The following is a 144,179-nucleotide window of genomic DNA, read 5'->3' on the forward strand; positions in this document are numbered from 1 at the left end:
TGCCTCAGAGCCACACAGTCCCTATTCCCTAGTTCTCCCTCAATGCTCTCACCTTCTTACCTATTGCTCCCGTGCCCAGGCCCCTGCCATACTAGTTTAAACCCTCCCGTGTGACACTAGCAAACCTCGCGGCCAGGATATGTATGCCTTATGTTCTTCAATAAACAGCAAAGGATCTTCAATCATCAACAAAGCATCATCAATCAACATCACATGATCCAAACACCAACTAAAGATCTTCAATCAACATCAAAGCATCATTGATCAACAACAGATAATCTTCAATCAAAATGAAATGATCTTCAATCAACTACAAAGGATCTTCAATCAACAACAAAGTCTCTGCAATCAACATCAATGGATCTTCAATCAACAACACAGGATTGTCAATCAACAACAAAGATCTTCAATCAACATCAAAGGATCAGCAATCAATAACAAAGGATCTTCAACTGACAACAAAGGGTCTTCAATCAACAACAAAGTATCATCAATCAACGACAAAGAATTTTCAATCAAAATCAAAGGAAAACATCAAAATCAAAGGATCTGCAATCAAGAACAAAGGATCTTCAATCAACAAAGAATCTGCAACCAACAACAAAACACCTTCAATCAACATCAAAATATCTTCAATCAACAAAATATAGTCAATCAACATCGAAGAATCTTCGAAGTACAACAAAGGATCAATAAACATTAAAGGATCCAATCAACAAAGCATCTTCAATCAACAACAAAGCACCTTCAATCATCAACAAAGAATTTTAAATCAACAAAGGATCTTCTTTCAACGACAAATGATCCAATCAAGAACTAAGGATCTTCAATCAACATCACAGGATCTTCAATCGGCAACAAAGCATCTTCAATGAACATATAATAATCTTCAATCTACAACAAAGGATGTTCACTCAACAACAAAAGATCAACAATCAACATGAAAGAATCCAATAAACAACAAAGGATCTTCAAACAACATCAAAGGGTCTTCAATTAACATCAAAGGATCCAATCAACACAAGGGTCCGAAATGAACAGCAGAGGAGTTTCAATCAACAACAAAGAATCTTCAATCAACAACGCAGCACCTTCGATCAACAAAAAAGCAACTTCAATCAACATCAAAGTATCTGCAATCAACATCAAAGGAACGTCAATCAACATCAAAGTAACTTCAATCAGCAACAAAGGACCTTCGATTAAAAACAAAGCATCTTCAATCAACAACAACGGTTTATCATTCAATAACCGAGGATCTTCAATTGACACAAAGGATCATCAATCTACATCAAATGATCTTCAATCAACAACAAATGATCCAATCAACAACAAAGGATCTTCAATCAAAACCAAAGGATCTTCAATCAACAACAAAGCATCTTCAATCAACATCAAAGGATCAGCAGTCAACAAAGTATCTTCAATCAACAACAATTGATTTTCAATCAACAATCAACATCAACTAATCCATTCAAGGACAAAGGATGTTGAATCAACAACAAAGGCTCTTCAACCAAGATCATAGTATCTTCAATCAACAACAAAGAATCTTCAATCAACATCAAAGAATCAGCAATAAACATTTAAGGACCTTCAAAGAACAACACAGGATCATCACTCAACATTAAAGGAGCTTCAATCAACATCAAAGGAACCAATGAAATTCAAAGGATCTGCAATCAAGAACAAAAAACTTGAATCAACAAAGAATCTGCAACTAACAACAAATCATCTTCAATTAATAACAAACATCTTCAATCAACAACAAAGGATCTACAAAGAAAAGCAAAGGATCATCAACAAATATCAAAGGATCCAATCAACAACAAAGGCTCTTCAATCAACGTCAAAGTATTTTCAATCAACAACAAAGGCTCTTCAATCAACATCAAAGTGTTTTCAATCAACAACAAAGGATCTTCAATTAACAACAAAGGTTGAATCAAAAACAAGGGATCTTCAGTCAGCAACAAAGAATCTTTAATCAACAACAAATCATCGAATCAAAAACAAGAATCCTCAATCACAAAGAAAGGATCTTCAATCAACAGAACATAGAACATAGAAAATACAGCACAGAACAGGCCCTTCGGCCCACGATGTTGTGCCGAACCTTTGTCCTAGATTAATCATAGATTACCATTGAATTTACAGTGCAGAAGGAGGCCATTCGGCCCTTTGAGTCTGCACCAGCTCTTGGAAAGAGCACCCTACCCAAACTCAACAACTTCACCCAACACCAAGGGCAATTTGGACATTAAGGGCAATTTATTATTGGCCAATTCACCTAACCCGCACATCTTTGGATTGTGGGAGGAAACCGGAGCACCCGGAGGAAACCCACGCAGACACTGGGAGGACGTGCAGACTCCACACAGTCAGTGACCCAAGCCGGAATCGAACCTGGGACCCTGGAGCTGTGAAGCAATTGTGCTATCCACAATGCTACCGTGCTGCCCTTGAGAACAAATAAATCTACACTATATCATTTAACCGTAATCCATGTACCTATCCAATAGCTGTTTGAAGGTCCCTAATGTTTCCGACTCAACTACTTCCACAGGCAGTGCATTCCATGCACCCACTACTCTCTGGGTAAAGAACCTACCTCTGATATCCCTCCTATATCTTCCACCTTTCACATTAAATTTATGTGCCCTTGTAATGGTTTGTTCCACCCGGGGAAAAAGTCTCTGACTGTCTACTCAATCTATTCCCCTGATCATCTTATAAACCTCTATCAAGTCGCCCCTCATCCTTCTCCGTTCTAATGAGTAAAGGCCTAGCACCCTCAACCTTTCCTCGTAAGACCTACTCTCCATTCCAGGCAACATCCTGGTAAATCTTCTTTGCACCTTTTCCAAAGCTTCCACATCCTTCCTAAAATGAGGCGACCAGAACTGTACACTGTACTCCAAATCTGGCCTTACCAAAGTTTTGTACAGCTGCATCATCACCTCACGGCTCTTAAATTCAATCCCTCTGTTAATGAACGCGAGCACACCATAGGCCTTCTTCACAGCTCTATCCACTTGAGTGGCAACTTTCAAAGATGTATGGACATAGACCCCAAGATCTCTCTGCTCCTCCACATTGCCAAGAACTCTACCGTTAACCCTGTATTCCGCATTCATATTTGTCCTTCCAAAATGGACAACCTCACACTTTTCAGGGTTAAACTCCATCTGCCACTTCTCAGCCCAGCTCTGCATCCTATCTATGTCTCTTTGCAGCCGACAACAGCCCTCCTTACTATCCACAACTCCACCAATCTTCGTATCGTCTGCAAATTTACTGACCCACCCTTCAACTCCCTCATCCAAGTCATTAATGAAAATCACAAACAGCAGAGGACCCAGAACTGATCCCTGCGGTACGCCACTGGTAACTGGGATCCAGGCTGAATATTTGCCATCCACCACCACTCTCTGACTTCTTTTGGTTAGCCAGTTCGTTATGCAACTGGCCAAATTTCCCACTATCCCATGCCTCCTTACTTTCTGCATAAGCCTACCATGGGGAACTTTATCAAATGCCTTACTAAAATCCATGTACACTACATCCACTGCTTTACCTTCATCCACATGCTTGGTCACCTACTCAAAGAATTCAATAAGATTTGTAAGGCAAGACCTACCCCTCACAAATCCGTGCTGACTATCCCTAATCAAGCAGTGTCTTTCCAGATGCTCAGAAATCCTATCCTTCAGTACCCTTTCCATTACTTTGACTACCACCGAAGTAAGACTAACTGGCCTGTAATTCCCAGGGTTATCCCTAGTCCCTTTTTTGAACAGGGGCACGACATTCGCCACTCTCCAATCCCCTGGTACCACCCCTGTTGACAGTGAGGACGAAAAGATCATTGCCAACGGCTCTGCAATTTCATCTCTTGCTTCCCATAGAATCCTTGGATATATCCCGTCAGGCCCGGGGGACTTGTCTATCCTCAAGCTTTTCAAAATGCCCAACACATCTTCCTTCCTACCAAGTCTATCCTCGAGCTTACCAATCTGTTTCACACTGTCCTCTCCAACAATATCGCCCCTCTCATTTGTAAATACAGAAGAAAAGTACTCGTTCAAGACCTCTCCTATCTCTTCAGACTCAATACACAATCTCCCGCTACTGTCCTTGATCGGACCTACCCTCGCTCTAGTCATTCTCATATTTCTCACATATGTGTAAAAGGGTTTTCCTTTATCCTACCCGCCAAAGATTGTTCATGCCCTCTCTTAGCTCTCCTAATCCCTTTCTTCAGTTCCCTCCTGGCTATCTTGTATCCCTCCAATGCCCTGTCTGAACCTTGTTTCATCAGCCTTACATAAGTCACCTTTTTCCTCTTAACAAGACATTCAACCTCTCTTGTCAACCATGGTTCCCTCACTCGACCATCTCTTCCCTGCCTGACAGGGACATACATATCAAGGACACGTAGCACCTGTTCCTTGAACAAGTTCCACATTTCACTTGTGTCCTTCCCTGCCAGCCTATGTTCCCAACTTATGCACTTCAATTCTTGTCTGACAACATCGTATTTACCCTTCCCCCAATTGTAAACCTTGCCCTGTTGCACGTACCTATCCCTCTCCATTACTAAAGTGAAAGTCACAGAATTGTGGTCACTATCTCCAAAATGCTCCCCCACTAACAAATCTATCACTTGCCCTGGCTCATTACCCAGTACTAAATCCAATATTGTCCCTCCTCTGGTCGGACAATCTACATACTGCGTTAGAAAAGCTTCCTGGACACACTGCACAAACACCACCCCATCCAATCTATTTGATCTAAAGGGTTTCCACTCAATATTTGGGAAGTTAAAGTCGCCCATGACTACTACCCTATGACTTCTGCACCTTTCCAAAATCTGTTTCCCAATCTATTCTTCCACATCTCTGCTACTATTGGGGGGCCTATAACAACAAAGAACAAAGAAATGTACAGCACAGGAACAGGCCCTTCGGCCCTCCAAGCCCGTGCCGACCATACTGCCCGACTAAACTACAATCTTCTACACATCCTGGGTCCGTATCCTTCTATTCCCATCCTATTCATATATTTGTCAAGATGCCCCTTAAATGTCCCTATCGTCCCTGCTTCCACTACCTCCTCCGGTAGTGAGTTCCAGGCACCCACTACCCTCTGCGTAAAAAACTTGCCTCGTACATCTACTCTAAACCTTGCCCCTCTCACCTTAAACCTATGCCCCCTAGTAATTGACCCCTCTACCCTGGGGAAGAGCCTCTGACTATCCACTCTGTCTATGCCCCTCATAATTTTGTATACCTCTATCAGGTCGCCCCTCAACCTCCTTCGTTCCAGTGAGAACAAACCGAGTTTATTCAATCGCTCCTCATAGCTTATGCCCTCCATACCAGGCAACATTCTGGTAAATCTCTTCTGCACCCTCTCTAAAGCCTCCACATCCTTCTGGTAGTGTGGCGACCAGAATTGAACACTATACTCCAAGTGTGGCCTAACTAAGGTTCTATACAGCTGCAACATGACTTGCCAATTCTTATACTCAATGCCCCGGCCAATGAAGGCAAGCATGCCGTATGCCTTCTTGACTACCTTCTCCACCTGTGTTGCCCCTTTCAATGACCTGTGGACCTGTACTCCTAGATCTCTTTGACTTTCAATACTCTTGAGGGTTCTACCATTCACTGTACATTCCCTACCTGCATTAGCCCTTCCAAAATGCATTATCTCACATTTGTCCGGATTAAACTCCATCTGCCATCTCTCCGCCCAAGTCTCCAGACAATCTAAATCCTGCTGTATCCTCAGACAGTCCTCATCGCTATCCGCAATTCCACCAGCCTTTGTGTCGTCTGCAAACTTACTAATCAGACCAGTTACATTTTCCTCCAAATCATTTATATATACTACAAAGAGCAAAGGTCCCAGCACTGATCCCTGTGGAACACCACTGGTCACAGCCCTCCAATTAGAAAAGCATCCCTCTACTGCTACCCTCTGCCTTCTATGGCCTAGCCAGTTCTGTATCCACCTTGCCAGTTCACCCCTGATCCCGTGTGACTTCACCTTTTGTACTAGTCTACCATGAGGGACCTTGTCAAAGGCCTTACTGAAGTCCATATAGACAACATCTACTGCCCTACCTGCATCAATCATCTTAGTGACCTCCTCGAAAAACTCTATCAAGTTAGTGGGACACGACCTCCCCTTCACAAAACCGTGCTGCCTCTCACTAATACGTCCATTTGCTTCCAAATGGGAGTAGATCCTGTCTCGAAGAATTCTCTCCAGTAACTTCCCTACCACTGAAGTAAGGCTCACCGGCCTGTAGTTCCCGGGATTATTCTTGCTACTCTTCTTAAACAGAAGAACAACATTGGCTATTCTCCAGTCCTCCGGGACATCCCCTGAAGACAGCGAGGATCCAAAGATTTCTGTCAAGGCCTCAGCAATTTCCTCTCCAGCCTCCTTCAGTATTCTGGGGTAGATCCCATCAGGCCCTGGGGACTTATCTACCTTAATATTTTTTAAGACACCCAACACCTCGTCTTTTTGGATCACAATGTGACCCAGGCTATCTACAGCCCCTTCTCCAGACTCAACATCTACCAATTCCTTCTCTTTGGTGAATACTGATGCAAAGTATTCATTTAGTACCACGCCCATTTCCTCTGGCTCCACACATAGATTCCCTTGCCTATCCTTCAGTGGGCCAACCCTTTCCCTGGCTACCCTCTTGCTTTTTATGTACGTGTAAAAAGGCTTGGGATTTTCCTTAACCCTATTTGCCAATTACTTTTCATGACCCCTTCTAGCCCTCCTGACTCCTTGCTTAAGTTCCTTCCTACTTTCCTTATATGCCACACAGGCTTCGTCTGTTCCCAGCCTTTTAGCCCTGACAAATGCCTCCTTTTTCTTTTTGACGAGGCCTACAATATCACTCGTCATCCAAGGTTCCCGAAAATTGCCGTATTTATCTTTCTTCCTCACAGGAACATGCCTGTCCTGTATTCCTTTCAACTGGCACTTGAAAGCCTCCCACATGTCAGATGTTGATTTGCCCTCAAACATCCACCCCCAATCTATGTTCTTCAGTTCCCGCCTAATATTGTTATAATTAGCCTTCCCCCAATTTAGCACATTCATCCTCGGACCACTCTTATCCTTGTCCACCAGTACTTTAAAACTTACTGAATTGTGGTCACTGTTACCGAAATGCTCCCCTACTGAAACATCTACCACCTGGCCGGGCTCATTCCCCAATACCAGGTCCAGTACCGCCCCTTCCCTAGTTGGACTGTTTACATATTGTTTTAAGAAGCCCTCCTGGATGCTCCTTACAAACTCCGCCCCGTCTAAGCCCCTGGCACTAAGTGAGTCCCAGTCAATATTGGGGAAGTTGAAGTCTCCCATCACCACAACCCTGTTGTTTTTACTCTTTTCCAAAATCTGTCTACCTATCTGCTCCTCTATCTCCCGCTGGCTGTTGGGAGGCCTGTAGTATACCCCCAACATTGTGACTGCACCCTTCTTATTCCTGATCTCTACCCATATAGCCTCACTGCCCTCTGAGGTGTCCTCTCGCAGTATAGCTGTGATATTCTCCCGAACAAGTAGCGCAACTCCGCCTCCCCTTTTACATCTCCCTCTATCCCGCCTGAAACATCTAAATCCTGGAACGTTTAGCTGCCAATCCTGCCCTTCCCTCAACCAGGTCTCTGTAATGGCAACAACATCATAGTTCCAAGTAGTAATCCAAGCTCTAAGTTCATCTGTCTTACCCGTAATGCTCCTTGCATTAAAACATATGCACTTCAGGCCACCAGACCCGCTGTGTTCAGCAACTTCTCCCCTTCTGCTCTGCCTCAGAGCCACACTGTCCCTATTCCCTAGTTCTCCCTCAATGCTCTCACCTTCTGACCTATTGCTCCCGTGCCCACCCCCCTGCCACACTAGTTTAAACCCTCCCGTGTGACACTAGCAAACCTCGCGGCCAGGATATTTATGCCTCTCCGGTTTAGATGCAACCCGTCCATCTTATACAGGCCACACCTGCCCCGGAAGAGCTCCCAGTGGTCCAGATAACGGAAACCCTCCCTCCTACACCAGCTGTTTAGCCACGTGTTTGTCTGCTCTATCTTCCTATTTCTAGCCTCACTGGCACGTGGCACAGGGAGTAATCCCGAGATTACCACCCTCGAGGTCCTGTCTTAACTTTCTGCCTAGCTCCCTGAACTCCTGCTGCAGGACCTCATGCCCCTTCCTGCCTATGTCGTTAGTACCAATATGTACAACGACCTCTGCCTGTTTGCCCTCCCCCTTCAGGATTCCCTCTACCCGTTCGGAGACATCCTGGACCCTGGCACCAGGGAGGCAACATACCATCCTGGAGTCTCTTTCACGTCCACAGAAGCGCCTATCTGTGCCCCTGACTATAGAGTCCCCTATTACTATTACTCTTCTGCGCTTTGACCCTCCCTTCTGAACATCAGAGCCAGCCGTGGTGCCACTGCTCTGGCTGCTGCTGTTTTCCCCTGATAGGCTATCCCCCCCCCGACCGTATCCAAAGGGGTATATCTGTTCGAGAGGGGGACAACCACAGGGGATTCCTGCACTGACTGCCTGCCCTTTCTGATGGTCACCCATTTCTCTGCCTGCACCTTGGGTGTGACCACATTTACATAACTGCAATCTATGACGCTTTCCGCCACCTGCATGCTCCTAAGTGCATCCAATTACTGCTCCAACCGAACCATGCGGTCTGTGAGGAGCTGCAGTTGGGTGCACTTTCTGCCGATGAAGCCATCCGGGACGCTGGAAGCCTCCCGGACCTGCCACATCTCACAGTCAGAGCACAGCACCCCTCTAACTGACATTGCGTCAATTAATTAAAATTAAAATTTGTCTTTTTTAAAAAAATACTTTTTTTTTAAATTGCAAAGTTACTGTCAACTATCTGTTTCCTAGCACTAGATTTCTAATAGAAATGCGATAGCTAACTATAATACTCTCCGATCTCTGGCTTAGATATCCTCTAAATTATAATTAAGTTATTATGTTTAATTAGTTCCCAAATACTCAATTTTTTTTTTAAATTTAGGTTAGAAACCCAACCAGCCACTCTGGCCACAGCTTTTCTGTGATGTCACTTCAGTTTCCCCCCGACACACACAATTTGAAAAAAGGTATAAAAGTAAAAATCACTTACTTACCTTCTTACCTTCTGAGTGTCTGAGATGTTCTCAGGTTCTCTCGCTGACAGAGACTGCTCCTCCACCTCCGATCCTTGACCTGCACAATGCTAATAATATAATAATATAGTATGGCACTTACCTTACACCAATGGGTCTTATTATTAGGTTAGAGGAGGAGGGCGGGTGGGAGACACTACACGTGTAGTGTCTCGGGTTTCCTCTCCACCAGAATTTATTGGTTGGCGGGGGGGGGGGGGGGGGGGGGACTTTCCAGAGGTCGAACTTCCGGTTCCCGCCTTATATAAAAACAAATAAAACAGAAAAGAAGAACAGACACGGGACCAGGCAAGGCTTTTTAAATTCACTACTCACCTCCCAGAAGGCCCCTGCGCACCACTGCCAGCGAAATCCAAAGGGCTGCTCCTGTAAAGGTAAGAGCTTTTAAACTCACTACTCACCTCCCAGAAGGCCCCTGCGCACCGCTGCCGCCGAAATCCAAAGGGCTGCTCCTGTAAAGGTAAGAGCTTTTAAACTCACTACTCACCTCCCAGAAGGCCCCTGCGCACCGCTGCCGCCGAAATCCAAAGGGCTGCTCCTGTAAAGGTAAGAGCTTTTAAACTCACTACTCAACTCCCAGAAGGCCCCTGCGCACCGCTGCCACCGAAATCCAAAGGGCTGCTCCTGTAAAGGTAAGAGCTTTTAAACTCACTACTCACCTCCCAGAAGGCCCCTGCGCACCGCTGCCGCCGAAATCCAAAGGGCTGCTCCTGTAAAGGTAAGAGCTTTTAAACTCACTACTCACCTCCCAGAAGGCCCCTGCGCACCGCTGCCGCCGAAATCCAAAGGGCTGCTCCTGTAAAGGTAAGAGCTTTTAAACTCACTACTCACCTCCCAGAAGGCCCCTGCGCACCGCTGCCGCCGAAAACTCCTAACAAGGTGACTGCTCCTTTCCTATTTCTGACTTCAACCCATACTACCTCAGTAGGGTGATACTCCTCGAACTGCCTTTCTGCAGCTGTTATACTATCTCTAATTAATAATGCCACCCCCACCACCTTTTTTACCACCCTCCCTAATCTTATTGAAACATCTATAACCAGGGACCTCCAACAACCATTTCTGCCCCTCTTCTATCCAAGTTTCCGTGATGGCCACCACATCGTAGTCCCAAGTACCGATCCATGCCTTAAGTTCACCCACCTTATTCCTGATGCTTCTTGCGTTGAAGTATACACTCTTCAACCCCTCTCCGTGCCTGCAAGTACTCTCCTTTGTCAGTGTTCCCTTCCCCACTGCCTCATTACATGCTTTGGCATCCTGAATATCGGCTACCTTAGTTGCTGGACTACAAATCCGGTTCCCATTCCCCTGCCAAATTAGTTTAAACCCTCCCGAAGAGTACTAGAAAACCTCCCTCCCAGGATATTGGTGCCCCTCTGGTTCAGATGCAACCCGTCCTGCTTGTACAGGTCCCACCTTCCCCAGAATGCGCTCCAATTATCCAAATACCTGAAGCCCTCCCTCCTACACCATTCCTGCAGCCACGTGTTCAACTGCACTCTCTCCCTATTCCTAGCCTCGCTATCACGTGGCACCGACAACAAACCAGAGATGACAACTCTGTCTGTCCTGGCTTTTAACTTCCAGCCTAACTCCCTAAACTTGTTTATTACCTCCACACCCCTTTTCCTACCTATGTCGTTGGTACCAATGTGCACCACGACTTCTGGCTGCTCACCCTCCCCCTTAAGGATCCTGAAGACACGATCCGAGACATCCCTGGCCCTGGCACCCGGGAGGCAACATACCTTCCGGGAGTCTCGCTCGCGACCACAGAATCTCCTATCTATTCCCCTAACCATTGAATCTCCTACAACTATTGCTTTTCTATTCTCCCCCTTCCCTTCTGAGCCCCAGAGCCAGACTCAGTGCCAGAGACCTGGCCGCTAGGGCCTTCCCCCGGTAGGTCATCCCCCCCAACAGCATCCAAAACGGTATACTTGTTTTGAAGGGGAACGGCCACGAGGGATCCCTGCACTTTCTGCCTGTTTTTTTTTTCCCCCTGACTGTAACCCAGCTATTCTTGTCCTGTACCTTGGGTGTGGTTACCTCCTTGTAACTCTTCTCAATCACCCCCTCTGCCTCCCGGATGATCCGAAGTTCATCCAGCTTCAGCTCCAGTTCCCTAACACGGTCTTTGAGGAGCTGAAGTTGGGTGCACTTCCCGCAGGTATAGTCAGTGGGGTCACCGGTGGTATCCCTCACCACCCACATCCTACAGGAGGAGCATGTAACTGGCCTAGCCTCCATCCTCTCTTACCTGACAGAATATAGCTGCCCTGTGGACTAACTAGATCTCCACCCTCCGACCCTGCTCCCAGTCAGCTACACTTTCTGTAAAACTCCTGGCTCGCTTCGCACTCTTTGCGGAAATGTCGGAAACAAAATGAAAGGAGCGCCTACTCCCTCCTCACCTAACTCCCTCGGTCACCAAACTCTCACTATCGCACTCAACTGCACCAAATTCAGCACTCCCTCGGTCACCAAACTCTCACTATCGCACTCAAATGCACCAAATTCAGCACTCCCTCGGTCACCAAACTCTCACTATCGCACTCAAATGCACCAAATTCAGCACTCAGTGCTGAATTTGATTGAACAGAGAATGTTCAATCAAAAATAAAGGATCGTCAATCAACATCAAAGGATCTTCAATCAACATCGAAGGCGATCAATAAAAGACAAACGACCATCAATCAACAAAGTCTCTGCAATCAACATCAAAGGATCTTCAATCAACACAGGATCTTTAAGATGGCGCCGGAGCGAGGTGACTCTCTGTGAGCTCTCCCAAACAGATCCACTTTTTACTTTACCTATACTCGTTCTAATCTTTTAAACATTAACTCTAAAACTAACATTATTACAAACCTCTCTCTCTTATCTTCTCTTGCAGGCGTGAACATCCACCGAGGCCCGTGGAGACGTTTTGACCCGACCCGACCTGACCTCTGCGACCTGGAAGAAGATCGGGCCTAAACCGGAAGTGAAGCCCCGACCTCGATTTGGAGCCGACCGGACCTCGGAGCTCCCAACCCGGCCTAACTACCGACGCCATCCCCCGGATCGCCTTGCCCAGTCCCCGGAGCTCCCGACCCGACGGCAAGACCCGGTCCAACGCGACCCCCAGATACCAGCCCAGCGACCCGACCCGGAGAGGCCCACCCAACAACCCAACCTACCTGGTGATGGAAGAAAGAAAAATCCACGTGGAGGCTCGACCGGGCCTACTTTAAGACCCGACCTCAGGAGCGCCCAGGGAAGGAACACACAATGGAACCCAGCCCCACCTGCCGCAGGAAGCCCCTGCACACGACCCAGGACCCCCGAAACGGCGGAGATCCCGCACGAGGACTCGAACGCGCTGCAAGATATTCCCGCGCCCGCAGAAAGCTGGGACCTATCCGTACCGCAAACATGCCCCCCTAGCAATCCCTCTACCTCAACCAGTGCCCGGGACCCTGCCAGTCGCGACCCCAGATACGTAAACAGCGCCATGTTCCCCACCAGCACCCTGGACCCCACCATACGCGACCTGCTACCTTCCACAAGAGCTGACATCTGCCATCGGATCCCAGGATCATCCACAATCAGCTGCCGACTGAGGAAGTGAGGGAAACGCAGCGGTTTGCAGGTTAGACTGAAGCAAAGCTGTTTCAAGACCCCTCTCCCCAGCATACTCCTGGCAAAGGTCCAAGCGATCGAAAACAAGCTGGATGAACTTAACGCCAAACTTACCTCTCAGAGGGAAGTAAGAGACTGCTGTGTACTTTGTTTCACAGAGACATGGCTCACCCCTGCCTCAGCGGACTGTGCCATACAACCTGATGGCTTCTCAATTCACCGGGCGGACCGCACGGCATCATCAGGGAAAGCGAAGGGTGGAGGGGTTTGCCTCCTCATCAACTCCTCCTGGTGCTTGGATGTGGCGACTCTGGCGACCTACTGCTCCCCAGACCTGGAATATCTGACCGTGAAGTGCAGCCCATATTATCTTCCACGTGAGTTCACTTCAGCCATTATCACAGTGGTCTACATCCCACCCCAGGCAGAAGTGAGGAAGGCGCTGGACGAACTATACACAGTAATAAACAACTACGAAACAGAACACCCGGAGGCCCTGTTCATCGTGGCCAGATACTTCAACAAGGCCAACCTCAAGAGTGTACTGCCAATATTCCACCAGCACATCTCCTGTCCCACCAGGGGTGATAACACTCTTGACCACTGCTACTCAAAAATTAAGGGCGCCTCCCGTTCCATCCCCCAACCGCACTTTGGGAAATCAGACAATAAGACGGTGCTCCTTCTCCCGGCATACAAGCAGAAACTCAAGCGGGAGAATCCAGCTAAGACAGTTGTGCAGTGCTGTTCCGAGGAGAGCTCTTACATGACTGCTTAGAGACAGTGGACTGGTCCATATTTAAGAACTCAGCGACCAACTTAAATGAGTATGCCACCACCGTCACAGACCTCATCAGCAAATGTGTGGACGACTGCGTGCCAAAGAAAGCAGTACGTGCATTCCCCAACTGGAAACCATGGCTCAATCGCGAGATTGTTTCCCTAATGAAGGACAGATCTGAGGCGTTCAAGGCAGATGTCCCTGATCTATACAAGAAATCCAGGTACGACCACCGCAAAGCCATCCGGAATGCCAAGAGAGAATATCAAACCAAGGTAGACTTACAGACAGACTCTCGGCGGTTGTGGCAAGGACTAAACAACATAAAAGGCTACAAAGCGAAGCCGAACAGTATCTCTGGCAGCAGCGTACCCCTCCCCGATGAACTCAATGCATTCTATGCTCGGTTCGAGCAGGTAACCATCAATCCGCTGGCGAGTGCCCCAGCAGCCCATAATTCACCCATACCCACCATCACTTGGTGTCGCGACAACAATCTCTCCCTCAATGCCAGCAAACCTAAAGAGCTGGTAATTGACTTCAGGAAGCCAAGTACTGTACACACACCTGTCAGCATCAACGGGGCCGAGGTGGAGATGGTTAGCAGTTTCAAATGCCTAGTGGTGCACATCTCCAGAAATCTGTCCTGGTCCACCCACGTCGACGCTACCACCAATAAAGCACAATTGCGTCTATACTTCCTGAGGAAACTAAGGAAATTCGGCATGTCCACATTGACTCTTACCAACTTTTACAGATGCACCATAGAAAGCATCCTATCGGGCTGCATCACAGCCTGGTATGGCAACTGCTCGGCCCAGGACCGCAAGAAACTTCAGAGAGTCGTGAACACCGCCCAGTCCATCACACGAACCTGCCTCCGATCCATTGACTCCATCTACACCTCCCACTACCTGGGGAAAGCGGGCAGTATAATCAAAGATCCCTCCCACCCGGCTTACTCACTCTTCCAACTTCTTCCATCGGGCAGGAGATACAGAAGTCTGAGAACACGCACGAACAGACTCAAAAACAGCTTCTTCTCCACTGTTACCAGACTCCTAAATGACCCTCTTATGGACTGACTTCATTAATACTACAACCTGTGTGCTTCATCCGAAGCCAGTGCTTATGTAGTTACATTGTATATGTTGTGTTGCCCTGTTATGTATTTTCTTTTTTTCACTTTTCTTCTCATGTCCTTAATGATCTGTTGAGCTGCTCGCAGAAAAATACTTTTCACTGTACCTCGGTACACATGACTATAAACAAATCCAATCCAATCCAATCCAATCAATCAACGACAAATCATTTTCAATCAACATCAAAGGATCTTCAATCAACCACAAAATCAACATCAAAGGATCATCAGTCACTTTTTACACGTACATAAAAAGAAAGAGGGTAGCCAGGGAAAGGGTTGGTCCACTGAAGGATAGGCAAGGTAATCTATGTGTGGAGCCAGAGGAAATGGGCGAGGTACTAAATGAATACTTTGCATCAGTATTCACCAAAGAGAAGAAATTGGTAGATGTTGAGTCTGGAGAAGGGTGTGGAGATAGCCTGGGTCACATTGAGATCCAAAAAGACGAGGTGTTGGGTGTCTTAAAAAATATTAAGCTAGATAAGTCCCCAGGGCCTGATGGGATCTACCCCAGAATACTGAAGGAGGCTGGAGAGGAAATTGCTGAGGCCTTGACATAAATCTTTGGATCCTCGCTGTCTTCAGGGGATGTCCCGGAGGACTGGAGGATAGCCAATGTTGTTCCTCTGTTTAAGAAGGGTAGCAAGGATAATCCCGGGAACTACAGGCTGGTGAGCCTTACTTCAGTGGTAGGGAAATTACTGGAGAGAATTCTTCGAGACAGGATCTACTCCCATTTGGAAGCAAATGGACGTATTAGTGTGAGGCAGCACGGTTTTGTGAAGGGAAGGTCGTGTCTCACTAACTTGATAGAGTTTTTCGAGGAGGTCACTAAGATGATTGATGCAGGTGAGGCAGTGGATGTTGTCTATATGGACTTCAGTAAGGCCTTTGACAAGGTCCCTCATGGTAGACTAGTACAAAGGGTGAAGTCACACGGGATCAGGGGTGAGCTGGCAAGGTGGATACAGAACTGGCTAGGCAACAGAAGGCAGAGAGTAGCAATGGAAGGATGCTTTTCTAATTGGAGGGCTGTGACCAGTGGTGTTCCACAGGGATCAGTGCTGGGACCTTTGCTCTTTGTAGTATATATAAATGATTTGGAGGAAAATGTAACTGTTCTGATTAATAAGTTTGCAGACGACACAAAGGTTGGTGGAATTGCGGATAGCGATGAGGACTGTTGGAGGAAACAGCAGGATTTAGATTGTTTGGAGACTTGGGCGGAGAGATGGCAGATGGAGTTTAATCCGGACAAATGTGAGGTAATGCATTTTGGAAGGTCTAATGCAGGTAGGGAATATACAGTGAATGGTAGAACCCTCAAGAGTATTGAAAGTCAAAGAGATCTATGAGTACAGGTCCACAGGTCATTGAAAGGGGCAACACAGGTGGAGAAGGTAGTAAAGAAGGCATACGGCATGCTTGCCTTCATTGGCCGGGGCATTGAGTATAAGAATTGGCAAGTTATGTTGCAGCTGAACCTTAGTTAGGCCACACTTGGAGTATAGTGTTCAATTCTGGTCGCCACACTACCAGAAGGATGTGGAGGCTTTAGAGAGGGTGCAGAAGAGATTTTCCAGAATGTTGCCTGGTATGGAGGGCATTAGCTATGAGGAGCGGTTGAATAAACTCGGTTTGTTCTCACTGGAACGAAGGAGGTTGAGGGGAGACCTGATAGAGGTCTACAAAATTATGAGGGGCATAGACAGAGTTTATAGTCAGAGGCTTTTCCCCAGGGTAGAGGGGGCAATTACTAGGGGGCATAGGTTTAAGGTGAGAGGGGCAAGGTTTAGAGTAGATGTACGAGGCAATTTTTTTACGCAGAGGGTAGTGGGTGCCTGGAACTCGCTACCAGAGGAGGTGGTGGAAGCAGGGACGATCGTGACATTTAAGAGGCATCTTGACAAATACATGAATACGATGGGAATAGAGGGATACGGACCCAGGAAGTGTAGAAGATTGTAGTTTAGTCGGGCAGCTTGGTCGGCACGGGCTTGGAGGGCCGAAGGGCCTTTTCCTGGGCTGTACATTTCTTTGTTCTTTGTTCTTTGCCAATAACAAAGGATCTTCAATCAACAACTAAGGATCATCAGTCAACAACAAAGGACCTTCAATCAACAACAAAGAATCTTCCATCAAAAAGAAAGGGTCTAATCAAAAACAAAGGATCATCAATCAATAACAAAGGATCTTCAATTGACAATAAATGGTCTTCAATCAACAACAAAGAATCATCAATCAACCATAAAGGGTTTTCAATCAACATCAAAGCACCTTCAATCAACATCAAAGGTTCTTCAATAAACAGGAAAGAATCTTCAATCAACAACTAAGCATCATCAATCAACATCAAATGATCCATTCAACAACTAAGGATTTTCAATCAACAACAAAGGATCTTCAATCAACAAAAATAGGTCATCACTCAATACAAAAGGATCTTCAACTCAAAAGGAAAGATCATCAATTAGCATCACAGAATCTTCAATCAACATCAAAGGATCTGCAATCAGCATCAAAGGATCTTCAATCAACACCCAAACATCTTGAATCAGCAACAAAGCATCTTCAATGAACATCAAAGGATCATCAGTCAAGAACAAAGGATCTTCAATCAACAACTAAGGATCATCAGTCAACAACAAATGATCTTCAATCAACAACAAAAGATCATTAATCAATATCAAAGGGTCCAATCAACAGCAACGGATGTTAAATGATCATCAAAGAGTCTTCAATCAAGAACAACGCATCTTCAATCAACAAACAAGGATATTCAACAACAAAGGAGCATCAATGAACATCAAAGGATCTTTAATCAACATCAAAGGATACAATCAACATCAAAGGATCTTTAATCAACAACAAATGATCTTCAGTCAACAACAAAGAATTTCAATCAACAACAATGCACCTTCAATCAACATCAAAGGATCTTTAATCAACAACAGAGGATCTTCAATCAAAAACAAAGAATCGACAAGCAACAACAAATGAGATACGATCAACATGGAAGGATCTTCCATCAAAAACAAAGGATCATCAATCAACAAAGGATCATCCATGAACAATAAAGGATATTCAATCAACAAGAAGGCATCTTCAATCAACATCAAATAATCTTCAATCAACAACAAATGATCTTCAGTCAACAGCAGATAATCAGTCAATATCACAGGATGTTTAATCAACATCAAAGGACCTTCAATGAACACCCAAGCATCTTCAATCAACAACAAAGCATCTTCAATCAACAACAAAGGATCTTCAATCAACAACAAACGATCATCAATCAATAACCGAGGATATTCAATTGACAACAATCGATCATAAATCAACATCAAAGGACCATCAGTCAACATCAAAAGATCTTCAATCAACAAGCAAACATCTTCAATCAGCAACAAAGCATCTTCAATCAACATCAAAGACCTCCGATGAGCAAAAAAACATCTTGAATCAACAACAAACGGCCCTATCAAAAACAATGGATCTTCAATCAAAAACAAAGCATTTTCAATCAACATCAAAGGATCATCATTCAATTACAAAACGTCTTTGATCAACAACAAAGTATCTTGAATCAAAAACAAAGAAACGTCAAACAACAACAAATGATATTTATTCAACATCGAAGGATATTCCATCAAAAAGAAAAGATCATCAATCAACAAAATATCTTCTTGCGACAACAAAGGTTCTTCAATCATCATCAAATGATCTGCAATCAACATCAAGGGATCTTCAATCAACGCCCAAGCATCTTCAATCAGCAACAAAGCATCATCAGTCAACATCAAAGGACCATTGATTAACAACAAATTCATCTTCAATCAACAACAAAGGGTCATCAATCAATAACCGAGGGTATTCAGTTGACAACAATCGATCATAAATCAACATCAAAGGATCATCAATCAACAACAAATGATCTTCAATCTACAACAAAAGATCATCAATCAATATGAAAGGATCCAATTAAAAACAACGGATGTTCAATGAACATCAAAGGGCCTTCAATCAAAAACAACGCATCTTCAATCAACAACAAAGGATATTCAAGCAACACCGAAGGATCGTCAATCAACAACAAAGGATCTTCAATCACCATCAAAAGATCCAATCAACAACAAGGGATCATCAATGAACATCAAAGCATCTTCAATCAACATCAAAGGATCGAACCAACATCAACGGATCATCAGTCAAAAACAAAGGATCGTCAATCAACAACAAATATCTTCAATCAACAACAAAGGATCTTCAATCAACAACAAAGCATCTTCAATCAACATCAAATAATCTTCAATCAACAACGAAGGAGCATCAATCAACAGCAAAGGATCTACACTCAATGGACAATAAGGGATCTTCACGCAACAACAATAGATCAACAATCAACATCAAATGATCCAATCAAGAACTAAGTGTCATCAATCAACAACAAAGGATCTTCAATGAACATCAAAGGATCTTCAATCAACAACAAAGTATACTCAATCAACAAATAAGGACCTTCCGTCAACAACAAACCATCTTCAATCAATGACAAAGGATCATCAATCAACAACAAAGAAACATCGTTCAACAACAAAGGATCTTCAATAAACAACAAAAGATCATTAACCGACATCAAAGGATCCAATCAACAACAAAGGATCTTCAATCAGCAGAAAGGATCTTCAATCAACAACAAATGATCATCAATCAACATCAACTGATCCAATCAAGAACAAAGGATCTTCAATCAACAACAAAACATCTTCAATCAACAACAAAGTATACTCAATCAACAAATAAGGATCTTCTGTGAACAACAAACCATCTTCAATCAACAACAAAGGATCTTCAATCACCAACAAAGGATCTTCAATCAACACCGAATAATCTTCCATCAGCACCAAAGGACTTTCGATAAACAACAAAGCATCTTCAAGCAAATCAAAGCATCTTCAATCAAATCAAAGGATCTACAATCAACAACAAAGCATCTTCAATCAGCAACAAAACATCTTCAAACAACATCAAAGGACCTTCGATCAACAAGAAAACATCTTCATTCAACAATAAATGATCCAATCAAAAACAAAGGATCATCAATCAACAACGCATGATCTTCAGTCAACTGCAAAGGATCATCAATCAATAACAAAGGATCTTCAATGGACAACAAAGGATCATCAATCAACATCAATGGATCATCAATCAACAAGAAAGGATCGTCAATCAACAACAAAGGACCATCAGTCAACAACAAAGGATCTTCAATCAACAACAAATATCTCCAATCAACAACAAATAATTCAATCACAAACAAAGGATCATGAATCAACAACAAAGCATCTTCAATCAACAACAAGGGGTCATCACTCAATAACAAAGGATCTTCAATTCAAAAAGAAAGATCATCAATCAACATCAAAGGATCTTCAATCAACAACAAAGGATCTTCAATCAACAACAAAGAATCTTCAATCAACAACAAAGGATCTACAATCAACAAAAAAGAACAAAGAACAAAGAAATGTACAGCACAAGAACAGGCCCTTCGGCCCTCCAAGCCCGTGCCGACCATGCTGCCCGACTAAACTACAATCTTCTACACTTCCTGGGTCCGTATCCCTCTATTCCCATCCTATTCATGTATTTGTCAAGATGCCCCTTAAATGTTACTATCGCCCCTGCTTCCACCACCTCTTCCGGTAGCGAGTTCGAGGCACCCACTACCCTCTCCGCAAAACACTTGCCTCGTACATCTACTCTAAACCTTGCCCCTCTCACCTTAAACCTATGCCCCCTAGTAATTGCCCCCTCTACCCTGGGGAAAAGCCTCTGACCAGCCACTCTGTCTATGCCCCTCATAATTTTGTAGACCTCTATCAGGTCTCCCCTCAACCTCCTTCGTTCCAGTGAGAACAAACCGAGTTTATTCAACCGCTCCTCATAGCTAATGCCCTCCATACCAGGCAACATTCTGGTAAATCTCTTCTGCACCCTCTCTAAAGCCTCCACATCCTTCTGGTAGTGTGGCGACCAGAATTGAACACTATACTCCAAGTGTGGCCTAACTAAGGTTCTATACAGCTGCAACATGACTTGCCAATTCTTATACTCAATGCCCCGGCCAATGAAGGCAAGCATGCCGTATGCCTTCTTGACGACCTTCTCCACCTGTGTTGCCCCTTTCAATGACCTGTGGACCTGTACTCCTAGATCTCTTTGACTTTCAATACTCTTGAGGGTTTTACCATTCACTGTACATTCCCTACGTGCATTAGACCTTCCAAAATGCATTACCTCACATTTGTCCGGAATAAACTCCATCTGCCATCTCTTCGCCCAAGTCTCCAAACAATCTAAATCCTGTTGTATCCTCTGACAGTCCTCATCGCTATCCGCAATTCCACCAACCTTTGTGTCGTCTGCAAACTTACTAATCAGACCAGTTACATTTTCCTCCAAATCATTTATATATACTACACACAGCAGAGGTCCCAGCACTGATCGCTGTGGAACACCAATGGTCACAGGCCTCCAATTAGAAAAGCATCCTTCCATTGCTACTCTCTGCCTTCTATGACCTTGCCAGTTCTGTATCCACCTTGCCAGCTCACCCCTGATCCCGTGTGACTTCACCTTTTGTACTAGTCTACCATGAGGGACCTTGTCAAAGGCCTTACTGAAGTCCATATAGACAACATCCACTGCCCTACCTGCATCAATCATCTTAGTGACCTCCTCGAAAAACTCTATCAAGTTAGTGAGACACGACCTCCCCTTCACAAAATCATGCTGCCTCTCACTAATACGTCCATTTGCTTCCAAATGGGAGTAGATCCTGTCTCGAAGAATTCTCTCCAGTAATTTCCCAACCACTGAAGTAAGGCTCACCGGCCTGTTGTTCCCTGGATTATCCTTGCTACACTTCTTAAACAGACGAACAACATTGGCTATTCTCCAGTCCTCCGGGACATCCCCTGAAGGCAGTGAGGATCCAAACATTTCTGTCAAGGCCTCAGCAATTTCCTCTCCAGCCTCCTTCAGTATTCTGGGGTAGATCCCATCAGGCCCTGGGGACATATCTACCTTAATATTTTTTAAGACACCCAACACCTCGTCTTTTTGAATCTCAATGTGACCCAGGCTATCTACGCACCCTTCTCCAGACTCAACATCTACCAATTTCTTCTCTTTGGTGAATACTGATGCAAAGTATTCATTTAGTACCTCGCCCATTTCCTCTGGCTCCACACATAGATTCCCTTGCCTATCCTTCAGTGGGCCAACCCTTTCTCTGGCTACCCTCTTGCTTTTTATGTACGTGTAAAAAGCCTTGGGATTTTCCTTAACCTTATTTGCCAATGACTTTTCGTGACCCCTTCTAGCCCTCCTGACTCCTTGCTTAAGGTCCTTCCTAAGGTCTTTCCTTATATGCTACGCAGACTTCGTCTGTTCCCAACCTTTTACCCCTGACAAATGCCTCCTTTTTCTTATTGACGAGGCCTACAATATCTCTCGTAAGCCAAGGTTCCCGAAAATTGCCGTATTTATCCTTCTTCCTCACAGGAACATGCCGGTCCTGAATTCCTTTCAACTGACACTTGAAAGCCTCCCACATGTCAGATGTTGATTTGCCCTCAAACATCCGCACCCAATCTATGTTCTTCAGTTCCCGCCTAATATTGTTATAATTAGCCTTCCCCCAATTTAGCACATTCATCCTAGGACCACTCTTATCCTTGTCCACCAGTACTTTAAAACTTACTGAATTGTGGTCACTGTTACCGAAATGCTCCCCTACTGAAACATGTACCACCTGGCCGGGCGCATTCCCCAATACCAGGTCCAGTACCTCCCCTTCCCGAGTTGGACTGTCGACATATTGTTTTAAGAAGCCCTCCTGGATGCTCCTTACAAACTCCGCCCCGTCTAAGCCCCTAGCACTAAGTGAGTCCCAGTCAATATTGGGGAAGTTCAAGTCTCCCATCACCACAACCCTGTTGTTGTTAATCTTTTCCAAAATCTGTCTACCTATCTGCTCCTCTATCTCCCGCTGGCTGTTGGGAGGCCTGTAGTAAACCCCCAAAATTGTGACTGCACCCTTCTTATTCGTGATCTCTACCCATATAGCCTCACTGCCCTCTGAGGTGTCCTCCCGCAGTACAGCTGTGATATTCTCCCGAACCAGTAGCGCAGCTCCGCCTCCCCTTTTACATCCCCCTCTATCCCGCCTGAAACATCTAAATCCTGGAACGTTTAGCTGCCAATCCTGCCCTTCCCTGAACCAGTTCTCTGTAATGGCAACAACATCATAGTTCCAAGTTCTAATCCAAGCTCTAAGTTCATCTGCCTTACCCGCAATACTTCTTGCATTAAAATATATGCACTTCAGACCACCAGACCCGCTGTGTTCAGCAACTTCTCCCTGTCTGCTCTGCCTCAGAGCCCCTCTGTCCCTATTCCCTAGTTCTCCCTCAATGCTCTCACCTTCTGACCTATTGCTCCCGTGCCCACCCCCCCCCCCCGCCATACTAGTTTAAACCCTCTCGTGTGACACTAGCAAATCTCGCGGCCAGGATATTTATGCCTCTCCGGTTTAGATGCAACCCGTCCTTCTTATATAGGTCACACCTGCCCCGGAAGAGCTCCCAGTGGTCCAGATAACGGAAACCCTCCCTCCTACACCAGCTGTTCAGCCACGTGTTTAGCTGCTCTATCTTCCTATTTCTAGCCTCACTGGCACGTGGCACAGGGAGTAATCCCGAGATTACAACCCTAGAGGTCCTGTCTTTTAACTTTCTGCCTAGCTCCCTGAACTCCTGCTGCAGGACCCCATGCCCCTTCCTGCCTATGTCGTTAGTACCAATATGTACAACGACCTCTGCCTGTTTGCCCTTCCCCTTCAGGATGCCCTCTACCCGTTCGGAGACATCCTGGACCCTGGCACCAGGGAGGCAACATACCATCCTGGAGTCTCTTTCGCGTCCACAGAAGCGCCTATCTGTGCCCCTGACTATAGAGTCCCCTATTACTATTGCTCTTCTGCGCTTTGACCCTCCCTTCTGAACATCAGAGCCAGCCGTGGGGCCACTGCTCTGGCTGCTGCTGTTTTCCCCTGATAGGCTATACCCCCCGACAGTATCCAAAGGGGTATACCTGTTCGAGCGGGGGACAACCACAGGGGAAAAGCATCTTCAATCAGCAACAAAACATCTTCAAACAACATCAATGGACCTTCGATTAACAAGAAATCATCGTCAATTAACAACAAATGATCCAATCAAAAACAAAGGATCATCAATCAACACAAAACATCTCTAATCAACATCAAAGGATCATCAATCAACAACGCATGATCTTCAGTCAACAGCAAAGGATCATCAGTCAATAACAAAGTATCTTCAATGGACAACAAAGGATCATCAATCAACAACAAAGGATCTACACTCAACAACAAAAGGTCAACAATCAACATGAAAGGATCCAATCAACAACAAATGATCTTCAAACAACATCAAAGGGTCTTCAGTCAACATCAAAGCATCCAATCAACAAAAGGATTCTCAAACAACAGCAATGGATCTTCCGTCAAAAACAAAGCATCTTCAATCAACAACAAAGCATCTTCAATCAACAACAAAGCATCTTCAATCAACAACAAAGCATCTTCAATCAACAACAAAGCATATTTAAGCAACGTCAAATGATCTTCGATCAACAACAAAGGATCTTCAATCAACAACAAGGGGTCATCACTCAATAACAAAGGATCTTCAATTCAAAACGAAAGATCACCAATCAACATCAAAGGATCTTCAACCAACACCGAATAATCTTCAATCAACATCAAATCACTTTCGATCAACAACAAAGCATCCTCAATGAACAACAAAGGATCTTCAATCAACAACAAAGGATCATCAATCAATAACAGAGGATCTTCAATTGACAACAATGGATCTTAAATCAACATCAAAGGCTCATCAATCAACAACAAAGGATCGTCAATAAACAACAAGAGATCATCAATCAATATCAAAGGATCCAATGAACAACAAGGCATCTTCAATCAACATCAAATAATCCAATCAACAACAAAGGATCATCAGTCAACAACAAAGTATCTTCAATCAACAACAAAGGATCTTCAATCAACATCAAATGATCTTCAATCAACAGCATAGAATCTTGAATCCACATCAAAGGATCTTCAATCAACAACAAAGGATCGTCAATCAACAACAAAGGATCATCAGTCAACAACAAATATCTCCAATCAACAACAAAGGATCCAAGCAAAAACAAAGGATATTCAATCACAAACAAAGGATCATGAATCAACAACAAAGCATCTTCAATCAACAACAAGGGGTCATCACTCAATAACAAAGGATCTTCAATTCAAAACGAAAGATCATCAATCAACATCAAAGGATATTCAATCAACATCAAAGAATCTTCAATCAACAGCAAAGGATCTTCAATCAACAACAAAGCATCTTCCATCAAAAACAAAGGACCATCAATCAACAAAGGATCTTCTATCAACATCAAAAGATCATCAATCAACATCAAATAATCCAATCAACAACAAAGGATCTTCAATCAACAACAAAGAATCTTCAATCAACAGCAATGCATCATCAATCAAAACGAAAGGTCATCAATCAACATCAAAGGAACTTCAAACAACACCGAAGGATCTTTAAACAACATCAAAGGACTTTCGATCAACAACAAAGCATCTTCAATTAACAACAAAGGATCTTCAATCAACAACAAAGGATCTTCAATTGACAACAATGGATCTTAAATCAACATCAAAGGATCATCAAGCAACAACAAAGGATCTTCAATAAACAACAAAGGTTCATCAATCAATATCAAAGGATCCAATGAACAACAACGGATGTTCAATCAACATCAATGGATCTTCAATCAACAACAAAGCATCTTCAATCAAAAGCAAAGGATCATTAATCAACATCAAAGGATCTTCAATCTACATCAAAGAATCCAATAACATCAAAGGATGTTCAATCAACAGCATAGAATCTTCAATCCACATCAAAGGATCTTCAATTAACAACAAATTATCCAATCAACAACAAAGCATCTTCAATCAACAACAAAGGATCTTCAATCAACAACGAATGATCTTCCATCAAAAACAAAGGACCATCAATCAACAAAGGATCTTCTATCAACAACAAAAGATCATCAATCAACATCAAAGGATCCTATCAACAACAAAGGATCTTCAATCAACAACAAAGGATCTTTAATCAACATCAATGCATCATCAATCAATATCAACTGATGCAATCAAGAACAAAAGATCTGCAATCATCAACAAAGGCTCTTCAATCAAGATCATAGTATCTTCAATCAACAACAAAGAATCTTCAATCAACATCAAAGAATCATCAATAAACAACAAATGATCCAATCAACATTAAAGGATCCAATCAACAACAAAGCAGCTTCAATCATCAACTAAGGATCTTCAATCAACAAAGGATCTTCTATCAACAACAAGTGATCCAATCAAGAACGAAGGAGCTTCAATCACCAACAAAGGATCATCAGTCTTCAACAAAGGATCTTCAATCATCAACAAATATCTTCAATCAACATCAAAGGACCATCAAACAAATACAAACGATCTTCTATCAACATCAACAACAACAACAATAAAAGATCATCAATCAACATCAAAGCATCCAATCAACAACAAGGCATCATCAATCAACATCAGCTGGTCCAATCAAGAACAAAGGATCTTCAATCAACAAGAAAGTCTCTTCAATCAAGATCATAGCATCTTCAATCAAAGAACAACAAAGAACAATGAAATGTACAGTACAGGAACAGGCCCTTCGGCCTTCCAAGCCCGTACCGACCATGCTGCCCGACTAAACTGCAATCTTCTACACTTCCTGGGCCCGTATCCCTCTATTCCCATCCTATTCATGTATTTGTCAAGATGCCCCTTAAATGTCACTATCGTCCCTGCTTCCACCACCTCCTCCGGTAGCGAGTTCCAGGCACCCACTACTCTCTGCGTAAAAAACTTGCCTCGTACATCTACTCTAAACCTTGCCCCTCTCACCTTAAACCTATGCCCCCTAGTAATTGACCCCTCTCCCCTGGGGAAAAGCCTCTGACTATCCACTCTGTCTATGCCCCTCATAATTTTGTAGACCTCTATCAGGTCTCTCCTCAACCTCCTTCGTTCCAGTGAGAACAAACCGAGTTTATTCAACCGCTCCTCATATCTAATGCCCTCCATACCAGGCAACATTTTGGTAAAACATTCAACAACAAAGAATCTTCAATGAACACCAAAGAATCACCAATAAAGATCAAAGGATATTCAAAGAACAACAAAGGATCGTCAATCAACATTAAAGGATCCAATTAACAACAACGCAGCTTCAATCGTCACCAAAGGATCTTCAATCAACAAAGGATCTTCTAGCAACAACAAATAATACAATCAAGAACTGAGGAGCTTCAAACAACAACCAAGGATCTTCACTCAACAACAAAAGCTCATCAATATCAAAGGACCCAAAGAACAACAACGGATGTTCATTCAACATCAAAGGATCATCAATCAACTACAACGGGACTTCAATCAACGTAGAATGATCTTCCATCAAAAACAAAGGATCATCAATCAACAAAGGATCTTCTATCAACAACAAAATATGATCAATCACATCAAAGGATTCAATGAACATCAAAGGATCCAATCAATATCAAAGAATCATCAATAAACAACAAATGATCCTTTGTTGTCGACCCTGGTGGGACAGAAGATGTGCTGGTGGACAACAAAGGATCATCAATCAACAACAAAACATCTTCAATCAACATCAAAGTCTCTTCAATCGGATCCCACGATCATCCAGCAGCAGCCTCCGACCGAGGAAGCGAGCGAAACGCAGCAGTCTGCAGGTTAGACTGAAGCAACGCGGTTTCAAGACCCCTCTCCCCAGCATACTCCTGGCAAACGTCCAAGCGATCGAAAACAAGCTGGATGAACTTAACGCCAGACTTACCTCTCAGAGGGAAGTAAGGCATCATCAGGCAAAGCGAAGGGTGGAGGGGTTTGCCTCCTCATCAACTCCTCCTGGTGCTTGGATGTGGCGACTCAGGCGACCTACTGCTCCCCAGACCTGGAATACCTGACCGTGAAGTGCCATCCATATTATCTTCCACGAGAGTTCACTTCAGCCATTATCACAGCGGTCTACATCCCACCCCAGGCAGGCGCTGGATGAACTATACACAGTAATAAACAACTACGAAACAGAACACCCGGAGGCCTTGTTCATCGTGGCCGGAGACTTCAACAAGGCCAACCTCAAGAGTGTACTGCCAATATTCCACCAGCACATCTTCTGTCCCACCAGGGTCGACAACACTCTTGACCACTGCTACTCAAAAATCAGGGGCGCCGACCGTTCCATCCCCCGACCGCACTTTGGGAAATCAGATCATAAGACGGTGCTCCTTCTCCCGGCATACAAGCAGAAACGCAAGCGGGAGAATCCAGCGAAGAAGGTTGTGCGGTGCTGGTCCGAGGAGACAGAAGAGCTCTTACGTGACTGCTTAGAGACAGTGGACTGGTCCATATTTAAGAACTCAGCGACCAACTTAAATGAGTATGCCACCACCGTCACAAACTTCATCAGCAAATGTGTGGACGACTGTGTGCCAAAGAAAGCAGTACGTGCGTTCCCCAACCAGAAACCATGGCTCAATCGCGAGATTGACTCGCTACTGAAGGACAGGTCTGAGGTGTTCAAGGCAGACGACCCTGACCTATACAAGAAATCCAGGTACGACCTCCGCAAAGCCATCCGGAATGCCAAGAGAGAATATCAAACCAAGCTAGAGTTAAAGACAGACTCTTGGCGGTGGTGGCAAGGACTAAACAACATAACGGGCTACAAAGCGAAGCCGAACAGTATCTCTGGCAGCAGCGCACCCCTCCCCGATGAACTCAATGCATTCTATGCTCGGCTCGAGCAGGTAACCAACAATCCGCTGGCGAGTGCCCCAGCAGCCCATAGTTCACCCATACCCACCATCACAGCTTCCGAAATCAGATTGGCCTTCCTGAAAGGAATCCCTCGGAAGGCGACCGGCCCAGACGGGATCCCTGGTCGTGCACTCAGAGCTTGCGTGGACCAGCTGGCAGAGCTATTCACGGACATCTTTAACCTGTCCCTACTCCACTCCGAGGTCCCCACCTGCTTCAAGAAGACCACCATCATACCGGTTCCAAAGAAGAACCAGGCAACGTGCCTCAATGACTACCGACCAGTGGCCCTGACTTCAGTCGTAATGAAGTGCTTCGAGAGGTTGATAATGAAGCGCATCACCTCCATACTCCCAGAACGCCTTGATCCACTGCAATTCGCATACCGCTGCAACCGGTCCACATCAGACACTATTTCCCTGGCCCTACACTCATCCCTGGAGCATCTCGAAAACAAGGACTCCTACATTAGACTCCTATTTATTGACTACAGCCCCGCCTTCAACACCATAATCCCAGCCAAGCTCATATCAAAGCTCCAAAACCTAGGACATGGCTCCCCACTCTGCAACTGGATCCTCGATTTTCTGACCAACAGACCACAATCAGTAAGAATGAACAACAACACCTTCTCCACAATAGTCCTCAACACCGGCGTCCCTCAAGGCTACGTACTTGGCCCCCTACTCTACTCCCTGTACACACACGACTGCGTGGCAAAACTTGGTTCCAACTCCAACTACAAGTTTGCTGACGATACGACCATCGTGGGCCGGATCTCGAATAACGATGAGTCCGAATACAGGAGTGAGATAGAGAACCTAGTGGAGTGGTGTAGCGACAACAATATCTCCCTCAATGCCAGCAAAACTAAAGAGCTGGTAATTTACTTCAGGAATAAAAGTACTGTACACACCCCTGTCAGCATCAACGGGGCTGAGGTGGAGATGGTTAGCAGTTTCAAATTCCTAGGGGTGCACAGCTCCAAAAATCTGTCCTGATCCACCCACGTCGACGCTACCAGCAGTGAAGCACAACAGCGCCTATACTTCCTCAGGAAACCAATGAAATGCGGCATGTCCACATTGACTCTTGCTAACTTTTACAGGTGCACCAGAGAAAGCATCCTATCGGGCTGCATCACAGCCTGTTATGGCAACTGCTCGGCCCAGGACCGCAAGAAACTTCAGAGAGTCGTGAACACCGCCCAGTCCATCACACGAACCTGCCTCCCATCTATGTCTCCATCTACACCTTCCGCTGCCTGGGGAAAGCGGGCAGTATAATCAAAGATATCTCCCACCCGGCTTACTCACTCTTCCAACTTCTTCCATCGGGCAGGAGATACAAAAGTCTGAGAACACGCACGAACAGACTCAAAAACAGCTTCTTCCCCACTGTTACCAGACTCCTAAATGACCCTCTTATGGCCTGACCTCATTAACACTACACCCTGTACGTTTCATCCAAAGCCAGGGCTTATGTAGTTACATTGTATATGTTGTGTTGCCCTATTATTTGCTAGTGTCACACGGGAGGGTTTAAACTAGTATGGCAGGGGGGTGGGCACGGGAGCAAAATGTCAGAAGGTGAGAGCATTGAGGGAGAACTAGGGAATAGGGACAGTGTGGCTCTGAGGCAGAGCAGACAGGGAGAAGTTGCTGAACACAGCCGGTCTGGTGGCCTGAACTGCATGTGTTTCAATGCAAGAAGTATTACGGGTAAGGCAGATGAACCTAGAGCTTGGATTAGTACTTGGAACTATGATGTTGTTGCCATTACAGAGACCTGGTTGAGGGAAGGGCAAGATTGGCAGCAAAACGTTCCAGGATTTAGATGTTTCAGGCGGGATAGAGGGGGATGTAAAACGGGTGGCGGAGTTGCGCCACTGGTTAGGGAGAATATCACAGCTGTACTACGGGAGGAGACCTCAGAGGGCAGTGAGGCTATATGGGTAGAGATCAGGAATAAGAAGGGTGCAGTCACAATGTTGGGGGTGTACTACAGGCCTCCCAACAGCCAGCGGGAGGTAGAGGAGCAGATAGGTAGACAGATTTTGGAAAAGAGTAAAAACAACAGGGTTGTGGTGATGGAAGACTTCAAATTCCCCTATATTGACTGGGACTCACTTAGGGCCAGGGGCTTAGACGGGGCAGAGTTTCTAAGGAGCATCCAGGAGGGCTTCTTAAAACAATATGTAGACAGTCCAACTAGGGAAGGGACGGTACTGGACCTGGTATTGGGGAATGAGCCCGGCCAGGTGGTAGAAGTTTCAGTAGGGGAGCATTTCGGAAACAGTGACCACAATTCAGTAAGTTTTAAAGTGCTGGTGGACAAGGATAAGAGTGGTCCTAGGATGAATGTGCTAAATTGGGGGAAGGCTAATTATAACAATTTTAGGCGGGAACTGAACAACCTAGATTGGGGGGGGGGGCGGGGGGGGGGGGGTTGTTTGAGGGCAAATCAACATCTGACATGTGGGAGGCTTTCAAGTGTCAGTTGAAAGGAATTCAGGACCGGCATGTTCCTGTGAGGAAGAAGGATAAATCCGGCAATTTTCGGGAACCTTGGATAACGAGAGATATTGTAGGCCTCGTCAAAAGGAAAAAGGAGGCATTTGTCAGGGCTAAACGGCTGGGAACAGACGAAGCCTGCGTGGAATATAAGGAAAGTAGGAAGGAACTTAAGCAAGGAGTCAGGAGGGCCAGAATGGTTCACGAAAAGTCATTAACAAATTGGGTTAAGGAAAATCCCAAGGCTTTTTACACGTACATAAAATGCAAGAGGGTAGCCAGGGAAAGGGTTGGCCCACTGAAGGATAGGCAAGGGAATCTATGTGTGGAGCCAGAGGAAATGGGCGAGGTACTAAATGAATACTTTGCATCAGTATTTACCAAAGAGAAGGAATTGGTAGATGTTTAGTCTGGAGAAGGGTGTGGAGATAGCCTGGGTCACATTGAGATCCAAAAAGACGAGGTGTTGGGCGTCTTAAAAAATATTAAGCTAGATAGGTCCCCAGAGCCTGATGGGACCTACCCCAGAATACTGAAGGGGGCTGGAGAGGAAATTGCTGAGGCCTTGACAGAAATCTTTGGATCCTCGCTGTCTTCATGTGATGTCCCGGAGGACTGGAGTATAGCCAATGTTGTTCCTCTGTTTAAGAAGGGTAGTAAGGATAATCCAGGGAACTACAGGCCGGTGAGCCTTACTTCAGTGGTAGGGAAATTTCTGGAGAGAATTCTTCGAGACAGGGTCTACTCCCATTTGGAAGTAAATGGACGTATTCGTGAGAGGCAGCATGGTTTTGTGAAGGGGAGGTCGTGTCTCACTAACTTGATAGAGTTTTTCGAGGAGGTCACAAAGATGATTGATGCAGGTAGGGCAGTGGATGTTGTCTATATGGACTTCAGTCAGGCCTTTGACAAGGTCCGTCATGGTAGACTAGGACAAAAGGTGAAGTCACACGGCATCAGGGGTGAGCTGGCAAAGTGGATACAGAACTGGCTAGGTCATAGAAGGCAGAGAGTAGCAATGGAAGGATGCTTTTCGAATTGGGGCTGTGACCAGCGGTGTTCCGCAGGGATCAGTGCTGGGACCTTTGCTGTTTGTAGTTTATATAAATGATTTGGAGGAAAATGTAACTGCTCTGATTAGTAAGTTTGCAGACGACACAAATGTTGGTGGAATTGCGGATAGCGATGAGGACTGTCAGAGGATACAGCAGGATTTAGATTGTTTGGAGACTTGGGCGGAGATGGCAGATGGAGTTTAATCCGGACAAATGTGAGGTAATGCATTTTGGAAGGTCTAATGCACGTAGGGAATATACAGTGAATGGTAGAACCCTCAAGAGTATTGAAAGTCAGAGAGATCTTGGAGTACATGTCCACAGGTCACTGAAAGGGGCAACACAGGTGGAGAAGATAGTCAAGAAGGCGTTAGGCATGCTTGCCTGCATTGGTCGGGGCTTTGAGGATATGAACTGGCAAGTCATGTTGCAGCTGTATAGAACCTTAGTTAGGCCACACTTGGAGTATAGTGTTCAATTCTGGTCGCCACACTACCAGAAGGATATGGAGGCTTTAGAGAAGGTGCAGAAGAGATTTATCAGAATGTTGCCTGGTATGGAGGGCATTAGCTATGAGGAACGGTTGAATAAACTCGGTTTGTTCTCACTGAAGGAGGTTGAGGGGCGACCTGACAGAGGTCTACAACATTATGAGAGGCATAGACAGAGTGGATAGTCAGAGGCTTTTCCCCAGGGTAGAGGGTCAATTACTAGGGGGCATAGGTTTAAGGTGAGAGGGGCAAGGTTTAGGGTAGATGTACGAGGCACGTTTTTTACACAGAGGGTAGTGGGTGCCTGGAACTCGCTACCGGAGGAGGTGGTGGAAGCAGGGACGATAGTGACATTTAAGGGGCATCTTGACAAATACATGAATAGGATGGGAATAAAGTGATACGGACCCAGGAAGTGTAGAAGATTGTAGTTTAGTCGGGCAGCATGGTCGGCATGGGCTTGGAGGGCACTTTAAACTGAGGGGTAATAGATATAGGACAGAGGTCAGAGGTAGGTTATTTACGCAAAGAGTAGTGAGGCCGCGGAATGCCCTACCTGCTACAGTAGTGAACTCGCCAACATTGAGGGCATTTAAAAGTTTATTGGATAAACATATGGATGATAATGGCATAGTGTAGGTTAGATGGCTTTTGTTTCGGTGCAACATCGTGGGCCGAAGGGCCTGTACTGCGCTGTATTGTTCTATGTTCTATGTTCTTTGTATTATGTATTTTCTTTTATTCCCTTTTCTTCTCGTTTACTTAATGATCTATTCAGCTGCTAGCAGGAAAATACTTTTCACTGTACCTCGGTACACGTGACAATAAAGAAATCCAATCCAATCAAATTCAAAGGATCCAATCAACATCAAATGATCTTCAAACAACAACAAAGAATTTCAATCAACAACAAAGCACCTTCAATCAAAATCAAAGGATCTTCAATCAACAACAAAGAAACTTGAATCTACATCAAAAGATCATCAATAAGAACAGAAGAACATAAGAAGTAGACGCAGGAGTTGGCCATCTGGCCCCTCGAGCCTGCTCCACCATTCAATAGATCATGGCTGATGTTTTGTGGACTCAGTTCCACTTTGCGGCCCGAACACCAGAACCCTTAATCCCTTTATTCTTCAAAAAACTATCCATCTGTATTTTAAAAACATTTAATGAAGGAGCCTCTACTGCTTCACTGGGCAAGGCATTCCATAGATTCACAACCCTTTGGGTGAGGAAGTTCCTCCTCAACTCAGTCCTAAATCTCCTTCCCCTTATTTTGAGGCTATGCCCCCTAGTTCTGCTTTCACCCGCAAGTGGAAACGACCTGCCCACATCTATCCTATCTATTCCCTTTATCATTTTATATGTTTCTATAAGATCCCCCCCCTCATCCTTCTAAATTCCAAAGCGTACAGTCCAAGTCTACTCAACCTCTCCTCGCAATCCAACCCCTTCAGCTCTGGGATTAACCTAGTGAATCTCCTCTGCACACCCTCCAGTGCTAGTACGTCCTTTCTCAAATATGGAGATCAAAACTGAACTCAATACTCCAGGTATGGCCTCATTAACACCTTATACAATTGCAGCATAACCTTCCTAGTCTTAAACTCCATCCCTCGAGCGATGAAGGACACAATTCCAATTGGATTCGGAATCACCTGTTGCACCTGTAAACCAGCTTTTTGCGACTAATGCACTAGCACACCCAGGTCTCTCCGCACAGCAGCATGTTTGACTATTTTATCATTTAAATAATAATCCCTTTTGCTGTTATTCCTACCAAAATGGATAACCTCACATTTGTCAACATTGTATTCCATCTGCCAGACCCTAGCCCATTCACTTAGCCTATCCAAATCCCTCTTCAGACTTCCAGTATCCTCTCCACTTCTTGCTTTACCACTTATCTTAGTGTCGTCTGCAAACTTGGACACATTGCCCTTGGTCCCCAACTCCAAATCATCTATGTAAATTGTGAACAATTGTGGGCCCAACACTGATCCCTGAGGGACACCACTAGCTACTGATTGCCAACCAGAGAAATACCCATTAATCCCCACTCTTTGCTTTCTATTAATTAAACAATCCTCTACCCATGCTACTACTTTCCCCTTAATGCCATGCATCTTTATCTTATGCAGCAACCTTTTGTGTGGCACCTTGTCAAAGGCTTTCTGGAAATCCAGATATACCACATCCATTGGCTCCCCGTTATCTACCGAACCGGTAATGTCCTCAAAACATTCCACTAAATTAGTTAGGCACGACCTTTCCTTTATGAACCCATGCTGCGTCTGCCCAATGGGACAATTTCCATCCAGATGCCTCGGTATTTCTTCCTTGATGATGGATGCCAGCATCTTCCTTACTACCGAAGTTAAGCTCACTGGCCTATAATTACCCACTTTCTGCCTACCTCCCTTTTTAAACAGTGGTGTCACGTTTGCTAATTTCCAATCCGCCGGGACCACCCCAGAGTCTAGTGAATTTTGGTAAATTATCAGTAGTGCATTTGCAATTTCCCTAACCATCGCTTTTTGCAGTCTGGGATGCATTCCATCAGGTCCAGGAGACTTGTCTACCTTTAGCCCCATTAACTTGCCCATCACTACGTCCTTGGTGATAACAATCCTCTCAAGGTCCTCACCTGTCATAGCCTAATTTCCATCAGTCACTGGCATGTTATTTGTGTCTTTCACTGCAGGGACAGGAATGGTTGTTGCAGGTTTCGGGGTTTCGGTGTTTTAGTAAGCGCAGAGAAAGAGGCAAAAGAGGGGGAGGTGTGGCGCTGCTAGTCAAAAACAGTATTACGGTGGCGGAGAGGATGCTAGATGGGGACTTTTCTTCCGAGGTAGTATGGGCTGAGGTTAGAAACAGCAAAGGAGAGGTCACCCTGTTGGGAGTTTTCTATCGGCCTCCAAATAGTTCTAGGGATGTAGAGGAAAGGATGGCGAAGATGATTCTGGATAAGAGCGGAAGTAACAGAGTAGTTATTATGGGAGACTTTAACTTTCCAAATATTGACTGGAAAAGATATAGTTCGAGTACATTCGATGGGTCGTTTTTTGTACAATGTGTGCAGGAGTGTTTCCTGACACAATATGTTGACAGGTCAACAAGAGGAGAGGCCACATTGGATTTGGTTTTGGATAATGAACCAGGCCAGGTGTTAGATTTGGAGGTCGGTGAGCACTTTGGGGACAGTGACCACAATTCGGTGACGTTTACATTAGTGATGGAAAGGGATAAGTATACCCCGCAGGGCAAGAGTTATAGCTGGGGGAAGGGCAATTATGATGCCATTAGGCATGGCTTGGGGGTGGGGGGGGGGATAGGTTGGAGAAGTAGGCTGCAAGTGTTGGGCACACTGGATATGTGGAGTTTGTTCAAGGAACAGCTACTGCGTGTTCTTGATAAGTACGTACCGGTCAGGCAGGGAGGAAGGCGTCGAGCGAGGGAACCGTGGTTTACCAAAGAAGTGGAATCGCTTGTTAAGAGGAAGAAGGAGGCCTATGTGAAGATGAGGTGTGAAGTTTCAGTTGGGGCGCTTGATAGTTACAAGGTAGCGAGGAAGGATCTAAAGAGAGAGCTAAGACGAGCAAGGAGGGGACATGAGAAGTATTTGGCAGGTAGGATCAAGGAAAACCCAAAAGCTTTCTATAGGTATGTCAGGAATAAAAGAATGACTCGGGTAAGAGTAGAGCCAGTCAAGGACAGGGATGCGAAGTTGTGTGTGGAGTCTGAAGAGATAGGCGAAATACTAAATGAATATATTTCGTCAGTATTCACTCAGGAAAAAGATAATGTTGTGGAGGAGAATGCTGAGACCCAGGCTATTAGAATAGATGGCATTGAGGTACGAAGGGAAGAGGTGTTGGCAATTCTGGACAGGCTGAAAATAGATATGTCCCAGGGGCTTGATGGGATTTATCCTAGGATTCTCTGGGAAGCCAGGGAAGAGATTGCTGAGCCTCTGGCCTTGATTTTAATGTCATCATCGGCTACAGGAATAGTGCCAGAGGACTGGAGGATAGCAAATGTGGTCCCTTTGTTCAAGAAGGGGAGTAGAGACAACCCCGGCAACTATAGACCGGTGAGCCTCAGGTCTGATGGGGGGGGGGGGGGGGGATTCAATTGTAAGGGGAATAGACAGGCGTTTCTCCGGTCGCAAACGAGAATCCAGGTTTGAATGTTGCCTCCCTGGTGCAAGGGTCAAGGATGTCTCGGAACGGCTGCAGGGCATTCTGGAGGGAGAGTGTGAACAGCCAGCTGTCGTGGTGCATATAGGCACCAACGATATCGGTAAAAAAACGGGATGAGGTCCTACAAGCTGAATTAAGGGAGTTAGGAGTTAAACTAAAAAGTAGGACCTCAAAGGTAGTAATCTCAGGATTGCTACCAGTGCCACGTGATACAAAGAACAAAGAAATGTACAGCACAGGAACAGGCCCTTCGGCCCTCCAAGCCCGTGCCGACCATACTGCCCGACTAAACTACAATCTTCTACCCTTCCTGGGTCCGTATCCTTCTATTCCCATCCTATTCATATATTTGTCAAGATGCCCCTTAAATGTCCCTATCGTCCCTGCTTCCACTACCTCCTCCGGTAGCGAGTTCCAGGTACCCACTACCCTCTGCGTAAAAAACTTGCCTCGTACATCTACTCTAAACCTTGCCCCTCTCACCTTAAACCTATGCCCCCTAGTAATTGACCCCTCTACCCTGGGGAAAAGCATCTGACTATCCACTCTGTCTATGCCCCTCATAATTTTGTATACCTCTATCAGGTCGCCCCTCAACCTCCTTCGTTCCAGTGAGAACAAACCGAGTTTATTCAACCGCTCCTCATAGCTTATGCCCTCCATACCAGGCAACATTCTGGTAAATCTCTTCTGCACCCTCTCTAAAGCCTCCACATCCTTCTGGTAGTGTGGCGACCAGAATTGAACACTATACTCCAAGTGTGGCCTAACTAAGGTTCTATACAGCTGCAACATGACTTGCCAATTCTTATACTCAATGCCCCGGCCAATGAAGGCCAGCATGCCGTATGCCTTCTTGACCACCTTCTCCACCTGTGTTGCCCCTTTCAATGACCTGTGGACCTGTACTCCTAGATCTCTTTGACTTTCAATACTCTTGAGGGTTCTACCATTCACTGTATATTCCCTACCTGCATTAGACCTTCCAAAATGCATTACCTCACATTTGTCCGGATTAAACTCCATCTGCCATCTCTCCGCCCAAGTCTCCAGACAATCTAAATCCTGCTGTATCCTCAGACAGTCCTCATCGCTATCCGCAATTCCACCAACCTTTGTGTCGTCTGCAAACTTACTAATCAGACCAGTTACATTTTCCTCCAAATCATTTATATATACTACAAAGAGCAAAGGTCCCAGCACTGATCCCTGTGGAACACCACTGGTCACAGCCCTCCAATTAGAAAAGCATCCCTCCATTGCTACCCTCTGCCTTCTATGGCCTAGCCAGTTCTGTATCCACCTTGCCAGCTCACGCCTGATCCCGTGTGACTTCACCTTTTGTACGAGTCTACCATGAGGGACCTTGTCAAAGGCCTTACTGAAGTCCATATAGACAACATCTACTGCCCTACCTGCACCAATCATCTTAGTGACCTCCTCGAAAAACTCCATCAAGTTAGTGAGACACGACCTCCCCTTCACAAAACCATGCTGCCTCTCACTAATACGTCCATTTGCTTCCAAATGGGAGTAGATCCTGTCTCGAAGAATTCTCTCCAGTAATTTCCCTACCACTGAAGTAAGGCTCACCGGCCTGTAGTTCCCGGGATTATCCTTGCTACCATTCTTAAACAGAGGAACAACATTGGCTATTCTCCAGTCCTCCGGGACATCCCCTAAAGACAGTGAGGATCCAAAGATGTCTGTCAAGGCCTCAGCAATTTCCTCTCCAGCCTCCTTCAGTATTCTGGGGTAGATCCCATCAGGCCCTGGGGACTTATCTACCTTAATATTTTTTAAGACACCCAACACGTCGTCTTTTTGGATCTCAATGTGACCCAGGCTATCTACACACCTTTCTCCAGAATCAACATCTACTAATTTCTTCTCTTTGGTGAATACTGATGCAAAGTATTCATTTAGTACCTCGCCCATTTCCTCTGGCTCCACACATAGATTCCCTTGCCTATCCTTCAGTGGGCCAACCCTTTCCCGGGCTACCCTCTTGCTTTTTATGTACGTGTAAAATGCCTTGGGATTTTCCTTAACCCTATTTGCCAATGACTTTTCGTGACCCCTTCTAGCCCTCCTGACTCCTTGCTTAAGTTCCTTCCTACTTTCTTTATATTCCACGCAGGCTTCGTCTGTTCCCAGCCTTTTAGCCCTGACAAATGCCTCCTTTTTCTTTTTGACGAGGCCTACAATATCACTCGTCATCCAAGGTTCCCGAAAATTGCCGTATTTATCCTTCTTCCTCACAGGAACATGCCGGTACTGAATTCCTTTCAACTGACACTTGAAAGCCTCCCACATGTCAGATGTTGATTTGCCCTCAAACATCCGCCCCCAATCTATGTTCTTCAGTTCCCGCCTAATATTGTTATAATTAGCCTTCCCCCAATTTAGCACATTCATCCTCGGACCACTCTTATCCTTGTCCACCAGTACTTTCAAACCTACTGAATTGTGGTCACTGTTACCGAAATGCTCCCCTACTGAAACATCTACGACCTGGCCGGGCTCATTCCCCAATACCAGGCCCAGTACCGCCCCTTCCCTAGTTGGACTGTCTACATATTGTTTTAAGAAGCCCTCCTAGATGCTCCTTACAAACTCCGCCCCGTCTAAGCCCCTGGCACTAAGTGAGTCCCAGTCAATATTGGGGAAGTTGAAGTCTCCCATCACCACAACCCTGTTGTGTTTACTCTTTTCCAAAATCTGTCTACCTATCTGCACCTCTATCTCCCGCTGGCTGTTGGGAGGCCTGTAGTAAACCCCCAAAATTGTCACTGCACCCTTCTTATTCCTGATCTCTACCCATATAGCCTCACTGCCCTCTGAGGTGTCCTCCCGCAGTACAGCTGTGATATTCTCCCGAACCAGTAACGCAACTCCGCCTGCCCTTTTACATCCCCCTCTATCCCGCCTGAAACATCTAAATCCTGGAACGTTTAGCTGCCAATCCTGCCCTTCCCTCAACCAGGTCTATGTAATGGCAACAACATCATAGTTCCAAGTACTAATCCAAGCTCTAAGTTCATCTGCCTTACCCGTAATACTTCTTGCATTAAAACATATGCACTTCAGGCCACCAGACCCGCTGTGTTCAGCAACTTCTCCCTGTCTGCTCTGCCTCAGAGCCCCACTGCCCCTATTCCCTAGTTCGCCCTAATTGCTCTCACCTTCTTAACTATTGCTCCCGCGCCCACCTATTTTTGTTAAGAAGGCTTACGGTGTGTTAGCTTTTATTGGTAGAGGGATTGAGGTTCGGAGCCATGAGGTCATGTTGCACCACATTTGGAGTATTGCGTGCAATTCTGGTCGCCGTATTATTGGACGGATGTGGAAGCATTGGAATGGGTGCAGAGGAGATTTACCAGAATGTTGCCTGGTATGGAGGGAAGGTCTTATGAGGAAAGACTGAGGGACTTCAGGCTGTTTTCGTTAGAGAGAAGAAGGTTCAGAGATGACTTAATTGAGGCATGCAAGATGATCAGAGGATTGGATATGGTGGACAGTGAGAGCCTTGTTCCTCGGATGGTGACTATCATAGATTATCATAGAATTTACAGTGCAGAAGTAGGCCATTAGGCCCATCGAGTCTGCACCGGCTCTTAGAAAGATCACCCTACCCAAGGTCCACACCTCCACCCTATCCCCATAACTCAGTAACCCCACCCAACACTAAGGGCAATTTTGGACACTAAGGGCAATTTATCATGGCCAATCCACCTAACCTGCACATCTTTAGACTGTGGGAGGAAACCGGAGCACCCGGAGGAAACACACGCACACACGGGGAGGATGTGTAGACTCCGCACAGACAGTGACCCAAGCCGGAATCGAACGTGGGACCCTGGAGCTGTGAAGCAATTGAGCTATCCACAAGGCTGCCGTGCTGCCCCAAAAAATAACCTCAGCTAGAACAGGATTCGAATCCTCCCTGTTTGAACTAGCTTCCCTCTGTATCATAGGATTCTATGGGAAGCAAGAGATGAAATTGCAGAGCCGTTGGCAATGATCTTTTCGTCCTCACATATGGACGATAAGGGAATAGTGTAGATGGGCTTTAGAGTGGTTTCACAGGTCGGCACAACATCGAGGGCCGAAGGGCCTGTACTGCACTGTAATGTTGTACGTTCTAGTACTCTTCGGGAGGGTTTAAACTAATTTGGCACGGGAATGGGAACCGGATTTGTAGTCCAGCAACTAAGGTAGCCGATATTCAGGACGCCAAAGCGTGTAATGAGGCAGTGGGGAAGGGAACACTGACAAAAGAGAGTACTTTCAGGCACGGAGATGGATTGAGGTGTGTATACTTCAACGCAAGAAGCATCAGGAATAAGGTGGGTGAACTTAAGGCATGGATCAGTACTTGGGACTACGGTGTGGTGGCCATCACGGAAACTTGGATAGAAGAGGGGCAGCAATGGTTGTTGGAGGTCCCTGGTTATAGCTGTTTCAATAAGATTAGGGAGCGTTAAAAGAGGTAGGGGGGTGGCATTGTTAATTAGAGATCGTATAACAGCTGCAGAAAGGCAGTTCGAGGAGTATCAGCCTACTGAGGTAGTATGGGTTGAAGTCAGAAATAGGAAAGGAGCAGTCACCTTGTTAGGAGTTTTCTATAGGCCCCCCAATAGTAGCAGAGATGTGGAGGAACAGATTGGGAAACAGATTTTGGAAAGGTGCAGAAGTCACAGGGTAGTAGTCATGGGCGACTTTAACTTCCCAAACATTGAGTGGAAACTCTTTAGATCAAATAGTTTGGATGGGGTGGTGTTTGTGCAGTGTGGCCACGAAGATTTTCTAACAGAGTATGTAGATTGTCCGACCAGAGGAGGGGCAATATTGGATTTAGTACTTGGTAATGAACCAGGGCAAGTGATAGATTTGTTAGTGGGGGAGCATTTTGGAGATAGTGACCACAATTCTGTGACTTTCACTTTAGTAATGGAGGGGGGGTATGTGCGTGCAACAGGGCAAGGTTTACAATTGGGGGAAGGGTAAATACGATGTTGTCAGACAAGAATTGAAGTGCATAAGTTGGGAACATAGGCTGTCAGGGAAGGACACAAGTGAAATGTGGAACTTGTTCAAGGAACAGGTACTACGTGTCCTTGATATGTATGTCCCTGTCAGGCAGGGAAGAGATGGTCGAGCGAGGAAACCATGGTTGACAAGTCAGGTTGAATGTCTTGTTAAGAGGAAAAAGGAGACTTATGTAAGGGTGAGGAAACAAGGTTTTGACAGGGCGTTGGAGCTATACAAGATAGCCAGGAGGGAACTGAAGAAAGGAATTAGGAGAGCTAAGAGAGGACATGAACAATCTTAGGCGGGTAGGATCAAGGAAAACCCCAAGGCCTTTTACACATATGTGAGAAATATGAGAATGACTAGAGCGAGGGTAGGTCTGATCAAGGGCAGTAGCGGGAGATTGTGTTTTGAGTCTGAAGAGATAGGCGAGGTCTTTAACGAGTACTTTTCATCTGTATTTACAAATGAGAGGGGCCATATTGTTGGAGAGGACAGTGGGAAACAGACTGGTAAGCTCGAGGAAATCCTTGTTAGGAAGGAAGATGTGTTGGGCATTTTTGAAAAACTTGAGGATAGACATGTTCCCCGGGCCTGACGGGATATATCCAAGGATTCTATGGGAAGCAAGAGATGAAATTGCAGAGCCGTTGGCAATGATCTTTTCGTCCTCACTGTCATCAGGGGTGGAAGCAGGGGATTGGAGAGTGGCGAATGTCGTGCCCCTGTTCAAAAAAGGGACTAGGGATGACCCTGGGAATTACAGGCCAGTAGGTCTTACTTCGGTGGTCGGCAAAGTCATGGAAAGGGTACTGAAGGATAATATTTCTGAGCATCTGGAAAGACACTGCTTGATTAGGGATAGTCAGCACCGATTTATGAGGGCTAGGTCTTGCCTTACAAGCCTTATTGAATTCTTTGGGGAGGTGACCAAGCACGTGGATGAAGGTAAAGCAGTGGATGTAGTGTACATGGATTTTAGTAAGGCATGTGATAAGGTTTCCCATGGTAGGCTTCTGCAGAAAGTAATGTGGCATGGGATAGTGGGAAATTTGGCCAGTTGGATAACGGACTGGCTAACCGATAGAAGTCAGAGAGTGGTGGTGGATGACAAATATTCAGCCTGGATCCCAGTTACCAGTGGCGTACCGCAGGGATCAGTTCTGGGTCCTCTGCTATTTGTGATTTGCATTAATGACTTGGATGAGGGAGTTGAAGTGTGGGTCAGTAAATATGCAGAGCTGGGCTGAGAAGTGGCAGATGGAGATTAACCCTGAAAAGTGTGAGGTTGTCCATTTTGGAAGGACAAATATGAATGCGGAATACAGGGTTAACGGTAGAGTTCTTGGAAATGTGGAGGAGCAGAGAGATCTTGGGGTCTATGTTCACACATCTTTGAAAGTTGCCACTCAAGTGGATAGAGCTGTGAAGAAGGCCTATGGTGTGCTAGCGTTCATTAACAGAGGGATTGAATTTAAGAGCCGTGAGGTGATGATGCAGCTGTACAAAACGTTGGTAAGGCCACATTTGGAGTACTGTGTACAGTTCTGGTCGCCTCATTTTCGGAAGGATGTGGAAGCTTTGGAAAAGGTGCAAAGGATGTTGCCTGGAATGGAGAGTAGGTCTTACGAGGAAAGGTTGAGGGTGCTAGGCCTTTTCTCATTAGTACGGAGAAGGATGAGGGGCGACTTGATAGAGGTTTATAAGATGATCAGGGGAATAGATCGAGTAGACAGTCAGAGACTTTTTCCCCGGGTGGAACAAACCATTACAAGGGCACATAAATTTAATGTGAATGGTGGAAGATATAGGGGGATGTCAGATGTAGGTTCTTTACCCAGAGAGTAGTGGGGGCATGTAATGCACTGCCTGTGGAAGTAGTTGAGTCGGAAACATTAGGGACCTTCTAGCAGCTATTGGATAGGTACATGGATTACGGTAAAATGATATAGTGTAGATTTATTTGTTCTTATGGGCAGCGCGGTAGCATTGTGGACAGCACGGTTGCTTTGCGGATACAGGGTCCCGGGTTCGGTTCCGACTTGGGTTGCTGTCTGTACGGAGTCTGCGAATCCTCCCAATGTGTGCGTGGGTTTCCTCCGGGTGCTCCGGTTTCCTCCCGAGGCCCTGGGATTTGCAGGTTGGGTGGATTGGCCATGATGGATTGCCCTTCATGTCCAGCATTGCCCTTGGTGTTGGGTGGGGTGCTCTTTCCAGGGGCCGGTGCAGACTCGATAGGCCGAGTGGCCTACTTCTGCACTGTAAATTCAATGATAATCTATGATTAATTTAGGACTAAGTTTCGGCACAACACCGTGGACCGAAGGGCCTGTTCTATGCTGTATTTTCCTATGTTCTATGTTCTCAGTTCCATGTTCTAAGCATACTCAATCATCGTCAAATGTTGTTCGATCAACAACGAAGCATCTTCAATCAACAACTAAGGGTCATCAATCAACAAAATAGGATGAACACTCAACAACAAAAGATCAACAATCAACATGAAAGGATCCAATCAACAGCAAAGGATTTTCAATCAACAACAAAGAATATTCAATGAACAACAATGCATCTTCAATCTACAACAACGCGTCATCAATCACCATGAAACGAGCAAATCAAGAACTAAGGATCTTCAATCAACAACAAAGATCCTTGATCAACATCAAAGGATCTTCAATCAACAACAAAGCATCTTCAATTAAGAACAAAGCATATTCAATCATCGTCAAATGTTCTTCGATCAACGACAAAGCATCTACAATCAACAACAAAGGTTCTTCAATCAACATCAAAGGGTGTTCAATCAACAACAAATGATCATCAATCAATAACAGAGGATCTTCAATTGACAACAATCGATCTTAAATCAACATCAAAGGATCATCAATAAACAACAAATGATCTTAAATCAACAACAAAAGATCATCAATCAATATCAAAGGATCCAATCAACAACAATGGATGTTCAATTAACATCAAAGGGCCTTCAATCAACAGCAACGCATCTTCAATCACCAACAAAGGATATTCAAGCAACACAGAAGGATCTTCAATCAATAACAAAGGATCTTCAATCAACAACGAGGAATCTTCAATCAACAACAAAACAGCTTTAATCATCAACAAAGAATCTTCAATCAACAAGAAAGCATCATCAACCAACATCAAATGATCAAATCAAGAACTAAGGATCTTCAATCAACAACAAAGGATATACAAACAACATCAAAGCATCTTTAATCAACAACAAATGTTCTTCAAGCAACAGAGGGCAGTAGAGCGGAGCTGCTGATTGGCGGTTGCAAGGGAAATTTGCATACCCCCGTTTTGGTCACCCTCACTTGCAGGTGATTTGTGGAAGAGCTGTTGTCAAGTGACACTCAAACCCGAAACACTTCTTCACTATTTCCCTCCCTACGCCCTCCTCGAACCAAAAAAACCAACCGCTGTTAAGATCAAGAGGAAGGCTCGAGGTCAGGTAGAAGTAGAAAGAAATTGAACTGTGACGCCACAGCCTGCAGGTGAGGGATTGGCTGGTGACTGGTAAGTAGTTTTTATTTTATTTTTCCTCAGGTGTTATCGTGCAGGGCGCAGAGGTTGCTGAGTGAGTGCTTGCTGAGAAGGGGAGTGAATAACAGGTAAGCTCTTTCTTTCTTTTTATTTTTATTGTCTAGAGGTGATGGCAGGGAAGGTAGTGCAATGTTCCTCCTGCAGAATGTTTGAGGTGAGGGACGCCGACAGTGTCCCTGCTGTTTTCATCTGTGGGAAGTACACCCAGCTCCAGCTCCTCAGAAACCGCGTTAGGGAACTGGAGTTGGATGAACTTCGGATCATTCGGGAGGCAGAGGTGGTCATAGATAGAAGCTTCAGGGATGTAGTTACTCCGAAGAATAAAGATAGATGGGTGACAGTGAGAGGGGCTGGGAGGAAGCAGTCAGTACATGGGTCCCCTGTGGTCGTTCCCCTTAGTAACATGTATACCGCTTTGGATACTGTTGGGGGGGGACTTACCAGGGGTAAGCCATGGGGTGCAGGTCTCTGGCACAGAGTCTCTCCCCGTTGCTCAGAAGGGAAGGGGGAGAGGAGTAGAGCATTAGTCATTGGAGACTCCATAGTTAGGGGGAGAGATAGGAGATTCTGTGGGAACGAGAGAGACTCACGGTTGGTGTGTTGCCTCCCAGGTGCCAGGGTGCGTGATGTCTCGGATCATGTTTTCGGGATCCTTAAGGGGGAGTGGGAGCAGCCCCAAGTCGTGGTCCACATAGGTACCAACGGCATAGGTAGGAAAAGGGATAGGGATGTAAGGCAGGAATTCAGGGAGATAGAGTGGAAACATAGATCTCGGACAAACAGAGTTATTATCTCTGGATTGTTACCCGTGCCACGTGATAGCGAGATGAGGAATAGGGAAAGAGAGGAGTTGAACACGTGGCTACAGGGATGGTGCAGGACGGAGGGTTTCAGATATCTGGATAATTGGGGCTCATTCTGGGATCGGTGGGACCTCTACAAACGGGATGGTCTACACTTGGACCAGAGGGGTACCAATATCCTGGGGGGCGGGGGGGGGGGATTTTCTAATGCTCTTCGGGCGGGTTTAAATTAGTTCAGCAGGGGCTTGGGAACCTGAATTGTAGCTCCAGTATACAGGAGGTTGAGAGTAGTGAGATCATGAGTAAAGTTTTAAAGTTTCAGAAGTGCAGGCAGGAAGATGGATTAAAGTGTGTCTCCTTCAATGCCAGGACATAGAACATAGGACATAGAAAATACAGCACAGAACAGGCCCTTCGGCCCACGATGTTGTGCCGAACCTTTGTCCTAGATTAATCATAGATTATCATTGAATTTACAGTGCAGAAGGAGGCCATTCGGCCCCCTGAATCTGCACCGGCTCTTGGAAAGAGCACCCTACCCAAACTCAACACGTCAACCCACCCAACACCAAGGGCAATTTTGGACACTAAGGGCAATTTATCATGGCCAATCCACCTACCCTGCCCATCTTTGGACTGTGGGAGGAAACCGGAGCACCCGGAGTAAACCCACGCTGACACGGGGAACACGTGCAGACTCCGCACAGACAGTGACCCAAGCCGGAATCGAACCTGGGACCCTGGAGCTGTGAAGCAATTGTGCTACCCACAATGATACCGTGCTGCCCTTAATAACAAATAAATCTACACTATATCATTTTACCGTAATCCATGTACCTATCCAATAACTGCTTGAAGGTCCCTAATGTTTCCGACTCAACTAATTCCACAGGCAGTGCATTTCATGCCCCCACTACTCTCTGGGTAGGAGCATCCGGAATAAGGTGGGTGAACTTGCGGTATGGTTGGTACCTGGGACTTCGATGTTGTGGCCATTTCGGGGACATGCATAGAGCAGGGACAGGAACGGTTGCTGCAGGTGCCGGGGTTTAGATGTCTCAGTAAGCTCAGGGAAGGTGGTAAAAAAGGCGGAGGGGTGGCATTGTTAGTCAAGGACAGTATTACGGTGGCAGAAAGGACGTTTGATGAGGACTCGTCGATTGAGATAGTATGGGCTGAGGTTAGAAAAAGGAAAGGAGAGGTCACCCTATTAAGGGTTTTCTACAGACCTCCAAAAAGTTCCAGAGATGTAGTGGAAAGGATTGCAAAAATGATTCTGGATAGGAGCGAAAGCAACAGGGTAGTTGTTATGGGGGACTTTAACTTTCCAAATATTGACTGGAAACGCTATAGTTCGAGGACTTTAGATGGGTCCGTTTTTGTCCAGTGTGTGCAGGAGGGTTTCCTGACATAGTATGTAAATAGGCCAACGAGAGGCGAGGCCGTATTGGATTTGGTACTACGTAATGAACCAGGACAGGTGTTAGATTTGGAGATAGGTGAGCACTTTGGTGATAGTGACCACAATTCGATTACGTTTATTTTAGTGATGGAAAGGGATAGTTATATACCGCAGGGCAACAGTTATATCTGGGGGAAAGGCAATTATGATGCGATGAAGCAAGACTTAGGATGCATCAGATGGAGAGGAGAACTGCAGGGGATGGGCACAATGGAAATGTGGAGCTTGTTCAACGAACAGCTACTGCGTGTCCTTGATATGTATGTACCTGTCAGGCAGGGAGGAAGTGGTCGAGCAAGGGAACCGTGGTTTACTAAGGCAGTCGAAACACTTGTCAAGCGGAAGAAGGAGGCTTATGTAAAGATGAGACATGAAGGTTCAGTAAGGGCGCTCGAGAGTTACAAGCTAGCTAGGAAGGGCCTAAAGAGTGAGCTAAGAAGAGCCAGGAGGGGACATGAGAAATCTTTGGCAGGTAGGATCAAGGATAACCCTAAAGTTTTCTGTAGATATGTCAGGAATAAAAGAATGACTAGGGTAAGAGTAGGGCCAGTCAAGGACAGTAGTGGGACGTTGTGCTTGGCTTCCGAGAGGTGCTAAATGAATATTTTTCGTTAGTATTCCCACAGGAAAAAGACAATGTTGTCGAGGAGAATACTGAGATTCGGGCTACTAGACTAGAAGTGCTTGAGGTTCATAAGGAGGAGGTGTCAACAATTCTGGAAAGGGTGAAAATAGACAAGTCACCTGGGCCGGATGGGATTTATCCTAGGGTTCTGTGGGAAGCTAGGGAGGAGATTTCTGAGCCTTTGGCTTTGATCTTTCAGTCATCTTTGTTAACAGGAATAGTGCCAGAAGACTGGAGGATAGCAAATGTTGTCCCCTTGTTCAAAGGGGAGGAGAGACAACCCCGGTAACTATCGACCAGTGAGCCTTACTTCTGTTGTGGGCAAAATATTGGAAAGGTTTATAAGAGATAGGCTGTATCTGGAAAAGAATAATTTGATTACTCATAGTCAACACGGTTTCGTGAAGGGTAGGTCGTGCCTCACAAACCTTATTGAGTTCTTTTTTGAAGGTGACCAAACAGGTGGATGAGGGTAAAGCAGTTGATGTAGTGTATATGGATTTCAGCAAAGCGTTTGATAAGGTTCCCCACGGTAGGCTACTGCAGAAAATACGGAGTGATGGGATTCAGGGAGATTTAGCAGTTTGGATCATAAATTGGCTAGCTGGAAGAAGACAAAGGGTGGTGGTTGATGGGAAGTGTTCAAACTGGAGTCCAGTTACTAGTGGTGTACAACAAGGATCTGTTTTGTGACCAGTGCTGTTTGTCATTTTTATAAATGACCTGGAGGAGGGCGTAGAAGGATGGGTCAGTATATTTGCAGATGACACTAAAGTCGGTGGAGTTGTGGACAGTGCGGAAAGATGTTACAAGTCATAGAGGGACATAGATAAGCTGCAGCGCTGGGCAGAGAGGTGGTAAATGGAGTTTAATGCAGAAAAGTGTGAGGTGATGCATTTTGAAAGGAATAACAGGAATACAGAGTGGGCTAGTGGTAAGATTCTCGGCAGTGTGGATGAGCAGAGAGATCTCGGTGTCCATGTACATAGATCCCTGAAAGTTGCCACTCAGGTTGAGAGGGTTGTTAAGAAGGCCTACGGTGTGTTAGCTTTCATTGGTAGAGGGATTGAGTGTCGGAGTCATGAGGTCATGTTGCAGCTGTACAAAACTCTGGTGCGGCCGCATTTGGAGTATTGCGTGCAATTCTGGTCGCCGCATTATAGGAAGGATGTGGAAACATTGGAAAGGGTGCAGAGGAGATTTACCAGAATGTTGCCTGGTATGGAGGGAAAATCTTATGAGGAAAGTCTGAGGGACTTGAGACTGTATTCGTTAGAGAGAAGTAGGTTAAGAGGTGACTTAGTTGAGGCATACAAGATGATCAGAGGATTGGATAGGGTGGACAGTGAGAGCCATTTTCCTCGGATGGTGATGTCTCGCACGAGGGGACATAGCTTTAAATTGAGGGGAGATAGATATAGGACAGATGTCAGTGGTAGGTTCTTTACTCAGAGAGTAGTAAGGGTGTGGAATAAGAACATAAGAACTAGGAGCAAGAGTAGGCCATCTGGCCCCTCGAGCATGCTCCACCATTCAATGAGATCATGGCTGATCTTTTGTGGACTCAGCTCCACTTTCCGCCCCGAACACCATAACCCTTAAACCCTTTATTCTTCAAAAAACTGTCTATCTTTATCTTAAAAACATTTAATGAATGAGCCTCTACTGCTTCACTGGGCAAGGAATTCCATAGATTCACAACACGTTGGGTGAAGACGTTCCTCCTAAACTCAGTCCTAAATCTACTTCCCCTTATTTTTAGGCTATGCTCCCTAGTTCTGCTTTCACCCGCCAGTGGAAACAACCTGCCCGCATCTATCCTATCTATTCCCTTCATAATCTTATATGTTTCTATATGATCCCCCCTCATCCTTCTAAATTCCAACGAGTACAGTCCCAGTCTACTCACCCTCTCGTAATCCAACCCCTTCAGCTCTGGGATTAACCTAGTGAATCTCCTCTGCACACCCTCCAGAGCCAGTACGTCCTTTCTCAAGTAAGGAGACCAAAACGGAACACAATACTCCAGGTGTGGCCTCACTAACACCTTATACAATTGCAGCAGAACCCCCCTAGTCTTAAACTCCATTCCTCTAGCAATGAAGGACAAAATTCCATTTGCCTTCTTAATCACCTGTTGCACCTGAAAACCTACTTTTTGAGACTGGTGCACTAGCACACCCAGGTCTCTCTGCACAGCAGCATGTTTTAATATTTTATCATTTAAATAATAATCCCATTTGCTGTTATTCCTACCAAAATGGATAACCTTACATTTGTCAACATTGTATTCCATCTGCCAGGCCCTAGCCCATCCAAATCCCTCTGCAGACTTCGAGTATCTTCTGCACTTTTTGCTTTACCACTTATCTTAGTGTTGTCTGCAAACTTGGACACATTGCCCTTGGTCCCCAACTCCAAATCATCTATGTAAATTGTGAACAGTTGTGGGCCCAACACTGATCCCTGAGGGACACCACTAGCTACTGATTTCCAACCAGAGAAACACCCATTAATCCCCACTCTTTGCTTTCTATTAATCAACCAATCCTCTATCCATTCTATTACTTTCCCCTTAATGCCATCCATCTTTATCTTATGCAACAACCTTTTGTGTGGCACCTTGTCAAAGGCTTTCTGGAAATCCAGATATACCACATCCATTGGCTCCCCGTTATCTACCGCACTGTTAATGTCCTCAAACAATTCCACTAAATTAGTTAGGCACGACCTGCCCTTTGTGAACCCATGCTGCGTCTGTCCAATGGGACAATTTCCATCTAGATGCCTCGCTATTTCTTCCTTGATGATAGATTCCAGCATCTTCCCTACTACCGACGTTAAGCTCACTGGCCTATAATTACCCGCTTTCTGCCTACCTCCTTTTTTAAACAGTGGTGTCACGTTTGCTAATTTCCAATTCGCCGGGACCACCCCAGAGTCTCGTGAATTTTGGTAAATTATCACTAGTGCATTTGCAATTTTCCTAACCATCTCTTTTAGCACTCTGGGATGCATTCCATCAGGTCCAGGAGACTTGTCTACCTTTAGCCCCATTAGCTTGCCCATCACTACCTCCTGGGTGATAACAATCCTCTCAAGGTCCTCACCTGTCATAACCTCATTTCCATCAGTCACTGGCATGTTATTTGTGTCTTCCACTGTGAAGACCGACCCAAAAAACCAGTTCAGTTCCTCAGCCATTTCCTCATCTCCCATTACTAAATCTCCCTTCTCATCCTCTGAAGGACCAATATTTACCTTAGCCACTCTTTTTTGTTTTATGTATTTGTAGAAACTTTTACTATTTGTTTTTATATTCTGAGCAAGTTTACTCTCATAATCTATCTTACTCTTCTTTATAGCTTTTTTTAGTATCTTTCTGTTGCCCCCTAAAGATTTCCCAGTCCTCTAGTCTCCCACTGATCTTTGCTACTTTGTCTGTTTTTTCCTTCAACTTGATACTCTCCCTTATTTCCTTAGATATCCACTGTCGATTTTCCCTCTTTTTACCTTCTTTTTGTTGGTATAAACCTTTGCTGAGCACTGTGAAAAATCACTTGGAAGGTTCTCCACTGTTTCTCAACTGTTTCACTATAAAGTCTTTGCTCCCAGTCTACCTTAGCTAGTTCATCTCTCATCCCATTGTCATCTCCTTTGTTTAAGCACAAAACTCTAGTGCTTGATTTTACCTTCTCACCCTCCATCTGTATTTTAAATTCCACCATATTGTGATCGCTCCTTCAGAGAGGATCCCTAACTATGAGATCCTGAATCAATCCTGTCTCATTACACAGGACCAGATCTAGGACCACTTGTTCCCTCGTAGGTTCCATTACATACCGTTCTAGGAATCTATCGCGGATACATTCTATAAACTCCTCCTCAAGGCTGCCTTGACCGACCTGGTTAAACCAATCAACATGTAGATTAAAATCCCCCATGATAACTGCTGTACCATTTCTACATGCATCTGTTATTTCTTTGTTTATTGCCTGCCCCACCATAATGTTACTATTTGGTGGCCTATAGATTACTCCTATCAGTGACTTTTTCGCCTTACTATTCCTGATTTGCACCTAAATGGATTCAACCTTATCCTCCATAGCACCGATGTCATCCCTTACTTTTGCCCGGATGTCATCCTTAAATAACAGAGCTACACCACCTCCCTTTCCATCAACTCTGTCCTTCCGAAAGGTGTGATGCCCTCGGATATTTAACTCCCAGTCGTGACCATCCTTTAACCATGTTTCAGTAATGGCCACTAAATCATAGTCACGCCCAGCCTGCAACAGTAGTGGACTCGCCAACACTAAGGGTATTCAAATGGTCATTGGATAGACATATGGACGATGAGGGAACAGTGTAGATGCGCTTTAGAGTGGTTTCGCAGATCGGCGCAACATCGAGGGCCGAAGGGCCTGTACTGCGGTGTAATGTTCCATGTTCTATGTTCTATGTTCTATAACATCAAAGGATGTTCAATCAACAACAAAGGATCTTCAATTGAGAACAATCGATCATAAATCAACATCAAAGGATCATCAATCAACATCAACGGATCCTATCAACAACATCGGATGTTCAATTAACATCAAAGGGTCTTCAATCAACAACAACGCATCTTCAATCAACAACAAAGAATATTCAAGCAACACAGAAGGATCTTCCATCAGCAACAAAGGATCGTCTCTCAACAACAAATACCTTCAATCAACAACAAAGAACTCAATCAAAAACAAAGGACGTTCAATCAAAAATAAAAGATCTTCAATCAACAAGAAAGCATCTTCAATCAACATCAAAGGATCAGCAATCAACTAAAAAGGATCTTCAATCAACAATAAAGGATCTTCAATCAACAACGAAGTATCTTCAATCAACAACAAAGAATTTTCAAGCAACAACAAATGATATTCAACCAACATCGAAGGATCTTCCATCAAACATAAAGGGTCATCAATCAACAAAGGACCTTCTATCAACAACAAAAGATCATCAATCAACATCAAAGAATCCAATCAACAACAAAGGATCTTCAGTCAAGATCATAGTTTCTTCAATCAACAACAAACAATCTTCAATCTAGATCAAAGAATCATCAATAAACATCAAAGGATCTTCCAAGAACAACAAAGGATCATCAATCAACATCAATGGATCCACTCAACAACAAAGCACCTTCAATCATCAACAAAGGATCTTCAATTAACAAAGGATCTTCTATAAACAACAGATGAACCATTCAAGAACTAAGGATCTTCAATCAACAACAAAGGATCTTCCATCAACATCAAAGTATCTTCAATCGGCAACAAAGCATCTTCAATCAACATCAACTAATCTTCAATCAACAACAAATGATCTTCAGTCAACAGCAAAGGATCATCAATCAACAACAAAGGATCTTTACTCAATAACAAAGGATCAACAATCAACATGAAATAATCCAATCAACAACAAAGGATCTTCAAACAACATTAAAGGGTTTTCAATCAACATCAAAGCATCCAATCAACAAAATGATCCGCAATCAACAGCAAAGGATCTTTAATCAACAAAAAATAATCTTCATTCAACAACAAAGCACTTTCAATTATCAACGAACGATCTTCAATCAACAAAGGATAATCAATCAACAACAAAGGATATTCAATTAACATCAAAGGATCTTCAATCGGCAACAAAGCATCTTCAATCAACATCAAATAATCTTCAATCAACAACAAATGATCTTCAGCAAACAACAAAGGATCTTCAATCAACAAAGGATCATCAATCAACAAAGGATCTTCACTCAACAACAAAAGATCAACAATCAACATGAAAGGATCCAATCAACAACAAAGGATCTTCAGACAACATCCAAGTGTCTTCAATCAACTTCAAAGGATCCAATCAACAAAATGATCCGCAATCATCAGCAAAGGATCTTCAATCAACAACAAAGCACCTTCAATCAACATCAAAGGTTCTTCAATCAACATCAAAGGATCTTCAATCAACAACGCATGATCTCCGTTCAACAGCAAAGGATCATCAGTCAATAACAAAGGATCTTCAATGGGCAACAAATGATCTTCAATCAACAACAAAGGATCATCAATCAACAACAAATCATCATCAATCAACATCAAATGAACCAATCAAGAGCAGAGGATCTTCAAGCAACAACAAAGGACCTTCAATCATCAACAAAGGATCTTCAATCAACAAAGGATAATCAATCAACAACAAAGGATCGTCAATTAACATCAAAGTATCTTCAATCTGGCAACAAAGCATCTTCAATCAACATCAAATAATCTTCAATCAACAACAAATTATCCTCAGTAAACAGCAAAGGATCATCAATCCATAACAATGGATCTTCAATGGACAACAAAGGAAATTCAATCAACAACAAAGGATCATCAATCAACAAAGGATCTTCACTGAACAACAAAAGATCAACAATCAACATGAAAGGATCCAATCAACAACAAAGGATCTTCAAACAACATCCAAGTGTCTTCAATCAACTTCAAAGGATCCAATAAACAAAATGAGCCGCAATCATCAGCAAATGATCGTCAATCAACAACAAAGCATTTTCAATCAACAACAAAGCACCTTCAATCACCATCATAGGTTCTTCAATCTACATCAAATAATCTTCAATCAACAACGCATGATCTCCGTTCAACAGCAAAGGATCATCAGTCAATAACAAAGGATCTTCAATGGACAACAAACGATCTTCAATCAACAACAAAGGATCATCAATCAACGATAAATCATCATCAATCAACATCAAATGAACCAATCAAGAGCAGAGGATCTTCAAGCAACAACAAAGGACCTTCAATCAACAACAAACAATCTTCAATCTACACCAAAGAATCATCAATAAACATCAAAGGATCTTCCAAGTACAACAAAGGATCATCAATCAACATCAATGGGTCCACTCAACAACAAAGCACCTTCAATCATCAACAAAGGATCTTCAATCAACAAAGGATCTTCTGTAAACAACAGATGAACCATTCAAGAACTAAGGATCTTCAATCAACAACAAAGGATCTTCAATCAAAATCAACTAATCTTCAATCAACAACAAATGATCTTCAGTCAACAGCAAAGGATCATCAATCAATTGCAAAGGATCATCAATCAACAACAAAGGATCTTCACTCAACAACAAAGGATCAACAATCAACATGAAAGGATGCAATCAACAACAAAGGATCGTCAAACAACATTAAAGGGTTTTCAATCAACATCAAAGCATCCAATCAACAAAAGGATCCGCAATCAACAGCAAAGGATCTTTAATCAACAAAAAATAATCTTCAATCAACAACAAAGCACTTTCAATCATCAACAAAGGATCTTCAATTAACATCAAAGGATCTTCAATCTGGCAACAAAGCATCTTCAATCAACATCAAATAATCTTCAATCAACAACAAATGATCCTCAGTAAACAGCAAAGGATCCTCAATCCATAACAATGGATCTTCAATGGACAACAAAGGAAATTCAATCAACAACAAAGGATCATCAATCAACAAAGGATCTTCACTGAACAACAAAAGATCAACAATCAACATGAAAGGATCCAATCAACAACAAAGGATCTTCAAACAACATCCAAGTGTCTTCAATCAACTTCAAAGGATCCAATAAACAAAATGAGCCGCAATCATCAGCAAATGATCGTCAATCATCAACAAAGAATTTTCAATCATCAACAAAGCACCTTCAATCACCATCAAAGGTTCTTCAATCTACATCAAATAATCTTCAATCAACAACGCATGATCTCCGTTCAACAGCAAAGGATCATCAGTCAATGACAAAGGATCTTCAATGGACAACAAATGATCTTCAATCAACAACAAAGGATCATCAATCAACGATAAATCATCATCAATCAACATCAAATGATCCAATCAAGAGCAGAGGATATTCAAGCAACAACAAAGGACCTTCAATCAACAACAAAGGATCTTCAATCAACAACGAAGTATCTTCAATCAACATCAAAGGATCTTCAATCAAAAACAAAGAATTTTCAAGCAACAACAAATGATATTCAACCAACATCGAAGGATCTTCCATCAAACATAAAGGATCATCAATCAACAAAGGACCTTCTATCAACAACAAAAGATCATCAATCAATATCAAAGAATCCAAACAACAACAAAGGATCTTCAATCAAGATCATAGTTTCTTCAATCAACAACAAACAATCTTCAATCAACATCAAATGAACCAATCAAGAACATATGATCTTTAAGCAACAACCAAGTACCTTCAATCAACAACAAAGGATCTTCAATCAACACCGAAGGATCTTCAATCAACATCAAAGGACTTTCGATCTACAACAAAGCATCTTCAATCAACATCAAAGGATATATAATCAACATCAAAGGATCTTCAATCAACAACCAAGCATTTTCAATCAGGAACAACGCATCTTCAATCAACATCAAAGGACCTTATAACAACAATGGATCTTCAATCAACACCGAAGGATCTTCAATCAACATCAAAGTGCTCTCAATCAACAAGAAATATTCTTCAATCAACATCAAAGAATCTACAATTAAAATCAAAGTACCTTCAATCGGCAACAAAGAATCTTCAATCAACATCAACTAATCTTCAATCAACAACAAATGATCTTCAGTCAACAGCAAAGGATCATCAATCAATTGCAAAGGATCATCAATCAACAACAAAGGATCTTCACTCAACAACAAAGGATCAACAATCAACATGAAAGGATGCAATCAACAACAAAGGATCGTCAAACAACATTAAAGGGTTTTCAATCAACATCAAAGCATCCAATCAACAAAAGGATCCGCAATCAACAGCAAAGGATCTTTAATCAACAAAAAATAATCTTCAATCAACAACAAAGCACTTTCAATCATCAACAAAGGATCTTCAATCAACAAAGGATAATCAATCAACAACAAATGATCTTCAATTAACATCAAAGGATCTTCAATCTGGCAACAAAGCATCTTCAATCAACATCAAATAATCTTCAATCAACAACAAATGATCCTCAGTAAACAGCAAAGGATCCTCAATCCATAACAATGGATCTTCAATGGACAACAAAGGAAATTCAATCAACAACAAAGGATCATCAATCAACAAAGGATCTTCACTGAACAACAAAAGATCAACAATCAACATGAAAGGATCCAATCAACAACAAAGGATCTTCAAACAACATCCAAGTGTCTTCAATCAACTTCAAAGGATCCAATAAACAAAATGAGCCGCAATCATCAGCAAATGATCGTCAATCAACAACAAAGAATTTTCAATCATCAACAAAGCACCTTCAATCACCATCAAAGGTTCTTCAATCTACATCAAATAATCTTCAATCAACAACGCATGATCTCCGTTCAACAGCAAAGGATCATCAGTCAATGACAAAGGATCTTCAATGGACAACAAATGATCTTCAATCAACAACAAAGGATCATCAATCAACGATAAATCATCATCAATCAACATCAAATGATCCAATCAAGAGCAGAGTATATTCAAGCAACAACAAAGGACCTTCAATCAACAACAACGGATCTTCAATCAACAACGAAGTATCTTCAATCAACATCAAAGGATCTTCAATCAAAAACAAAGAATTTTCAAGCAACAACAAATGATATTCAACCAACATCGAAGGATCTTCCATCAAACATAAAGGATCATCAATCAACAAAGGACCTTCTATCAACAACAAAAGATCATCAATCAATATCAAAGAATCCAAACAACAACAAAGGATCTTCAATCAAGATCATAGTTTCTTCAATCAACAACAAACAATCTTCAATCAACATCAAATGAACCAATCAAGAACATATGATCTTTAAGCAACAACCAAGTACCTTCAATCAACAACAAAGGATCTTCAATCAACACCGAAGGATCTTCAATCAACATCAAAGGACTTTCGATCTACAACAAAGCATCTTCAATCAACATCAAAGGATATACAATCAACATCAAAGGATCTTCAATCAACAACCAAGCATTTTCAATCAGGAACAACGCATCTTCAATCAACATCAAAGGACCTTATAACAACAATGGATCTTCAATCAACACCGAAGGATCTTCAATCAACATCAAAGTGCTCTCAATCAACAAGAAATATTCTTCAATCAACATCAAAGAATCTACAATCAAAATCAAAGTACCTTCAATCGGCAACAAAGCATCTTCAATCAACATCAACTAATCTTCAATCAACAACAAATGATCTTCAGTCAACAGCAAAGGATCATCAATCAATTGCAAAGGATCATCAATCAACAACAAAGGATCTTCACTCAACAACAAAGGATCAACAATCAACATGAAAGGATGCAATCAACAACAAAGGATCGTCAAACAACATTAAAGGGTTTTCAATCAACATCAAAGCATCCAATCAACAAAAGGATCCGCAATCAACAGCAAAGGATCTTTAATCAACAAAAAATAATCTTCAATCAACAACAAAGCACTTTCAATCATCAACAAAGGATCTTCAATCAACAAAGGATAATCAATCAACAACAAAGGATCTTCAATTAACATCAAAGGATCTTCAATCTGGCAACAAAGCATCTTCAATCAACATCAAATAATCTTCAATCAACAACAAATGATCCTCAGTAAACAGCAAAGGATCCTCAATCCATAACAATGGATCTTCAATGGACAACAAAGGAAATTCAATCAACAACAAAGGATCATCAATCAACAAAGGATCTTCACTGAACAACAAAAGATCAACAATCAACATGAAAGGATCCAATCAACAACAAAGGATCTTCAAACAACATCCAAGTGTCTTCAATCAACTTCAAAGGATCCAATAAACAAAATGAGCCGCAATCATCAGCAAATGATCGTCAATCAACAACAAAGAATTTTCAATCATCAACAAAGCACCTTCAATCACCATCAAAGGTTCTTCAATCTACATCAAATCATCTTCAATCAACAACGCATGATCTCCGTTCAACAGCAAAGGATCATCAGTCAATGACAAAGGATCTTCAATGGACAAATGATCTTCAATCAACAACAAAGGATCATCAATCAACGATAAATCATCATCAATCAACATCAAATGATCCAATCAAGAGCAGAGAATATTCAAGCAACAACAAAGGACCTTCAATCAACAACAAAGGATCTTCAATCAACAACGAAGTATCTTCAATCAACATCAAAGGATCTTCAATCAAAAACAAAGAATTTTCAAGCAACAACAAATGATATTCAACCAACATCGAAGGATCTTCCATCAAACATAAAGGATCATCAATCAACAAAGGACCTTCTATCAACAACAAAAGATCATCAATCAATATCAAAGAATCCAAACAACAACAAAGGATCTTCAATCAAGATCATAGTTTCTTCAATCAACAACAAACAATCTTCAATCAACATCAAATGAACCAATCAAGAACATATGATCTTTAAGCAACAACCAAGTACCTTCACTCAACAACAAAGGATCTTCAATCAACACCGAAGGATCTTCAATCAACATCAAAGGACTTTCGATCTACAACAAAGCATCTTCAATCAACATCAAAGGATATACAATCAACATCAAAGGATCTTCAATCAACAACCAAGCATTTTCAATCAGGAACAACGCATCTTCAATCAACATCAAAGGTCCTTATAACAACAATGGATCTTCAATCAACACCGAAGGATCTTCAATCAACATCAAAGTGCTCTCAATCAACAAGAAATATTCTTCAATCAACATCAAAGAATCTACAATCCGCATCAAATGATCTTCAATCAACAACCAAGCATCTTTAATCAGCAACAAAGTATCTTCAATCAACATTAAAGGATCTTGGATCAATCTGGGGCTGTTTAGCACAGGGCTACATCGCTGGCTTTGAAAGCAGACCAAGGCAGGCCAGCAGCACGGTTCAATTCTCGTAACAGCCTCCCCGAACAGGCGCCGGAATGTGGCGACTAGGGGCTTTTAACAGAAACTTAATTGAAGCCTACTTGTGAGAATAAGCGATTTTCATTTCATTTTCATTCATTTTCATTTCATTCAACAACAAAACATCTTCAATCAACAACAAATGATCCAATCAAAAACAATGGATCTTCAATTAAAAACAAAGGATCTTAAATCAACAACAAAGCATCTTCAATCAATATCTAAGCATCATCAATCAACTATAAAGGATCTTTAATCAACAACAAAGTATCTTCAATCATAAACAAAGTATCGTCAAGCAACAATAAATGATATTCAATCAACATCGACGGGTATTCCATGAAAAACAAAAGATCATCAATCAACAAAGGATCTTCTTTCAACAACAAAGTTTCTTCAATCATCTTCAAATAATCTTCAATCAACATCAAATAATCTTCAATCAACGTCAAAGGATCTTCAATCAACAATCAAGCATCTTCAATCAGCAACAAAGCATCTTCAATCAACATCAAAGGACCTTTGATCAACAACAAAGTATCTTCAATCAACAACAAAGGATCGTCAATCAACAACAAGGTATCTTCAATCAACAACAATATATCTTCAATCAATATCAAAGGATCCAATCAACAACAATGCATCTTCAATCTACAACAAAGGTTCTTCAATCAACTTCAAAGGATCCAATCAACAACAAAGGAACATCAATCAACAACAATGCATCTTCAATCAACAACCAAGGATCATCAATCAGCATCAACGGATCTTCAATCAGCAACAAAGAATCTTCTATCTACATCAAAGGATCTTCAAATAACAACAAATGATCCAATCAACAAAAATGGATTGTCAGTCAACAACAAAGGATCTTTAGTCAACAACAATTATCCTCAATCAACAACAAAGGTTCCAATCAAAAACAAACGACGTTCAATCAACAACAAAACATCTTCAATCAATGACAAATGATCCAATCAAAAACAAAGGATCATCAATCAATATCAGGGGATCCAATCAACAACAACGGATGTACAATCAACATCAAAGTATCTTCAATCAACAACAACGCATCTTCAAAGGATCCAATCAACAACAAAGGGTCATCAAGCGCAGCACGGTAGCATTGTGGATAGCACAGTTGCTTCACAGCTCCAGGGTCTAAGGTTCGAATCCGGCTTGGGTCACTGTCTGTGCGGAGTCTGCACATCCTCCCCGTGCGTGCGTGGGTTTCCTCCGGGTGCTCCGGTTTCCTCCCACTGTCCAAAGATGTGCAGGTTAGGTGGATTTGCCATGATAAAATTGCCCTTAGTGTCCAAAATTGCCCTTATGTTGGGTGGGGCTACTGGGTTATGGGGATAGGGTGGAGGTGTTGACCTTGGGTAGGGTGATCTTTCCAAGAGCTGGTGCAGACTCGACGGGCCAAATGGCCTCCTTCTGCACTGTAAATTCTATGAAATCAATCACCAGCAATGGATCTTCAATCAACATTAAAGGATCCAATCAACATCAAAGACACTCAGAAGGTAAGAAGGTAAGTAAGTGATTTTTACTTATTTTTACTTTGATACCTTTTTTCAAATTGTGTGTGTCGGGGGGAAACTGAAAAAGCTGTGGCCAGAGTGGCTGGTTGGGATTCTAACCAAAATTTTAAAAAAATTTGAGTATTTGGGAACTAATTAAACATAATAACTTAATTATAATTTAGAGGATATCTAAGCCAGAGATCGGAGAGTATTATAGTTAGCGATCGCATTTCTATTAGAAATCTAGTGCTAGGAAACAGATAGTTGACAGTAACTTTGAAATTTTTTAAAAAAGTATTTAAAAAAAAGACAAATTTTAATTTTAATTAATTGACGCAATGTCACTTAGAGGGGTGCTGTGCTCTGACTGTGAGATGTGGCAGGTCCGGGAGGCTTCCAGCGTCCCGGATGGCTTCATCTGCAGTAAGTGCACCCAACTGCAGCTCCTCACAGACCGCATGGTTCGGTTGGAGCAGCAATTGGATGCACTTAGGAGCATGCAGGAGGCGGAAAGCGTCATAGATCGCAGTTATGTAAATGTGGTCACACCCAAGGTGCAGGCAGAGAAATGGGTGACCACCAGAAAGGGCAGGCAGTCAGTGCAGGAATCCCCTGTGGTTGTCCCCCTCTCGAACAGATATACCCCTTTGGATACTGTCGGGGGGGATAGCCTATCAGGGGAAAACAGCAGCAGCCAGAGCAGTGGCACCACGGCTGGCTCTGATGTTCAGAAGGGAGGGTCAAAGCGCAGAAGAGTAATAGTAATAGGGGACTCTATAGTCAGGGGCACAGATAGGCGCTTCTGTGGACGTGAAAGAGACTCCAGGATGGTATGTTGCCTCCCTGGTGCCAGGGTCCAGGATGTCTCCGAACGGGTAGAGGGAATCCTGAAGGGGGAGGGCAAACAGGCAGAGGTCGTTGTACATATTGGTACTAACGACATAGGCAGGAAGGGGCATGAGGTCCTGCAGCAGGAGTTCAGGGAGCTAGGCAGAAAGTTAAAAGACAGGACCTCGAGGGTTGTGATCTCGGGATTACTCCCTATGCCACGTGCCAGTGAGGCTAGAAATAGGAAGATAGAGCAGACAAACACGTGGCTAAACAGCTGGTGTAGGAGGGAAGGTTTCCGTTATCTGGACCACTGGGAGCTCTTCCGGGGCAGGTGTGACCTGTATAAGATGGACGGGTTGCATCTAAACCGGAGAGGCATAAATATCCTGGCCGCGAGGTTTGCTAGTGTCACACGGGAGGGTTTAAACTAGTATGGCAGGGGGGTGGGCGCGGGAGCAATAGGTCAGAGAGCATTGAGGGAGAACGAGGGAATAGGGACAGTGTGGCTCTGAGGCAGAGCAGACGGGGAGAAGTTGCTGAACACAGCGGGTCTGGTGGCCTGAAGTGCATATGTTTTAATGCAAGGAGCATTACGGGTAAGGCAGATGAACTTAGAGCTTGGATTACTACTTGGAACTATGATGCTGTTGCCATTACAGAGACCTGGTTGAGGGAAGGGCAGGATTGGCAGCTAAACGTTCCAGGATTTAGATGTTTCAGGCGGGATAGAGGGGGATGTAAAAGGGGAAGCGGAGTTGCGCTACTTGTTCGGGAGAATATCACAGCTATACTGCGAGAGGACACCTCAGAGGGCAGTGAGGCTATATGGGTAGAGATCAGGAATAAGAAGGGTGCAGTCACAATGTTGGGGGTATACTACAGGCCTCCCAACAGCCAGCGGGAGATAGAGGAGCATATAGGTAGACAGATTTTTGAAAAGAGTAAAAACAACAGGGTTGTGGTGATGGGAGACTTCAACTTCCCCAATATTGACTGGGACTCACTTAGTGCCAGGGGCTGATACGGGGCGGAGTTTGTAAGGAGCATCCAGGAGGGCTTCTTAAAACAATATGTAAACAGTCCAACTAGGGAAGGGGCGGTACTGGACCTGGTATTGGGGAATGAGCCCGGCCAGGTGGTAGATGTTTCAGTAGGGGAGCATTTCGGTAACAGTGACCACAATTCAGTAAGTTTTAAAGTACTGGTGGACAAGGATAAGAGTGGTCCGAGGATGAATGTGCTAAATTGGGGGAAGGCTAATTATAACAACATTAGGCGGGAACTGAAGAACATAGATTGGGGACGGATGTTTGAGGGCAAATCAACATCTGACATGTGGGAGGCTTTCAAGTGTCAGTTGAAAGGAATACAGGACCGGCATGTTCCTGTGAGGAAGAAAGATAAATACGGCAATTTTCGGGAACCTTGGATGACGAGTGATATTGTAGGCCTCGTCAAAAAGAAAAAGGAGGCATTTGTCCGGGCTAAAAGGCTGGGAACAGACGAAGCCTGTGTGGCATATAAGGAAAGTAGGAAGGAACTTAAGCAAGGAGTCAGAAGGGCTAGAAGGGGTCACGAAAAGTCATTGGCAAATAGGATTAAGGAAAATCCCAAGGCTTTTTACACGTACATAAAAAGCAAGAGGGTAGCCAGGGAAAGGGTTGGCCCCCTGAAGGATAGGCAAGGGAATCTATGTGTGGAGCCAGAGGAAATGGGCGAGGTACTAAATGAATACTTTGCATCAGTATTCACCAAAGAGAAGAAATTGGTAGATGTTGAGTCTGGAGAAGGGTGCGTAGATAGCCTGGGTCACATTGAGATTCAAAAAGACGAGGTGTTGGGTGTCTTAAAAAATATTAAGGTAGATAAGACCCCAGGGCCTGATGGGATCTACCCCAGAATACTGAAGTAAGTGATTTTTACTTTTATACCTTTTTTCAAATTGTGTGTGTCGGGGGGAAACTGAAGTGACATCACAGAAAAGCTGTGACCTGAGTGGCTGGTTGGGATTCTAACATAAATTTTAAAAAAATTTGAGTATTTGGGAACTAATTAAACATAATAACTTAATTATAATTTAGAGGATATCTAAGCCAGAGATCGGAGAGTATTATAGTTAGCTATCGCATTTCTATTAGAAATCTAGTGCTAGGAAACAGATAGTTGACAGTAACTTTGCAATTTAAAAAAAAAAGTATTTATAAAAAAAAAAGACAAATTTTAATTTTAATTAATTGACGCAATGTCAGTTAGAGGGGTGCTGTGCTCTGACTGTGAGATGTGGCAGGTCCGGGAGGCTTCCAGCGTCCCGGATGGCTTCATCTGCAGTAAGTGCACCCAACTGCAGCTCCTCACAGACCGCATGGTTCGGTTGGAGCAGCAATTGGATGCACTTAGGAGCATGCAGGAGGCGGAAAGCGTCATAGATCGCAGTTATGTAAATGTGGTCACACCCAAGGTGCAGGCAGAGAAATGGGTGACCACCAGAAAGGGCAGGCAGTCAGTGCAGGAATCCCCTGTGGTTGTCCCCCTCTCGAACAGATATACCCCTTTGGATACTGTCGGGGGGGATAGCCTATCAGGGGAAAACAGCAGCAGCCAGAGCAGTGGCACCACGGCTGGCTCTGATGTTCAGAAGGGAGGGTCAAAGCGCAGAAGAGTAATAGTAATAGGGGACTCTATAGTCAGGGGCACAGATAGGCGCTTCTGTGGACGTGAAAGAGACTCCAGGATGGTATGTTGCCTCCCTGGTGCCAGGGTCCAGGATGTCTCCGAACGGGAAGAGGGAATCCTGAAGGGGGAGGGCAAACAGGCAGAGGTCGTTGTACATATTGGTACTAACGACATAGGCAGGAAGGGGCATGAGGTCCTGCAGCAGGAGTTCAGGGAGCTAGGCAGAAAGTTAAAAGACAGGACCTCGAGGGTTGTGATCTCGGGATTACTCCCTATGCCACGTGCCAGTGAGGCTAGAAATAGGAAGATAGAGCAGACAAACACGTGGCTAAACAGCTGGTGTAGGAGGGAAGGTTTCCGTTATCTGGACCACTGGGAGCTCTTCCGGGGCAGGTGTGACCTGTATAAGATGGACGGGTTGCATCTAAACCGGAGAGGCATACATATCCTGGCCGCGAGGTTTGCTAGTGTCACACGGGAGGGTTTAAACTAGTATGGCAGGGGGGTGGGCGCGGGAGCAATAGGTCAGAAGGTGAGAGCATTGAGGGAGAACGAGGGAATAGGGACAGTGTGGCTCTGAGGCAGAGCAGACGGGGAGAAGTTGCTGAACACAGCGGGTCTGGTGGCCTGAAGTGCATATGTTTTAATGCAAGGAGCATTCCGGGTAAGGCAGATGAACTTAGAGCTTGGATTACTACTTGGAACTATGATGCTGTTGCCATTACAGAGACCTGGTTGAGGGAAGGGCAGGATTGGCAGCTAAACGTTCCAGGATTTAGATGTTTCAGGCGGGATAGAGGGGGATGTAAAAGGGGAGGCGGAGTTGCGCTACTTGTTCGGGAGAATGTCACAGCTATACTGCGAGAGGACACCTCAGAGGGCAGTGAGGCTATATGGGTAGAGATCAGGAATAAGAAGGGTGCAGTCACAATGTTGGGGGTATACTACAGGCCTCCCAACAGCCAGCGGGAGATAGAGGAGCAGATAGGTAGACAGATTTTGGAAAAGAGTAAAAACAACAGGGTTGTGGTGATGGGAGACTTCAACTTCCCCAATATTGACTGGGACTCACTTAGTGCCAGGGGCTTAGACGGGGCGGAGTTTGTAAGGAGCATCCAGGAGGGCTTCTTAAAACAATATGTAAACAGTCCAACTAGGGAAGGGGCGGTACTGGACCTGGTATTGGGGAATGAGCCCGGCCAGGTGGTAGATGTTTCAGTAGGGGAGCATTTCGGTAACAGTGACCACAATTCAGTAAGTTTTAAAGTACTGGTGGACAAGGATAAGAGTGGTCCGAGGATGAATGTGCTAAATTGGGGGAAGGCTAATTATAACAATATTAGGCGGGAACTGAAGAACATAGATTGGGGGTGGATGTTTGAGGGCAAATCAACATCTGACATGTGGGAGGCTTTCAAGTGTCAGTTGAAAGGAATACAGGACAGGCATGTTCCTGTGAGGAAGAAAGATAAATACGGCAATTTTCGGGAACCTTGGATGACGAGTGATATTGTAGGCCTCGTCAAAAAGAAAAAGGAGGCATTTGTCAGGGCTAAAAGGCTGGGAACAGACGAAGCCTGTGTGGCATATAAGGAAAGTAGGAAGGGACTTAAGCAAGGAGTCAGGAGGGCTAGAAGGGGTCATGAAAAGTCATTGGCAAATAGGGTTAAGGAAAATCCCAAGGATTTTTACACATACATAAAAGGCAAGAGGGTAGCCAGGGAAAGGGTTGGCCCACTGAAGGATAGGCAAGGGAATCTATGTGTGGAGCCAGAGGAAATGGGCGAGGTACTAAATGAATACTTTGCATCAGTATTCACCAAAGAGAAGGAATTGGTAGATGTTGAGTCTGGAGAAGGGGGTGTAGATAGCCTGGGTCACATTGTGATCCAAAAAGACGAGGTGTTGGGTGTCTTAAAAAATATTAAGGTAGATAAGTCCCCAGGGCCTGATGGGATCTACCCCAGAATACTGAAGGAGGCTGGAGAGGAAATTGCTGAGGCCTTGACAGAAATCTTTGGATCCTCGCTGTCTTCAGGGGATGTCCCGGAGGACTGGAGAATAGCCAATGTTGTTCCTCTGTTTAAGAAGGGTAGCAAGGATAATCCCGGGAACTACAGGCCGGTGAGCCTTACTTCAGTGGTAGGGAAATTACTGGAGAGAATTCTTCGAGACAGGATCTACTCCAATTTGGAAGCAAATGGACGTATTAGTGAGAGGCAGCACGGTTTTGTGAAGGGGAGGTCGTGTCTCACTAACTTGATAGAGTTTTTCGAGGAGGTCACTAAGATGATTGATGCAGGTAGGGCAGTAGATGTTGTCTATATGGACTTCAGTAAGGCCTTTGACAAGGTCCCTCGTGGTAGACTAGTACAAAAGGTGAAGTCACACGGGATCAGGGGTGAACTGGCAAGGTGGATACAGAACTGGCTAGGCCATAGAAGGCAGAGGGTAGCAATGGAGGGATGCTTTTCTAATTGGAGGGCTGTGACCAGTGGTGTTCCACAGGGATCAGTGCTGGGACCTTTGCTCTTTGTAGTATATATAAATGATTTGGAGGAAAATGTAACTGGTCTGATTAGTAAGTTTGCAGACGACACAAAGGTTGGTGGAATTGCGGATAGCGATGAGGACCGTCTGAGGATACAGCAGGATTTAGAATGTCTGGAGACTTGGGCGGAGAGATGGCAGATGGAGTTTAATCCGGACAAATGTGAGGTAATGCATTTTGGAAGGGCTAATGCAGGTAGGGAATATACAGTGAATGGTAGAACCCTCAAGAGTATTGAAAGTCAAAGAGATCTAGGAGTACAGGTCCACAGGTCATTGAAAGGGGCAACACAGGTGGAGAAGGTAGTCAAGAAGGCATACGGCATGCTTGCCTTCATTGTCCGGGGCATTGAGTATAAGAATTGGCAAGTCATGTTGCAGCAGTATAGAACCTTAGTTAGGCCACACTTGGAGTATAGTGTTCAATTCTGGTCGCCACACTACCAGAAGGATGTGGAGGCTTTAGAGAGGGTGCAGAAGAGATTTACCAGAATGTTGCCTGGTATGGAGGGCATAAGCTATGAGGAGCGATTGAATAAACTCGGTTTGTTCTCACTGGAACGAAGGAGGTTGAGGGGCGACCTGATAGAGGTATACAAAATTATGAGGGCCATAGACAGAGTGGATAGTCAGTGGCTTTTCCCCAGGGTAGAGGGTTCAATTACTAGGGGGCATAGGTTTAAGGTGAGAGGGGCAAGGTTTAGAGTAGATGTACGAGGCAAGTTTTTTACGCAGAGGGTAGTGGGTGCCTGGAACTCACTACCGGAGGAGATAGTGGAAGCAGGGACAATAGGGGCATCTTGACAAATATATGAATAGGATGGGAATAGAGGGATACGGACCCAGGAAGTGTATAATATTGTAGTTTAGTCGGGCAGTATGGTCGGCACGGGCTTGGAGGGCCGAAGGGCCTGTTCCTGTGCTGTACATTTCTTTGTTCTTTGTTCTTTGATCTTCAATCAACAACAAAGGATCTTTAATCAACAACAAAGAATTTCAATCAACAACAAAGCACCTTCAATCAACATCAAAGGATCTGTCAACAAGGAATCTTCAATTTACATCAACTGATCTTCAATTAACAACAAATGATCCAATCAACAACAATGGATTATCAGTTAACAACAAAGCATCTTCAATCTACAACAAATATCTTCAATCAACAACAAAGGATCCAATCGAAAACAAAGGACGTTCAATCAACAACAAAGAATCTTCAATCAAAAACAAAGGATCTTCTATCAAGTAGACTCAATTGTAAGGGGAATAGACAGGCGGTTCTGTGGACGCAATCGAGATTCCAGGATAGTATGTTGCCTCCCTGGTGCAAGGGTCAAGGATGTCTCGGAGCGGAAGCGGAAATTGCAAATGCACTAGTGATAATTTACCAAAATTCACGAGACTCTGGGGTGGTCCCGGCGGATTGGAAATTAGCAAACGTGACACCACTGTTTAAAAAAGGAGGTAGGCAGAAAGCGGGTAATTATAGGCCTGTGAGCTTAACTTCGGTAGTAGGGAAGATGCTGGAATCTATCATCAAGGAAGAAATAGCGAGGCATCTAGATGGAAATTGTCCCATTGGACAGACGCAGCATGGGTTCATAAAGGGCAGGTCGTGCCTAAGTAATTTAGTGGAATTGTTTGAGGACATTAACAGTGCGGTAGATAACGGGGAGCCAATGGATGTGGTATATCTGGATTTCCAGAAAGCCTTTGGCAAGGTGCCACACAAAAGGTTGCTGCATAAGATAAAGATGCATGGCATTAAGTGGAAAGTAGTAGCATGGATAGAGGATTGGTTAATTAATAGAAAGCAAAGAGTGGGGATTAATGGGTGTTTCTCTGGTTGGCAATCAGTAGCTAGTGGTGTCCCTCAGGGATCAGTGTTGGGCCCACAACTGTTCACAATTTACATAGATGATTTGCAGTTGGGGACCAAGGGCAATGTGTCCAAGTTTGCAGACAACACTAAGATAAGTGGTGGAGCAAAAAGTGCAGAGGATACTCGAAGTCTGCAGAGGGATTTGAATAGGCTAAGTGAATGGGCTAGGGTCTGGCAGATGGAATACAATGTTGACAAATGTAAGGTTATCCATTTTGGTAGGAATAACAGCAAAAGGGATTATTATTTAAATGATAAAATATTAAAACATGCTGCTGTGCAGAGAGACCTGGGTGTGCTGGTGCATGAGTCGCAAAATGTTGGTTTACAGGTGCAACACGTGATTAAGAAGGCAAATGGAGTTTTGTCCTTCATTGCTAGAGGGATGGATTTTAAGACTAGGGAGGTTCTGCTGCAATTGTATAAGGTGTTAGTGAGGCCACACCTGGAGTATTGTGTTCCGTTTTGGTCTCCTTACTTGAGAAAGAACGTACTGGCACTGGAGGGTGTGCAGAGGAGATTCACTAGGTCAATCCCAGAGCTGAAGGGGTTGGATAACGAGGAGAGGTTGAGTAGACTGGGACTGTACTCGTTGGAATTTAGAAGGATGAGGGGGAATCTTATAGAAACATATAAGATTATGAAGGGAATAGATAGGATAGATGCGGGCACGTTGTTTCCACTGGTGGGTGAAAGCAGAACTAGGGGGCATAGCCTCAAAATAAGGGGAAGTAGATTTGGCACTGAGTTTAGGAGGAAATTCTTCACCCAAAGGGGTGTGAATTTATGGAATTCCTTGCCCAGTGAAGCAGTAGAGGCTCCTTCATTAAATGTTTTTAAGGTAGAAATAGATAGTTTTTTTGAAGAATAAAGGTATTAAGGGTTATGGTGTTCGGCCGGAAAGTGGAGCTGAGTCCACAAAAGATCAGCCATGATCTCAGTGAATGGTGGAGCAGGCTCGAGGGGCCAGATGGCCTACTCGTGCTCCTAGTTCTTATGTTCTGATGTAAGAACAAAGCATCATCAATCAACATCAACTGATCCAATCGTGAACAAAGGCTCTTCAATCAAGATCATAGTATCTTCAATCAACATCAAAGAATGATCAATAAACTTCAAAGGATGTTCAAAGAACAACAAAGGATCAACAATCGACATCAAAGGATCGAATCAACAACAATGCACCTTCAATCATCAACAAATGACCTTCAATCAACAAAGGATCTCTCTCAACAATAAATGAGCCAATCAAGATCTAAGGATCTTTAATCAACAACAAAGGATCTTCAATGATCATCAACGGATCTTCAATCGACAACAAAGCAACTTCAATCAACATCAAATAATCTTCAATCAACAACTTATCTTCAGTCAACAGCAAAGGATCATTGGATTGGATTGGATTTGTTTATTGCCACGTGTACTGGGGTACAGTGAAAAGGATTTTTCTGCGAGCAGCTCAACAGATCATTAAGTACATGAGAAGAAAAGGGAATAAAAGAAAATACATAATCGGGCAACACAACATATACACTGTAACTACAAAAGCACTGGCATCGGATGAAGCATACAGGGTGTAGTGTTAATGAAATCAGTCCAGAAGAGGGTCATTTAGGAGTCTGGTGACAGTGGGGAAGAAGCTGTTTTTGAGTCTGTTCATGCGTGTTCTCAGACTTCTGTATCTACTGCCCGATGGAAGAAGTTGGAAGAGTGAGTAAGCAGGGTGGGAGGGATCTTTGATTATACTGCCCGCCTTCCCCAGGCAGCGGGAGGTGTAGATGGAGTCAATGGATGGGAGGCAGGTTCGTGTGATGGACTGGGCGGTGTTTACGACTCTCTGGAGTTTCTTGCGGTCCTGGGCCGAGCAGTTGCCATACCGGTGTTGAGGACTATTGTGGAGGAGGTGTTGTTGTTCATTCTTACTGATTGTGGTCTGTTGGTCAGAAAATCGAGGATCCAGTTGCAGAGTGGGGAGCCAAGTCCTAGGTTTTGGAGCTTTGATATGAGCTTGGCTGGGATTATGGTGTTGAAGGCGGAGCTGTAGTCAATAAATAGGAGTCTAATGTAGGAGTCCTTGTTTTCGAGATGTCCTAGGGATGAGTGTACGGCCAGGCAAATGGTGTCTGATGTGGACCGGTTGCAGCGGTATGCGAATTGCAGTGGATCAAGGCGTTCTGGGCGTATGGAGGTGATGCGCTTCATGATCAACCTCTCGAATCAATCAATAACAAAGGATCATCAATCAAAAACAAAGGATCTTCACTCAACAACAAAAGATCAACAATCAACATGAAACGATCCAATCAACAACCACGTATCAACAACAAATGATCCCATCAACAACAAAGGATTTTCAATCAACATCAAAGGATCTTCAATCGGCAACAAAGCATCTTCAATCAACATCAAACAATTTTCAATCAACAACAAACGATCTTCGGTAAACAGCAATGGATCATCAATCAATAACAAAGGATTTTTCTTTAGTTCCCTCTTTAAGTCCTTCCTAGCTAACTTGTAACTCTCGAGCGCCCTAACTGAACCTTCATGTCTCATCTTTACATAAGCCTCCTTCTTCCTCTTGACAAATGTTTCGACTGCTTTAGTAAACCACGGTTCCCTTGCTCGAACACTTCCTGACAGGCACATACTTATCAAGCACACGCAGTAGCTGTTCCTTGAACAAGCTCCACATTTTAAACTAATTTGGCAGGGGAATGGGAACCGGATTTGTAGTCCAGCAACTAAGGTAGCCGATATTCAGGACGCCAAAGCGTGTAATGAGGCAGTGGGGAAGGGAACACTGACAAAGGAGAGTACTTGCAGGCACGGAGATGGGTTGAAGTGTGTATACTTCAACGCAAAAAGCATCAGGAATAAGGTGGGTGAACTGAAGGCATGGATCGGTACTTGGGACTACGATGTGCTGGCCCTCACGGAAACTTGGATAGAAGAGGGGTAGAAATGGTTGTTTGAGGTCCCTGGTTATAGATGTTTCAATAAGATTAGGGAGGGTGGTAAAAGAGGAGGGGGGGGGTGGCATTATTAATTAGAGATAGTATAACAGCTGCAGAAAGGCAGTTCGAGGAGTATCACCCTATTGAGGTAGTATGGGTTGAAGTCAGAAATAGGAAAGGAGCAGTCACCTTGTTAGGAGTTTTCTATAGGCCCCCCAATAGTAGCAGAGATGTGGAGGAACAGATTGGGAAACAGATTTTGGAAAGGTGCAGAAGTCATAGGGTAGTAGTCATGGGCGACATTAACTTCCCAAATATTGAGTGGAAACTCTTTAGATCAAATAGTTTGGATGGGGTGGTGTTTGTGCAGCGTGTCCAGGAAGCTTTTCTAACACAGTATGTAGATTGTCCGACCTGAGGAGGGGCAATATTGGATTTAGTACTGGGTAATGAACCAGGGCAAGTGATCGATTTGTTGGTGGGGGAGCATTTTGGAGATAGTGACCACAATTCTGTGACTTTCACTTTAGTAATGGAGAGGGATAGGTACGTGCAACAGGGCAAGGTTTACAATTGGGGGAAGGGTAAATACGATGTTGTCAGACAAGAATTGAAGTGCATAAGTTGGGAACATAGGCTGTCAGGGAAGGACACAAGTGAAATGTGGAACTTGTTCAAGGGACAGGTACTACGTGTCCTTGATATGTATGTCCCTGTCAGGCAGGGAAGAGATGGTCGAGTGAGGGAACCATGGTTGAGAAGAGAGTTTGAATGTATTGTTAAGAGGAAGAAGGAGATTATGTAAGGCTGAGGAAACAAGATTCAGACAGGGTGCTGGAGGGATTCAAGATAGCCAGGAGGGAACTGAAGAAAGGGATTAGAGAGCAAAGAGAGGGCATGAAAAATCTTTGGAGGGTAGGATCAAGGAAAACCCCAAGGCCTTTTACACATATGTGAGAAATATGAGAATGACTAGAGCGAGGGTAGGTCCGATCAAGGGCAGTAGCGGGAGATTGTGTATTGAGTCTGAAGAGATAGGAGAGGTCTTGAACGAGTACTTTTCTTCTGTATTTACAAATGAGAGGGGCCATATTGTTGGAGAGGACAGTGTGAAACAGACTGGTAAGCTCGAGGGAATACTTGTCAGGAAGGAAGATGTGTTGGGCATTCTGAAAAACTTGAGGATAGACATGTCCCCCGGGCCTGACGGGATATATCCAAGGATTCTATGGGAAGCAAGAGATGAAATTGCAGAGCCGTTGGCAATGATCTTTTCGTCCTCACTGTCAACAGGGGTGGTACCAGGGGATTGGAGAGTGGCGAATGTCGTGCCCCTGTTCAAAAAAGGGACTAGGGATAACCCTGGGAATTACAGGTCAGTTAGGCTTACTTCGGTGGTGGGCAAAGTAATGGAAAGGGTACTGAAGGATAGGATTTATGAGCATCTGGAAAGACACTGCTTGATTAGGGATAGTCAGCACGGATTTGTGAGGGGTAGGTCTTGCCTTACAAGTCTTATTGAATTCTTTGAGGAGGTGACCAAGCATGTGGATGAAGGTAAAGCAGTGGATGTAGTGTACATGGATTTTAGTAAGGCATTTGATAAGGCTCCCCATGGTAGGCTTCTGCAGAAAGTAAGGAGGCATGGGATAGTGGGAAATTTGGCCAGTTGCATAACGAACTGGCTAACCGATAGAAGTCAGAGAGTGGTGGTGGATGGCAAATATTCAGCCTGGATTCCAGTTACCAGTGGCGTACCACAGGGATCAGTTCTGGGTCCTCTGCTGTTTGTGATCTTCATTAATGACTTGGATGAGGGAGTTGAAGGGTGGGTCAGTAAATTTGCAGACGATACGAAGATTGGTGGAGTTGTGGATAGTGAGGAGGGCTGCTGTCGGCTGCAAAGAGACATAGATAGGATGCAGAGCTGGGCTGAGAAGTGGCAGATGGAGTTTAACCCTGAAAAGTGTGAGGTTGTCCATTTTGGAAGGACAAATATGAATGCGGAATACAGGGTTAACGGTAGAGTTCTTGGCAATGTGGAGGAGCAGAGAGATCTTTGGGTCTATGTTCATACATCTTTGAAAGTTGCCACTCAAGTGGATAGAGCTGTGAAGAAGTCCTATGGTGTGCTCGCGTTCATTAACAGAGGGATTGAATTTAAGAGCCGTGAGGTGATGATGCACCTGTACAAAACTTTGGTAAGGCCACATTTGGAGTACTGTGTACAGTTCTGGTCGCCTCATTTTAGGAAGGATGTGGAAGCTTTGAAAAAGGTGCAAAGAAGACTGACCAGGATGTTGCCTGGAATGGAGAGTAGGTCTTACGAGGAAAGGTTGAGGGTGCTAGGCCTTTTCTCATTGGAACGGAGAAGGATGAGGGGCGACTTGATAGAGGTTTATAAGATGATCAGGGGAATAGATAGAGTAGACAGTCAGAGACTTTTTCCCCGGGTGGAACAAACCATTACAAGGGGACATAAATTTAAGGTGAAAGGTGGAAGATATAGGAGGGATTTCAGAGGTAGGTTCTTTACCCAGAGAGTAGTGGGGGCATGGAATGCACTGCCTGTGGAAGTAGTTGAGTCGGAAACATTAGGGACCTTCAAGCAGCTATTGGATAGGTACATGGATTACGGTAAAATGATATAGTGTAGCTTTATTTGTTCTTAAGGGCAACATGGTAGCATTGTGGATAGCACAATTGCTTCACAGCTCCAGGGTCCCAGGTTCGATTCCGGCTTGGGTCACTGTCTGTGCGGAGTCTGCACGTCCTCCCCGTGTCTGCGTGGGTTTCCTCCGGGTGCTCCGGTTTACTCCCACAGTCCAAAGATGTGCAGGTTAGGTGAATTGGCGAATGATAAATTGCCCTTAATGTCCAAAATTGCCCTTGGTGTTGGGTGGAGGTGTTGAGTTTGGGTAGGGTGCTCTTTCCAGGAGCCGGCGCCGACTCAAAGGGACGAATGGCCTCCTTCTGCACTGTAAATTCAATGATAATCTAAGATTAATCTAGGACAAAGGTTTGACACAACATCGTGGGCCGAAGGGCCTGGTCTGTGCTATGTTTTCTATGTATTTCCATTGTGCCCATCCCCTGCAGTTTTTCACTCCATCCGATGCAGCCTAAGTCTTGCCTCATCGCATCATAATTGCCTTTCCCCCAGATATAACTCTTGCCCTGCGGTATATACCTATCCCTTTCCATCACTAAAACGTATTCGAATTGTGGTCACTATCACCAACGCTCTCACCTACTTCCAAATCTAACACCTGTCCTGGTTCATTACCCAGTACCAAATCCAATATGGCCTCGCCTCTCGTGGGCCTATCTACATCCTGTTCAGGAAACCCTCCTGCACACATTGGACAAAAACGGACCCATCTAAAGTACTCGAACTATAGCATTTCCAGTCAATATTTGGAAAGTTGAAGTCCCCCATAACAACTACCCTGTTGCTTTCGCTCCTATCCGGAATCATCTTTGCAATCCTTTCCTCTGCATCTCTGGAACTTTTCGGAGGCCTATAGAAAACCCGTAACAGGGTGACCTCTCCGTCCTTGTAGTTTAGTCGGGCAGTATGGTCGGCACGGGCTTGGAGGGCCGAAGGGCCTGTTCCTGTGCTGTACATTTCTTTGTTCAAAGAACAAAGAACAAAGAAATGTACAGCACAGGAACAGGCCCTTCGGCCCTCCAAGCCCGCGCCGACCATACTGCCCGACTAAACTACAATCTTCTACACTTCCTGTGTCCGTATCCTTCTATTCCCATCCTATTCATATATTTGTCAAGATGCCCCTTAAATGTCCCTATCGTCCCTGCTTCCACTACCTCCTCCGGTAGCGAGTTCCAGGCACCCACTACCCTCTGCGTAAAAAACTTGCCTCGTACATCTACTCTAAACCTTGCCCCTCTCACCTTAAACCTATGCCCCCTAGTAATTGACCCCTCTACCCTGGGGAAAAGCCTCTGACTATCCACTCTGTCTATGCCCCTCATAATTTTGTAGACCTCTATCAGGTCGCCCCTCAACCTCCTTCGTTCCAGAGAGAACAAACCGAGTTTATTCAATCGCTCCTCATAGCTTATGCCCTCCATACCAGGCAACATTCTGGTAAATCTCTTCTGCACCCTCTCTAAAGCCTCCACATCCTTCTGGTAGTGTGGCGACCAGAATTGAACACTATACTCCAAGTGTGGCCTAACTAAGGTTCTATACAGCTGCAACATGACTTGCCAATTCTTATACTCAATGCCCCGTCCAATGAAGGCAAGCATGCCGTATGCCTTCTTGACTACCTTCTCCACCTGTGTTGCCCCTTTCAATGACCTGTGGACCTGTACTCCTAGATCTCTTTGACTTTCAATACTCTTGAGGGTTCTACCATTTACTGTATATTCCCTACCTGCATTAGCCCTTCCAAAATGCATTACCTCACATTTGTCCGGATTAAACTCCATCTGCCATCTCTCCGCCCAAGTCTCCAGACAATCTAAATCCTGCTGTATCCTCAGACAGTCCTCATCGCTATCCGCAATTCCACCAACCTTTGTGTCGTCTGCAAACTTACTAATCAGACCAGTTACATTTTCCTCCAAATCATTTATATATACTACAAACAGCAAAGGTCCCAGCACTGATCCCTGTGGAACACCACTGGTCACAGCCCTCCAATTAGAAAAGCATCCCTCCATTGCTACCCTCTGCCTTCTATGGCCTAGCCAGTTCTGAATCCACCTTGCCAGCTCACCCCTGATCCCGTGTGACTTCACCTTTTGTACTAGTCTACCATGAGGGACCTTGTCAAAGGCCTTACTGAAGTCCATGTAGACAACATCCACTGCCCTACCTGCATCAATCATCTTAGTGACCTCCTCGAAAAACTCTATCAAGTTAGTGAGACACGACCTCCCCTTCACAAAACCGTGCTGCCTCTCACTAATACGTCCATTTGCTTCCAAATGGGAGTAGATCCTGTCTCGAAGAATTCTCTCCAGTAATTTCCCTACCACTGAAGTAAGGCTCACCGGCCTGTAGTTCCCGGGATTATCCTTGCTACCCTTCTTAAACAGAGGAACAACATTGGCTATTCTCCAGTCCTCCGGGACATCCCCTGAAGACAGCGAGGATCCAAAGATTTCTGTCAAGGATCCAAAGATTTATTTGTTCTTTGTTGTCCTGTTTCTAACCTCAGCCTCAGTAGACGAGTGCACATCAAACGTCCTTTCTGCCACCGTAATACTGTTCTTGACTAACAATGACACCGCTCCCCCTCTTTTACCACCTTCCCTGAGCTCACTGAAATATCTAAACCCCGGCACCTGCAACAACCATTCCTGTCCCTGCTCTATCCATGTCTCCGAAATGGCCACAACATCGAAGTTCCAGGTACCAACCCATGCCGCAAATCACCCACCTTATTCCGGATGCTCCTGGCATTGAACAAGACACACTTTAAACCACTTTACTGCCTGCCGGTACACTCCGGCAACTTTGAAACCTTACTCATGACCTCACTTCGCTCAACCTTCTGTATACTGGAGCTACAATTCAGGTTCCCATGCCCCTGCTGAACTAGTTTAAACCCTCCCGAAGAGAATTAGCAAATCCGCCCCCCCCCCCCCCCAGGATATTGGTATCCCTGTGGTCCATTTGTAGACCATCCCGTTTGTAGAGGCCCCGCCGACCCCAGAATGAGCCCCAATTATCCAGAAATCTGAAACCCTCAAAGAGATAATAACTCTTTGTCCTAGATCTAAATTTCCACCCTAGCTCCCTGAATTCCTGCCTTATATCCCTATCTCTTTTCCTACCTATGTCGTTGGTACCTATGTGGACCACGACTTGGGGCTGCTCCACCTCCCCCTTAAGATCCCGAAAACATGATCCGAGACATCACGCACCCTGGCACCTGGGAGGCAACACACCAACCGTGAGTCTCTCTCGTTCCCACAGAATCTCCTATCTATCCCCCTAACTATGGAGTCTCCAATGACTAATGCTCTACTCCTCTCCCCCTTCCCTTCTGAGAAACAGGGACAGCCTCTGTGCCAGAGAACTGCACCCCATGGCTTACCCCTGGTAAGTCCCCCCCCCCCCCCCAACAGTATCCAAAGCGGTACACTTCGGAGTAACTACATCCCTAAAGCTTCTATCTATGACCACATCTGCTTCCCGAATGATCCGAAGTTCATCCAGCTCCAGCTCCAGTTCCATATCGTGGTTTCTGAGGAGCTGGAGATGGGTGCACTTCCCACAGAGGAAATCAGTAGGGACACTGACGGCGTCCCTCACCTCAAACTATCTGCAGGAGGAACGTTGCACTACCTTCCCTGCCATACCCTCTAGAGAAAATAAGAAAAAGAAAGAAAGCGCTTACCTGTTATTCACTCCCCTTCTCAGCAAGCACTCACTCGGCAACGTCTGTGCCCCACATGATAGCATCTGAGGGAAAAGAAAAGAAAAACTACTTACCAGTCACCAGCCATTCCTTACCTGCAGGCTGTGACGTCACGGTTCAACTTTTTAAGATCATAGTATCTTCAATCAACAACAATGAATCTTCAATCAACATCAAAGAACCATCAATCAACAACAAAGGATCTTCAAACAACATCAAAGAGTCTTCAATCAACATGAAAGGTCCCAATCAACAAAATAATCCGCAATCAACAACAAAATATCTTCAATCAACAGCAAACCATCATAAGTCAACATCAAATGATCCAATCAACAACTAAGGATTTTCAATCAACAGCAAAGGATCTTCAATCAACAACAAGGGGTCATCACTCAATAACAAAGGATCTTCAATTCAAAACGAAAGATCATCAATCAACAACAAAGGATGTGCAATCAACAACAACGCATCTTCAATCAACAACAAAGTATCTTCAATCAAAACCGAACGGTCTTCAATCAACATCAAAGGATTTTCGATCAACAAAAAAACATCTTCAATCAACATCAAAGGACCTGCAATCAACATCAACGGATCTTCTATCAACACACAAGCATCTTCAATCAGCAATAAAGCATCTTCAATCAACATCAAAGAACAAAGAACAAAGAAATGTACAGCACAGGAACAGGCCCTTCGGCCCTCCAAGCCCGTGCCGACCATGCTGCCCGGCTAAACTACAATCTTCTACACTTCCTGGGTCCGTATCCCTCTATTCCAATCCTATTCATGTATTTGTCAAGATGCCCCTTAAATGTCACTATCGTCCCTGCTTCCACCACCTCCTCCGGTAGCGAGTTCCAGGCACCCACTACCCTCTGCGTAAAAAACTTGCCTCGTACATCTACTCTAAATCTTTCCCCTCTCACCTTAAACCTATGCCCCCTAGTAATTGACCACTCTACCTTGGGGAAAAGCCTCTGACTATCCACTCTGTCTTTGCCCCTCATAATTTTGTAGACCTCTATCAGGTCTCCCCTCAACCTCCTTCGTTCCAGTGAGAACAAACCGAGTTTATTCAACCGCTCCTCATAGCTAATGCCCTCCATACCAGGCAACATTCTGGTAAATCTCTTCTGCAACCTCTCTAAAGCCTCCACATCCTTCTGGCAGTGTGGCGACCAGAATTGAACACTATACTCCAAGTGTGGCCTAACTAAGGTTCTATACAGCTGCACCATGACTTGCCAATTCTTATACTCAATGCCCCGGCCAATGAAGGCAAACATGCTGTATGCCTTCTTGACTTCCTTCTCCACCTGTGTTGCCCCTTTCAATGACCTGTGGACCTGTACTCCTAGATCTCTTTGACTTTCAATACTCTTGAGGGTTCTACCATTCACTGCATATTCCCTGCCTGCATTAGACCTTCCAAAATGCATTGCCTCACATTTGTCCGGATTAAACTCCATCTGCCATCTCTCCGCCCAAGTCTCCAAACAATCTAAATCCTGCTGTATCCTCTGACAGTCCTCATTGCTATCCGCAATTCCACCAAACTTTGTGTCGTCTGCAAACTTACTAATCAGACCAGTTACATTTTCCTCCAAATCATTTATATATACTACAAAGAGCAAAGGTCCCAGCACTGATCCCTGTGGAACACCACTGGTCACAGTCCTCCAATTAGAAAAGCATCCTTCCATTGCTACTCTCTGCCTTCTATGACCTAGCCAGTTCTGTGTCCACCTTGCCAGCTCACCCCTGATCCCGTGTGACTTCACCTTTTGTACTAGTCTACCATGAGGGACCTTGTCAAAGGCCTTACTGAAGTCCATATAGACAACATCCACTGCCCTACCTCCATCAATCATCTTAGTGATCTCCTCGAAAAGCTCTATCATGTTAGTGAGACACGACCTCCTCTTCACAAAACCATGCTGCCTCCCACTAATACGTCCATTTGCTTCCAAATGGGAGTAGATCCTGTCTCGAAGAATTCTCTCCAGTAATTTCCCTACCACTGAAGTAAGGCTCACAGGCCTGTAGTTCCCTGGATTATGCTTGCTACCCTTCTTAAACAGAGGAACAACATTGGCTATTCTCCAGTCCTCCGGGACGTCCCCTGAAGACAGTGAGGATCCAAAGATTTCCGTCAAGTCCTCAGCAATTTCCTCTCCAGCCTCCTTCAGTATTCTGGGGTAGAGCCCATCAGGCCCTGGGGACTTATCTACCTTAATATTTTTTAAGACACCCAACACCTCGTCTTTTTGGATCTCAATGTGACCCAGGCTATCTACACACCCTTCTCCAGACTCAACATCTACCAATTTCTTCTCTTTGGTGAATACTGATGCAAAGAATTCATTTAGTACCTCGCCCATTTCCTCTGGCTCCACACATAGATTCCCTTGCCTATCCTTCAGTGGGCCAACCCTTTCACTGGCTACCCTCTTGCTTTTTATGTACGTGTAAAAAGCCTTGGGATTTTCCTTAACCCTATTTGCCAATGACTTTTCGTGACCCCTTCTAGCCCTCCTGACTCCTTGCTTAAGTTCCTTCCTACTTTCTTTATATTCCACGCAGGCTTCGTCTGTTCCCAGCCTTTTAGCCCTGACAAATGCCTCCTTTTTCTTTTTGACGAGGCCTACAATATCTCTCGTTATCCAAGGTTCCCGAAAATTGCCGTATTTATCCTTCTTCCTCACAGGAACATGCCGGTCCTGAATTCCTTTCAACTGACACTTGAAACCTCCCACATGTCAGATGTTGATTTGCCCTCAAACATCCGCCCCCAATCTATGTTCTTCAGTTCCCGCCTAATATTGTTATTATTAGCCGTCCCCCAATGTAGCACATTCATCCTAGGACCACTCTTATCCTTGTCCACCAGTACTTTAAAACTTACTGAATTGTGGTCACTGTTACCGAAATGCTCCCCTACTAAAACATCTACCACCTGGTAGGGCTCATTCCCCAATACCAAGTCCAGTACCGCCCCTTCCCTAGTTGGACTGTCTATATATTGTTTTAAGAAGCCCTTCTGGATGCTCCTTACAAACTCCGCCCCGTCTAAGCCCCTGGCACTAAGTGAGTCCCAATATTGGGGAAGTTGAAGTCTCCCACCACTACAACCCTGTTGTTTTTACTCTTTTCCAAAATCTGTCTACCTATCTGCTCCTCTATCTCCCGCTGGCTGTTGGGAGGCCTGTAGTAAACCCCCAACATTGTGACTGCACCCTTCTTATTCCTGATCTCTACCCATATAGCCTCACTGCCCTCTGAGGTGTCCTCCCGCAGTACAGCTGTGATATTCTCCCGAACCAGTAGCGCAACTCCGCCTCCCCTTTTACATCCCCCTCTATCCCCCTGAAACATCTAAATCCTGGAACGTTTTGCTGCCAATCCTACCCTTCCCTCAACCAGGTCTCTGTAATGGTAACAACATCATAGTTCCAAGTACTAATCCAAGCTCTAAGTTCATCTGCCTTACCCGTAATACTTCTTGCATTAAAACATATGCACTTCAGGGCACCAGACCCGCTGTGTTCAGCAACTTCTCCCTCTCTGCTCTGCCTCAGAGCCCCACTGTCCCTATTCCCTAGTTCTCCCTCAATGCTCTCACCTTCTGACCTATTGCTCCCGTGCCCACCCCCCTGCCATACTAGTTTAAACCCTCCCGTGTGACACTAGCAAACCTCGCGGCCAGGATATTTATGCCTCTCCGGTTTAGATGCAACCCGTCCTTCTTATATAGGTCACACCTGCCCCGGAAGAGCTCCCAGTGGTCCAGATAACGGAAACCCTCCCTCCTACACCAGCGGTTTAGCCACGTGTTTAGCTGCTCTATCTTCCTATTTCTAGCCTCACTGGCACGTGGCACAGGGAGTAATCCCGAGATTACAACCCTAGAGGTCCTGTCTTTTAACTTTCTGCCTAGCTCCCTGAACTCCTGCTGCAGGACTTCACGCCCCTTCCTGCCTATGTCGTTAGTACCAATATGTACAACGACCTCTGCCTGTTTGCCCTCCCCCTTCAGGATGCCCTCTACCCTTTCGGAGACATCCTGGACCCTGGCACCAGGGAGGCAACATACCATCCTGGAGTCTCTTTCACGTCCACAGAAGCGCCTATCTTTGCCCCTGACTATAGAGTCCCCTATTACTATTGCTCTTCTGCGCTTTGACCCTCCCTTCTGAACATCAGAGCCAGCCGTGGTGCCACTGCTCTGGCTGCTGCTGTTTTTCCCTGATTGGCTATCCCCCCCCCCCCCCCCCCCGACAGTATCCAAAGGGGTATACCTGTTCGAGAGGGGGACAACCACAGGGGATTCCTGCACTGACTTCCTGCCCTTTCTGGTGGTCACCCATTTCTCTGCCTGCACCTTGGGTGTGACCACATTTACATAACTGCGATCTATGACGCTTTCCGCCACCTGCATGCTCCTAAGTGCATCCAATTGCTGCTCCAACCGAACCATGCGGTCTGTGAGGAGCTCCAGTTGGGTGCACTTTCTGCAGATGAAGCCATCCGGGACGCTGGAAGCCTCCCGGACCTGCCACACCTCACAGTCAGAGCACTGCACCTCTCTTACTGACATTGCGTCAATTAATTAAAATTAAAATGTAAAAAAAAAAAAAAATGTTTTTAATATATATTTTTTTAAATTTCAAAGTTACTGTTAACTATCTGTTTCCTAGCACTAGATTTCTAATAGAAATGCGAAAGCTAAATATAGTACTCTCCGATCTCTGGCTTAGATACCCCTCTAAATTATAATTAAGTAATTATGTTTAATAAGTTACCAATGCTTATTTTTTTAATTTAGTGTAGATTCCCAACCAGCCAATCAGGCCACAGATTTTCTGTGATGTCACATCAGTTCCCCCCCCCCCCCCCCCGACACACACAATTTGAAAAAGGTATAAAAGTAAAAATGAGTAAAAATCACTGACTTACCTTCTTACCTTCTGAGTGTCTTAGATGTTCTCAGGTTCTCTCCCTGACAGAGACTGCTCCTCCACCTCCGAACCTTGACCTGCACAATGCTAATAATATAATATCATAATATAATATGGCACTTACCTCACAGCAATGGGTCTTATTATTAGGTTAGAGGAGGAGGGCGGATGGGAGACACTACACGTGTAGTGTCTCGGCTTTCCTCTCCACCAGAATTTATTTATTATATCATCAAAGGACATCAAAGGACCTTCGATCAACAACAATGCATCTTCAATCAACAACAAAGGATCTTCAATCATAAGAACATAAGAACATAAGAAGTAGGAACAGGAGTAGGCCATCTGGCCCCTCGAGCCTGCTCCGCCATTCAATGAGATCATGGCTGACCTTTGTGGACTCAGCTCCACTCTCCGGCCCGTACACCATATCCCCGAATCCCTTTATTCTTTAGAAAGGCATCTATCTTTTTCTTAAAAACGTTTAAAGAAGGAGCCTTAACTACTTCACTGGGCAAGGAATTCCACAGATTCACAACCCTTTGGGTGAAGAAGTTCCTCATACACTGCGTCCTAAATCTACCTCCCCTTATTTTGAGGCTATGCCCCCTAGTTCTGCTTTCCCCGACCAGTGGAAACAACCTGCCCGCATCTATCCTATCTATTCCCTTCATAATTTTATATGTCTCAATAAGATCCCCCGCATCCTTCTAAACTCCAATGAGTACAGTCCCAGTCTACTCAACCTCTTGTCATAATCTAATCCCCTCAACTCTGGGATCAACCTAGCGAATCTCCTCTGCACTCCCTCCAGTGCCAATATGTCCTTTCTCAGGTAAGGAGACCAAAACTGAACACAATACTCCAGATGCGGCCTCACCAACACCTATACAATTGCAGCATAACCTCATTAGTCTTGAACTCCATCCCTCTAGCAATGAAAGACAAAACTCGATTAGCCTTCTTAATCACCTGTTGCACCTGCACACCAACTTTTTGCGACTCGTGCACCAGCACACCCAGGTCCCTCTGCACAGCAGCATGTTTTAACATCTTGCCGTTTAAATAATAATCCATTCTGCTGTTATTCCCCCCAAAATGGATAGCCTCACACTTGGCAACATTGAATTCCATCTGCCAGACCCTAGCCCATTCACCTAACCTATCCAAATCCTTCTGCAGACTTCCGGTATCCTCTGCACCTTTTGCTTTACCACTCATCTTAGTGTCGCCTGCAAACTTTGACACATTGCACTTGGTCCCCAACTCCAAATCGTCTATGTAAATTGTGAACAACTGCGGGCCCAACACTGATCCTTGAGGGACCCCACTAGTTACAGGTTGCCAACCAGAGAAACACCCATTTACCCCACTCTCTGCTTTCTGTTAGTTAACCAATCCTCTACCCATGCTACCACTTTACCATCAATGCCATGCATCTTTAGTTTATGCAGCAACCTTTTGTGTGGCACCTTGTCAAAAGCTTTCTGGAAATCCAGATATACCACATCCATTGGCTCCCCGTTATCTACTGCACTGGTACAAAAAATTCTACCAAATTAGTCAGACACGACCTACCCTTTGTGAACCCATGCTCCGTCTGCCCAATGGGACAATTTCCCTCCAGGTGCCCCGCTACTTCCTCCTTAATGATAGATTCCAGCATTTTCCCTACAACCGAAGTTAAGCTTACCGGCCTATAATTACCCGCTTTCTGCCGACCTTCTTTTTTAAACAGTGGTGTCACGTTTGCTACTTTCCAATCCTCTGGGACCACCCCAGAGTCTAGTGAATTTTGATACACTATCACCAGTGCGTTTACAATTTCCCTAGCCATCTCTTTTACCACTCTGGGATGCATCCCATCAGGGCCAGGAGACTTGTCAACCTTTAGCCCCATTAGAGTGCCCAATACTGCCTCCTTAGTGATTATATTCATCTCAAGGTCCTCACCTATCATATCCTTATTTTCATCAGTCACTGGCATGTTATTTGTGTCCTCCACTGTGAAGACTGACCCAAAAAACCTGTTCAGCTCCTCAGCCATTTTCCCGTCTCCTATTATTAAATCTCCCTTCTCATCTTCCAAAGGACCAATATTTACCTTAGCCACTCTTTTTTGTCTTAGATATTTGTAGAAACTTTTACGATCTGCTTTTATGTTCTGAGCCAGTTTACTTTCATAGTCTACCTTACTCTTCTTTTTGGCTTTTTTAGTAGCTTTCTGTTGTCCCCTAAAGACTTCCCAGTCCTCTAGTCTCCCACTAATTTTTGCCACTTTGTATGTTTTTTCCTTCAATTTGATACTCTCCCTCACCTCCTAAGATATCCACGGTCGATTTTTCCCCTTTCTACCGTCTTTCTTTTTTGTCGATATGAACCTTTGCTGAGCACTGTGAAAGATCGCTCGGAAGGTTCTCCACTGTTCCTCAACTGCTTCACCATGAAGTCTTTGCTCCCAGTCTACCTTAGCTAGTTCTTCTCGCATCCCATTGTAATCGCCTTTGTTTAAGCACAAAACACTAGTGTTTGATTTTACCTTGTCATCCTCCAACTGTATTTTAAATTCCACCATATTGTGGTCGCTCCTTCCAAGAGGATCCCGAACTATGAGATCATTAATCAATCCTGCCTCAGCCTTCCGGGTGCGGCGATGACCAGCTAAGTCGCACGTTTCGGCAGCTCCCGGTGGAACGGACTTTTGGGCTCTTAATAGGAACCCCAACGGCAATTTTAACGGCTAAAAACACTGTGCGGTAAACCAGAAGGGAATCCCCCCTGGACACGGATGTAAAAAGGCGAGGAAAGTGGCCGGATTGCGGTGGATCCTTTCGAGCAGCGGCAAGGAAGGCAAGCAAAAACCAAGATGGTGTCGGAAGGTGGCAGTTTTATATGGGGCCCTGAACAGCACGAGTTTTTGAAACGCTGCGTGGAAGAGCTTAAAAAGGAGATGAAGAAAGAGCTGTTGGCCCCGATATTACAGGCGATTGAAGGGCTAAAAGATGAGCAAAAGACCCAGGAGCGGGAGGTTCGGGTCGTGAAGGCAAAGGCTGCCGAGAACGAGGACGATATACAGGGCCTGGTGGTGAAGACGGAGATGCACGAGGCACACCATAAATGATGTGTGGAAAGGCTGGAGGTGCTGGAGAATAATGCGAGGAGGAAGAATTTAAGGATTCTTGGTCTTCCCGAAGGTGTAGAAGGGGCGGACGTCGGGGCATATGTGAGCACGATGCTGCACTCGTTGATGGGATCGGAGGCCCCGACGGGTCCGCTGGAGGTGGAGGGAGCCTATCGAGTTATGGCGCGAAGACCGAGTGCTGGAGAAATTCCTCGAGCCATAGTGGTGAGATTCCTCCGTTTTAAGGACAGAGAGATGGTCCTAAGATGGGCAAAGAAAACTCGGAGCAGCAGATGGGAGAACGCGGTGATCCGCGTATATCAAGACTGGAGTGCGGACGTGGCGAGAAGGAGGGCGAGCTTTAATCGGGCCAAGGCGGTGCTTCATAAAAAGAAGATCAAATTTGGAATGCTGCAGCCAGCAAGACTGTGGGTCACATATCAAGGGAAGCACCACTACTTTGAAACGGCGGATAAGGCATGGACATTTATTGTTGAAGAGAAATTGGAATGAGTGGGTTATTAAAAAAGAACGTTTGAGACAAAGTGGTGGGGCGAATAGGTGGGGCGAAGAGGGGGGAAAAAAGGGGGGAGAGATGATTTTTATGTTGTTAATCCTGCGACCCGGTAACTTTTCTCTCTTCCACAGGTTGTGGGGGAGGGAGGAAGGGAGGTGGAGGAGTTGGGGGCGTTGGCCATAGGGGGCGGGGCCAAAAGGGAAGCGCGGGCTTTGTTCCCGCGCTATGATAATTATGGCGGGAATAGGGAAGCAGGAAGGAGGGGGCGTCGCACGGTGCGAGCCGAGGTCACGGGGGGAAGCCGAGGTCGGCCAGAGTTTGCTCACTTCTGGGAGCAACATGGGGGGTGTAACTACGCTAGTGGGGGATCTAGCGTGGGGGGGGGGGTGGTGTGGGAGGGGTGGATTTACTGGGTTGCTGCTGCTGGGGAGAAGGGGGAGCTGGTATGGGGTGGGGTGGGCGGGGCGGGGGGGCACCGCCTTGGGGGGGGGGGGGGGGGGGGGACAGGACAGCTGCATGGGAACCGGGTGAGGAGCTGGGTAAAAGGGGATGGCTAGTCGACAAGGGGGGTAAAGAGCCCACCAACCCGGCTGATCACGTGGAATGTGAGAGGGCTGAACGGGCCGATAAAGAGGGCACGGGTACTCGCACACCTAAAGAAACTTAAGGCAGATGTGGTTATGTTACAGGAGACGCATTTGAAACTGATAGACCAGGTTAGACTACGCAAAGGATGGGTGGGGCAGGTGTTTCATTCGGGGCTAGATGCGAAAAACAGGGGGGTGGCTATATTAGTGGGGAAGCGGGTAATGTTTGAGGCAAAGACCATAGTGGCGGATAGTGGGGGCAGATACGTGATGGTGAGTGGCAAATTACAGGGGGAGGCGGTGGTCTTAGTGAACGTATATGCCCCGAACTGGGATTATGCCAACTTTATGAGGCGCATGTTAGGACGTATCCCGGACCTAGAGGTGGGGAAGTTGGTAATGGGTGGAGATTTTAACACGGTGCTGGAACCAGGACTGGACAGATCGAGGTCCAGGACTGGAAGGAGGCTGGCAGCAGACAAGGTGCTTAAAGACTTTATGGAGCAGATGGGAGGAGTAGACACATGGAGATTTAGTAGACCTAGGAGTAAGGAGTTTTCGTTTTTCTCCTATGTCCACAAAGTTTATTCGCGAATAGACTTTTTTGTTTTGGGAAGGGCGTTGATCCCGAAGGTGAGGGGGACGGAGTATATGGCTATAGCTATCTCGGATCACGCTCCACATTGGGTGGACTTGGAGATAGGGCAGGAAAAAGAACGGCATCCACCCTGGAGAATGGACATGGGACTAATGTCGGATGAGGGTGTGTGTCTAAGGGTGAGGGGGTGTATTGAAAAGTACTTGGAACTCAATGATAATGGGGAGGTCCAGGTGGGAGTGGTCTGGGAGGCGCTGAAGGCAGTGGTTAGAGGGGAGCTGATATCAATCAGGGCACATAAAGGAAAGCAGGAGAGTAGGGAACGGGAGCGGTTGCTGCAAGAACTTCTGAGGGTGGACAGGCAATATGCGGAGGCACCGGAGGAGGGACTGTACAGGGAAAGGCAAAGGCTACACGTAGAATTTGATTTGCCGACTACGGGTACTGCAGAGGCACAGTGGAGGAAGGCACAGGGTGTACAATACGAATATGGGGAGAAGGCGAGCAGGTTGCTGGCCCACCAATTGAGGAAAAGGGGAGCAGCGAGGAAAATAGGGGGAGTGAGGGATGAGGAGGGAGAGATGGAGCGGGGAGCGGAGAGAGTGAATGGAGTGTTCAAGGCATTCTATGAAAGATTATATGAAGCTCAGCCCCCGGATGGGAAGGAGAGAATGATGTGTTTTCTGGACCAGCTGGAATTTCCTAAGGTGGACGAGCAGGAGAGGGTGGGACTGGGAGCACAGATCGAAATGGAGGAAGTAGTGAAAGGAATTAGGAGCATGCAGGCGGGGAAGGCTCCGGGGCCGGATGGATTCCCAGTTGAATTTTACAGGAAATATGTGGACTTGCTCGCCCCGCTACTGATGAGAACCTTTAATGAGGTAAGGGAAAGGGGACAGCTGCCCCCGACTATGTCAGAGGCAACGATATCGCTTCTCCTAAAAAAAAAAGACCCGCTGCAATGCGGGTCCTATAGGCCTATTTCCCTCCTGAATGTAGACGCTAAGATTCTGGCCAAGGTAATGGCAATGAGGATAGAGGATTGTGTACCGGGGGTGGTCCATGAGGACGAAACTGGGTTTGTGAAGGGGAGACAGCTGAATACGAATATATGGAGGCTGCTAGGGGTAATGATGATGCCCCCACCAGAGGGGGAAGCGGAGATAGTGGTGGCGATGGATGCCGAGAAAGCATTCGATAGAGTGGAGTGGGATTATTTATGGGAGGTGTTGAGGAGATTTGGCTTTGGAGATGAGTATATTAGATGGGTACAGCTGCTGTATAGGGCCCCGATGGCGAGCGTGGTCACGAATGGACGGGGGTCTGCATATTTTCGGCTCCATAGAGGGACGAGGCAGGGATGTGCTCTGTCCCCATTATTGTTTGCACTGGCGATTGAGCCCCTGGCGATAGCATTGACGGGTTCCAGGAAGTGGAGGGGAGTACTCAGGGGAGGAGAAGAACACCGGGTATCTCTGTATGCGGACGATTTGTTGTTGTATGTGGCGGACCCGGCGGAGGGGATGCCAGAGATAATGCAGATACTTGGGGAGTTTGGAGAATTTTCAGGATATAAACTGAACATGGGGAAAAGTGAGTTGTTTGTGGTGCATCCAGGGGAGCAGAGCAGGGGAATAGAGGATTTACCGCTGAGGAAGGTAACAAGGGACTTTCGCTACTTGGGGATCCAGATAGCCAAGAATTGGGGTACATTGCATAGGTTAAATTTAACGCGGTTGGTTGAACAGATGGAGGAGGACTTCAGGAGATGGGACATGGTATCCCTGTCACTGGCAGGGAGGGTGCAGGCGGTTAAAATGGTGGTCCTCCCGAGATTCCTTTTTGTGTTTCAGTGCCTCCAGGTGGTGATCAAGAAGGCTTTTTTCAAAAGGATTGAGAAGAATATCATGAGTTTTGTGTGGGCCGGGAAGACCCCGAGAGTGAGGAGGGGATTTTTGCAGCGTAGTAGGGATAGGGGGGGACTGGCACTACCGAGCCTAAGTGGGCCGCCAATATCTCAATGGTATGCAAGTGGATGGGAGAAGAGGAGGGAGCGGCGTGGAAGAGATTGGAAGGGCGTCCTGCAGGGGGACTAGCCTACAAGCTATGGTGACGGCGCCGTTGCCGTTCTCACCAAAGAAATACACCACAAGCCCGGTGGTGGTGGCTACTCTGAAAATCTGGGGGCAGTGGAGACGGCATAGGGGTAAGACGGGAGCCTCGGGGTGGTCCCCGATAAGAAATAACCATAGGTTTGCTCCGGGGAGAATGGATGTGGGATTTGGAACATGGCAAAGAGCAGGAGTAACACAATTGAGAGATCTGTTTGTAGATGGGACGTTTGCAAGTCTGGGAGCGCTGACCGAAAAATATGGGTTGCCCCAAGGGAATGCATTCCGGTATATGCAACTCAGGGCTTTTGCGAGGCAACAGGTGAGGGAATTCCCGCAGCTCCCGACGCAGGAGGTGCAGGACAGAGTGATATCAACGACATGGGTGGGGGATGGTAAGGTATCAGATATATATAGGGAAATGAGGGACGAGGGGGATATTATGGTAGATGAGCTGAAAGGGAAATGGGAAGAGGAGCTGGGGGAGGGGATTGAGGAGGGGCTGTGGGCTGATGCCCTAAGTAGGGTAAACTCATCGTCCTCGTGTGCCAGCCTAAGCCTGATACAACTTAAGGTGTTACACAGGGTGCATATGACTGGAGCACGGCTCAGTAAATGTTTTGGAGTAGAGGATAGGTGTGCGAGATGCTCGAGAAGCCCAGCAAATCACACCCACATGTTCTGGTCATGTCCGGCACTACAGGGGTTTTGGGTGGGGGTGACAAAGGTGCTTTCGAAGGTGGTGGGGGTCCAGGTCGAACCAAGCTGGGGGTTGGCTATATTCGGGGTTGCAGAAGAGCCGGGAGTGCAGGAGGCGAAAGAGGCTGATGTTTTGGCCTTTGCGTCCCTAGTAGCCTGGCGCAGGATACTGTTGATGTGGAAGGAAGCCAAGCCCCCGGGTGTGGAGACCTGGATAAATGACATGGCAGGGTTTGTAAAGTTGGAACGGATTAAGTTCGTCCTAAGGGGATCGGCTCAAGGGTTCATCAGGCGGTGGCAACCGTTCGTCGAATACCTCACAGAAAGATAGAGGGAATGGAAAAGAAGAAGACAGCAGCAGCAACCCGGGGGGTAGGGGGGGTAGGGGAGGGGGGGAGGAACCAGAAGGACTCTCAGGGTTGTTAGTGTACATGTATCATATGTATAGGTTGTTGTTATAGGTAATTGTATATTGGACTGTTGAATTGTAATTTTGGAGAGTATTTATTTGGGACAAGGCAGTCGCCATTTAGTTTTGTTTTTTAATTTTGATGTTGTTTATATATTATTTATTTCTTGCTTAAAGCTGGCCATTGTTATTTATATTGTTATATTACTGTGTAAAGGATACACAATGTACTGTCATGGTTGGCCAAAAATTTTGAATAAAATATATATTTTTAAAAAATCAATCCTGCCTCATTACACAGGACCAGATCTAGGACCGCTTGTTCCCTTGTAGGTTCCATTACATACTGTTCCAGGAAATTATCCCGGGCACATTCTATAAACGCCTCCTCAAGGCTGCCTTTACCAACCTGGTTAAACCAATCGATATGCAGATTAAAACCTCCCATGATAACCGCTGTACCATTTCTACATGCATCCGTTATTTCTTTGCTTATTGCCTGCGCTACCATCCTGTTACTATTTGGTTGCCTATAGACTCGTCCTATCAGTGACCTTTTCGCCTTACTATTCCTGATTTCCACCCAAATTGATTTAACCTTGTCCTCCATAGCACCAATATCATCCCTTATTATTGCCCGGATGCCATCCTTAAACAACAAAGCTACACCACCGCCCATACCGTCCATTCTATCCTTTCGTATAGTCTGATACCCTTGGATATTTAACTCCCAGTCGTGACCATCTTTTAACCATGTTTCAGTAATGGCCACTAAATCATAGTCATTCACGATGATTTGCGTCATCAACTCATTTACCTTATTTCGTATACTACGAGCATTCAGGTAAAGTACACTTATGCTGTTTTTTATGTCTTTGTTATGAATCCTAACACCTTGATCAGTAACTTTTCGCAATTTATTTTTCCTCTTACCCTTTCTCCTAATTTTCCTTGTCTTTGAACCCATATTGCTACATAATAACCTGTCACGTAACCTGCTGCCTTTATCTCCTTTAACCATTATACTTTCCATAGCTTTACACATCCCTTCCCCCCCCAACTTGCAAGTTTAAAGTCCTTGTGACCAACCTATTTATCCTATTCGCTCGAAAACTGGTCCCAGAATGGTTCAGGTGAAGACCGTCCCAACGGTACAGGTCCCTCCTGCCCCAGTACTGATGCCAATGCCCCATGAAATGGAATCCCTCTTTCCCGCACCACTCCTTTAGCCACGTGTTAACTTCTCTAATTTTCTCAACCCTATGTCAATTGGCACGTGGCTCGGGTAGTAATCCAGAGATTATAACCCTGGAGGACATGAAAAGGGGACATGAAATTGCTTTGGCAAATAATGCAAGGGAGAATCCAAAGAGATTCTACAGATACATAAAGGGGAAAAGAGTAACTAGGGACAGAGTAGGGCCTCTTAAGGATCAACAAGGACATCTATGTGCAGAGCCACAAGAGTTGGGTGAGATCCTGAATGAATATTTCTCATCGGTATTCACGGTGGAGAAAGGCATGGATGTTAGGAAACTAAGGGAAATAAATAGTGATGTCTTGAGAAGTGTGCATATTACAGAGGAGGAGGTGCTGGAAGTCTTAAAGCGCATCAAGGTAGATAAATCCCCGGGACCTGATGAAATGTATCCCAGGATGTTGTGGGAGGCTAGGGAGGAAATTGCGGGTCCCCTAACAGAGATATTTGAATCATCGGCAGCCACAGGTGAGGTGCCTGAAGATTGGAGAATGGCGAATGTTGTGCCCTTGTTTAAGAAGGGCAGCAGGGAAAAGCCTGGGAACTACAGACCGGTGAGCCTAACGTCTGTAGTAGGTAAGTTGCTCGAAGGTATTCAGAGAGACAGGATCTACAAGCATTTAGAGAGTCAAGGACTGATTCGGGGCAGTCAGCATGGCTTTGTGCGTGGAAAATCATGTCTCACAAATTTGATTGAGTTTTTTAAGGGGGTGACCAAGAAGGTAGATGAGGGCAGTGCAGTAGACGTTGTCTACATGGACTTTAGCAAAGCCTTTGGCAAGGTACCGCATGGTAGGTTGTTGCAGAAGGTTAAAGCTCACGGGATCCAGGGTGAGGTTGACAATTGGATTCAAAATTGGCTGGACGACAGGAGGTGGTTGTAGAGGGTTGTTTTTCAAACTGGAGGCCTGTGACCAGTGGTGTGCCTCAGGGATCGGTGCTGGGTCTACTGTTATTTGTGATTTATATTAATGATTTGGATGAGAATTTAGGAGGCATGGTTAGTAAGTTTGCAGATGACACCAAGATTGGTGGCACAGTGGATAGTGAAGAAGGTTATCTAGGATTGCAACGGGATCTTGATCAATTAGGCCAGTGGGCCGACGAATGGCAGATGGAGTTTAATTTAGATGAATGTGAGGTGATGCATTTTGGCAGATCGAATCAGGCCAGGACCTACTCAGTTAATGGATGGCGTTGGGGAGAGTTATAGAACAAAGAGATCTAGGAGTACAGGTTCATAGCTCCTTGAAGGTAGAGTCGCAGGTGGACAGGGTGGTGAAGAAGGCATTCGGCATGCTTGGTTTCATTGGTCAGAACATTGAATACAGGAGTTGGGACGTCTTGTTGAAGTTGTACAAGACATTGGTACGGCCACACTTGGAATACTGTGTGCAGTTCTGGTCACCCTATTATAGAAAGGATATTATTAAACTGGAAAGAGTGCAGAAACGATTTACTAGGATGTTGCCGGGACTTGATGGTTTGAGTTATAAGGAGATGCTGGATAGACTGGGACTTTTTTCCCTGGAGCGTAGGAGGCTTAGGGGTGATCTTATAGAGGTCTATAAAATAATGAGGGGCATAGATAAGGTAGATAGTGAACATCTTTTCCCAAAGGTATGGGAGTCTAAAACTAGAGGGCATAGGTTTAAGGTGAGAGGGGAGAGATTCAGAAGGGCCCAGAGGGGCAATTTCTTCACTCAGAGGGTAGTGAGTATCTGGAATGGGCTGCCAGAGGTAGTAGTAGAGGCGGGTACAATTGTGTCTTTTTAAAAGCGTTTAGATAGTTACATGGGTAAGATGGGTATAGAGGGTTATGGGCCAAGTGCGGGCAACTGGGACTAGCTTAATGGTTAAAAACTGGGCGGCATGGACTGGTTGGGCCGAAGGGCCTGTTTCCATGCTGTACTTACATAAAAAGCAAGAGGGTAGCCACTTACATAAAAAGCAAGAGGGTAGCCACTTACATAAAAAGCAAGAGGGTAGCCAGGGAAAGGGTTGGCCCACTGAAGGATAGGCAAGGGAATCTATGTGTGGAGCCAGAGGAAATGGGCGAGGTACTAAATGAATACTTTGCATCAGTATTCACCAAAGAGAAGGAATTGGTAGATGTTGAGTCTGGAGAAGGGGGTGTAGATAGCCTGGGTCACATTGTGATCCAAAAAGACGAGGTGTTGGGTGTCTTAAAAAATATTAAGGTAGATAAGTCCCCAGGGCCGGATGGGATCTGCCCCAGAATACTGAAGGAGGCTGGAGAGGAAATTGCTGAGGCCTTGACAGAAATCTTTGGATCCTCGCTGTCTTCAGGGGATGTCCCGGAGGACTGGAGAATAGCCAATGTTGTTCCTCTGTTTAAGAAGGGTGGCAGGGATAATCCCGGGAACTACAGGCCGGTGAGCCTTACTTCAGTGGTAGGGAAATTACTGGAGAGAATTCTTCGAGACAGGATCTACTCCCATTTGGAAGCAAATGGACGTATTAGTGAGAGGCAGCACGGTTTTGTGAAGGGGAGGTCGTGTCTCACTAACTTGATAGAGTTTTTCGAGGAGGTCACTAAGATGATTGATGCAGGTAGGGCAGTAGATGTTGTCTATATGGACTTCAGTAAGGCCTTTGACAAGGTCCCTCATGGTAGACTAGTACAAAAGGTGAAGTCACACGGGATCAGGGGTGAACTGGCAAGGTGGATACAGAACTGGCTAGGCCATAGAAGGCAGAGGGTAGCAATGGAGGGATGCTTTTCTAATTGGAGGGCTGTGACCAGTGGTGTTCCACAGGGATCAGTGCTGGGACCTTTGCTCTTTGTAGTATATATAAATGATTTGGAGGAAAATGTAACTGGTCTGATTAGTAAGTTTGCAGACGACACAAAGGTTGGTGGAATTGCGGATAGCGATGAGGACTGTCTGAGGATACAGCAGGATTTAGATTGTCTGGAGACTTGGGCGGAGAGATGGCAGATGGAGTTTAACCTGGACAAATGTGAGGTAATGCATTTTGGAAGGGCTAATGCAGGTAGGGAATATACAGTGAATGGTAGAACCCTCAAGAGTATTGAAAGTCAAAGAGATCTAGGAGTACAGGTCCACAGATCACTGAAAGGGGCTACACAGGTGGAGAAGGTAGTCAAGAAGGCATACGGCATGCTTGCCTTCATTGGCCGGGGCATTGAGTATAAGAATTGGCAAGTCATGTTGCAGCTGTATAGAACCTTAGTTAGGCCACACTTGGAGTATAGTGTTCAATTCTGGTCGCCACACTACCAGAAGGATGTGGAGGCTTTAGAGAGGGTGCAGAAGAGATTTACCAGAATGTTGCCTGGTATGGAGGGCATAAGCTATGAGGAGCGATTGAATAAACTCGGTTTGTTCTCACTGGAACGAAGGAGGTTGAGGGGCGACCTGATAGAGGTATACAAAATTATGAGGGGCATAGACAGAGTGGATAGTCAGAGGCTTTTCCCCAGGGTAGAGGGGTCAATTACTAGGGGGCATAGGTTTAAGGTGAGAGGGGCAAAGTTTAGAGTAGATGTACGAGGCAAGTTTTTTACGCAGAGGGTAGTGGGTGCCTGGAACTCACTACCGGAGGAGGTAGTGGAGGCAGGGACGATAGGGACATTTAAGGGGCATCTTGACAAATATATGAATAGGATGGGAATAGAAGGATACGGACCCAGGAAGTGTAGAAGATTGTAGTTTAGTCGGGCAGTATGGTCGGCACGGGCTTGGAGGGCCGAAGGGCCTGTTCCTGTGCTGTACATTTCTTTGTTCTTTGTTCTTTGTTTGTAGACTTCTATGATTTTATGATTCTAAGACCTGCTCTTTAATTTAGTCCCTAGTGTTTGATAATCCCCAAACTGGTCCTCTTTCCTAGTCTTACCTATGTTGTTAGTCCCAACGTGGACCACAACAACTGGATCCTCCCCCTCCCTCTCCAAAATCCTTTCAAGCCGATCAGAGATGTCCCTCAACCTGGCACCGGGCAGGCAACATACCATGCGGGACTCTCGATCTGGCTTACAAAGGATGCCAGCAATCCCGCTAATTATAGAATCCCCTACAACTACCACTTGTCTTTTTGCTCCCCCCCCCTCTTGAAGGCTTCCTGTACCACGGTGCAGTGGTCAGTCAACGCATCCTCCCTACAGCCCTCTTCCTCATCCACACAGGGAGCAAGTACCTCATACCTGTTGGAGAAGGTCAAGGGCTGAGGCTCCTCAACTCCTAAACTCAGGATCCCCCTATCTGCCTCCCTTGCAGTCACACCACTCTGTCCCTGACCACTGTCCGAATTAACAGAACGTATTCTACCGGGTGTGACTGCCTCCTGAAACAAAACGTCCAGGTAATTTTCCCCCTCCCTGATGTGCCTCAGTGTGTGCAGCTCGGTCTCCAGCTCATCAATTCTGAGCCGAAATTCCTCGAGCAGCCAACACTTACTGCAGATGTGGTCACTGACGGTCTCAATGGGATCCACCAGTTCCATCATCATACAGCAACGGCACATCACCTGTCCAGCCATATTCAACTAGTTAATTAATTTAAATTTAAAAAAAAATTATTAATAGAACCTCAAGGATAAACCCGAACACCAACAAAAACACAGCCCTCTCTCGCCACTCACCCGAACTCAGTCAATAAACAACAAAGCATAATCAATCAACAGCAAATGATCAAATCAACGACAAATGAACTTCAATCAACATCAAAGTATCGTCAATCAACAACAAAGCATCTTCAATCAACAAGAAAGGCTCTTCAATCAACAACAAGGGGTCATCACTCAATAACAAAGGATCTTCAATTCAAAACGAAAGATCATCAATCAACAACAAAGGATGTGCAATCAACAACACGCATCTTCAATCAACAACAAAGGATCTTCAATCAAAACCGAACGGTCTTCAATCAACATCAAAGGATTTTCGATCAACAACGAAGAATCTTCAATCAACATCAAAGGACCTGCAATCAACATCAACGGATCTTCTATCAACACCCAAGCATCTTCAATCAGGAATAAAGCATCTTCAATCAACATCAAAGGACCTTTGAGCAACAACAATGCATCTTCAATCAACAACAAAGGATATTCAATCAACAACAAAGGGTCATCAATCAATAACAGAGGATGTTCAATTGACAACAATCGATCATAAATCAACATCAACGGATCTTCAATCAACAACAAAGCATCTTCAATCAACAACAAAGGATCTTTAATCAACAACAATGGATCTTCAATCAACAACTAAGTATCCAATCAACAACAACGGGTCATAAATCAACATCAAAGCAACTTCAATCAACAACAAAGGATCTTTCATCAACATCAATGGATCTTCAATCAACAACAAAGCATCTTCAATCAACAACAAATGATCAAGTCAACGACAAATGATCTTCAATCAACAACAAATGTTCTTCAATCAGCATCAAAGTATCGTCAATCAACAACAAAGAATCTTCAATCAACATCAAAGAATCTCCAAACAACAGAATGCATCTTCAATCAACAACAAAGGATCTTTAATCAACATCAATGGATCTTCAATCAACAACAAAGCATAATCAATCAACAGCAAATGATCAAATCAACAACAAATGATCTTCAATCAACAACAAAGTATCGACAATCAACAGCAAAGCATCAAACAACATCAAAGTATCGACAATCAACAACAAAGCATCTTAAATCAACATCATAGGATCTTCAATCAACAAGAAACGATCATCAATCAACATCAAAGAATCATCAATCAACATCAAAGAATCTTCAATCAACAACAAAGCATCTTCAATCAACAACGAATAATCTTCAATCAGCAAGAAAGGATCATCAATCAACATCAAATGATCTTCAATCAACAACAAAGCATCTTCAATCAACAACAAAGATTCTTCAATCAACATCAAAGGGTGTTCAATCAACATCAAAGGATCTGCAATCAACATCAAAGTATCTTCAATCAACAACAAAGCATCTTCAAACAACAACAAAGCATCTTCAATCAACAACAAATGATCTTCAGTCAACAAAGCATCTATAATCAACAACAACGCATCTTCAGTGAACATCAAGGGATTTGTGATCAACATCAAAGCATCTTCAATCAAGAACAAAGGATCTTCAATCAACAACGAATAATCTTCAATCAAGACGAAAGCATCATCAATCAACATCATAGGATCCTGAATGAAAATGAAAGGATCTTCAATCAACAAGCAAGCATGTTCAATCAACAACAGAGTATTTTCAATCAACAACAAATCATCTTCAATCAACGTCAAAGGGATCTTCGATCAACAACAAAGGATCTTCAATCAACATTAAAAGGATCTGCAATCAACATCAACGGATCTTCAATCAACAACAAAGCATCTTCAGTTAACATCAAAAGATCTTCAATCAAGAACAAAGGAACTTGTACAACAACAAAAATTCTTCAATTAACAACAAAGCACACTCAATCAACATCAAAGGAACTTCAATCAACAACAAAGGATCCAATCAACAACAGAGGATTATCAATCAACAACAAAGGATCTTCAATCAACATCTAAGGATCTTCAATCACCATCAAAGAATATTCAACATGAACGGGCCTTCAATCAAATCAAAGGATCCAATCAACATCAATGGATCTGCAATCAAGAACAAAGGAACTTCTACCAACAACAAAGATTCTTCAATCAACAACAAAGATTCTTCAATCAACAACAAAGCACACTCAATCAACATCAAATGAACTTACATTAACATCAAAGGATCCAATCAACATCAACGAACCTTTAATCAACAACAACGCATTTTCAATCAACAACAAAGGATCTTCAATCAACATAAATGGATCTTCAATCAACATATAAGGATCTTCAATCAACATCAAAGGATATTCAACATGAACGGGTCTTCAATCAAATCAAAGGATCCAATCAACATCAATGTATCTGCAATCAAGAACAAAGGAACTTCTACCAACAACAAAGATTCTTCAATCAACAACAAAGCACACTCAATCAACATCAAAGGAACTTCAATCAACATCAAAGGATCCAATCAACATCAATGAACCTTTAATCAACAACAACACATTTTCAATCAACAACAAAGGATCTTCAATCAACATAAATGGATCTTCAATCAACAACAATGGATCTTCAATCAACAAAAAAGCATAATCATTCAACATCAAATGATCAAATCAACGACAAATGATCTTCAATCAATATCAAAGTTTCGTCAATCAACAACAAAGAATCTTCAATCAACATCAACGGATCTTCAATGAACAAAAAAGCATCTTCAATCAACATCATATGATCTTCAATGAACACCAAAGGATCTTCAATCAACAACAATTAATCTTCAATCAGCAAGAAAGGATCATCAATCATCATCAAATGATCTTCAATCAACAACAAAGCATCTTCAATCAACATCAAAGTATCATCAATCAAATACTAAGGATCCTCAATCAACATCAAAGGATCTGCAATCAACATCAAAGTATCTTCAAACAACAATAAAGCATCTTCAATCAACAACATAGAACATAGAACAATACAGCGCAGTACAGGCACTTCGGCCCACGAGGTTGCACCGAAACAAAAGCCATCTAACCTACACTATGCCATTATCATCCATATGTTTATCCAATAAACTTTTAAATGCCCTCAATGTTGGCGAGTTCACTACTGTAGCAGGTAGGGTATTCCACGGCCTCACTACTCTTTGCGTAAAGAACCTACCTCTGACCTCTGTCCTATATCTATTACCCCTCAGTTTAAAGTTATGTCACCTCGTGCCAGCCATATCCATCCGCGGGAGAAGGCTCTCACTGTCCACCCTATCCAATCCCCTGATCATTTTGTATGCCTCTATTAAGTCTCCTCTTAACCTTCTTCTCTCCAACGAAAACAACCTCAAGTCCATCAGCCTTTCCTCATAAGATTTTCCCTCCATACCAGGCAACATCCTTGTGAATCTCCTCTGCACCCGCTCCAAAGCCTCCACGTCCTTCCTATAATGCGGTGACCAGAACTGTACGCAATACTCCAAATGCGGCCGTACCAGAGTTCTGTACAGCTGCAACATGACCTCCCGACTCCGGAACTCAATCCCTCTACCAATAAAGGCCAACACTCCATAGGCCTTCTTCACAACCCTATCAACCTGGGTGGCAACTTTCAGGGATCTATGTACATGGACACCTAGATACCTCTGCTCATTCACACTTTCAAGAACTTTACCATTAGCCAAATATTCCGCATTCCCGTTATTCCTTCCAAAGTGAATCACCTCACACTTCTCTACATTAAACTCCATTTGCCACCTCTCAGCCCAGCTCTGCAGCTTATCTATATCCCTCTGTAACCTGCTACATCCTTCCACACTATCGACAACACCACCGACTTTAGTATCGTCTGCAAATTTACTCACCCACCCTTCTGCGCCTTCCTCTAGGTCATTGATAAAAATGACAAACAGCAACGGCCCCAGAACAGATCCTTGTGGTACCCCACTTGTGACTGTTCTCCATTCTGAACATTTCCCATCAACCACCACCCTCTGTCTTCTTTCAGCTAGCCAATTTCTGATCCACATCTCTAAATCACCCTCAATCCCCAGTCTCCGTATTTTTTGCAATAGCCTACCGTGGGGAACCTTATCAAACGCTTTGCTGAAATCCATATACACCACATCAACTGCTCAACCCTCGTCTACCTGTTCAGTCACCTTCTCAAAGAACTCAATAAGGTGTGTGAGGCATGACCTACCCTTCACAAAGCCATGCTGACTATCCCTGATCATATTATTCCTATCTAGATGATTATAAATCTTGTCTCTTATAATCCCCTCCAAGACTTTACCCACTACAGACGTGAGGCTCACCGGTCTATAGTTGCTGGGGTTGTTTCTGCTCCCCTTTTTGAACAAAGGGACCACATTTGCTGTCCTCCAGTCCTCTGGCACTATTCCTGTAGCCAATGATGACATAAAAATAAAGGTCCAGCAATCTCTTCCCTGGCCTCCCATAGAATCCTAGGATAAACCCCATCAGGTCCCGGGGACTTATCTATTTTCAGCCTGTCCAGAATTGCCAACACCTCTTCCCTACGTACCTCAATTCCATATATTCTATTAGCCTGGGGCTCAGCATTCTCCTCCACAACATTATCTTTTTCCTGAGTGAATACTGACGAAAAATATTCATTTAGTATCTCTCCTATCTCTTCAGACTCCACACACAATTTCCCATCCCTGTCCTTGACTGGTCCTACTCTTTCCCTAGTCATTCGCTTATTCCTGACATACCTATAGAAAGCTTTTGGGTTTTCCTTGATCCTTCCTGCCAAATACTTCTCATGTCCCCTTCTTGCTCGTCTTAGCTCTCTCTTTAGATCCTTCCTCGCTACCTTGTAACTATCCATCGCCCCAACCGAAACTTCACACTTCATCTTCACATAGGCCTCCTTCTTCCTCTTAACAAGAGATTCCACTCCCTTGGTAAACCACGGTTCCCTCGCTCGACGCTTTCCTCCCTGTCTGACCGGTACATACTTATCCAGAACACGCAGTAGCTGATCCTTGAACAAGCCCCACTTATCCAGTGTGCCCAACACTTGCAGCCTACTTCTCCACCTTATCCCCCCCAAGTCACGTCTAATGGCATCATAATTGCCCTTCCCCCAGCTATAACTCTTGCCCTGCGGTGTATACTTATCCCTTTCCATCATTAACGTAACCGTCACCGAATTGTGGTCACTGTCCCCAAAGTGCTCTCCTACCTCCAAATCCAACACCTGGCCTGGTTCATTACCCAAAACCAAATCCAACGTGGCCTCGCCTCTTGTTGGCCTGTCAACATATTGTTTCAGGAAACCCTCCTGCACACACTGTACAAAAAACGACCCATCTATTGTACTCGAACTATATCTTTTCCAGTCAATATTTGGAAAGTTAAAGTCTCCCATAATAACTACCCTGTTACTTTCGCTCATATCCAGAATCATCTTCGCCATCCTTTCCTCTACATCCCTAGAACTATTAGGAGGCCTATAAAAAACTCCCAACAGGGTGACCTCTCCTTTCCTGTTTCTAACTTCAGCCCATACTACCTTGGAAGAAGAGTCCCCATCTAGCATCCTCTCCGCCACCGTAATACTGCTATTGACGAGCAGCGCCACACCTCCCCCTCTTTTGCCTCCTTCTCGGAGCTTACTAAAACACCTAAACCCCGGAACCTGCAACATCCGTTCCTGTCCCTGCACTATCCATGTCTCCGAAATGGCGACAACATCGAAGTGCCAGGTACCAACCCACGCTGCCAGTTCCCCTACCTTGTTTCGTATACTCCTGGCATTGAAGTAGACACACTTCAAACCACCTACCTGAACACTGGCCCCCTCCTGCGACGTCAAATCTGTGCTCCTGACCTCTATACTCTCATTCTCCCTTACCCTAAAACTACAATCCAGGTTCCCATGCCCCTGCTGCATTAGTTTAAACCCCCCCCCCCCACAAAGAGCACTAACAAATCTCCCCCCCCCCCCAGGATATTTGTGCCCCTCAGGTTCATATGTAGACCATCCTGTCTGTAGAGGTCCCACCTTCCCCAGAAAGAGCCCCAGTTATCCAAAAATCTGAATCCCTCCCGCCTGCACCATCCCTGTAGCCACGTGTTTAAATGCTTTCTCTCCCTATTCCTCATCTCACTATCACGTGGCACGGGCAACAACCCAGAGATAACAACTCTGTTTGTTCTAGTTCTGAGCTTCCATCCTAGCTCCCTGAAAGCCTGCCTGACATCCTTGTCCCCTTTCCTACCTATGTCGTTGGTACCAATGTGGACCACGACTTAGGGCTGCTCCCCCTCCCCCCTAAGGACCCGGAAAACACGATCCGAGACATCACGTACCCTTGCACCTGGGAGGCAACATACCAAACGTGAGTCTCTCACGCTCCCACAAAATCTCCTATCTGTGCCCCTGACTATAGAGTCCCCAATTACTAATGCTCTTCTCCTCTCCCCCCTTCCCTTCTGAGCAACAGGGACAGACTCCGTGCCAGAGGCCCGTACCCCATGGCTTACCCCTGGTAAGTCCCCCCCCCACAAGTATCCAAAGCGGTATACTTGTTTCTCAGGGGAACGACCGCAGGGGATCCCTGCACTGACTGTTTTTTCCCAGTCCCTCTTACAGTTACCCACCTATCTCCAATCTTTGGTGTAACTAATTCCCTGAAGCTGCTATCTATGTCCCCTTCTGCCTCCCGAATGATCCGAAGTTCTTCCAACTCCAGCTCCAGTTCCCTAACTCTGTCTTGGAGGAGCTGGAGATGGCAGCTCTTCCTGCAGGTAAAATCAGCAGGGACACTAACTGCATCCCTCACCTCAAACATCCTGCAGGAGGAACATTGCACTCCCTTCCCTGCCATTACTCTAACTTTCTACCAAGATCTGGCTAACAACTAAATTAAATTTTTATAAAAAATAATAATAATATAATAAAATATGGTACTTACCTCAGACCAATGGGTTTTATTATTAGGTTAGAGGAGGAGGGCGGGTGGGAGACACTACACGTGTAGTGTCTCGGGTTTCCTCTCCACCAGAATTTATTGGTGAGGGTCTTCCCAGACGTCCGCGGGTCGACTTCCTGTTCCCGCCTAAAAAATTAATTTAAAAAAAAAGAAAAATTCTCAGCTCCTGCTGAAATTGACTAACCAGCCAGCTCCACTCCCGCCGAAATCGACTGGCCTGCCCCTGCAAAGACAAGTGCTTTTAAAGGTTGGCTTACCTCCCAGCAACCTCCTTCCGCAGTGCTCCCGCTGAAACTGACTCACCAGCTGCTCTCCCGCCGAAATCGACTGGCCTGCCCCCGCAAAGACAAGTGCTTTTAAAGGTTGGCTTACCTCCCAGCAACCTCCTTCCGCAATGCTCCCGCTGAAACTGACTCACCAGCTGTTCTCACGCCGCCGAAATCGACAAATGACCTTCAGTCAACAAAGCATCTATAATCAACAACAACGCATCTTCAGTGAACATCAAAGGATTTGTGATCAACATCAAAGCATCTTGAATCAAGGACAAAGGATCTTCAATCAACAACGAATAATCTTCAATCAAGACGAAAGCATCATCAATCAACATCATAGGAACCTGAATGAAAATGAAAGGATCTTCAATCAATAAGAAAGCATGTTCAATCAACAACAAAGTATTTTCAATCAACAACAAATCATCTTCAATCAACGTCAAAGGATCTTCGATCAACAGCAAAGCACCAGCAATCAACATCAAAGTGTCTGCAATCAACATCAAAGGATCTTCAATCAACAACAAATGATCCAATCAAAAACAAAAGACCTACAATCAAAAACAAAGGGGCTTCAATCAACAACAAAGCATCTTCGATCAATATCAATGGATCTTCAATCAACATCAATGGATCTTCAATCAACAACATAGGATCTTCAATCAACAACAAAGGATCTACAATCAACAACAAAAGATCATCAATCAACAACAAAGGATCTTCAATCGACATCAAAGTATCTTCAAGCAACAACAAAGAATCTTCAATCAACATCAACATCAAAGGATGCAATCAACAACAAACGATCATCAATCAACATCAAAGTTTCTTCAATCAAATCAAAGGAACCAATCAACATCAAAAGATCTGCAATCAACAAAAAAGGAACTATAATCAACAACAAAGTGTCTTCAATTAACAACAAGGCACATTCAATCAACATCAAAGGAACTTCAATTAACAACAAAGGATCTAATCAACAACAAATGGTCATCAATCAACAACAAAGCAACTTCAATCAACATCTAAGGATCATCAATCAACAGTAAAGGATCCAATAAACATCAAAGAATCTTTAATCAACAACAAAGCATCTTCAATCAACAACAAAGGATCTTTAATCAACATTAATTGATCTTCAATCAACAACAATGGATCTTCAATCAACGGCAAATGATCAAATCAATGACAAATGATGTTCAATCAACATTAAAGAATCTTCATTCAGCATCAAAGGCTCTTCAATGAACGAAAAAGCATCTTCAATCAACATAAATGGATCTTCAATCAACAACAATGGATCTTCAATCAACCTCAATGCATAATCAATCAACATCAAATGATCAAATCAACAACAAAGAATCTTCAATCAACATCAAAAGATCTTCAATGAACAAAAAAGCATCTTCAATCAACATCATATGATCTTCAATCAACATCAAAGGATCTTCAATCAACAACAATTAATCTTCAATCAGCAAGAAAGGATCATCTATCAACATCAAATGATCTTCAATCAACAACAAAGCATCTTCAATCAATATCAAAGTATCTTCAATCAAATACTAAGGATCCTCAATCAACATCAAAGGATCTGCAATCAAAATCAAAGTATCTTCAATCAACAACAAAGCATCTTAAAACAACAACAGATCATCTTCAATCAACAACAAATGACCTTCAGTCAACAAAGCATCTATAATCAACAACAACGCATATTCAGTGAACATCAAAGGATTTGTGATCAACATCAAAGCATCATCAATCAAGAACAAAGGATCTTCAATCAACAACGAATAATCTTCAATCAAGACGAAAGCATCATCAATCAACATCATAGGATCCTGAATGAAAATGAAAGGATCTTCAATCAACAAGAAAGCATGTTCAATCAACAACAAAGTCTTTTCAATCAACAACAAATCATCTTCAATCAACTTCAAAGGATCTTGAATCAACAAGAAAGCATGTTCAATCAACAACAAAGTCTTTTCAATCAACATTAAAAGGATCTGCAATCAACATCAAAGTATCTTCAATCAACAACAAAGGATCTTCAATCAACATTAAAAGGATCTGCAATCAACATCAACGGATCTTCAATCAACAACAAAGCATCTTCAGTTAACATCAAAGGATCTTCAATCAACAACAAATGATCCTATCAAAAACAAAGGATTATCAATCAACAACAAAGGATCTTCAATCAACATCTAAGGATCTTCAATCAACATCAAAGGATATTCAACATGAACGGGTCTTCAATCAAATCAAAGGATCCAATCAACATCAATGAATCTGCAATCAAGAACAAAGGAACTTCTACCAACAACAAAGATTCTTCAATCAACAACAAAGCACACTCAATCACCATCAAAGGAACTTTAATCAACATCAAAGGATCCAATCAACATCAACGAACCTTTAATCAACAACAACGCATTTTCAATCAACAACAAAGGATCTTCAATCAACATAAATGGATCTTCAATCAACAACAATGGATCTTCAATCAACAACAAAGCATAATCATTCAACATCAAATGATCAAATCAACGACAAATGATCTTCAATCAATATCAAAGTTTCGTCAATCGACAAGAAAGAATCTTCAATCAACATCAACGGATCTTCAATGAACAAAAAAGCATCTTCAATCAACATCATATGATCTTCAATCAACACCAAAGGATCTTCAATCAACAACAATTAATCTTCAATCAGCAAGAAAGGATCATCAATCATCATCAAATGATTTTCAATCAACAACAAAGCATCTTCAATCAACATCAAAGTATCATCAATCAAATACTAAGGATCGTCAATCAACATCAACGGATCTGCAATCAACATCAAAGTATCTTCAAACAACAACAAAGCATCTTCAAACAACAATAAAGCATCTTCAATCAACAACAAATGACCTTCAGTCAACAAAGCATCTATAATCAACAACAACGCATCTTCAGTGAACATCAAAGGATTTGTGATCAACATCAAAGCATCTTGAATCAAGGACAAAGGATCTTCAATCAACAACGAATAATCTTCAATCAAGACGAAAGCATCATCAATCAACATCATAGGATCCTGAATGAAAATGAAAGGATCATCAATCAACAAGAAAGCATGTTCAATCAACAACAAAGTCTTTTCAATCAACAACAAATCATCTTCAATCAACGTCAAAGGATCTTCGATCAACAGCAAAGCACCAGCAATCAACATCAAAGTGTCTGCAATCAACATCAAAGGATCTTCAATCAACAACAAATGATCCAATCAAAAACAAAAGACCTACAATCAAAAACAAAGGGGCTTCAATCAACATCAAAGGATCTTCAATCAACAACAATTAATCTTCAATCAGCAAGAAAGGATCATCTATCAACATCAAATGATCTTCAATCAACAACCAAGCATCTTCAATCAACATCAAAGTATCTTCAATCAAATACTAAGGATCCTCAATGAACATCAAAGGAACTGCAATCAAAATCAAAGTATATTCAATCAACAACAAAGCATCTTAAAACAACAACAGATCATCTTCAATCAACAACAAATGACCTTCAGTCAACAAAGCATCCATAATCAACAACAACGCATATTCAGTGAACATCAAAGGATTTGTGATCAACATCAAAGCATCTTCAATCAAGAACAAAGGATCTTCAATCAACAACGAATAGTCTTCAATCAAGACGAAAGCATCATCAATCAACATCATAGGATCCTGAATGAAAATGAAAGGATCTTCAATCAACAAGAAAGCATGTTCAATCAACAACAAAGCCTTTTCAATCAACAACAAATCATCTTCAATCAACTTCAAAGGATCTTGAATCAACAAGAAAGCATGTTCAATCAACAACAAAGTATTTTCAATCAACAATAAATCATCTTCAATCAACATCAAAGTATCTTCAATCAACAACAAAGGATCTTCAATCAACATTAAAAGGATCTGCAATCAACATCAACGGATCTTCAATCAACAACAAAGCATCTTCAGTTAACATCAAAGTATCTTCAATCAACAACAAATGATCCAATCAAAAACAAAGGATTATCAATCAACAACAAAGGATCTTCAATCAACATCTAAGGATCTTCAATCAACATCAAAGGATATTCAACATGAACGGGTCTTCAATCAAATCAAAGGATCCAATCAACATCAATGTATCTGCAATCAAGAACAAAGGAACTTCTACCAACAACAAAGATTCTTCAATCAACAACAAAGCACACTCAATCAACATCAACGGAACTTGAATCAACATCAAAGGATCCAATCAACATCAACGAACCTTGAATCAACAACAACGCATTTTCAATCAACAACAAAGGATCTTCAATCAACATAAATGGATCTTCAATCAACAACAATGGATCTTCAATCAACAACAAAGCATAATCATTCAACATCAAATGATCAAATCAACGACAAATGATCTTCAATCAATATCAAAGTTTCGTCAATCAACAACAAAGAATCTTCAATCAACATCAACGGATCTTCAATGAACAAAAAAGCATCTTCAATCAACATCATATGATCTTCAATCAACACCAAAGGATCTTCAATCAACAACAATTAATCTTCAATCAGCAAGAAAGTATCATCAATCATCATCAAATGATCTTCAATCAACAACAAAGCATCTTCAATCAACATCAAAGTATCATCAATCAAATACTAAGGATCCTCAATCAACATCAAAGGATCTGCAATCAACATCAAAGTATCTTCAAACAACAACAAAGCATCTTCAAACAACAATAAAGCATCTTCAATCAACAACAAATGACCTTCAGTCAACAAAGCATCTATAATCAACAACAACGCATCTTCAGTGAACACCAAAGGATTTGTGATCAACATCAAAGCATCTTGAATCAAGGACAAAGGATCTTCAATCAACAACGAATAATCTTCAATCAAGACGAAAGCATCATCAATCAACATCATAGGATCCTGAATGAAAATGAAAGGATCTTCAATCAACAAGAAAGCATGTTCAATCAACAACAAAGTATTTTCAATCAACAACAAATCATCTTCAATCAACGTCAAAGGATCTTCGATCAACAACAAAGCACCAGCAATCAACATCAAAGTGTCTGCAATCAACATCAAAGGATCTTCAATCAACAACAAATGATCCGATCAAAAACAAAAGACCTACAATCAAAAACAAAGGGGCTTCAATCAACAACAAAGCATCTTCGATCAATATCAATGGATCTTCAATCAACATCAATGGATCTTCAATCAACAACATAGGATCTTCAATCAACAACAAAGGATCTTCAATCAACAACAAAAGATCATCAATCAACAACAAAGGATCTTCATCGACATCAAACTATCTTCAATCAACAACAAAGAATCTTCAATCAACATCAACTTCAAAGGATGCAATCAAGAACAAACGATCATCAATCAACATCAAAGTTTCTTCAATCAAATCAAAGGAACCAATCAACATCAAAAGATCTGCAATCAACAAAAAAGGAACTTTAATCTACAACAAAGTTTCTTCAATTAACAACAAGGCACATTCAATCAACATCAAAGGTACTTCAATTAACAACAAAGGATCTAATCAACAACAAATGGTCATCAATCAACAACATAGCAACTTCAATCAACATCTAAGGATCATCAATCAACATTAAAGGATACAATCAACATCAAAGAATCTTTAATCAACAACAAAGCATCTTCAATCAACAACAAAGGATCTTTAATCAACATTAATTGATCTTCAATCAACAACAATGGATCTTCAATCAACAACAAAGGATCCAATCAACAACAAAGGGTAATCAATCAACAACAAAGCAACTTCAATCAACATCTAAGGATCTTCATTCAGTATCAAAGGATCCAATCAACATCAAAGAATCTTCAAACAAGAACAAAGCTTCTTCAATCAACAACAAAGTATCTTTAATCAACATCAATTGATCTTCAATCAACAACAAAGCATAATCAATCAACAGCAAATGATCAAATCAATGACAAATGATGTTCAATCAACATCAAAGAATCTTCATTCAGCATCAAAGGCTCTTCAATGAACTAAAAAGCATCTTCACTCAACACAAATGGGATCTTCAATCAACAACAATGGATCTTCAATCAACCACAATGCATAATCAATCAACATCAAATGATCAAATCAACAACAAAGAATCTTGAATCAACATCAAAAGATCTTCAATGAACAAAAAAGCATCTTCAATCAACATCATATGATCTTCAATCAACATCAAAGGATCTTCAATCAACAACAATTAATCTTCAATCAGCAAGAAAGGATCATCTATCAACATCAAATGATCTTCAATCAACAACAAAGCATCTTCAATCAACATCAAAGTATCTTCAATCAAATACTAAGGATCCTCCATCAACATCAAAGGATCTGCAATCAAAATCAAAGTATCTTCAATCAACAACAAAGCATCTTAAAACAACAACAGATCATCTTCAATCAATAAGAAATTACCTTCAGTCAACAAAGCAGCTATAATCAACAACAACGCATCTTCAGTGAACATCAAAGGATTTGTGATCAACATCAAAGCATCTTCAATCAAGAACAAAGGATCTTCAATCAACAACGAATAATCTTCAATCAAGACGAAAGCATCATCAATCAACATCAGAGGATCCTGAATGAAAATGAAAGGATCTTCAATCAACAAGAAAGCATGTTCAATCAACAACAAAGTATTTTCAATCAACAACAAATCATCTTCAATCAACTTCAAAGGATCGTGAATCAACAAGAAAGCATGTTCAATCAACAACAAAGTATTTTCAATCAACAACAAATCATCTTCAATCAACATCAAAGTATCTTCAATCAACAACAAAGGATCTTCAATCAACATTAAAAGGATCTGCAATCAACATCAACGGATCTTCAATCAACAACAAAGCATCTTCAGTTAACATCAAAGGATCTTCAATCAACAACAAATGATCCAATCAAAAACAAAAGACCTACAATCAAAAACAAATGAGCTTCAATCAACAACAAAGCATCTTCCATCAATATCAATGGATCTTCAATCAACATCAATGGATCTTCAATCAACAACATAGGATCTCCAATCAACAACAAAGGATCTTCGATCAACAACAAAAGATCATCAATCAACAACAAAGTATGTTCAATCGACATCAAAGTATCTTCAATCAACAACAAAGCATCTTCAATCAACATCAACATCAAAGGATGCAATCAACAACAAAGGATCATCAATCAACATCAAAGTTTCTTCAATCAAATCAAAGGAACCATTCAACATCAAAAGATCTGCAATCAACACAAAAGGAACTTCAATCAACAACAAAGAGTCTTCAATTAACAACAAGGCACATTCAATCAACATCAAAGGAACTTCAATTAACAACAAAGGATCCAATCTACAACAAATGGTCATCAATCAACAACAAAACAACTTCAATCAACATCTAAGGATCTTCAATCAACATCAAAGGATCCCATCAACAACAAAGGATCTTTAATCAACATTAATGGATCTTCAATCAACAACAATCGATCTTAAATCAACAACAAAGGATCCAATCACCAACAAAGGGTAATCAATCAACAGCAAATGATCAAATCAATGACAAATGATGTTCAATCAACATCAAAAAATCTTCAATCAGCATCAAAGGCTCTTCAACGAACTAAAAAGCATCTTCAATCAATGTCATAGGATCTTCAATCAACAAGAAAGGATCATCAATCAACATCAAAGGATCTTCAATCAACATCAAAGGATCTTCAATCAACAAGAAAGCATCTTCAATCAACACCTAAGTATCTTAAATCAAAAACTAAAGATCCTCAATCAAAAACAAAGCATCTTCAAACAACAAAGCATCTTGTATCAACAACAAATGACCTTCAGTCAACAAAGCATCTATAATCAACAACGAAGCAACTTCAGTGAACATTAAAGACTCTATGATCCACATGAACGCATCTTCCATCAAGAACAAAGCATCTTCAATCAACATCAAATGACCAAATCAACGACAAATGATCTTCAATCAATGTCAAAGTTTCGTCTATCAACAACAAAGAATCTTCAATCAACATCAAAGGATCTTCAATGAACAGAAAATCATCTTCAATCAACATCATATGATCTTAAATCAACATCAACGGATCTTCAATTAACAATTAATCTTCAATCAGCAAGAAGGGATCATCAATCAACATGAAGATGAGGAATAGGGAGAGAGAGCAATTAAACACGTGGCTACAGGGATGGTGCAGGCGGGAGGGATTCAGATTTCTGGATAACTGGGGCTCTTTCTGGGGAAGGTGGGACCTCTACAGACAGGATGGTCTACATCTGAACCTGCGGGGCACAAATATCCTGGGGGGGGGAGATTTGTTAGTGCTCTTTGGGGGGGAGTTTAAACTAATGCAGCAGGGGCATGGGAACCTGGATTGTAGTTTTAGGGGAAGGGAGAATGAGAGTATAGAGGTCGGGAGCTCAGATTTGACGTCGCAGGAGGGGGCCAGTGTTCAGGTAGGTGGTTTGAAGTGTGTCTACTTCAATGCCAGGAGTATACGAAATAAGGTAGGGGAACTGGCAGCATGGGTTGGTACCTGGGACTTCGATGTTGTGGCCATTTCGGAGACATGGATAGAGCAGGGACAGGAATGGATGTTGCAGGTTCCGGGGTTTAGGTGTTTTAGTAAGCTCCGAGAAGGAGGCAAAAGAGGGGGAGGTGTGGCGCTGCTAGTCAAGAGCAGTATTACGGTGGCGGAGAGGATGCTAGATGGGGACTCATCTTCCGAGGTAGTATGGGCTGAGGTTAGAAACAGGAAAGGAGAGGTCACCCTGTTGGGAGTTTTCTATAGGCCTCCAAATAGTTCTAGGGATGTAGAGGAAAGGATGGCGAGGATGATCCTGGATAAGAGCGAAAGTAATAGGGTAGTTATTATGGGAGACTTGAACTTTCCAAATATTGACTGGAAAAGATATAGTTCGAGTACATTAGATGGGTCGTTTTTTGTACAGTGTGTGCAGGAGGGTTTCCTGACACAGTTTGTTGACAGGCCAACAAGAGGCGAGGCCACATTGGATTTGGTTTTGGGTAATGAACCAGGCCAGGTGTTGGATTTGGAGGTAGGTGAGCACTTTGGGGACAGTGACCACAATTCGGTGACGTTTACGTTAAGGATGGAAAGGGATAAGTATACACCGCAGGGCAAGAGTTATAGCTGGGGGAAGGGAAAGTATGATGCCATTAGACGTGACTTGGGGGTGATAAGGTGGAGAGGTAGGCTGCAAGTTTTGGACACACTGGATAAGTGGAGCTTGTTCAAGGATCAGCTACTGCGTGTTCTTGATAAGTATGTACCGGTCAGGCAGGGAGGAAGGTGCCGAGCGAGGGAACCGTGGTTTACCAAGGAAGTGGAATCTCTTGTTAAGAGGAAGAAGGAGGCCTATGTGAAGATGAGGTGTGAAGTTTCAGTTGGGGCGATGGATAGTTACAAGGTAGCGAGGAAGGATCTAAAGAGAGAGCTAAGACGAGCAAGGAGGGGACATGAGAAGTATTTGGCAGGAAGGATCAAGGAAAACACAAAAGCTTTCCATAGGTATGTCAGGAATAAGCGAATGACTAGGGACAGATTAGGACCAGTCAAGGACAGGGATGGGAAGTTGTGTGTAGAGTCTGAAGAGATAGGCGAGATACTAAATGAATATTTTTCGTCAGTATTCACTCAGGAAAAAGATAATGTTGTGGAGGAGAATGCAGAGCTCCAGGTAAATAGATTAGATGACATTGAGGTACGTAGGGAAGAGGTGTTTGCAATTCTGGACAGGCTGAAAATAGATAAGTCCCCGGGACCTGATGGGATTTATCCTAGGATTCTCTGGGAGGCCAGGGAAGAGATTGCTGGACCATTGGCTTTGATTTTTATGTCATCATTGGATACAGGAATAGTGCCAGAGGACTGGAGGATAGCAAATGTTTTCCCTTTGTTCAAAAAGGGGAGCAGAAACAACCCCGGCAACTATAGACCGGTGAGCCTCACGTCTGTAGTGGGTAAAGTCTTGGAGGGGATTATAAGAGACAAGATTTATAATCATCTAGATAGGAATAATATGATCAGGGATAGTCAGCATGGCTTTGTGAAGGGTAGGTCATGCCTCACAAACTTTATCGAGTTCTTTGAGAAGGTGACTGAACAGGTAGACGAGGGTAGAGCAGTTGATGTGGTGTATATGGATTTCAGCAAAGCGTTTGATAAGGTTCCCCACGGTAGGCTATTGCAGAAAATACGGAGGCTGGGGATTGAGGGTGATTTAGAGATGTGGATCAGAAATTGGCTAGCTGAAAGAAGACAGAGGTTGGTGGTTGATGGGAAATGTTCAGAATGGAGTTCTGTCACAAGTGGAGTACCACAAGGATCTGTTCTGGGGCCGTTGCTGTTTGTCATTTTTATCAATGACCTAGAGGAAGGCGCAGAAGGGTGGGTGAGTAAACTTGCAGACGATACTAAAGTCGGTGGTGTTGTCGATAGTGTGGAAGGAAGTAGCAGGTTACAGAGGGATATAGATAAGCTGCAGTGCTGGGCTGAGAGGTGGCAAATGGAGTTTAATGTAGAGAAGTTTGAGGTGATTCACTTTGGAAGGAAAAACAGGAATGTGGAATATTTGGCTAATGGAAAAGTTCTTGAAAGTGTGGATGAGCAGAGGGATCTAGGTGTCCATGTACATAGATCCCTGAAAGTTGCCACCCAGGTTGATAGGGTGGTGAAGAAGGCCTATGGAGTGTTGGCCTTTATTGGTAGAGGGATTGAGTTCCGGAGTCAGGAGGTCATGTTGCAGCTGTACAGAACTCTGGTACGGCCGCATTTGGAGTATTGCGTACAGTTCTGGTCACCGCATTATAGGAAGGACGTGGAGGCTTTGGAACGGGTGCAGAGGAGATTTACCAGGATGTTGCCTGGTATGGAGGGAAAATCTTATGAGGAAAGGCTGATGGACTTGAGGTTGTTTTCGTTAGAGAGAAGAAGGTTAAGAGGAGACTTAATAGAGGCATACAAAATGATCAGAGGGATAGATAGGGTGGACAGTGAGAGCCTTCTCCCGCGGATGGAAATGGCTAGCACGAGGGGACATAGACTTAAACTGAGGGGTAATAGATATAGGACAGAGGTCAGGGGTAGGTTCTTTACGCAAAGAGTAGTGAGGCCGTGGAATGCCCTACCTGCTACAGTAGTGAACTCGCCAACATTGAGGGCATTTAAAAGTTTATTGGATAAACATATGGATGATAATGGTATAGTGTAGGTTAGATGGCTTTTGTTTCGGTGCAACATCGTGGGCCGAAGGGCCTGTACTGCGCTGTATTGTTCTATGTTCTATGTTCTAACATCAAATAATCTTCAATCAACAACAAAGCATCTTCAATCAACAACAAAGATTCTTCAATCAACATCACAGGGTGTTCAATCAACATGAAAGGATCTGCAATCAACATCAAAGTATCTTCAATCAACAACAAAGCATCTTCAAACAACAACAAAGCATCTTCAATCAACAACAAATGACCTACAGTCAACAAAGCATCTATAATCAACAACAACGCATCTTCAGTGAACATCAAGGGATTTGTGACCAACATCAAAGCATCTTCAATCAAGAACCAAGGATCTTCAATCAACAACGAATAATCTTCAATCAAGACGAAAGCATCATCAATCAACATCATAGGATCCTGAATGAAAATGAAAGGATCTTCAATCAACAAGCAAGCATGTTCAAACAACAACAAAGTATTTTCAATCAACAACAAATCATCTTCAATCAACGTCATCTTCAATCAAAGGATCTTCGATCAACAGCAAAGCACCAGCAATCAACATCAAAGTGTCTTCAATCAAAAACAAAGGATCTTCAATCAACATTAAAAGGATCTGCAATCAACATCAACGGATCTTCAATCAACAACAAAGCATCTTCAGTTAACATCAAAGGATCTTCAATCAACAACAAAAGATCCAATCAAAAACAAAGGAGATTCAATCAACAACAAAGCATCTTCCATCAATATCAATGGATCTTCAATCAACATCAATGGATCTTCAATCAACAACATAGGATCTTAAATCAACAACAAAAGATCTTCAATCAACAACAAAGGATCTTCAATCAACATTAAATGATCTGCAATCAACATCAACGGATCTTCAATCAACAACAAAGAATCTTCAGTTAACATCAAAGGATCATCAATCAACAACAAATGATCCAATCAAAAACTAAAGACCTACAATCAAAAACAAAGGAGCTACAATCAACAACAAAGCATTTTCCATCAATATCAATGGATCTTCAATCAACATCAAAAGATCTGCAATCAACACAAAAGGAACTTCAATCAACAACAAAGAGTCTTCAATTAACAACAAGGCACATTCAATCAACATCAAAGGAACTTCAATTAACAATAAAGGATCCAATCAACAACAAATGGTCATCAATCAACAACAAAGCAACTTCAATCAACATCTAAGGATCTTCAATCAACATCAAAGGATCCAATCAACATCAAATAATCTTTTGTCAACAACAAAGCATCTTCAATCTACAACAAAGAATCTTTAATCAACATTAATGGATCTTCAATCAACAACAAAGGATCTTCAATCAACATAAATGGATCTTCAATCAACAACAATGGATCTTCAATCAACAACAAAGCATAATCATTCAACATCAAATGATCAAATCAACGACAAATGATCTTCAATCAACATCAAAGTTTCGTCATTCAACAGCAAAGAATCTTCAATCAACATCAATGGATCTTCAATGAACAAAAAAGCATCCTCAATCAACATCATATGATCTTCAATCAACATCAAAGGATCTTCAATCAACAACAATTAATCTTCAATAAGCAAGAAAGGATCATAAATCAACATCAAATGATCTTCAATCAACATCAATTGATCTTCAATCAACAATAAAGCATCTTCAATCAACAACATAGCATCGTCAATCAACATCAAAGTATCTTCAATCAAAAACTAAGGATCCTCAATCAACATCAAAGGATCTGCAATCAACATCAAAGGATCTTCAATCAACAACAAAGCATCTTCAATCAACAACAAAGCATCTTCAATCAACAACAAATTACCTTCAGTCAACAAAGCATCTATAATCAACAACAACGCATCTTCAGTGAACATCAAAGGATTTGTGATCAACATCAAAGCATCTTCAATCAAGAACAAAGGATCTTCAATCAACAACGAATAATCTACAATCAGCACGAAAGCATCATCAATCAACATCATAGGATCTTGAATGAAAATGAAATGGATCTTCAATCAACAAGAAAGCATGTTCAATCAACAACAAAGTATCTTCAATCAACATCAAAGGATCTTCGATCAACAGGAAAGCACCAGCAATCAACATCAAAGTATCTTCAATCAACAACGAAGGATCTTCAAACAACATTAAAATGATCTGCAATCAACATCAACGGATCTTCAATCAACAACAAAGCATTTTCAGTTAACATCATAGGATCTTGAATCAAAATGAAAGGATCTTCAATCAACAAGAAAGCATGTTCAATCAACAACAAAGTATCTTCAATCAACAACAAAGCATCTTCAATCAACATCAAAGGATCTTCAATCACCAGCAAAGCACCAGCAATCAGTATCAAAATATCTTCAATCAACAACAAAGGATCTTCAATCAACATCAAAGGATCTTCAATCAACAACAAATGATCCAATCAAAAACAAAAGTTCTTCAATCAAAAACAAAGGAGCTTCAATCAACAACAAAGCATCTTCCATCAACAACAAAGGATCTTCAATCAACAACAATGGATCTTCAATCAACAACAAAGTATCTTCAATCAACAACAAAGGATATTCAATCAACAACAAAGGATCTTCAATCAACAACAAAGGATCTTTAATCGACAACAAAGGATCTTCAATCAACAACAAAGCATCTTCAATCAACATCAACATCAAAGGATGCAATCGACAACAAAGGATCATCAATCAACAACAAAGCATCTCCAATCAACAATAAAAGATCTTCAATCAACATCAAAGGATCTACAATCAACATCAAAGGATCCAATCAACATCCACGTATCTGCAATCGACAACAAAGGAACTTCAATCAACAACAAAGAGTCTTCAATCAACAACATAGCACATTCAATCAACATCAAAGGAACTTCAATCAACAACAAAGGATCCAATTAACAACAAAGTGTCATCAATCAACAACAATGGATCTTCAATCAACATGTAAAGATCTTCAATCAACATCAAAGGATCCGAATAACATCATAGAATCTTCAATCAACAACAAAGCATCTTCAATCAACAACAAAGGATCTTTAATCAACATCAATGGATCTTCAATCAACAACAAATGATCAAGTCAACGACAAATGATATTCAATCAACAACAAACACTCATCAATCAACATCAAAGTATCGTCAATCAACAACAAAGAATCTTCAATCACCATTCAAGGATCTTCAATGAATTAAAAAGCAACTTCAATCAACATCATTGGATCTTCAATCAACATCAAAGGATCTTCAATCAACATCGAAGGATCTTCAATCAACAACAATTAATCTTCAATAAACAAGAAAGGATCATCAATCAACCTCAAAGGATCTTCAATCACCTTCAAATGATCTTCAATAAGCAAGAAAACATCTTCAATCAACACCTATGTATCTTCAATCAAAAACTAAGGATCCTCAATCAACATCATAGGATCTGCAATCAACATCAAAGGATCTTCAATCAACAACAAAGCATCTTCAAACAACAACAAAGCATCTTCAATCAACAACAAATGACCTTCAGTCAACAAAGCATCTATAATCAACAACGAAGCATCTTCAGTGAACATCAAAGGATCTGTGATCAACATGAAAGCATTTCAATCAAGAACAAAGGATCTTCAATCAACAACAAAGAATCTTCAATCCACAAGAAAGCATTCTCAATGAACATCGTAGGATCTTGAATCAACATGAAAGGATCGTCAATCAACAACAAAGTATCTTCAATCAACAGCAAAGCATCTTCAATCAACATTGCGCTGGTCGAGGAGACACAGCCTGAGTGAGTGAGACACAGACAGAGTGAGAATTTTGTAATTTGGTGCAGTGAGGTAATTCGTTGAAGAGTGGGAGAAGGTGCTTTTTCCCTACTGTTTTGTTCTCTCGCATTCTTCGGGCCTAATTTTGGAAGCCGTTCGGAGGAGGAGGAGCAGTCTCTGCGAGTTTAAAAACCTAACGGTAACTTCCTGTTTTCCAGTTTTTTTCCAAAAGTGATGTCAGAGGGAAGCTGTGATCTGATTGGTTGATAGCAAATCTGCCCCAAATGAAAAAAACACACACAGCTAAATTGGTAAACTTAAATTAATCTAATTAATTAATTAGTGATGGCTGTTCAGGTGATGTGCTTGAGCTGCTTGATGTGGGAGCTGGCAGATCCCATTGCGAGCTGCAGCGACCACATCTGCAGTAAGTGTTGGCTGCTCGAAGAGCTCCGGCTCAGAGTTGGTGATCTGGAGTCTGAGCTTCAAACAGTGAGGCACATCCGGGAGGGGGAGACTTACCTGGACATTGTGTTTCAGGAGGCAGTCACACCTGTCAGAGTAAGTAGTTTAAATCCTGCCATTGGCCAGGGACAGCAGGGTGTGACTCCAAGTCAGGCAGGTAAAGGGAACCAGCAGTCAGGAACTCAGGAGCCTCAGCCCTTGACCCTGTCCAACAGGTATGAGGCACTTGCTCCCTGTGTGGATGGCGAACAGGGCTGCAGGAAGGATGAGTCAGCTGACCAAGGCACCATGGTGCAGCAGGCCATTCAAGGGGAGGGAGTAAATAGGCAAGTTGTAGTTGTAGGGGATTCTATTATCAGGGGGGATAGATAGTATCCTTTGTGAGCAGGATAAAGAGACCCGCATGGTATATTGCCTGCCCGGTGCTAGGGTGCGGGACATCTCTGACCGGCTTGAAAGGATACTGGAGAGGGAGGGGGAGGATCCAGTTGTGGTCCATGTCGGTACCAACAACATAGGCAAGTCTAGAAATGAGGACCTGTTTAGAGATTATAAAGAGCTATGATTCAAATTACAAAACAGGTCCTCAAGGGTCATAATCTCCGGATTACTGCCCGAGCCACGTGCAAATTGGCATAGGGAGGCAAGAATAAAGGAAGTTAACACGTGGCTGAAAGAGTGGTGTGGGAAAGAGGGGTTCCTTTTCGTGGGACACTGGCATCAGTTTTAGGACAGGGGGGGAACCATCCGTTGGGATGGTCTCCACTGAACCGAGCTGGGACCAGTGTTCTGGCGAAAAGAGTAAATAGGGTGGTCAATAGGACTTCAAACTAGAGATTGGGGGGAAGGGAAAGTCAGGGAACCAAGAGGTGAAGTAATCAGTGGGAAGCGTAGCTGCTTAGGAATACAAACAAGCACGAAAAGACAGAACTCAGGAGAGGTTACGATAGTCCCCATCCCACAAAATATGACACAGTGTATGGAAAGGCTCAGTAAACCAAGGTCCACCACACTAAGAAAACAAAAAGGGACGGTCAATAGAGAATTAAAGGTGCTATATTTAAATGCGCGCAGTGTACGGAACAAGGTAGATGAGCTTGTGGCCCAGATTGTGACTGGCAGGTATGATGTGGTAGGCATCACGGAGACGTGGTTGCAGGGGGTTCAGGACTGGCATTTAAACATCCAGGGAGTCACAACCTATCAAAAAGACAGAGAGGTGGGCAGAGGGGGCGGGGTTGCCTTGTTAATTAGGAATTAAATTAAATCAATAGCACTAAACGACATAGGGTCAGATGATGTGGAGTCTATGTGGGTAGAGTTGAGGAACCACAAAGGCAAAAAAACCATAATGGGAGTTATGTACAGGCCTCCTAACAGTGGTCAAAATGCACCACGAAATAGAAAGTGCATGTCAGAAAGGCAAGGTCACAGTGATCATGGGGGACTTCAATATGCAGGTGGACTGGGTAAATAATGCTGCCAGTGGACCCAAGGAAAGGGAATTTATTGAATGTTTACAGGAGGGCTTTTTGGAACAGCTTGTGATGGAGCCCACAAGGGAACAGGCCATTCTGGACTTAGTGTTATGTAATGAGCCAGACTTGATTAAAGATCTTAAAGTAAGGGAGCACTGAGGAGGCAGTGATCATAATATGGTCGAATTCCATCTCCAATTTGAAAGAAAGAAGGTAGAATCAGATGTAAAGGTGTTACAGTACAGAGGTTCAACCCAAAGAAAAGAAAGGTTATCAGAGGGGGGATAAGGCAGCCATGGCTGACAAAGGAAGTTAGGGAATGCATCAAAGCAAAAGAGAAAGCCGATAATGTGGCAAAGAGTAGTGGGAAGTCAGAAGATTAGGAAGGCTACAAAAACAAACAGAGGATAACAAAGATTGAAATAAGGAAAGAGAGGATCAATTATGAAGGTAGGCTAGCCAGTAACATTAGGAATGGTAGTAAAAGTTTATTTAAATACATTAAAAACAAACGGGAGGCAAATGTAGACATTGGGCCGCTCCAAAATGACGCTGGTAATCTAGTGATGGGAGATAGGAAATAGCTGAGGAATCAAATAAGTTCTTTGCGTCAGTCTTCACAGTAGAAGACATGAGTAATATCCCAACAATTCAGGAGAGTCAGGGGTCAGAGTTGAATATGGTAGCCATCACAAAGGAGAAAGTGCTAGAGAAACTAAGAGGTCTAAAAATTGATAAATCTCCGGGCCCAGATGGGCTACATCCTAGAGTTCTAAAGGAGATAGCTGAAAAAATAGTGGAGGCGTTAGTTGTGATCTTTCAAAAGTCACTGGAGTCAAGGAAAGTCCCAGAGGATTGGAAAATCGCTGTTGTAACCCCCCTGTTCAAGAAGGGAACAAGGAAAAAGATGGAAAATTATAGGCCAATTAGCCTAACCTCGGTTGTTGGCAAGATTCTAGAATCCATTGTTAAGGATGAGATTTCGAAATTTTTGGAAGTGCAGGGTCGGATTAGGATAAGTCAGCATGGATTTAGTAAGGAGAGGTCGTGCCTGACAAACCTGTTAGAGTTCTTTGAAGAGATAACAAATTGGTTAGACCAAGGAGAGCCAATGGAAGTTATCTATTTTGACTTCCAAAAGGCCTTTGATAAGGTGCCTCACGGGAGACTGCCGAGTAAAATAAGGGCCCATGGTATTCGAGGCAAGGTACTAACATGGAGTAAAGATTGGCTGTCAGGCAGAAGGCAGAGAGTTGGGATAAAAGTTTCTTTTTCGGAATGGCAACCGGTGACGAGTGGTGTCCCGCAGAGTTCAGTATTGGGGCCACAGCTGTTCTCTTTATATATTAACGATCTAAATGACGGGACTGGGGGCATTCTGACTAAGTTTGCCGATGATACAACGATAGGTGGAGGGGCAGGTAGTATGGAGGAGGTGGGGAGGCTGCAGAAAGATTTAGACAGTTTAGGAGAGTGGTCCAAGAAATGGCTGATGACATTCAACGTGGGCAAGTGCGAGGTCTTGCACTTTGGAAAAAAGAATAGAGGCATGGACTAATTTCTAAACGGTGACAAAATTCATGAATGAATGAAATGAAATGAAATGAATGAAATGAAATGAAATGAAATGAAATTCATAATGTTGAAGTGCAAAGGGACTTGGGAGTCCTAGTCCAGGATTCTCTAAAGGTAAACTTGCAGGTTGAGTCCGTAATTAAGAAAGCAAATGCAATGTTGTCATTCATCTCAAGAGGCTTGGAATATAAAAGCTGGGATGTACTTCTGAAGCTTTATAAAGCATTAGTTCGGCCCCGTTTAGAATACTGTGCGCAATTTTGGGCCCCACACCTCAGGAAGGACATACTGGCACTGGAGCGGGTCCAGCGGAGTTTCACACGGATGATCCCAGGAATGGTAGGCCTAACATACGATGAACGTCTGAGGATCCTGGGATTATATTCATTGGTGTTTAGGAGGTTTAGGGGAGATCTAATGGAAACTTACAAGATAATGAATGGCTTAGATAGGGTGGACGTAGGGAAGTTGTTTCCATTAGCAGGGGAGACTAGGACCCGGGGGCACAGCCTTAGAATAAAAGGGAGTCACTTTAGAACAGAGATGAGGAGAAATGTCTTCAGCCAGAGAGTGGTGGGTCTGTGGAATTCATTGCCACAGAGGGCGGCGGAGGCCGGGACGTTGAGTGTCTTTAAGACAGAAGTTAATACATTCTTGATTTCTCGAGGAATTAAGGGCTATGGAGAGAGAGCGGGTAAATGGAGTTGAAATCAGCCATGATTGAATGGTGGAGTGGACTCGATGGGCCGAATGGCCTTACCTCCGCTCCTATGTCTTATGGTCTTATGGTCTAACATCAAAGGATCTTCAATCAACATCAAAGGATCTTCCATCAACAACAAATCACCATCAATCAACAACAAAGGTGAATGGGCTAGGGTCTGGCAGATGGAATTCAATGTTGCCAAATGTGAGGCTATCCATTTTGGGAGGAATAACAGCAGAATGGATTATTATTTAAACGGTAAGATGTTAAAACATGCTACTGTGCAGAGGGACCTGGGTGTGCTGGTGCACGAGTCGCAAAAAGTTGGTGTGCAGGTGCAACAGGTGATTAAGAAGGCTAATCGAGTTTTGTCTTTCATTGCTAGGGGGATGGAGTTCAAGAGTAGTGATGTTATGCTGCAATTGTATAGGGTGTTGGTGAGACCGCATCTGGAGTATTGTGTTCAGTTTTGGTCTCCTCACCTGAGAAAGGACATATCGGCACTGGAGGGAATGCAGAGGAGATTCACTAGGTTGATCCCAGAGTGGGGGGATTAGATTATGACGAGAGGTTGAGTAGACTGGGACTGTACTCATTGGAGTTTAGAAGGATGCGGGGGGATCTTATTGAGACATATACAATTATGAAGGGAATAGATAGGATAGATGCGGGCAGGTTGTTTCCACTGGTCGGGGAGAGCAGAACTAGGGGGCATAGCCTCAAAATAAGGGGACGTAGATTTAGGACGGAGTGTAGGAGGAACTACTTCACCCAAAGGGTTGTGAATCTCTGGAATTCCTTGCCCAGTGAAGCAGTAAAGGCTCCTTCTTTAAACGTTTTGAAGAAAAAGATAGATGCCTTTCTAAAGAATAGAGGGATTCGGGGATATGGTTTACGGGCCGGAGAGTGGAGCTGTGTCCACAAAGATCAGCCATGATCTCATTAAATGGCGGAGCAGGCTCGAGCGGCCAGATGGCCTACTCCTGTTCCTCGTTCTTATGTTCTTATGTTCTAAGAATCTTCAATCAACATTAAAAGGAACTGCAATCAACATCAAAGGATCTTCAATCAACAACAAAGCACCTTCAGTTAACAAAGGATCTTCAATCAATAACAAATGATCCAATCAACAACAAAGGATGTTCAATCAACAAAAAAGGATCTTCAATCAACAACAAAAGATCATCAATCAACATCAAAGGATCTTCAATCGCTATCAAAGGATCTTCAATCAACAACAAAGCATTTTCAATCACCAATAAAAGGTCTTCAATCAACATCAAAGTATCTGCAATCAACATCAAAGGATCCAATCAACAACAAAGGATCTTCAATCAACAACAAACAGTCTTCAAGCAACAACAAAACACATTCAATCAACATGAAAGGAACTTCAATCAACAACAAACGATCCAATCAACAAAAAACGATAATCAATCATCAACAAAGGATCTTCAATCAACATCTAAGGATCTTCAGTTAACTTCAAAGAATCCAATCCATATCAAAGAATCTTCAATCAATAACAAAGCATCTTCAATCAACAACAAAGGATCGTCAATCAACATCAATGGTTCTTCAATCAACAAGAATGGATCATGTTGCAGCTGTATACAACCTTAGTTAGGCCACACTTGGAGTATAGTGTTCAATTCTAGTCGCCACACTACCAGAAGGATGTGGAGTCTTTAGAGAGGGTTCAGAAGAGATTTACCAGAATGTTGCCAGGCATTAGCTATGAGGAGAGGTTGAATAAACCCGGTTTGTTCTCACTGGAACGACAGAGGTTGAGGGGCGACCTGATAGAGGTCTACAAAATTATAAGGGGCATAGACAGAGTGGATAGTCAGAGGCTTTTCCCCAGTGTAGATGGGTCAATTACTAGGGGGCATAGGTTTAAGGTGCGAGGGGCAAGGTTTAGAGTAGATGTACGAGGCAGGTGTTTTACACAGAGGGTAGTGGGTGCCTGGAACTCGCTACCGGAGGAGGTGGTGGAAGCAGGGACGATAGTGACATTTAAGGGGCACCTTGAGAAATACCTGAATAGGATGGGAATAGAGGGATACGGACCCAGGAAGTGTAGAAGATTGCAGTTTAGTCGGGCAGCGTGGACGGCACGGGCTTGGAGGGCCGAAGGGCCTGTTCCTGCGCTGTACTTTTCTTTGATGTGGAGATGCCGGCGTTGGACTGGGGTGAGCACAGTACGAAATCTTACAACACCAGGTTAAAGTCCAACAGGTTTGTTTCGATGTCACTAGCTTTCGGAGCGCTGCTCCTTCCTCAGGTGAATGAAGAGGTCTGTTCCAGAAACACATATATAGACAAATTCAAAGATGCCATACAATGCTTGGAATGCGAGCATTAGCAGGTGATTAAATCTTTACAGATCCAGAGATGGGGTTACCCCAGGTTAAAGAGGTGTGAATTGTATCAAGCCAGGACAGTTGGTAGGATTTCGCAGGCCAGATGGTGGGGGATGAATGTAATGCGACATGAATCCCAGGTCCCGGTTGAGGCCGCACTCATGTGTGCGGAACTTGGCTATAAGTTTCTGCTCGGCGATTCTGCGTTGTCGCGGGTCCTGACAACAAAGGATTTTCAATCAATATCAATGGGTCTTCAATCAGATCAAAGGATCCAATCAACAATAATGGCTCTTCAATCAACAACAAAGCATCTTCAATCAACATCAAAGGATCTTCAATCAACAACAAAGCATCTTCAATGAACAATAAAATATCTTCAATCAACATCAAAGGATCTACAATCAACATCAAAGGATCCAATCAACATCAAAGGATCTGCAATCATCAACAAAGGAATTTCAATCAACAACAAAGCACATTCAATCAACATCAAAGGAACTTCAATCAACAACAAAGGAACTTCAATCAACAACAAAAGATCCAATCAACAACAAAGTATCTTCAATCAACATCTCTAAGGATCTTTAATCATCATCAAAGGATCCAATCAACATCAAAGATTCTTCAATCAACAACAAAGGATCCAATCAACAACAAAGGATCATCAATCGCATCAAAGTATCTTCAACCAACAACAAAGGATCTTCAATCAACATTAAAATGATCTGCAATCTCCATCAAATGATCTTGAATCAACAACAAAGCATGTACAATCAACATCAACATCAAAGGATGCAATCAACATCAAAGGGTCTTCAATCAACAGCAAAGCATCTTCAATCAACAGCAAAGGATCTTCAATCAACATCAATGGATCTTCAATCAACAGCAATGGATCTTCAATCAACAACAAAGGATCCAATCACCATCAAATGATCTTCAATCAACAACAAAGCAACTTCAATCAACATCAACATCAAAGGATGCAGTCAGCAACAACGGATCTTCAATCAACAACAAAACATCTTCAATGAACAATAAAAGATCTTCAATCAACATCAAAGGGTCCAATCAACATCAAAGGATCTGCAATCATCAACAAAGGAACTTCAATCAACAACAAAGCACATTCAATCAACATCAAAGGAACTTCAATCAACAACAAAGGAACTTAAATAAACAACAAAGGATCGAATCAACAACAAAGTATCTTCAATCATCATCAAAGGATCCAATCAACATCAAAGATTCTTCAATCAACACAAAGCATCTTCAATCAACATCAAAGTATCTTCAACCAACAACAAAGGATCTTCAATCATCATTAAAAGGATCTTCAATCAACATCAAATGATCTTGAATCAACAACAAAGCATCTACAATCAACATCAACATCAAAGGATGCAATCAACAACAAGGGATCATCAATCAACAACAAAGCATCTTCAATCAACATCAACATCAAAGGATGCAATCAACAACAAAGGATCTTCGATCAGCATCAATGAATCTTCAATCAACATCAAAGGTTCTTCAATCAAATCAAAGGATCCAATCAACAACAAGGGATCATCAATCAACAACAAAGTATCTTCAATCATCATCAAAGGATCCAGTTGACATCAAAGATTCTTCAATCAACACAAAGCATCTTCAATCAACATCAAAGTATCTTCAACCAACAACAAAGGATCTTCAATCAACATTAAAAGGATCTGCAATCACCATCAAATGATCTTGAATCAACAACAAAGCAGCTACAATCAACATCAACATCAAAGGATGCAATCAACAACAAGGGATCATCAATCAACAACAAAGCATCTTCAATCAACATCAACATCAAAGGATGCAATCAACAACAAAGGATCTTCGATCAGCATCAATGAATCTTCAATCAACATCAAAGGGTCTTCAATCAAATCAAAGGATCCAATCAACAACAAGGGATCACCAATCAACAACAAAGCATCTTCAATCAACATCAAGGGATCCAATCAACATCAAACGATCTTCAATGAACAATAAAGGATCTTCAATCAACATCAAAAGATCATCAATCAACATCAAAGGATTTTCAATCGACATCAAAGGATCTTCAATTAACCACAAAACATCTTCAATCAACATCAACAACAAAGGATATTCAATCATCATCAAATGGTCTTTAATCAAATCAAAGGATCCAATAAACATCAAAGAATATTCAATCAACAACAAAGCATCTACAATCAACAACAAAGGATCTTCCAACAACATCAATGGAGCTTCAATCAACAACAATGGATCTTCAATCAACAACAAAGGATCCAATCAACATCAGTGGAGCTTCAATCAACAACAATGGATCTTCAATCAACAACAAAGGAACCAATCAACAACAAAGGATCATCAATCAACAACAAAGCATCTACAATCAACATCAAAGAATGCAATCAACAACAAGGGATCATCAATCATCAACCAAGCATCTTCAATCAACATCAAAGGATGCAATCAACAACAAAGGATCTTCGATCAGCATCAATGAATCTTCAATCATCAACAAAGGATCTTCACTCAGCAACAACGCATCTTCAATAAACATCAACATCAAAGGATGCAATCAACACAAAAGATCGTCAATCAACATCAAAGGGTCTTCAATTAAATCAAAGGATCCAATCAACAGCAGTGGATCTTCGATCAACAACAAAGCATCATCAATCAACATCAAATGATCCAGTCAAGAATAAAGGATCTTCAATCAAAAACAATGCATCTTCAATCAACAATAAAAGGACTTCAATCAACAACAAAGGAACTTCAATCAACATCTACGGATCTTCAGCCAACATCAAAGGGTCTTTATTCAAATCAAAGAATCCAATCAACAACAAGGGATCATCAACCAACAACAAAGCATCTTCAATGAACAATAAAATATCTTCAATCAACATGAAAGGATCTACAATCAACATCAAAGGATCCAATCAACATCAAAGGATCTGCAATCAACATCAAAGGAACTTCAATCAACATCTAAGGATCTTTAATCAACATCAAAGACCCAATCAACATCAAAGAATCTTCAATCAACAGCAAAGCATCTTCAATCAATAGCAAAGGATCTTCAATCAACATCAATGGATCTTCAATCAACAACAATGGATCTTCAGTCAACAACAAAGTATCCAATCAGCATCAATGTATCTTCAATCAACAACAAAGCATCTTCAATCAACATCAACATCAAAGGATGCAGTCAGCAACAAAGGTTCTTCAATCAACATCAAAGGGTCTTCAATCAAATCAAAGGATCCAATCAACAACAAGGGATCATCAATCAACAACAAAGCATCTTCAATGAACAATAAAAGATCTTCAATCAACATCAAAGGATCTACAATCAACATCAAAGGATCCAATCAACATCAAAGATTCTTCAATCAACACAAAGCATCATCAATCAACATCAAATGATGCAATCAACAACAAAGGATCTTCAATCAACATCAAAGGATCCAATCAACAACAAGGGATCATCAATCAACAACAAAGCATCTTCAATGAACATCAACATCAAAGGATGCAATCAACAACAAAGGATCTTCAATCAGCATCAATGAATCTTCAATCAACAACAAAGGATCTTCAATCAAAACAACGCATCTTCAATCAACATCAAAGGATGCAATCAACACAAAGGATCTTCAATCAACATCAAAGGGTTTTCAATCAAATCAAAGGATCCAATCAACAACAAGGGATCATCAATCAACAAGAAAGCATGTTCAATCAACATCTAGGGATCCAATCAACATCAAACGATCTTCAAACAACAATAAAGGATCTTCAAGCAACAACAAAAGATCATCAATCAACATCAAAGGATTTTCAATCAACATCAAAGGATCTTCAATGAACCACAATACACCTTCAATCAACATCAACAACAAAGGATATTCAATCATCATCAAATGGTCTTTAATCAAATCAAAGGATCCAATAAACATCAAAGAATATTCAATCAACAACAAAGCATCTACAATCAACAACAAAGGATCTTCCGTCAACATCAATGGAGCTTCAATCAACAACAATGGATCTTCAATCAACAACAAATGATCAAATCAACAACAAAGCATCTACAATCAACACCAACGGATCTTCAATCAACAACAAAGCATCTTCAATCAACATCAACGGATCTTCAATCAACAACAAAGCACCATCAATCAACACCGAAGTATCTTTAATCAACAACAAAGGATCTTCAATCAACATTAAAAAGGATCTGCAATCACGATCAAAGGATCTTCAATCAACAACAAAGCATCTTCAATCAACATCAAACGATCTTCAATCAACAACAAAGGATCTTAAATCATCAACAAAGGATCTTCAATCGTCATCAAAGGATCGTCAATGATCAACAAAGCATCTTCAATCAACATCAACGGATCTTCAATCAACAACAAAGCACCATCAATCAACACCAAAGTACCTTCAATCAACAGCAAAGGATCTTCAATCAACATTAAAAGGATCTGCAATCACCATCAAAGGATCTTCAATCAACAACAAAGCGCCTTCAATCAACATCAAACGATCTTCAATCAACAACAAAGGATCTTAAATCAACAACAAACGATCTTAAATCAGCAACAAAGGATCTTCAATCGTCATCAAAGGATCTTCAATGATCAACAAAGCATCTTCAATCAACATCAACATCAAAGGATGCAATCAACAACAAAGGATCTTCAAACAACATCAAAGGGACATCAATTAAATCAAAGGATCCAATCAACAACAAGGGATCATCAATCAACAACAAAGCATCTTCAATCAACATCAACATCAAACGATGCAATCAACAACAAAGGATCTTCAATCAGCATCAATGAATCTTCAATCAACAACAAAGGATCTTCAATCAAAACAACGCATCTTCAATCAACATCAACATCAAAGGATGCAATCAACACAAAGGATCTTCAATCAACATCAAAGGGTATTCAATCAAATTAAAGGATCCAATCAACAACAAGGGATCATCAATCAACAAGAAAGCATCTTCAATCAACATCAAGGGATCCAATCATCATCAAACGATCTTCAATCAACAATAAAGGATCTTCAATCAACAACAAAGGATCTTCAATCAACATCAAAGGGACTTCAATCAAATCAAAGGATCCAATCATCATCAAACGATCTTCAATCAACAATAAAGGATCTTCAATCAACAACAAAAGATCATCAATCAACATCAAAGGATTTTCAATCAACATCAAATGATCTTCAATGAACCACAAAACATCTTCAATCAACATCAACAACAAAGGATATTCAATCATCATCAAATGGTCTTTAATCAAATCAGAGGATTGAATAAACATCAAAGTATATTCAATCAACAACAAAGAATCTACAATCAACAACAAAGGATCTTCCATCAACATCAATGGAGCTTCAATCAACAACAAATGATCCAATCAACAACAAAGCATCTACAATCAACAACAAAGGATCTTCCATTAACATCACTGGAGCTTCAATCAACAACAATGGATCTTCAATCAACACCAACGGATCTTCAATCAACAACAAAGCATCTTCAATCAACATCAACGGATCTTCAATCAACAACAAAGCACCATCAATCAACACCAAAGTATCTTCAATCAACAACAAAGGATCTTCAATCAACATTAAAAGGATCTGCAATCACCATCAAAGGATCTTCAATCAACAACAAAGCATCTTCAATCAACATCAAACGATCTTCAATCAACAACAAAGGATCTTAAATCATCAACAAAGGATCTTCGATCGTCATCAAAGGATCTTCAATGATCAACAAGCATATTCAATCAACATCAACATCAAAGGATGCAATCAACAACAACGCATCTTCAATCAGCATGAACGGATCTTCAATCAACAACAAAGCACCATCTATCAACATCACAGTATCTTCAATCAGCAACAAAGCATCTTCAATCAACATCAACATCAATGGATGCAATCAACAACAAAGGAACTTCAATCAACATCAAATGGTCTTCAATAAAATCAAAGGATCCAATCAACAACACGGGATCTTCAATCAGCAACAAAGCGTCTTCAATCAACAACAAAGGATCTTCCATCAACATCAATGGAGGTTCAATCAACAACAATGGATCTTTTATCAACAACAAAGGATCCAATCAACAACAAAGCATCTACAATCAACAACAAAGGATCTTCAATCAACATCAATGTAGCTTCAATCAAAAACAATGGATCTTCAATCAACAACAAAGGATCCAATCAACAACGCATCTACAATCAACAACAAAGGATCTTCCATCAACATCAATGGAGCTTCAATCAACAACAATGGATCTTCAATCAACAACAAAGCATCTTCAATCAACATCAACGTATCTTCAATCAACAACAAAGCACCATCAATCAACATCAAAGTATCTTCAATCAACAACCAAGGATCTTCAATCAACATTAAAAGGATCTGCTATCACCATCAAAGGATCTTCAATCAACAACAAAGCATCTTCAATCAACATCAGACGATGCAATCACAACAAAGGATCTTCAATCAACATCAAAGGGTCTTCAATCAACATCAATGGCTCTTTAATCAACAACAAAGAATCTTCAATCAGCAACAAAGCATCTTCAATCAACATCAAAGGATGCAATCAACAACAAAGGATCATCAATCAACATCAAAGGGTCTTCAATCAAATCAAAGGTTCCAATCAACAACAAGGGATCATCAATCAACAACAAAATATCTTAAATCACCATCAAAGCATGCAATCAACAACAAAGCATCTTCAATCAGCAACAAAGCATCTTCAATCAACATCAACATCAATGGATGCAATCAACAACAAAGGAACTTCAATCAACATCAAATGGTCTTCAATAAAATCAAAGGATCCAATCAACAACACGGGATCTTCAATCAGCAACAAAGCGTCTTCAATCAACAACAAAGGATCTTCCATCAACATCAATGGAGGTTCAATCAACAACAGTGGATCTTTTATCAACACCAAAGGATCCAATCAACAACAAAGCATCTACAATCAACAACAAAGGATCTTCAATCAACATCAATGTAGCTTCAATCAAAAACAATGGATCTTCAATCAACAACAAAGGATCCAATCAACAACAACGCATCTACAATCAACAACAAAGGATCTTCCATCAACATCAATGGAGCTTCAATCAACAACAATGGATCTTCAATCAACAACAAAGCATCTTCAATCAACATCAACGGATCTTCAATCAACAACAAAGCACCATCAATCAACATCAAAGTATCTTCAATCAACAACAAAGGATCTTCAATCAGCATTAAAAGGATCTGCTATCACCATCAAAGGATCTTCAATCAACAACAAAGCATCTTCAATCAACATCAGACGATGCAATCACAACAAAGGATCTTCAATCAACATCAAAGGGTCTTCAATCAACATCAATGGCTCTTTAATCAACAACAAAGAATCTTCAATCAGCAACAAAGCATCTTCAATCAACATCAAAGGATGCAATCAACAACAAAGGATCATCAATCAACATCAAAGGGTCTTCAATCAAATCAAAGGTTCCAATTAACAACAAGGGATCATCAATCAACAACAAAATATCTTAAATCACCATCAAAGCATGCAATCAACAACAAAGCATCTTCAATCAGCAACAAAGCATCTTCAATCAACATCAAACGATCTTCAATCAACAACAAAGGACCTTCAATCAACTCAACAACAAAAGATCATCACTCAACATCAAAGGATTTTCAATCGACATCAAAGGATCTTCAATTAACAACAAAACATCTTCAATCAACATCAACCATCAAAGGATGTAATCAACAACAAAGGATCTTCAATCAACATCAAAGTGTCTTCAATCAAATCAAAGGATCCAATCAACAAGAAGGGATCATCAATCAACAACGAAGCATCTTCAATGAACAATAAAAGATCTTCAATCAACATCAACGGATCTTCAATCAACAACAAAGCACCATCAATCAACATCAAAGTATCTTCAATCAACAACAAAGGATCTTCAATCAACATTAAAAGGATCTGCAATCACCATCAAAGGATGTTCAATCAACAACAAAGCATCTTCAATCAACATCAACATCAAACGATGCAATCACAACAAAGGACCTTCAATCAACATCAAAGGGTCTTCAATCAACATCAATGGCTCTTTAATCAACAACAAAGAATCTTCAATCAGCAACAAAGCATCTTCAATCAACATCAAAGGATGCAATCAGCAACAAAGGATCATCAATCAACATCAAAGGGTCTTCAATGAAATCAAAGGTTCCAATCAACAACACGGGATCATCAATCAACAACAAAACATCTTCAATCATCATCAAAGCATGCAATCAACAACAAAGGATCTTCAATCAGCAACAAAGCTTCTTCAATCAACATCAAAAGATCTTCAATGAACAACAAAGGACCTTCAATCAACTCAACAACAAAAGATGTAATCAACAACAAAGGATCTTCAATCAACATCAAAGTGTCTTCAATCAAATCAAAGGATCCAATCAACAAGAAGGGATCATCAATCAACAACGAAGCATCTTCAATGAACAATAAAAGATCTTCAATCAACATCAAAGGATCTACATTCAACACCAAAGGATCCAATCAACATCAAAGGATCCAATCAACATCAAAGGAACTTCAATCAACAACAAAGGATTTTCAATCAACATCAAAGAATCTTCAATCAACAACAAAGCATCTTCAATCAACAACAAAGGATCTTCAATCCACATCAATGGATCTTCAATCAACAACAATGGATCCAATCAACATCAAAGAATCTTCAATTAACTACAAAGCATCTTCAATCAACAACAAAGGATCTTGAATCAACAACAAAGCACCATCAATCAACATCAAAATATCTGCAATCTATAGCAAAGGATCTTCAATCAACAACAGGGCATCTTCAATCGATATCAAAGGATCGGCAATCAACATCAAAGGATCGTCAATCAACAACAAATGATCCAATCAAAAACAAAAGACCTTCAATCAAAAACAAAGGAGCTTCAATCAACAACAAAGCGTCATAAATCAACAAAGGATCTTCAATCAGCAACAAAGTATCTTCAATCAGCAACAAATCATCTTCAATCAACATCAAACGATCTTCAATCAACAAAAAAGGATCTTAAATCAACTACCATGGATCTTCAATCGACATCAAAGGATCTTCAATGAACAACAAAGCATCTTCATTCAACATCAACATCAAAGGATACAATCAACAACAAAGGATCTTCAGTCAACATCAAACGGTCTTCAATCAAATCAAAGGATCCAATCAACAAAAGGTGATCATCAATCAACAACAAAGCATCTCCAATGAACAATAACATATCTTTAATCAACATTAAAGGATCTACAATCAACATCAAAGGATCCACTCAACATCAAAGGATCTGCAATCAACAACAAAGGAACTTCAATCAATAACAAAGAGTCTTGAATTAACAACAAAGCACATTCAATCAACATCAAAGGAACTTCAATCAACAACAAAGGAACTTCAATCAACAACAAAGGATCTTTGACAACATCAAAGGATACAATCCACATCAAAGAATCTTGAATCAACAACAAAGGATCAAATCAACAACAAAGGATCATCAATCAACAACAAAGGATCTTCAATCATCATCTAAGGATCTTCAATCAACACCAACGGATCTTCAATCAACAACAAAGCATCTTCAAACAACAACAAAGGAACTTCAATCAACAACAAAACATCCAATCAACAACAAAGTATCTTCAATCAACATCAAAGGATCTTTAATCAGCATCAAAGGATCCAATCAATATCAAAGATTTTTCAATCAACAAAAGAATCTACAATCAAAAACAAAGGATCCAATCAACAACAAAGGATCATCAATCACATCAAAGTATCTTCAACCAACAACAAAGGATCTTCAATCAACATTAAAAGCATCTACAATCAACATCAACATCAAAGGATGCAATCAATAACAAAGGATCTTCAATCAACATCAAAGGGTCTTCAATCAACAGCAAAGCATCTTCAATCAATAGCAAAGGATCTTCAATCAACATCAATGGATCTTCAATCAACAACAAAGGATCTTGAATCAACATTAAAAGGATCTGCAATCACCATCAAATGATCTTCAATCAGCAACAAAGCATCTTCAACCAACATCAAGATCAAAGGATGCAGTCAGCAACAACGGATCGTCAATCAACATCAAAGTGTCTTCAGTCAAATCAAACGATCCAATCAACAACAAGGGATCATCAATCAACAACAAAGCATCTTCAATGAACAATGAAAGATCTTCAATCAACATCAAAGGATCTACAATCAACATCAAAGGATCCAATCAACAACAAAGGATCTGCAACCATCAACAAAGGGACTTCAATCACCAACAAAGCACATTCAATCAACATCAAAGGAACTTAAATCAACAACAAAGGAACTTCAATGAACAACAAAGGATCCAATCAACAACAAAGTATCTGCAATCAACATCTAAGGATCTTTAATCATCATCAAAGGACCCAATCAACATCAAAGATTCTTCAATCAACACAAAGCATCAACAACAAAGGATCCAATCAACAACAAAGGATCATCAATCAACATCAAAGTATCTTCAATCAACAACAAAGGATCTTCAATCAACATTAAAAGGATCTGCAATCACCATCAAAGGATGTTCAATCAACAACAAAGCATCTTCAATCAACATCAACATCAAACGATGCAATCACAACAAAGGACCTTCAATCAACATCAAAGGGTCTTCAATCAACATCAATGGCTCTTTAATCAACAACAAAGAATCTTCAATCAGCAACAAAGCATCTTCAATCAACATCAAAGGATGCAATCAGCAACAAAGGATCATCAATCAACATCAAAGGGTCTTCAATGAAATCAAAGGTTCCAATCAACAACACGGGATCATCAATCAACAACAAAACATCTTCAATCATCATCAAAGCATGCAATCAACAACAAAGGATCTTCAATCAGCAACAAAGCTTCTTCAATCAACATCAAAAGATCTTCAATGAACAACAAAGGACCTTCAATCAACTCAACAACAAAAGATGTAATCAACAACAAAGGATCTTCAATCAACATCAAAGTGTCTTCAATCAAATCAAAGGATCCAATCAACAAGAAGGGATCATCAATCAACAACGAAGCATCTTCAATGAACAATAAAAGATCTTCAATCAACATCAAAGGATCTACATTCAACACCAAAGGATCCAATCAACATCAAAGGATCTGCAATCAACAACAAAGGAACTTCAATCAACAACAAAGAGTATTGAATCAACACCAAAGCACATCCAATCAACATCAAAGGAACTTCAATCAACAACAAAGGATTTTCAATCAACATCAAAGAATCTTCAATCATCAACAAAGCATCTTCAATCAACAACAAAGGATCTTCAATCCACATCAATGGATCTTCAATCAACAACAATGGATCCAATCAACATCAAAGAATCTTCAATTAACTACAAAGCATCTTCAATCAACAACAAAGGATCTTGAATCAACAACAAAGCACCATCAATCAACATCAAAATATCTGCAATCTATAGCAAAGGATCTTCAATCAACAACAGGGCATCTTCAATCGATATCAAAGGATCGGCAATCAACATCAAAGGATCGTCAATCAACAACAAATGATCCAATCAAAAACAAAAGACCTTCAATCAAAAACAAAGGAGCTTCAATCAACAACAAAGCGTCATAAATCAACAAAGGATCTTCAATCAGCAACAAAGTATCTTCAATCAGCAACAAATCATCTTCAATCAACATCAAACGATCTTCAATCAACAAAAAAGGATCTTAAATCAACTACCATGGATCTTCAATCGACATCAAAGGATCTTCAATGAACAACAAAGCATCTTCATTCAACATCAACATCAAAGGATACAATCAACAACAAAGGATCTTCAGTCAACATCAAACGGTCTTCAATCAAATCAAAGGATCCAATCAACAAAAGGTGATCATCAATCAACAACAAAGCATCTCCAATGAACAATAACATATCTTTAATCAACATTAAAGGATCTACAATCAACATCAAAGGATCCACTCAACATCAAAGGATCTGCAATCAACAACAAAGGAACTTCAATCAATAACAAAGAGTCTTGAATTAACAACAAAGCACATTCAATCAACATCAAAGGAACTTCAATCAACAACAAAGGATCTTTGACAACATCAAAGGATACAATCCACATCAAAGAATCTTGAATCAACAACAAAGGATCAAATCAACAACAAAGGATCATCAATCAACAACAAAGGATCTTCAATCATCATCTAAGGATCTTCAATCAACACCAACGGATCTTCAATCAACAACAAAGCATCTTCAAACAACAACAAAGGAACTTCAATCAACAACAACACATCCAATCAACAACAAAGTATCTTCAATCAACATCAAAGGATCTTTAATCAGCATCAAAGGATCCAATCAATATCAAAGATTTTTCAATCAACAAAAGCATCTACAATCAAAAACAAAGGATCCAATCAACAACAAAGGATCATCAATCACATCAAAGTATCTTCAACCAACAACAAAGGATCTTCAATCAACATTAAAAGCATCAACAATCAACATCAACATCAAAGGATGCAATCAATAACAAAGGATCTTCAATCAACATCAAAGGGTCTTCAATCAACAGCAAAGCATCTTCAATCAATAGCAAAGGATCTTCAATCAACATCAATGGATCTTCAATCAACAACAAAGGATCTTGAATCAACATTAAAAGGATCTGCAATCACCATCAAATGATCTTCAATCAGCAACAAAGCATCTTCAACCAACATCAAGATCAAAGGATGCAGTCAGCAACAACGGATCGTCAATCAACATCAAAGGGTCTTCAGTCAAATCAAACGATCCAATCAACAACAAGGGATCATCAATCAACAACAAAGCATCTTCAATGAACAATGAAAGATCTTCAATCAACATCAAAGGATCTACAATCAACATCAAAGGATCCAATCAACAACAAAGGATCTGCAACCATCAACAAAGGGACTTCAATCACCAACAAAGCACATTCAATCAACATCAAAGGAACTTAAATCAACAACAAAGGAACTTCAATGAACAACAAAGGATCCAATCAACAACAAAGTATCTGCAATCAACATCTAAGGATCTTTAATCATCATCAAAGGACCCAATCAACATCAAAGATTCTTCAATCAACACAAAGCATCAACAACAAAGGATCCAATCAACAACAAAGGATCATCAATCAACATCAAAGTATCTTCACCCAACAACAAAGGATCTTCAATCAACATTAAAAGGATCTGCAGTCACCATCAAATGATCTTGAATCAACAACAAAGCATCTACAATCAACATCAACATCAAAGGATGTAATCAACAACAAAGGATCTTCAATCAACATCAAAGTGTCTTCAATCAAATCAAAGGATCCAATCAACAAGAAGGGATCATCAATCAACAACGAAGCATCTTCAATGAACAATAAAAGATCTTCAATCAACATCAAAGGATCCACATTCAACACCAAAGGATCCAATCAACATCAAAGGATCTGCAATCAACAACAAAGGAACTTCAATCAACAACAAAGAGTATTGAATCAACACCAAAGCACATCCAATCAACATCAAAGGAACTTCAATCAACAACAAAGGATTTTCAATCAACATCAAAGAATCTTCAATCAACAACAAAGCATCTTCAATCAACAACAAAGGATCTTCAATCAACATCAATGGATCTTCAATCAACAACAAAGGATCTTGAATCAACATTAAAAGGATCCGCAATCACCATCAAATGATCTTCAATCAGCAACAAAGCATCTTCAACCAACATCAAGATCAAAGGATGCAGTCAGCAACAACGGATCGTCAATCAACATCAAAGGGTCTTCAGTCAAATCAAACGATCCAATCAACAACAAGGGATCATCAATCAACAACAAAGCATCTTCAATGAACAATGAAAGATCTTCAATCAACATCAAAGGATCTACAATCAACATCAAAGGATCCAATCAACAACAAAGGATCTGCAACCATCAACAAAGGGACTTCAATCACCAACAAAGCACATTCAATCAACATCAAAGGAACTTAAATCAACAACAAAGGAACTTCAATGAACAACAAAGGATCCAATCAACAACAAAGTATCTGCAATCAACATCTAAGGATCTTTAATCATCATCAAAGGACCCAATCAACATCAAAGATTCTTCAATCAACACAAAGCATCAACAACAAAGGATCCAATCAACAACAAAGGATCATCAATCAACATCAAAGTATCTTCACCCAACAACAAAGGATCTTCAATCAACATTAAAAGGATCTGCAGTCACCATCAAATGATCTTGAATCAACAACAAAGCATCTACAATCAACATCAACATCAAAGGATGTAATCAACAACAAAGGATCTTCAATCAACATCAAAGTGTCTTCAATCAAATCAAAGGATCCAATCAACAAGAAGGGATCATCAATCAACAACGAAGCATCTTCAATGAACAATAAAAGATCTTCAATCAACATCAAAGGATCTACATTCAACACCAAAGGATCCAATCAACATCAAAGGATCTGCAATCAACAACAAAGGAACTTCAATCAACAACAAAGAGTATTGAATCAACACCAAAGCACATCCAATCAACATCAAAGGAACTTCAATCAACAACAAAGGATTTTCAATCAACATCAAAGAATCTTCAATCAACAACAAAGCATCTTCAATCAACAACAAAGGATCTTCAATCCACATCAATGGATCTTCAATCAACAACAATGGATCCAATCAACATCAAAGAATCTTCAATTAACTACAAAGAATCTTCAATCAACAACAAAGGATCTTGAATCAACAACAAAGCACCATCAATCAACATCAAAATATCTGCAATCTATAGCAAAGGATCTTCAATCAACAACAGGGCATCTTCAATCGATATCAAAGGATCGGCAATCAACATCAAAGGATCGTCAATCAACAACAAATGATCCAATCAAAAACAAAAGACCTTCAATCAAAAACAAAGGAGCTTCAATCAACAACAAAGCGTCATAAATCAACAAAGGATCTTCAATCAGCAACAAAGTATCTTCAATCAGCAACAAATCATCTTCAATCAACATCAAACGATCTTCAATCAACAAAAAAGGATCTTAAATCAACTACCATGGATCTTCAATCGACATCAAAGGATCTTCAATGAACAACAAAGCATCTTCATTCAACATCAACATCAAAGGATACAATCAACAACAAAGGATCTTCAGTCAACATCAAACGGTCTTCAATCAAATCAAAGGATCCAATCAACAAAAGGTGATCATCAATCAACAACAAAGCATCTCCAATGAACAATAACATATCTTTAATCAACATTAAAGGATCTACAATCAACATCAAAGGATCCAATCAACATCAAAGGATCTGCAATCAACAACAAAGGAACTTCAATCAATAACAAAGAGTCTTGAATTAACAACAAAGCACATTCAATCAACAACAAAGGAACTTCAATCAACAACAAAGGATCTTTGACAACATCAAAGGATACAATCCACATCAAAGAATCTTGAATCAACAACAAAGGATCAAATCAACAACAAAGGATCATCAATCAACAACAAAGGATCTTCAATCATCATCTAAGGATCTTCAATCAACACCAACGGATCTTCAATCAACAACAAAGCATCTTCAAACAACAACAAAGGAACTTCAATCAACAACAAAACATCCAATCAACAACAAAGTATCTTCAATCAACATCAAAGGATCTTTAATCAGCATCAAAGGATCCAATCAATATCAAAGATTTTTCAATCAACAAAAGCATCTACAATCAAAAACAAAGGATCCAATCAACAACAAAGGATCATCAATCACATCAAAGTATCTTCAACCAACAACAAAGGATCTTCAATCAACATTAAAAGCATCTACAATCAACATCAACATCAAAGGTGCAATCAATAACAAAGGATCTTCAATCAACATCAAAGGGTCTTCAATCAACAGCAAAGCATCTTCAATCAATAGCAAAGGATCTTCAATCAACATCAATGGATCTTCAATCAACAACAAAGGATCTTGAATCAACATTAAAAGGATCTGCAATCACCATCAAATGATCTTCAATCAGCAACAAAGCATCTTCAACCAACATCAAGATCAAAGGATGCAGTCAGCAACAACGGATCGTCAATCAACATCAAAGGGTCTTCAGTCAAATCAAACGATCCAATCAACAACAAGGGATCATCAATCAACAACAAAGCATCTTCAATGAACAATGAAAGATCTTCAATCAACATCAAAGGATCTACAATCAACATCAAAGGATCCAATCAACAACAAAGGATCTGCAACCATCAACAAAGGGACTTCAATCACCAACAAAGCACATTCAATCAACATCAAAGGAACTTAAATCAACAACAAAGGAATTTCAATGAACAACAAAGGATCCAATCAACAACAAAGTATCTGCAATCAACATCTAAGGATCTTTAATCATCATCAAAGGACCCAATCAACATCAAAGATTCTTCAATCAACACAAAGCATCAACAACAAAGGATCCAATCAACGACAAAGGATCATCAATCAACATCAAAGTATCTTCACCCAACAACAAAGGATCTTCAATCAACATTAAAAGGATCTGCAGTCACCATCAAATGATCTTGAATCAACAACAAAGCATCTACAATCAACATCAACATCAAAGGATGCAATCAACAACAAGGGATCATCAATCA

Source organism: Scyliorhinus torazame, chromosome 3 (genome assembly GCF_047496885.1).
Source record: "Scyliorhinus torazame isolate Kashiwa2021f chromosome 3, sScyTor2.1, whole genome shotgun sequence".
NCBI classification, from domain to species: Eukaryota; Metazoa; Chordata; class Chondrichthyes; order Carcharhiniformes; family Scyliorhinidae; genus Scyliorhinus; species Scyliorhinus torazame.